Source organism: Dreissena polymorpha, chromosome 6, assembly GCF_020536995.1.
Source record: "Dreissena polymorpha isolate Duluth1 chromosome 6, UMN_Dpol_1.0, whole genome shotgun sequence".
In the NCBI taxonomy this organism is placed as follows: Eukaryota; Metazoa; Mollusca; class Bivalvia; order Myida; family Dreissenidae; genus Dreissena; species Dreissena polymorpha.
The window spans coordinates 32,410,705-32,554,883 of NC_068360.1; the positions used below are offsets into that span (position 1 = coordinate 32,410,705).

The 144,179-nt window shown below is 35.7% G+C and overlaps 5 protein-coding genes across 5 annotated transcripts; 4 read left to right on the top strand and 1 right to left on the bottom strand.

Annotated features, from left to right (window-relative positions):
• The first annotated feature begins 1,980 nt into the window (after nucleotides 1-1,980).
• Nucleotides 1,981-5,018, top strand: LOC127835563 (uncharacterized). Its single transcript, XM_052361998.1, has 4 exons — nucleotides 1,981-1,995; nucleotides 2,454-2,624; nucleotides 4,347-4,574; nucleotides 4,833-5,018. Exons 1-4 carry the CDS (start codon nucleotides 1,981-1,983, stop codon nucleotides 5,016-5,018), a joined length of 600 nt encoding a protein of 199 aa, XP_052217958.1.
• A 1,433-nt stretch (nucleotides 5,019-6,451) lies between these two features.
• Nucleotides 6,452-24,795, top strand: LOC127835564 (polycystic kidney disease protein 1-like 2). The gene is given in 15 exon segments (XM_052361999.1): nucleotides 6,452-6,603; nucleotides 7,398-7,631; nucleotides 9,767-9,937; nucleotides 10,582-10,742; nucleotides 11,857-11,996; nucleotides 12,683-12,882; nucleotides 13,024-13,182; nucleotides 14,001-14,183; nucleotides 14,714-14,831; nucleotides 18,986-19,257; nucleotides 19,763-19,928; nucleotides 20,239-20,698; nucleotides 20,700-21,445; nucleotides 21,664-21,789; nucleotides 22,195-24,795. Coding segments are annotated over 15 exon segments (3,261 nt in total). The 5' UTR covers nucleotides 6,452-6,531; the 3' UTR covers nucleotides 22,248-24,795.
• Nucleotides 24,796-28,271: 3,476 nt separating this feature from the next.
• On the top strand, nucleotides 28,272-37,898 carry LOC127833341 (thymidylate kinase-like). Its single transcript, XM_052358524.1, has 5 exons — nucleotides 28,272-28,566; nucleotides 31,174-31,282; nucleotides 32,320-32,410; nucleotides 32,758-32,946; nucleotides 34,210-37,898. The coding sequence occupies exons 1-5, from the start codon at nucleotides 28,335-28,337 to the stop codon at nucleotides 34,330-34,332; spliced, it is 744 nt and encodes a 247-aa protein (XP_052214484.1). The 5' UTR covers nucleotides 28,272-28,334; the 3' UTR covers nucleotides 34,333-37,898.
• Nucleotides 37,899-40,387: 2,489 nt separating this feature from the next.
• LOC127835565 (serine/threonine-protein kinase 24-like) lies at nucleotides 40,388-104,213 on the bottom strand. Its single transcript, XM_052362000.1, has 16 exons — nucleotides 103,723-104,213; nucleotides 102,340-102,408; nucleotides 86,921-87,028; nucleotides 85,353-85,484; nucleotides 79,972-80,137; nucleotides 70,977-71,134; nucleotides 70,431-70,616; nucleotides 69,077-69,219; nucleotides 67,626-67,800; nucleotides 63,439-63,603; nucleotides 59,838-59,924; nucleotides 57,863-58,015; nucleotides 53,029-53,196; nucleotides 49,946-50,044; nucleotides 47,159-47,367; nucleotides 40,388-46,167 (listed from the first exon to the last, which is right to left on the bottom strand). Exons 1-16 carry the CDS (start codon nucleotides 103,741-103,743, stop codon nucleotides 46,158-46,160), a joined length of 2,049 nt encoding a protein of 682 aa, XP_052217960.1. The 5' UTR covers nucleotides 103,744-104,213; the 3' UTR covers nucleotides 40,388-46,157.
• A 35,886-nt stretch (nucleotides 104,214-140,099) lies between these two features.
• On the top strand, nucleotides 140,100-142,152 carry LOC127835566 (replication initiator 1-like). The gene has a single exon (XM_052362001.1). The coding sequence runs from the start codon at nucleotides 140,100-140,102 to the stop codon at nucleotides 141,384-141,386; it is 1,287 nt and encodes a 428-aa protein (XP_052217961.1). The 3' UTR covers nucleotides 141,387-142,152.
• Nucleotides 142,153-144,179: the final 2,027 nt, after the last annotated feature.

The window sequence follows — 144,179 nt, forward strand, 5'->3', positions numbered from 1 at the left end:
TGAAAACAAGATTCTTTAATTTAAAATATGAACACCAAAGTTACCTCAATACAAGTTTACAAGTTTTAATTAATTACTACAATCAGCATACACGTACATATGCGATAAAAGGCATATGGACATTTTTACAAAAATGATATTGATTAGCGTTTACTTGTTAATTTTCAAATATAAATATGAGATAATAAAGGTCACTTTGTTAGAGCGTTTCGAAAACTATTTTGTCAAAAATCACACAAGTCCTCACATTATAATAGGAAACTTCGAATAACAATGTCCCCTCTCCCGGGTTTCCACCAATGGAGCGTCAATACAGCTCTATCAAAATGGAAACGGACTGACATATTGTCGAGAATGGCTGTTAGTTTGGTTATTGTTAGAGCCAACGATCCATATATATTTCACTACACTATTCAAAAGTTTAACATTTGTTTAACATTAGGTGATGTCCGTTGCGACTACGACGTTGATGAACTCTGTGATGGAACAGAAGGAGCAGCTCTCCAGACGCCCAGACATGGCTCTACAAGTGATCTCCGTCGTCGCCACCTTCGCTGATCAACCTCAGAAGAACTTCAAAACGGACACACTCGTACGTATACTCAAGTGCCAGCGTGTTAAACTGTGCTTAAGTAACTGTTTTACGATAATTCAGAAAAGGAGAAGCCATGCCTTACTGTGGAATAAGATGTATGTTTATTGTGTAAAAGCATTATTAACTAGACGATTACCACTTGCTGAGTACAGTTTAAAAATTAATGTAACACGTTAAAACACACACGCATGCGTGCGCGCGCACGCACTCACATTGTATAACTTAGATGAATTATCTTTTTATACTTTATTATCAAGAAGCTAAATTTGCTTTAAGTATTCTCTTTCTGTATAGTATATGCCGTCAATAAATTAAGTAACATTTTCATATGAGGTCAACACACACAACGTATATTAGCATATCGAATTATATCCTTTAAAGGATGAGCTTTTTATATGGTTAAAAGCATCTCTTTATTTCATAATTAACACAGAACTTTCAATTCCTATTTCTCGCATACATTGACCACATAAAATTTTGACGGACAAGTTATCATTAATCTTAATTTAATTTGGCATGTTTACATTTGATTTAATCTGTGTTTGTTTTTTAACAAACAGAACATCTTTTCACGAATCCTTAAGCCAGTTGTTGACTCCTCCGTCAATTCTCAAGAATGTTCGCCTTCGACAGAAAATCTAAAAGCAGGTACACTTACATAAGGGTCTTGTAGTGGAAAACCGTGTTTAATGTTTGCGCGTAAAGTGGCGCCCCTGATAAACCCGGGCAGTCCGAATATGCTCCTGAAGGGCGTCATTTCCGCTTGCAGTCGTTTTATGGGTTTCCACCTCATCATCAGGATTCATTTCTTATTGCTTATAATGTGTTGATGTTTGTTTTTTTGTTTTTTGTTGTTGTGTGTTTTCCTCTATTTAGTTCATTTCAAGTTTGAAGTATTTAAGAAATACCATATTTTACTTTAAATTCCCTTCAAGTTGTACATCTGCAATAAGACAAGTCGTATTATGACGAATATATTAATACGGTTTTGATTTTGAGCATTATAGCTTCAGCTGGCTTTACAAAGCTGTCACGTTCTTATGTTTATACTTTATACAACTATGACATAAAACGCCGGACTCACTTATTTCCAGCAATCATCAACGTGTTCAACAAAATGGCTGCAGCTGCTGTACCTACAGAAACAAAGGTGTTCCAACAGGCAAGGAAATATTTGTTTATATGAAAATCGCTCTGTTCAAACGGGCTTAAATGCATGCGCGTAAAGTGTCGTCCCAGATTAGCTTGTGCAGTCCGCATAGGGTAATCAGCGACAACAATTTCTGCCTTTCCTAGATTTTTTGTTTAGAAGAGACCTTGTACCACTCCTAGGCAAGTAGTAAAGGAAGTTGTACTGAAATCACCACGAACGTCCGTCCGGCTGTATGTCCGTCCACCTGGTAGACCCAAGTTTGTCATATTGGCGTTCTCTTACACGTTACAACATACAACATTATAATCAGCAGGCATTGTTTGTCATGATAAACAGTTGATTCATTTTTGTCATCGTATGTTAAACATAACAAAAGGTAAGTTTTTCATACAGTTTATATTAGCTGAACATAAAACAAATACCGGTTTAAATAACATTTGGGATAAGGCCACAATCAATGACTATATTTTCGTCGGATTAGGCAAAGCTTCAGTTCGTAAAAAGAAATGAAAACAGTTGCATGTTTAAAAAAAAAGCCTACAGCGTCCATTTAGCCTCTCAACCGATTTTTAAAGAACACTGTGTAATCACTATAGTTGACCAATAATATAATACGACAAAGATTTCTATTTTTCTTTTTGTTTGTGGTCTAATATTAAAATAAGAAACACACAAATAACCTTGAGCGTTAACAATTATTACTAGGTATTCGACCTTCAAGATGCGCGTTTTAGAAAGGAAGCAGAAAAGGAGTTTTACTCGGATGATCAGCTGCAGGAAACAGAAAACGCTCCGTTCGGGGACGATGTTAAGAACTTCTTGTACTACCGAAGTCAGAAAATTATCGAGTTTAAAGCTAAAAAAGCTAAATCGGAGGTATGCATAATTTCTAGTTTCTTTATTTGACATATTTTTAGGCATACGCTGTCGATGACAAAATGAGTAAACACAGCGTTTTCATTCTATTTCTGTTAATGCAACCAACCTGATTTGAGTAAAAAGAGTGCGCTCATTTTATTTTAATTAAGGCAACCAAAGTCTGTAAGATGTAAAACGCTTTCATTCCATTTCTTTTTAGACAATCAAACAGTGGAGGCTGAATAAAACTTTTAATACATGGTTAGGTAACCAAACGCAGCGTTGTAAAGAACGCTTTCATTTTATTTATCATGAGGCAGCCGCACTTGTACAGCGGAAAGCGCTTTCATTTCATTTCTGGTAAAGCATCCATACTCGGCGAAAAGCGCTTTCATTCTTTACACATAAGATTGAAAACCAAAATAAATGGAATAAATAACTATTTCGTTCTATTGCTTTAAAGGCATCTAAGTAAGATTAAAAGCGCTTTAAATCCATTGCCGTTATGGCAATTAAACACTGTGGGGTGAATGACGCTTTATTCTATGTCTGTTAGATCAAAAAAGCTGAGAGAAATAAAACGCGCTTTCGTTATATTTCTATAAGGGAATCCAAACTCGATCAAGTAAAAAGCGTATTCATTCTAACTCTATTAGGGAGTCAAAACTCGGTGAAATGAAGAATTCTTTCATTACATTTCTTTAAGGGCAGCCAAATTCGGTATGTTGAAGGGTGCTTTCGTTAGTACAACCAACTCGGTAGAGTCAGGAGCGCCAACTTTCTATTTCTATTAACGCGACACAAATAAGTTTTGGGAGAACGCTTACAATCTATTTCTATTAAGGCAACACAAATTAGCTTTGGGCAGAACGCTTTCAATCTATTTCTTTTACGGCAACACAAATTAGCTTTTGCAAGAACGCTTACAATCTATTTCTATAAAGGCAGTACAAATTAGCTTTGGGAAGAATACTTCTAAACTATTTTTATAAAGGCAACACATAGTAGTTTTGGGAAGAACGCTTACAATCTATTTCTATTAAGGCAACACAAATAAGATTTGGGAAAAACGTTTTCAATCTATTTCTATTCAGGCAACAGAAATTAGTTTTGGGAACTACGCTTTCAATCTATTTCTATTACGGCAATACAAATTAGTTTTGGGAGAAACGCTTACAATCTATTTCTATTTAAGGCAACACAAATTAGTTTTGGGAGGAAAGCTTACAATCTATTTCGATTAAGGCAACCTTACTGAAAGTAGTAAAAAACGCTTTGATTCTATTTGTATCAAGGCAACCAAACTAAGTCGAGAGCAGAAGGCTTTCAGTCTACTTCTTTTACTTTAACTAAATTGAGTTGAGTAAAGAAAGCTTTCTTTCTATTTCTATTCAAGCATCCAAACTGAGTTAAGTGAAGAACGCGTTCAAATTATTTCTATTAAGTTAACAAAGTTCGGTAAATTGTAGAAGGCTTTCAATATATTTCTATTAAGGCATCCAAACTGAAACTGAGTGGATTGAATTTATTATGTTGTTAATTCAACCAAACTGAGTGGAATGCTTTTGTTCTATTTCAATTAAGGCAACCCAACTAAGTTAAGTGAAGAACGCTTTCGATCTACCGGTATTTGTATTAAGGCAACTTAATTGAGTGGAGCTTAGATTGCTTTCATTCTATTTCTGATAAGGCAATCAAACTGAGTGGAGTGAATAACGTTTTCAATCTATTTATATTAAGGCAACCAAACTGAATGTAATAAAGAGAGAATTCGAGCAAGACCTGGTCCATGACAGTGAGAGTTTGGTGTGTGACGGCTGCACGAAGGAGTACGGAGAGGGCGGCAACACGGCAAAGCTCAAGGGGGACATGGCTACCGCTTTGTTGAAACAGAACCTGGAGTCAGCGACCACGATCATCAACATGGAACATATGTCATTGAGTTCCAATAGCAGGGCGTCCGTTGTCGTAAGTTCATGAACTTCCTCGTATCACGCAGAAGGGCATATGTGCATTTATACAATCTGAGTTCCATGCATTTGACATATATAACACGATTTATAAAGCGGAATGATGTGGTCCACAGACTAAACGAGGCATATCTGGCCTTAAGAAAAAATGGTATATGCAAGAGAGCTTACATAATTTTGCTCTTTTGTTTTCAGTTACCGTTATGAATACTGACCGAATGTTATATTTCTATTGATGCTGGAACGTTTATTTCAGCTTAGCGAGCAGACGTCAATACTCATCGATGACAGCCGACCGTCTGCGTTTATAGGAAAGCAGAAGACGTTCATCCTAAATGCGCCCGGCGAATTAAATGGGCGGATAACTTTAACTCACAAGGTACCAAACTTAAACAGTCTTTCAAATAACATATTCTTTCATGGATTTAGGTTTTTGAAGTAAGAACTGGGGCACATTTAGTCAATACTCGTCAGAAAATGTTTGTACCGTGAAGTTATTAAACCTAACGCTATTTCAGATTTTTTCTGATTTTTCTTTTCTGGTGTAAATATTAAATAATCGAAACAGATTATACATTATCTGCAAAAACTAATAACAAACATGTGTGAATTCCATAATGGCGAGCTATTCTTCGCACAGGTTGCTAGTGCACCATTTACGACGATAAACGCTAGCGCTCTGGTGCACCCGGAGGACGCTTCAGGGATGTTCACCTACCACAAGGTGCTCATCGACGCCCCCGAAGATGACCTCTACATCAATCTGCGGCCCGCCCCCGGCATACAGTCTATCACGGCGTATCTGGCATGTGAGGTAGGAGTCACGTGTCGAACAGAGCCCGGCGACTAAACTAGAATGCACTTAAAGTGATTCAAATGAGACGCGTTCTGTGAAAACCGGGCTTAATGATTGTGCGTAAAGTGTCATCCCAGTTTAGCATGCGAACGCCGCACATGCTTATCTGGCACAGCAGTTTTCGCTTAGACTGGATTTTTCTTAAAAAGATACTTTTTTTAATGAACAAATACATAGAAGCGGAAAGTGTTAGCCTCTGTGAACTGAACAGGCTAATCTGGGACGACACTTTATTCTCATGCATTAAGCCCAGTTCTCCTAGCGCACGTGTCATATTTTTTATGTTTTTGAACATAGTATAAATAGTAAGCAGCTAATACAATCTCTTTAAATATTAGTTTCATGTAGGTTAAATTGCCAAGATTTAAGGTGAGATTTCCACACAGTGAAGATATTTGAAGTTTGGAATCCATGCATCTTTTACTTACACAAAACACCCATTTTCTAGTGTTTTATGTTCATTCAACTGAGATCATCATTTCTAAAATGCTGACCACGTTACCTTTCGCTCTGATAGGGCTTCTGCAGTCGGGTTAACTTTAACTCTAAGAAGGTCCTCTCTGCCCCCAACTGGTCGGCGAAGTTCACTCCGGAAGAACGTCAGAGTAGCGCTAGAGTTTGCAAGCTGTGTCTGGGACTTGAACTCTCAGGTACACATAGGTTGCTGTGTGCGCTGTCCGGTACACGTAGGCTGCAGTGTGCGCTGTCAGTTACACGTAGGCTGCAGTGTGCGCTGTCAGTTAAACGTAGGCTGATATTTGCTTTTATTTTCATTTTGGCTGAAACGATATTACTGAAATGTGTTTATTGTTATGGGAAAACAGGGTTTTATACTTGTATGGAAAGTGTCGCCCGGTCCGCTAAGGCTAATCAGTGACGACACTTTCCGCTGTAATGGTATTTTTCGTTTAATATACGTTTTTTATTAGCGAAAATCCAGTTAAGGCGGAAAGTAACTGACTATGCGGACTGCACATGCTCATATATGACAACACGTTATGCAAATGCCTTTAAACTCCTATTTATTCCAGGCAATCACACCGGTGCTAGGACACGTCGCTCCACTGACGCCACGAACGTAAAACTAACGACATTCGACATGTCCCTCGTGGCCGTTGGTTGCATCATTTGGGACGAGGTTAATTTGAAGTGGAGCGGAAAAGAATGTTATGTAAGTTATGTTCTTTCACATACACCTAGCATATTGTTAGACACAAAGTAAGGGGTACATTAAAAGGGTCCCTTTTCACAGATTTTGGCATGTATTGAAGTTTGTCATTAAATGCTTTATATTGAAACATGTAAACATTTGATATAAAAAGCTCCAGTAAACAATCAAGAATAAAATTAAAAAAGAAAAAAAAGTAACCTTCAGGAGGGCTCGAACCACTGACCCCTAGAGTCATGGAGTAAAAAATCTACCACTTAGACCACTCAGCCATTGGTGCTCATACAATGATGGACGTATTTTATACTTTATATAAGCAATCCTCGTAGTTTCACAAATATAACTACAACAACAGAACTCTCCAAATTATTCAATCCTTTCGCGTTGCAACGCTTTATAATTTTCAGGTTTTTAAATCGTCAAAAGATGCATATAATTGATATGTTCGAGCATGGTAAATGTTCTGCATTACTGTTTCCTCACAAATATCATAACTAAAACGAAAATTTGCGAATCTGAAACAACTTTTTTAATTTTATCAATTTACTAAAACGTGAAAAGGCCTCTGTAAAACATCAAGACTACATAAACGCATGATATACATATCCTTAGATATGTACACTATACATTGTCGCAGACGTCACATTCATTCAATCAACATTTTAAAGAAAGCCATCATCCAAATCGTATTTTTAACGGATACGCTGTATAGTTCTGTAAAGGATCAAATAAACACATGCCTTTAATACGGGTGAGTATGAATTAGTATCTACATGAATAAGTTAATTCTCACTCAGAGCGATTACTTCATCGAAATGGGTGACCTTGAATGCAAATGTAAAGCCATGAAGAAGATGACGTTTTCCAACTCCTTCCACGTGCCTCCTAACAGGATCGACTTCAGTTCAGTGTTCTTGAAGTTCTCTCCCCTTAACCAGGCCGCCGTCATGGCAACGCTCATCCTGATCCTGATCATTTACGCGCTTGCCATCATCTGGGCCCGGCGCCAGGACAGACTGGATGTGCTGAAGGTAAGAAAGGCATAAATGTTTGTTCTCATATTCTTATCAGTTTAATTGTGCCTCGCTCTGGAAAGTCCGGGTTTAATGCATTTGCGTTAAGTTTCTTCCCAGATTATTCTCTGCAGTCTGCATAGCGTACTCAGGGACGACACTTACCGCTTTTAAGGAATTTATCGTCTCTTCTAAATGACATGTCTGTCAAGACGGAAAGTGTCGTACCTGATACAGGCAAATTTGGGACGACACTTTACACACATGTAGGCTAATCTGGGACAACACTTTACACACATGTAGGCTTATCTGAGACGACACTTTACACACATGTATGCTAATCTGGGACGACACTTTACACACATGCATGATAATCTGGGACGACACTTTAGACAAATGCATGCTAATCAAGGACGACACATTACACACATGCATGCTAATCTGAGACGACACTTTACACATATAAAGGCTTATCTGGGACGACACTTTACACACATGTAGGCTAATCTGGGACGACAGTTTACACTCATGCATGCTAATCTGGGACGACACTTAACACACATGCATGCTAATCTGAGACGACACTTTACACACATGCATGCTAATCTGGGACGACACTTTACACACATGTAGCCTAATCTGGGACGACACTTTACACACATGCAGGCTAATCTGGGATGACACTTTACACACATGTAGCCTAATCTGTGACGACACTTTACACACATGCAGGCTAATCTGGGACGACACTTAACACACATGCATGCTAATCTGGGACGACACTTTACACACATGCATGCTAATCTGGGACGACACTTTACACACATGTAGCCTAATCTGGGACGACACTTTACACACATGCAGGCTAATCTGGGATGACACTTTACACACATGCAGGCTAATATGGGATGAAACTTTACACACATGCTGGCTAATCTGGGACGACACTTTACACACATGCAGGCTAATCTGGGATGAAACTTTACACACATGCTGGCTAATCTGGGACGACACTTTACACACATGCTGGCTAATCTGCGACGACACTTTACACACATGCTGGCTAATCTGCGGCGACACTTTACACGCATGCTGGCTAATCTAGGACGACACTTTACACACATGCTGGCTAATCTGGGACGACACTTAACACACATGCAGGCTAATCTGGGATGAAACTTTACACACATGCTGGCTAATCTGCGGCGACACTTTACACACATGCTGGCTAATCTGGGACGACACTTTACACACATGCTGGCTAATCTGGGACGACACTTTACACACATGCTGGCTAATCTGGGACGACACTTTACACACATGCCATAAGCCCAGTTTTTCCAGAGTACTTCTTAATTTTAATCATTTTTTTTCAACGGCTTGTCTTTTGTTGCTTTGTGACATACTTGACATACTATATTGCGTAATGATTTCTTCAATATATGGACAATTTTAGATTTCACTAAGCAACAGAATATATGCATTTTCCAAGAGCCAAATTACTTTTTAATGTATTAGTCATTTGATTGACATGGATTTATTCGAAAACCTTCGTCCTCAAAGGATACAATGTTACAATGTATTTGCTCATTGAAATATTGATCAAAAATGCATTTATAAACAAAAACAATTTCATTAACGCACTTTACGTAACCTTTCGGTATAGTAGGCATATGCAGTTATATGCACAATCCATAGACTTCAATAACTGTTCACACATGCTTGCATTTTCTGAAGTGATCTTTAATTTAAAAGACTTACCGGTAAACCTTTTAACAAAATGTTCATGTAAGATAAAAAGTAAAACAAAACAAAAACGAACACATATTCACCCACCGAGATTCTTAACTGGGCACTTCGGCCAGCCCGGAATGTACATATGAGGTTACGAGTTGATTCCATTTATGCGATCAAAGCGTTAACAGCAAGTTAACAAAACATCAGAAACGTTCTTATTAATGTAATCGCCCTATTATTAAAATGTTTTAAAAAATCTCGATTTCATTAGATATGTACTCGTTAACTATATGGCATCTCGCATAGTTTATAAATGTGTCTGTCCTTTTGTTTTGCTCCTTTAGATAGATGTTGTATGTTGGGTTTTTGAAATATGGGCCGAAATCGGAAAATTATTACTTCCGCTGTAACTTCAGTGGGGCGTGACGCCGTTAGCTGACAACTTTTTTTCGGACAACTACTTTTACGTCATCAAGGTTATCACCGGGATCCGCCCAGGGGCCGGCACGAGATCTCGCGTGGGTTTCGTTATCGCCGGCGAGGATATGGACACAGGAGTCCGGGAGCTGTCCGATGGCGTCAGAAAGGTTGGCAATACTTCAGCCTTGCTTTACGAAAACGGGGCTTAATACATGTGCCTAAAGTGCTGTCCCAGATTATCATGTGCAGTCCGCACAGGCTAATCGGTAACGATACTTTCCGCTTAGACTGGTAGTTTGTTTAGAATAGACTTTCTTTTAACGAAAAATAACATAAAAGCGCAAGGTAAGCTTGTGCAGACTTCGCAGGCTTATCTGGGACGACACTTAAAGCACAAGCAGAAGACCCTGTTTTTCCAGAGCGAGGCTCACTTATATTATTACATAAAGATAATGTATAGTCGTTCTTAGCTCTTTATTTACAAAATCTGTTTAATATTTGTGCTTCTGCACATTGGCTTATTTTGGATGAATAGCTGAGATGCGATCAGAAGTTATATATGAGCGTACCTTTTTATCCTAAACTTGAGTGTTTGTTCGTTGCAAGACGCATTTGCGAGATAAAAATTGAGGCCTTCCGTGAAATTCAATACAACAGATTCGATTGATGTGTCTGAATACATTGTTTTATTTAACCCCTACTCGTAAATACCGCGGTAATAGCACTTTAAAGATATAGACTAATGAACTAATGTTTATAAATGCTTTTTTAAAGATACTAGTAACATTTCTGAATGTGTTGCTGAATTAAGGAATTTGCGAGTGGCAGCGTTTTGAACTTCCTGTTGTCGACGACGATGTGCCTGGGAGACCTGGAGTACATCCGGATCTGGCACGACAACTCGGGCGGCGGCAAGCACTCCGGCTGGTATCTGAGTCGCATAGAGGTGCAGGACGTGCAGAGAAACGAAACGTTCGTATAAGCGCTTACAATATTCTTATGAGCTTCGATCTTGGAAAACGGGGTTTAATCCATATGTGTAAAGTGTCCTCCCAGATTAGCCGTCTGTGCAATATGCATAGGCTAATCAGGGACGACACTTTCCGCCTTAACTAAATTTCCGCTCAGCAGAGACTTCCTGTAATCGACAAATTCAATAAAAGCGAAATATTTCGTCCCTGATTAGCGACCAGCACAGGGCATTCAGTCCCGTTTTCACAGAATGCGGCGAAAATTCAACAATAAAAGCCAGACATTAAAATTGAAGTTTTACATATACATATTTATCACATGCCATACCATGTTTCCCGTGTAATATAACCTAAAGAATATTTTTATTTTACACATGTGTAATATATTTTTTAAGCGTTTTCATTGGCTTAGTTGTCGTTTGATTGACCAATCGCATTTTGTTGTTTTGCTAAAAGGACGTTGCAATGTCAAATGACGTCACGAAATGTCTACAACATTCGGGATTTATCATAATGTTTGCGTAAATATTTATTTAATTTGTTCATTTTAAAGCATGTGATCAAAAAAATCTGACACTCGTTGTCATCTCATACCATATTTTATTAAACTCGTCGAGGAAATTCGTTAGTAAGCTCGCCAAAGGCTCGCTTACTAACAAAAATCCTGAACGCGTTTAATGAAATATGGTATGATATGACAACTCGTGGTAAGAACTTTTTGTCTGGATTAAACCACCATACAAAAAGAGCACCGCATGACAAAAATAAAAATCTCCAAGTAATGAGTTGCAGTGTTTGATCAATAGAAAGTTTCCCTTTGTATCTTTGAATTTCCACTCTTCAATAATTATTTTGACTCGAATGAAGAAAAACAATTAAAATGGGCCGTGCTATGTGAAAAAGGGGTCCGCACAGGTTAATCAGAAACGTTATTTCCGCTTGTATACTATTTTCTGTTTGAAGAAAGTCTCTTCTTAGCAAAAAACCAGTTTAGGCGGAAAGTTTCATCCCTGATTAGCCTGTGCGGAATGCACAGGGTTATCTGGGACGACACTTTACGCACATGCATTTAACCCCCTTTTCTCAGAGTGTGGCTCAAATTTTTTTGTTCGTAGATTCATATTCCAGGCGGAGCGCTGGATGGCGCTCGAGAAAGACGACGGCTTGCTACACTGCGTACTTCCGGTGTGTAAAACGGAGAACATTAACCAGTTCAACCAACGCTTTATCAGGAACGCCAAGGAGACGCTTGCCGGTAAAACAATATATGATCCTCGCTCTGAAAAAACGGGGCTTGAGGCATGTACGTTAAGTGTCGTCCTAGATTAGCCTGTGCAGTCCGTACAGACTTATCAGAGACGATACTGTCCGCTTTTGTTGTATTTTTTGTTTAATAGAAGTCTCTTATTAGCGTCACTAATCTGGGACGAAACTTAGCTCACATGCTGTAAACGCCGTTTAATCCCTTTATCGCTCATTGTGATTAAATTGCCGTAAATATGCTTTAAATCTGAATATCATAAAATTACAAGAGAATGTGTCTTGGTGTGATAATTTAATCATAAAGGGTCTGTTTTTCCGGTCTTGTGTATGTGGTATCACACAGCAACAAGCAAAAGTCCTCCGTGCAGCATAATTTATACATGATAATAGGCATCATTTCATTTAATTATGCATTCAGCAAATAATTTAGTAAGATTAATAAAATAGTATTATACTGAGAATAAGTGTAACAAATCTCAGCAATGGTAGAATCACCATAATATTATTATCAGACAGTTTCGATGCATCAAACCGAGCACGAATAAATGGCAATCTATTTGTTTGTATCTCTCCGTTAGCATATTTAAAAAATCTTTTGGTTAGTACAATTACAAGACCTCGTTACGGTTAAATTCTTAGTGTTAATTCTTTCTATATCCCTGCCTACACGATGTACAGAGAGTCACATGTGGGTATCTATCGCATACCGGCCGCAGACCAGCAACTTCACGCGCTCTCAGCGGGTTTCCTGCGCCCTGGCATTCATCATGCTCAGTATGATTGCCAACGCCATGTTCTTCGGGGCAGAGGGCAAGGACGGAGACATAGAGGATGGCGCGGACATCCAAATTGGGCCTTTCCGATTTTCGTTGAAACAGGTGTGTACAGTGGAATTATTCTTGCTTTTAGAGGGGGAGGGGACATACATTGACTGCACAGGCTAATCTGGTACGACACTTTACGCGGATGCTTTAAGCTCAGTTTTACCAGAACGAGGCTTAATTATATGATCTTTGTAGGTATACACCTCTTTCATCTCGGCGCTGATTGTGACACCGCCCACTATCCTCCTCATCCTCATCTTCAAACTCTCCACGCCTTGCTCGAAAAACAGCACCAGCGCAGAGTTCAGCTGGAAAAGTGTCTTGTCCAGAAAGGATACTCTTCAACGCAGGTTGGTATTTTACCCCTTTTCTTGTTAACGTCTGTAGTGTGTTTATACTAGAGGTAAACACAAAATAAGAATCGTGATATGGTATAACACAATCGCCCCTTCATATCCATGAACACTGAAATATTGAATTTAGTAGAATGTATCAACGCCCTTGAAGCTGAAATAGCTTATTTGTCTAATTGGTTTGTTCCTCGTGTTTATAATTCACCTGATAATTTATATCTAACTGTGGCCAATGGCGAGCTTACAGATCAAGTAGAAAAAATACTGACAATCAGTAGATGGCGATTATCAATCACGGACGCCTTTAACAATATCTCGACATTTTACGAATAAGCAATGCTAATTATATTTACCGTTCTTCGAAACATCACCATTATCGTGGTTTTACGTTTAAATAAATATCACAAGATGAAATCTCGATCCTTTAGTTAGCATTGTTAAATGTGTTTCTCGATGCATACCTTAATCGGCCAATAAACAGCCCATTGCCGTTTTGTTAACCGGCAATGAAGCCCTACGGAAAACTTCAAAATTGTAGCTTACTGGTCGAACACAACACAAATGCAAACACAAATCTGAATGACCGAAACTTAGCTTTATGCATTTGTGTAAAGTGTCCTCACAGATTAGCCTGTGTAGTCTGCACAGGTCGATGAAGGACGACCCCTTCTGCCTATATGGATTTATTCTTTTTAATGAGGTTTCTTCGAAACGAAAATCCAGTAAATGCGGAAAGTGTTATCCTTTATTATCCGTTGCGAACTATACAGGCTTATCTGGGAAAACACTCTCCGAACATGCGTTTGCGCTTGTTGTCAGGGCCTGAAGCTGCCGTACCAGTGCACGTACCTCGCCTGGTTCCTGGTTTTCCTCATATGGTTCCTATGCGCTTTCTTCATCATGCTCTACAGCATGGAATGGGGCAAGAAGAAGTCAGAAGAGTGGCTCACCAGCTTCTTCCTCTCCTGCTTTGAGTCCATATTCTGTCTTGACCCCGTCAAGGTAACCATAGCCTAGGCCGACTTCATGCACACTTCAAGTGGAAAGTGTCGTCCCGGATTAGCCTGTGTGGACTTCACTGGCTTATCTGGAACGACACTTTGCTCAAACACTTTACGGTCAGACTGAATATACCTGGTCTTAAATGTTGTTGTTTTATTGTTTGCATGTAAGCGTTCGGCAATATTTTCTTCAAAGTTTTAAACATATTTGTCTGCCGATAGGTCTAGTTGGAAAACATTAATCTAAATTGCTTTCAAACTGCAGCCTTTATGAATATGTTGTGTTTTTTACTTTTTCCAAAAAGTTTGTCAAAAAAGTTCGCGCATTATAAACGTCAAAAAGCGCATGATTAAACTGATCTTCAAGCACTGATTTTACACTTTCCGCTTTTATTGCGTTTTTCGTTTAAAGGAGGTTTCATATAAACGAAAATCCAGTAAAGGTGGAAAGTGTCGTCATTGATTAGCCTGTGCTGACTGCACAGGCTGATCTGGGACGATATTTTACGCACATGCATTTGCATACTGCAGGTGGTGTTGATGACTTTGGTGTTCACGATCGTATTCCGTTCGAACTCCGACTCCAAGGCGATCATCGACAGAAGCACCATCATGAAGAAGTACTCGAACAGTCTCAGGGGACGGTCTGGTAATCTTTTATTTTAACTTAAATAATGCTTTAGATATTAGCTACACCATGTTATTAACAATACATTTGACACCATGTTATCCTTATTAACCATGCCTTCAATACTGTCTGCACGTGGCACATTGTTCTCTGTTATTAACAATACAATTGACACCATGTTATCCTTATTAACCATGCCTTCAATACTGTCTTCACGTGGCACCTTGTTCTCTGTTATTTACAATATATTTGACACCATGTTATCCTTATTAACTATGCCTTCAATACTGTCTGCACGTGGCACCTTGTTCTCTGTTATTTACAATACATTTGACACCATGTTATTAACAATACATTTGACACCATGTTATCCTTATTAACCATGCCTTCAATACTGTCTGCACGTGGCACATTGTTCTCTGTTATTTACAATATATTTGACACCATGTTATCCTTATTAACCATGCCTTCAATACTGTCTGCACGTGGCACCTTGTTCTCTGTTATTTACAATACATTTGACACCATGTTATTATCAATACATTTGACACCATGTTATCCTTATTAACCATGCCTTCAATACTGTCTGCACGTGGCACATTGTTCTCTGTTATTAACAATACAATTGACACCATGTTATCCTTATTAACCATGCCTTCAATACTGTCTTCACGTGGCACCTTGTTCTCTGTTATTTACAATATATTTGACACCATGTTATCCTTATTAACCATGCCGTCAATACTGTCTGCACGTGGCACCTTGTTCTCTGTTATTTACAATACATTTGACACCATGTTATTAACAATACATTTGACACCACGTTATCCTTATTAACCATGCCTTCAATACTGTCTGCACGTGGCACCTTGTTCTCTGTTATTTACAATACATTTGGCACCATGTTATCCTTATTAACCATGCCTTCAATACTGTCTGCACGTGGCACCTTGTTCTCTGTAATTAACAATACATTTGACACCATGTTATTAACAATACATTTGACACCATGTTATCCTTATTAACCATGCCTTCAATACTGTCTGCACGTGGCACCTTGTTCTCTGTTATTAACAATACATTTGGCACCATGTTATCCTTATTAACCATGCCTTCAATACTGTCTGCACGCGGCACCTTGTTCTCTGTTATTAACAATACATTTGACACCATGTTATCCTTATTAACTATGCCTTCAATACTGTCTGCACGTGGCACCTTGTTCTCTGTTATTTACAATACATTTGGCACCATGTTATCCTTATTAACCATGCCTTCAATACTGTCTGCACGTGGCACCTTGTTCTCTGTTATTAACAATATATTTGACACCATGTTATCCTTATTAACCATGCCTTCAATACTGTCTGCACGTGGCACCTTGTTCTCTGTTATTAACAATACATTTGACACCATGTTATTAACAATACATTTGACACCATGTTATCCTTATTAACCATGCCTTCAATACTGTCTGCACGTGGCACCTTGTTCTCTGTTATTAACAATATAGTTGACACCATGTTATCCTTATTAACCATGCCTTCAATACTGTCTGCACGCGGCACCTTGTTCTCTGTTATTAACAATACATTTGGCACCATGTTATCCTTATTAACCATGCCTTCAATACTGTCTGCACGCGGCACCTTGTTCTCTGTTATTAACAATATATTTGGCACCATGTTATCCTTATTAACCATACCTTCAATACTGTCTGCACGTGGCACCTTGTTCTCTGTTATTAACAATACATTTGGCACCATGTTATCCTTATTAACCATGCCTTCAATACTGTCTGCACGCGGCACCTTGTTCTCTGTTATTAACAATATATTTGACACCATGTTATCCTTATTAACCATGCCTTCAATACTGTCTGCACGCGGCACCTTGTTCTCTGTTATTTACAATACATTTGGCACCATGTTATTAACAATACATTTGACACCATGTTATCCTTATTAACCATGCCTTCAATACTGTCTGCACGTGGCACCTTGTTCTCTGTTATTTACAATACATTTGACACCATGTTATTAACAATACATTTGACACCATGTTATCCTTATTTACCATGCCTTCAATACTGTCTGCACGTGGCACCTTGTTCTCTGTTATTTACAATATATTTGACACCATGTTATCCTTATTCACCATGCCTTCAATACTGTCTGCACGTGGCACCTTGTTCTCTGTTATTTACAATACATTTGGCACCATGTTATCCTTATTAACTATGCCTTCAATACTGTCTGCACGAGGCACCTTGTTCTCTGTTATTTACAATACATTTGACACCATGTTATCCTTATTAACCATGCCTTCAATACTGTCTGCACGTGGCACCTTGTTCTCTGTTATTAACAATATATTTGACACCATGTTATCCTTATTAACCATGCCTTCAATACTGTCTGCACGTGGCACCTTGTTCTCTGTTATTAACAATACATTTGACACCATGTTATCCTTATTAACCATGCCTTCAATACTGTCTGTACGCGGCACCTTGTTCTCTGTTATTAACAATACATTTGGCACCATGTTATCCTTATTAACCATGCCTTCAATACTGTCTGCACGCGGCACCTTGTTCTCTGTTATTAACAATATATTTGGCACCATGTTATCCTTATTAACCATGCCTTCAATACTGTCTGCACGTGGCACCTTGTTCTCTGTTATTAACAATACATTTGGCACCATGTTATTAACAATACATTTGACACCATGTTATCCTTATTAACCATGCCTTCAATACTGTCTGCACGCGGCACCTTGTTCTCTGTTATTAACAATACATTTGACACCATGTTATCCTTATTAACCATGCCTTCAATACTGTCTGCACGTGGCACCTTGTTCTCTGTTATTTACAATACATTTTACACCATGTTATCCTTATTAACCATGTTATTTACAATACATTTGATACCATGTTATCCGTATTAACCATGCCTTTAATACTGTCTGCACGTGACACCTTGTTCTCTGTTATTTACAATACATTTGACACCATGTTATCCTTATTAACCATGTTATTTACAATACATTTGACACCATGTTATCCGTATTAACCATGCCTTCAATACTGTCTGCACGTGGCACCTTGTTCTCTGTTATTAACAATACATTTGACACCATGTTATCCTTATTAACCATGCCTTCAATACTGTCTGCACGTGGCACCTTGTTCTTTGTTATTAACAATACATTTGACACCATGTTATCCTTATTAACCATGTTATTTACAATGCGTTTGATACCATGTTATCCTTATTAACCATGTTATTTACAATACATTTGACACCATGTTATCCTTATTAACCATGCCTTCAATACCGTCTGCACGTGGCACCTTGTTCTCTGTTATTAACAATACATTTGACACCATGTTATCCTTATTAACCATGTTATTTACAATACATTTGATACCATGTTATCCTTATTAACCATGTTATTTACAATACATTTGATACCATGTTATCCTTATTAACCATGTTATTTACAATACATTTGACACCATGTTATCCTTATTAACCATGTTATTTACAATACATTTGATACCATGTTATCCTTATTAACCATGTTATTTACAATACATTTGACACCATGTTATCCTTATCAACCATGCCTTCAATACTGTCTGCACGCGGCACCTTGTTCTCTGTTATTTACAATGTTGTCTGCCGGCGACATTATGCAAACGCGCGCGTAGTTTTATTCCAAGCATCACAATTTCAAATATTTGTATTTGTCGATAAACAACGATATATCGGAAACTTTTTCCAACTGCGGGAAGAACCGTGTTATTTATAAAAACAGCGTCGTGTACGTAGCTTATACTTTATCTATAGATCTGTATACAATGTCGTCGTGCAAGAACACCGTTGTCTGCAGGAAGCTTTACCTTTTTAAAGATCTACCTATTTTCTGAAGGAAGCTTTCCTTTTTTAAAGATCTTACTGTTTTCTACATGAAACTTTACTTTTTTAAATATCTCACTATTATTTCTTTTGCAAGCGATACCATGCTATCTATAAAAAACAGTGTCGTCTAAAAGCAAGGTTGTGATACCTTTAAAAAGCACATGGTGTCATTTGCATGTGAAACCATACCATCCATATAATACTATTCCATGCGACACCGTGTTCATACAATGTCGCCTGCAGGCGGTATGCGGCTCGCAGCGCCCCCTCTGGACAAGGGGCATCTGAAGAAAGCCAAGCGTCTGCGGCAGAAGGAGCTGCAAATGAACAGGACGATCCGGGACACCATAATAAACCTCCTCATGTGCTGGATAATCTTCAGTATCGCCTACAGTAACCGTGACGGACGCTCCTACCTTATTTACAAGGAAACTATGGATGCATTCATTGCACCTCCCAATAAAAATAACCCACCACCTCATCAAACTGAACATGAGTTACCGAAATTTACCGAGGTTGGTACATATATGCATTCGTGAGCAGTATGCCTTCTTATTGTTGCAGACTTAAAATTAGTCATACGTTTATTTGCTATGTTTTTTATTTTTTAATGGATCTTTTTTTGTTTTGTCTTGAGTGTTCATCCTATTTCATATAAAAAATTCGATTTATAAATCGCGTTTTGGGCATTGTGTTTCTGACAAACACATCTCTTGTTTTTTTTAATGTTTATATCCCGTTTTGTTACTTCTGGCATATATCATGAAATTTGTAGTCTTTAAACACTGCCACCTCCATGTGTAAATATTAATCCTAAGGAGAGAAACTATATAAGAACTTGCTTTTTTCGTTTCAATCCTTTTCTGCTTATATTGTGTAAGATCTGTATATATTGTACTTGCCATAAGAAATAAATATGTTTAAACCAATCGCGTTATATGTAGATATCTACAGAGATAGCACATTTAAAGTCACGAACAACGAGACTTGATGAAATATGTGTATTGTAGATAAAAAAAGCAACAGGATTACTTTGAATGGCTCAACAAGACGGTGCTGCCCCGGATGTTCCCGTTAGTGGATATCAATAACGAGACGCTCCACTGGCGCTTACAGCAGTTCATTGAAGGAGGGACTAAGTACAGGGTCGGTCCACCTCGACTGCGACAACTCAGAATTAAATCAGGTGCATGTTCACTGCTTAGCTTCCATTACTATAGTTTTACAACTACCACCATCACTTTTCAGACAGCTAAATACAGGCTCGAGTATACAACTTTGACGGCTCAAACATTTTACAGCTGAATGAAATTTAATATATTCATATCGATAAAGAAATTATTTTGGATTGCACAAAATCTGGCTGAATAATAACCATTGTAGTTCTTTTTCCTCTGTCGAATTTATAGAAGATTATAGAAGGATAAAGAGCAATTTATTTAAATAATCGACAATATCATTTCATAGTGTATACATACGATCGTTCACACTTTCAGATCGCTGTAAAAACGAGTACATGAATGAAACAAAATGTTATAAGAACTATAACGAGCCGGACGAGGAAACAGGTGCCTTCTGCATCGGTTGGAAGGCTGGGCCGTGCGACGACAAGGAGAGTATCTACGATTTCTCATCCGCTGCCTGGAATTTCACGTTGGCGTTCGATATCTGGGGAATACCTATCGCAGGGAGGTACAATTTATATGGTGGAGGAGGATACATCGCAAAGTTGGACGTCAATATGCTAGTAAGTCAGAAAATTGTGAACGAGCTTTACCTGAATTCCTGGATTGACCGTCACACAAGAGCAGTTGCCCTAGAATTTACCCTTTACTGCTTACAAGCCAACATCTTTACGTACAACATGTTCTTGGTAGAATTCCCGGAAACAGGCGGCGCGTTCGTCTACTATGGGATACATCCCATGAATGTGTACCAGCACGTCGGTCCCATGGGCCTGCGAGCTGATATACATTGTGTACATGGTGGGGTTCACGGTTATGATCATCGTCATGATTGTGCAACAAAAGAAAGCGTTTTTTAGCGACGCTTGGCAGGTTTATGATCTTGTTTTTGTCATCCTAGGATACGTAGCCATTGCAATGTATTTAGTTCGACAAGTGATGACCAGTCAAACCATGTCCGTATTCAAAGAGGACAAGAAGGCGTTTATCAACTTCTATCACATCGCTCTATGGAACGAAATGCTCGTGCTCCTGCTGGGAATCCTCTGCTTTATGGCAACTTTTCGACTCCTCAACGTGCTCGGTTACAACAAGCGCATCGGCACAGTGGTACGGGTCTTCAGGAAGGCCGCCTCGCAGCTGATCTGGTTCGGTCTGTTCTTTACCGCCTGCTTCACCATTTATTGCATCCTCGGCTGGTTGCTGTTTGGTGCCCATCTCGAGTACTACAAGGACATCTACTCCTCCCTGCAAACCATGTTTCTCAGCATGATCGGCAAGAACAGGTTCACGGAGATGGATAACACGAGCCCCTACATGGCTAAGATCTACTTCCTGATATTCATAGGCGTCGTGGTCTACCTCGTCCTTACGATGTTCCTGGCGCTGCTCAGCGAGGCAATCGATGATGTACACGATGAAGCCAAGAAGGACACGGGCGATGAAATGGTTGACTTTGTATTGAAGAAATTGAAAAGACTCATATTCAATTTGGTCGGCAGATCCGTTAAACGATTAGGTACGTTACAATTATTAATATATTTTTTTCCGTTCCCTGTATGATGGACCTACCTTTTCTTGTAAACGTTATCTTTTAGTATTGTGTCCATGTATATAAGAAGACGATATGGTTTTGGAAATTAAGCAACCGGTGAGGGCGGTGATTTATTAACAGCGCCATTTGTTTCACCAAACTGCCCCTTTGTACCTGTAGTAGAGTTGGTCTGAATGTTTCAGTGATAAAAGATGAGTCAAAGCATCCAGCTCCGCGGAGTAACAACGCACGGTTCGAAAACATTAATATTGACGCCTTAGAGGAGATCCGGAACGCGCTGCAGTGCGCCCTCATATCCGACCCTCGCGGCAAGTAGTAGTATAGAACAATGTAACTCGGGTACGGAAAATACCATTAAAGGCACTTGGACATACTCCGGGGTACTTTTTAGTATATTTCCATACACCGGTTACTTTGTAGTACCTGAGTCGAGAATGACCAATTGAGCGCAAGAAGTCCGGTCTTGGCTAAGTGATTTGAGTCAATCCTTCAAATAGCCACGGCTTCGTGATAGTTTTCGTTTCCATAAAGTCCATTTTTTTTTGTGTGATATACAATATTCGAGTGTTTCAAAAGTAAGACTGTAAAGTGCTCCATTCAAAAAGTTTAAATAGCAGTCAGCCTAATGGCCGTTCATAATGATATCGTTTTATCGCTTGTATTTCCCATTGCTTTCTTTAAAATAACACGACAACTCAGTGTGTGTATTTCAGATTTTTCGACGCCGGTTGCCGACAAACGAGCGAAGGTCAGGTTTCGTGAATGAACACAACATCGGCATTTTGACCGCCAGTGTTAGTAACGTTTTGTTGCGGAATGCTATTTTTAAAAATCACACTGTTTTGCAGTCTGAGAAACTATCGAAAAGCACACTTGACGATGTAATAAATTTTGTATCTACGCTGTTGTGTAACCAATATTCTATAATACGAGTAATATCGGTTTATTTAATATTATTTATGATTCAATGTAATATCGGCATGCAGGACACGTTAATCACCAGGTGTGATTCTAAATAATATATATTAGCCGTGCTCTGTGAAAAAATGGTTTAATGCATGTGCCTAAAGTGTCGTCCTAGATTAGCCTGTGCAGTCCACACAAGTTGATTAGGGACGACACTTTCCGCAAAAACTTGATTTGTGCTAAGAAGAGACTTTCTTGAAACGAAATATATCATAAAAGCGGAAAGTGTCGACCTTGATTAGCCTTTGCGGACTGCACGGGCTAATCTTGAACGACATTTTACGCACATGCATTAAACCCCATTTTCACAGAGTACGGCCCATATATATATATATACATGTATACCGATCTTTATTTTGCTAATCGTTTTTCTTCTTTTTGTTGACGTAGTTTTAGATAACGTTTACACCAATTTTGATTTAAGTTCCTGACGTTGTAATTTCTCAAAAAACGATGCTTTCTTTGATAAAGCTGATTCTTATTGTTGTCTTTTTCTACTACTATTGATCACTAATTAGGACACAATAAAAAGTTGTATTCATTCATTTTTGTATTTGTAAGAAACTTCAAAATAAGTGATTGTCTTTACATTCAATATAGTATATTTATTTTATATTAAAAGGTCTTCGCATGTTTAATTAAGTTTGTAAATGTAATGAGATGAAACAACATATATTTAGGTAATACAAGTTCTCGTCAAAACAAAAAAACAGTAAGCTAACTTTTGTATGTATATACCAAAGCAAACTATTCACTACTGTAAGCAACTGTTACTTCGATACAATGTTTCATTTTACACGTATAAGGTAGTTATTCTGTATATTGCAATGTCAACGAGCATATGCTTCTTGTATGACATCGGCTTGGTATTCAGTCTGAATTTAAAATCAAGTTTTCATATTGTAATAAATGCATTTTGTTAGTTTTGGCGTAGCTGTCTAAGCTAGGCTTTGACCTTAATTTGTTGCAATAATTACATACGACGGAAACATTGACTGCCAAAAGAATTGCGATAATTTTTATGTTTTCGGCAATGCAAACTTACAGAAATGGTGTTATGTGTACCAATAACTGTTGAACATAAAATTTACATAAGCAATTTTAAAAACATGTAAAAGCAAATTATAGACATATATTCATGATGTAAAAACATTTGCGAACGATTTTAATGATCGCATGTAATTATCAGCAGAAAATATTTATTCTCAGAAACCAAAACACTTTTATACAAAAACAATACACAGTCAACGTCGTTTCAATTTTGCAATCAACATTATTTGAACAAACTTAGTACATGACACTATACAATGTCGAACACCAACTATTTAATCGTAACGCTTTCAGTTTAAGAGAATATGATGTTTTAATTGATTTTCTTTGTCATTTTACTGAAGTCAGTATGAGCGCATGGGAAAAGATATGTCTAAAAAGATAATGGGACATTTGATTCAACAAACGGTATCGCATTTTGTAACTGACTTTCCGAACCGCAAATCTAGCTGGCGAGTTAAGAACCTCGAACAAAGAAAGCGCGCGTCTGTACGCATTGACCTAGTGATTTAATTTACTTTAAATGTGGTCGCGTTGAACGATTTATTAGACATATTTTTAAGGGCACCTTTATATTAGTTTTGTTTAGTAAAAGTGTTGTGTCTCGTGCTTTTAAGCTGTTTTGCGCCTTTTGGCAATTGGTTCCTTACAACGTGCTACAATAAGGGTTCTCTTCTGCGGGTGAAGCCGAAGTTTCACTTTTTAATACACTTTTTATTCGTCGACATGTAATCAGGTTATTAAATGAACAGTTTTCAATACGAAAGAAACATATAAGATATTGTTAAAAAAAACTAGACCTTACTCCATGTGTCTGGTTTGCAATAATTTCCATTTGCGCTTGCTATTAATTTCTAACAATATTAATTTGACACTTCATGATTTATTTTTTAGAATTGCAGTATTTAGGTTATTTTCAATAACTGTAATATTGAGTGTTATTTGATCGCGTTATTCACGGTAAAAGTATTAATTATGAATAATGATTTGTCCGAATAATATATTGGCCGAGAAGTCTCGTGAATAGGTAGGGAGCGAAAATCATGAATCCCAGAAAAACGTAACTTATCATCTCTGTCAAGCTGTATATATTTTTTGTGTTCAAAAATCGAAAAAAGGCCGAATATCTTTCTTTATGACAAATCATGTTTATGTTTAATTTTTAGACACATTTCTGTTATTGTGTATGTTTTATGCAAATTGTTATTGTTAATATTTTTAGCTAGTTAATCTCGATAGTTGTGTGTTACTGAATACCTCTTTCAATATCTTGAGCTTAATAAACTTTCCTATATAAAGTGTTTGTCATATGAATTTGTTTAGAAAAAAGGGCTCCGCCCCATTGCGGCCATGTTTTTCAAGCAACCGGAACCGAAATACACTGAGATATCATGGGGACAAATCTTCTGACCAAGTTTCATGATGATCGGAAAATAATTGTAGCCTCTAGAGTTTTAATAAGGTTTTACTATAGCCATAATAGGAAAAATGCCTCGCCCCTTGTCGGCCACGTTGTTCAACCAACTGGAACCATATACAAACTCGTCCAAGATATCACTGGTACAAATCTATTTACAAAATTGCATGAAGATCGGACAATATATGTTGCTTTCAGAGTGTTAACAAGGTTTTACTATAGCCATATAAGAAAAAATGACCCGCTCTCTGGCGGCCATTTTTTTAACCAATCGGAATCAATGTCGACCTCGTCCAATATGTTATTGGCACAAATCTTCTGACCAAATTATATGAAGATCGGACAATAAATGTGGCCTCTAGTGTTAACAAGGCAAATGTGTACGCCGCAAAATCATTATAAATAACATTAAAATACCCTAGATAAAATTTGCCGATCAACGAGAGAATACATGAAAGCGGACTAAAGAAGCGAAGAAAGAAAAAGAAAGCCCCAGTAAGGCGTCAAGAAGAAATGATATAATATGTTTTACCAGCGTTGGCACTGATATGCTAATTTAAACGAGTGAAATCTACTAAGAACTGGCGTTGAAGTAGGCACTAGGCAGGGGCGTAGCTAGCATTTTTAGCTGTAGGCCCGGATATTATACATAAAAAGGGGGGTCCGGAGAAAAGAATATCTAGACAAATAATAAGATAAGAAAATATAAGACTTTGGCCTGTTTTTCTTTGATATTTTACTGTTTTATCTCAATGTCAGAGAACTAAATTTTACTGTATTATCTATATACCAGAGAACTGAATTTTAAAACAATATGAAACAGAGAAACATTTAAAAGTGTAACACTCCACTTATTCACAAGTCAAACCATGAGAATTTTTTCCAATACTACTGTCTGTATGTCTATAACGGCACCGTAACGTGTTGAGTGTAAAACTTACTTATAGCCAATCTATTGCACTAATTGTTCTAACAAGTGCATCAATTACATGAAATCAATATTTCTACATTTAACCGAGGCAAATGTGTTGATGATTTCATCGATCGAAACATCCGTGTCTCTGTGAATCTGTGGGAGTCCTTAATCAGGAAGCCTTTCACCAGACATGGTGCTTCTCATGTACGATTTGATACGTCGCATAGAACTGAAGGAACGCTCACGCGAGGCTGAAATAGCTGGCATTGTAAGCCGGTTTGCTAGTACACGGTGTATAGCCGGGTATGCTTGCTTTGGTGTAACATCCAGAGTATCGATAAGAGTGCCTGGCTTCTGAACGTTGTTGTTCCACCGTACCTTCCAGTGCCGATCCAACGATAATCGATTACAACTTAATGTAGTGTTGAAAGGAAGACACGTAGATCTACATGTAGAGCTGTGTAAATTTTTAACAGCAAGTCACGTGAAAAGAAGCCAGCTAGACTCTATGCTAATAAAAAGAAGTAGAGTTGATAATTGGAATGCATCTCCTTTGAACACGATCAGAATCCATTGTCTGAGGATTATGTCAATATGAAATGCAGATTTTTAACAACTCACCCCCTAAGGATCAACATTTAATTAGTTTTTTGAAGTTGAAGCATTTTTTTCATGTTTCCAAATAAATTGTAGGCCCGGGCCTGCTGTGCCTAATGGCTGCTACGCCCTTGCTAGGCAAACTAGGGCCCCGAAATGTTCACTGCCTGTGGGCTTACACGGTGCTGAATCCGGCACATGATAATACCGATTAAAGTACCGTCTGGATTACAGGCGGCGATTTTGTATGTTAAAGGCCCTTTCGCGTTGAAACTCCCAACGACCCAGAGGGTCAGGGTTGTCGGCTCTTTTGGCCCCAAGCTCATTCGGCCCCGTTTTTTTTCAGGCTCATTCGGCCCCAATTTCAGGCTCATTCGGCCAAAGTACCATGCTTATTCGGCCCCATTTTCAATTTAAATAAATCGTTGAAAATATGTTGGTCGATACTGTTTAAAACTATGGAATATTGTTTATTACAGTATGAACACCTTTATTCAATTATAATCAAAATATATTATCACCAAACGGACCGCTAGCTAATCTAACACACGCTGTAAATTACAGTGTAATCTAGTAAGTTTGAAAGAAAAGGTGTAATAAAATATAATACCGAGGGTCAGTACCTGGGAATTGAATTCTTGCAACTAGAGAAAGATGTGTTAACCTGCCCAGGTAAAGGTTTCCATAAGATACGACTTATAACCCATTCACGATTTCGACATTGTTAAATCACGCGTAACGAGACTGCCGAGATAACGCGAGATTAAGGGTTCGGGGGGGGGGGGCGGGGGGGTTCTGCCAGTATTCGCTCTACACACCTTACGGCTTACCTGTCCGCTATATTGACTTTATAAATTAAATTAAATAAAAGCGATAAATTGCCGATGTATAACTAATAAAAACATTCTTTAGTTTTATTATAACGTTCAATGACCATCTGCTCGATAATATGTCATTACCATTGTAAATTACGGCGCCGTAAATTAACTACTGACAAACATAACAAGATTATAACTCTGTACTGTGTGCAGAAACCTGTCAGAAATTAAAACAACCCCAGACTTTTATAATTTTTGAGTGCAAGTTAATTTAAACCCACCCACTTATTAAAAATATACATTTTTTAAATTATATTAGCTCATTTTTGCTAAATTTTCAGAAATACCGGTAATAACCATTTGGTATTTGCACATTTCAGTAAACATAAGACTACTTAATTTATTGTTAAATATGTTTGATTTGTAAATTGTATAATAATCTATATATTTTTATTAGTTCTGTTGCAAGCCTAACAAGCCTAAAATACAAAAAAATAATATTGTTGACAACTATAATATTATTTAAGATCATTATTAAGCAAAAGTAAGTCCCCAATTCCAAGCTTACCCCGGCCAGCTAAACCGGTATAGAGTGCTGATCTCTGACTCACTCATGGGTTGGTAAGTTAAAGCCTCAACTCGGGTTCATCTTCTTGAAATACCTTAGGCTACCCTGTCTGTAACCCAAATTGCTGTTGAGGGTCGCCGGCATACATGTATCAAAACAATGTATATGCTTATGCAAACATTTCCTGAAGATTCAACCACTGAGCAGGATAATTAAGTTAACCCCATTTTATTAATGAAAAAAAATATACTATTAGATGTTTCAAAAAGACAAACCAACTAGTACCTACTAGTACTATCATAAGGAACATCATCCTATACTTCTGGAGTGAAATTAGTATATAGTAGCCTGTAAGTGACAGCACAGAGCGACAACTCCAACTGTTTGCATATTCATATTCATACTTAATCTTAACATGTTTAATCATCACGAGTTAGTGACCTGAGACAAGTATGATTTTGCAATACATTTATGCTATTTAATAACTTGATTTTACTGAGAAAATCGAATTTGTGATAGGAATGAAAAGTATACATCGTCTGTGTAGGGGAAGCGCTGTCGCCAAATTTAGTGGACGCTTATTGAACTTTTCGGCGGTAATTTTGACTAGGATGAACGCTCACGGTACACAAACTCGAGGCAGTTTAATCGTTATTGAAGGCTGTGACAGGAGTGGAAAGACTACACAATGCAGCCTACTTCAAGAAAACCTAACTAGTAGTGGATACAGTGTAAAACTCATGAAATTTCCAGGTCTGCTTACTAAATGAACACAACCAGATTATACCTTTAAAGTGAAAAATCCTGAGCTCCACCACGGCACCAGGGGATCGAATCTTCGACCTCCAAAGTGGTAGTCAACCAATCCAACCGTGTTGCTAAAGAGCTAGCCCAACAGAGAGGCCGTTGGAAGTGACCTTAATTCATTACACGCTACCCCCTCATAATGTTACAAGGCCCAGCATGTCTTGCATCTGCATGGACCATCCAGAAACCATTAAAAAGCTCATACATTCTGAATGGTTTGCCTCACTGCCTTTTAAAGTGAAAAATACATAATGGCCTTAAATTGCTCAACTATAAAGATTCAGAAACAGATTCCAGGGCTCGAATTTAACTTTTTTTTTCTACTTGCAAAAAATTGCGAGCAGCTTTAATACCAACTCGCAAAATCAAAAACATTCTCGCAAATTTTGATGGAAACATAAAAAACCCTTGGTTTTTAGTTTAGTTTTATTTAAACAAAATAAAAGTACTTAACATGTATACACATTTTATTTCTGCAACCATACAAAGATATCAGTTCCTTGTACCACAAGGGCCCACATTAGGTTGATTGACCATCTTCATCTATAACAAGTTTTAGTCTTATTTTAAGTTATTTTTTCCACTAATTCACTGTTTTCATAGAAGGATTTAAAATCTGTTTTTTCTAACTAAACGGTTAATTTTGCTTTATCTTTTGTATTATGTATATTTTGTGTTATTTCCGTCTGTGGGAATAAAGTGACAAGTTATTTTTCGCTTCAATGAACATGTGTGAATAGTCGACTGTTTCACTTCCTTTGTACCAATACCATCCGCGTGTCTGTATATACCAGTCTACATACAAGGTGCGCGCTTACGCATAAGGGTTCTTGGGCGTTCTATAAATTGACCTAAGATTTAGTGATCATGTGTCGAGCAGCATTATACCTACTCATTTCTTTTCACTATTTACTTGCAAAAAAATACTAGTGGCTTAAAACTTGACTCGCATTCGGTATTTTTTACTCGCATTTTGCGAGTGTGCGAGTGTTAATTTCGAGCCCTGGATTCTTTCCCATCAATAGCATACTAAACTGTTACAATGTTATATTTTAGATCAGACCACTGTTATGCTATGCTGGCCCTTAATTCTTAAGTGTTAAGTTTTTGAAACACATTCATTTTCATCGATTTCATAATGTATTGTTACAAATTCATATTTTAGATCAGGCCCTTTTTTCATGTGGCTACAATTAAATCAGGGGTCAAGCTAGGCTCAAAATTTATGGAGAAGTCACTTCTCCCTAAAGCCAAAATAGGGAGAATTGGTAACATATTTGGGAGAAATGGTACATTTTGGTCATAGATCTTAGTTTTATGTATATTTTGAAGCAACTTAGTGGTTTCTGTTTAGCTTTCAATCAACTCTTCACTTGTTTTATACAATAAGACATTTTAAGTGTATAAAACCAACATTTTCCTTATTTCTCATTGATTGTTGATTATAATTGTACTTTTAATTACTTTTTTTCCTTAACAGGTGTATCTAAGAAACTTCAATTGTAACAAGCCAGTAATGTTCAGAATCTTTTACTTCCTTGTTAATTTTAAGCAATTCAACATTAAATCAAATTCATATTTTGTTACAAATATTTGTTTTAAATTAAAAATTCATTTAAAATCTCATTTTACAGCAGAGATTCCGAATCTGACCTGTAAATGAGCCCCATATTTATTGCCAGTGCTAGGTTACATCTTCCCATTTGATCATTCCTTAGTATTATTTAATGGGCTATTTAACATAGCTAAATCATAGTTATTGGTTGCCAGCAGAAGGCAATTAATCAAGGCATCATCTATTAACAATTTCAAGAAGTGTAATAGCTCCAGTCTGTTTCTTTTGAATGTTCAACTTAGCATTACCCGGGTTTTTTGTTACCTTATATAACAGACGCCGAATATCGGCGTTTTACCCCACCAAACTAGGCTGTTTTTTTTTCCCTTTCCAGTCCAAATAATTCCCCCCCCCCTCCCCAAAAAATAAAATAAAAATTTAATAGAAATATATGTCTCGTGATTATAATATCTCAATTCTTTTTTACTTTAATCTTGTCAAACGTACTAAATTATGAAAAAAAGCAATGAATATAGTGCAAACATGTACAAATATTATAATGAGAGAGAAAGTATTTTTCCCCCAAAGTAGAAAATCACGCGTAAAATTTCCCCCACATAAGGGCTAAAGGCCCCATCCCCAACAACCCCAAAAAAAAACTGCATGACCTGTACATGGGGCACTAATGGCTGAGAATCCTCCTGTGTCCAATTCTCCACATCAAATAGATTTTAATCGGTCAATGTCTGGCACAAAGTAAATCATTAAAAGGAGAAGTCACTTCGCCTTCATGAAATTAATGTGCAAAGTGAAGATTAATTTGGGGAAGGAATCGCCCATTTCGCCCACTCGCGAGACCCCTGTAAATTATATTCAGTTTCTTCGTGTAAACAACATTGACCACTAATATATGTGCATACAAATAATTGATGAATTATAAAGATTCAGAAAGGCATTCATTCTCATCAATTACTTACTTGATTTTAACTTTATTTCAGATCGTACCACTGTTATTGGTCAGATGATCAATGATTACCTGGCATGTAAACAAGACGTTGATGACCACGCAGTGCATCTACTGTTCTCAGCTAATAGATGGGAACGTGTGTAAGAGCTGAATAACTTTGAAAGACACGCTAACAGTGAATCAAACATGAAAGTTGAATATCGTTATTTCTAGAAGCTTGGCTTTCTGTTTAGTACTCAGTTATCGATAATAAGCAATAGATCTTACCTAGTAAGCATTCATTCTTATGTTTATTAATTGAGAGTACAAACATGTTACATGCCCACCTCTAATATGAAATTGAGAATCTAAGCAAGCCCAGCTCAAATTAAAATGTACAGAGCATGAGAGCTTTGGCTGATACCAAATACTGAGCTTGGTTGTCACAGTGCTCCAGCTAGGCCTAAATTGAAGGGCGCAATTTTTTTTTTTTACATATGATAATTTATAAATCTCTAATTACATTGTAATTACTTTAATCCTCATTGGCGACATAATATTTGAATGGATTAATAAAAATGGGAATAATATATTCTAACAATTATTAATAACATATAAATTAACATGCAACAGGAAGCATTCCAGAAACACCTGTGCGCTTGAAAGTGCCCTTTTCACAAAATATTGTGCGTCGAAAGTGCCCTTTTGACAAAAAAGGCCCCCCTGCCCTTTTCAAATCCTAGCTGGAGCACTGTTCTCACCAAGGTGACAGGATTTCTTGTTTTCTCCTGGCCCATGCTAGTTTGGTTGGCTGTAACCACAAAGAACAAGTGGGGTTAATTCTCTCTAGCTACTCCACAAATAGAGAAAAAGTCCTCAAAAAAAATGAAAAGATCACATATAGTTTTGAAATTTGATATTCAAAATTCAACCAAATGTTTGTGAGTCTCTAAAGCACTTTGGGTTCTCATAATATGAAGCCAAAGACACCAAAAGAACTATACAAGTTTGAAATACACACATTCCCGGAAGCTTAAGAATTTGCTATTATGACAACATCCAATGTTATATTTTGAGCCTCTCTTAGAAAACGGCTTAATATTTTATGAGGGAATAATGTCATCCCTGATTAGCCTGTGCTTTACGCACATGCAATAGCCTCTTTTTCTCAGAGCAAGCTCTTTTATATTGTACACAGGTCAATGATGTTAAAATTACTGGAGCAAGGGACAAGCCTGATTGTGGACAGATATGCATATTCAGGTGTCTGCTACACCGCTGCAAAAAGGGTAGGTCTACTTTTACTTTAAGCCAGTGTTTTTTCAGTGATAAAGTATAATTTGAGCCGGAATGTGCAAAAATTTTATTCATTTAAGCTCAACGACACTGGCATCAAAAGCCTTAGGCTTATTGATATGTTCTCCATTCTGTATTCTGGGTAGAACCAGTACTCTGTGTCTTTGGGGAAGATCTCAAAAGAACACAGTGTGGTGGTATCTAACCCATGCCCCCCCCCCTCCTGTTGTTAGGTGTACGCCACAGTGACCTATAATACCATTATGTTCAAGGTTAAGGTCACAGTTAAATGTCAAAAGACAAGCATAAAATAAATTCCTTACTGTACTTTCTTTTCGAGGGATTTGACATGTCGTGGTGCAAACAGCCCGATATCGGCCTGCCCAGACCCGACACCATTGTATATCTGACACTGAGCAGTGAGGCGGCGGCTAAACGTGGGAATTATGGTGAAGAACGCTACGAACAGACAGACTTCCAGAAGAAGGTCGCAGACAACTTTGCGGCTCTTACAGAAGACTCTTGGAAGGTTGGTGGTAATGTATGAGTTGAGACTCTGTGTTACTCTGATGTTTTTGCTGCACATTTCAGTGTGTGTGTGATTTTTATGCTCCCCGAAAGCTCCCTGAAAATTTTTGGGGAGCATATAGTTGCCAGTTTGTCCTTCCTTCCTTCCTTACTTCCTTCCGTCACACTTTTGTTACAGTTTCTCATAGCACCTTCAATACCTTACCGATCTCTTACATATTTACCATGTAAGTACCTTGCATGGGCCTCTACCTTTTGATGAGGTTTTAGGTCACTGGGGTAAAGGTCACCGAGGCTAATAAAAGATTTTTTAAGTGGTTATTAAGACAAAGATTGACAAAGCGCATCATCAGGGAGCATCCGTCAGTTTCACTGATATTCTTGTTCACTTTGGAAAATGATGCCGGGGCCCTTTGGTTGGGAGAATTACATAGTTTTGACTAAAATTGGGAAAATTATATTTTTCATCTTTCTTTCAATTGCTAGTTATATCAAATTTAGAAAAATGTAGTGGTTTTTGATCACCTGAGCGCAAGGTGCTCATGGGAAGCTTAAAGGGTACATGGATGTCTGTCATCTGCTAGCAAGTGCGTAGACCTTTTCTTCTTACCACTTTTCGTCCTTAATGCTCAAAAGATTTTAACACAATTTTACTCGAATGATCCTTGTTTTACCCTCTTGAAATGTTGTTCAAAAAGTTCTGGGCCATTCATATGTAGTTCACCAAATTTAAAAATAGATTTTAAATTTCTAATGAAAACTTAAAAAAGGGTCATCACTTTAATATTTGATGTTTCGTCGCTTGGTTGTCCCCTACCAAGTTTATGCAAATCATGCCCCTGGGGTCAAAAGTGGCCACGCCCCAGGTGTCACATGATATATAGACTAAAATAGCAAAATTACATAAAAATCTTCTTTCAAACAACAAAATCAAGACGTTTAATATTTGGCATATAATATCATTTGGTGGTCTTTTACCAAGTTTGTTGAAATCCTGCACTGCAAAGGGAAATGAACTGACTTTTTTTATGTGGAAATTTTCAATAGGGAAAAACTAATTTTAGGCCATCATTTTGGTCAAATGATACTGTACAACTAAGAAACAATTAGTGTATTGAACAAAAACTTATCTGCAAGTACAACTTTAGAAGCATGTTGTTTCTAAGAGTAAGAATAGACAATTTACAAAAAATATTGATACACTTTTTCAGTAAAAAATATTGTTATTTATTTAATGTGCATACTTATTTCTCTATTTCACCAGGTAATAGATGCAGACAAGTCCATTGAAAACTTACAGGCGGAATTGTTGGACATTTGTAAAGAGACGATTAAACGGAGCAGTGATCAACCTTTATATAAACTGTGGACAGATGGAACGTACTAGCATTCACAATAATAATGATAATTTATTTAATTTTACGTGATGACATATTGAACATTTTCATGAGAAAAATCCCTATATCTGCCTCACTAGACTGACATGGGACTACTTTTTTAATTTCAAATAAATATTAAATATAATTTTGATGCCTGTCATGTCACTGTTCATTTTGTAAATAATTAAAAAGAAGTAACCCGCCAGAGATTGGATCTGCTCATCTTGGTACAAATGTATTTTTGAAGTAAAGACTTTTTTATGCTCTCCCCCCCCCCCCCCCCACCCCTTTGAAGAAGAGGGGGTATATTGTTTTGCTGGATGTCAGTCTGTCGGTAGACCAGTTCGTTTCCGATCAATATATTGTGAATGGATTGACCAATTTGCTTGATACTTCCCATGTGCATTGGCCTTTGACAGATGACCCCTATTGAAATCATGGTCATTAGGTCAAAGGGTAAGGTCACTGTTGCACTAAGAGTGAAATTGTGTCCGATCAATAACTTGTGAACGGAGGGACTGATTGGCTTGATACTTCCCATGTGCAATGGCGTTGGACAGTAGATGGCCCCTATTGAAATTGGGGTCACTAGGTCAAAGGTCACACTAAGTGTGAAATCGTTTCTGATCAATACCTCGTCAACGGATTCACCGATTGGCTTGATACTTCCCATCTGCATTGGCCTTTGACAGTAGATGACCACTGGTGAAATAGGGTTAACTAGGTCATGGTCACTTTCACACTAAAAGTGAAAATCGTTTCAGATCAATAATTCATCAACAAATTGACCAATAGGCGTGATACTTTCCATGTGCATAGGCCTTGGAGAGTAGATGATACCTATTGAAATTGGGGTCACTAGGTCAAAGACCTGTTTATGGGAGCATATGTCACTGACCACGGAGCTGTTGTTTAATTGATTCGATTCTCAGCGTTTAAGAGAACCTGTTCACATTCCTGGGATCAAGTTATGTAGGAGTTGGCTTTCTTGATGAAACTTATCGAGAACGAGGCTAACAATATTGACATTGGGACTGCCTAAAGATGTTTGGTTGGTTGATAAAACTGAAAATAAAATGATAACGTTTTGTTTAAAGTCACTATCACGCTCACCAATACATACGGCTACTTTATTATGCTATATAAAAACATTCGACAACAAGTAGTACCATAAGATGGTTAATTACAATAGGAAGACCCTAAAAACAAGTAACATTGATGTAAAAACGTTATATTACAAGCATTCGGCAAGTTTTAAGCATCTAAATATCGTTCCACGATGTAATCTACTTGCTTTCGAGTCAGGATCGGATTCATTCGGGTTGCGTTCATTTGCATAATTTATACAAGCCATTTTCTCATTTTCTAAGTTCCAGTTGCCCAGAATTCATTTTGATTTCACAGAATGATTATTCATGAGAGCTACGTCATGCTTCCGACGCTTACCGTATCCAATCTCGTGTTCGCCCGTAAATGTTAGGATATTTCATGGGAGATATAAATGGAATTATTTGTGGCCACAAAAAAATAAAGGCAAGCATTTTGTATCTCGTTAAATCAATTCTACCAGACAACATCTAACGTTGAAATTTTGCATTTTGCTAAAAGGAACATTGATTTTTTTATGGGTTAGCTTTATTTAACGAAATATTCGATATTTTTTAGCGTGATTGTTACTTTAATTTGTTGTTAGACGTTCCAAATATAAAGTAACTAAATTTTGTATGTTTCAGTATGTGTCTGATTCTGTATGTTTAATACAAAACTTGTTTTAATTATCACAACATGGCCACTGTAATAACGTAACTTTGATGGCTATCATATTTTTGTTAATTGAAAAAACAATAATCAGAGAACAATTGTATAATTTTCAAAGTAAATAGATCAATAATTATTTCATGGAAGTTCTGATAATGAGAGACAAAAGCAATTTGAAGGTAATTTGGGTACTAGGGGTGAGGTAATTTCTGACAATAACAATAATCTTTATAACATGGATGTCATTGTCTATGAAATTGTATGTGATACAAACATATATTGTAGATGTGTTTTATCTGATTTTTAAATTGCTGCAGAATAATTTTCTTTTATAATAGTTCCACATAGTATGTGTTATCAAAATATGTGAAATCCAGGCATTTTATTAGTAAGTACGTATTGAGCAGTAAAAGTGTATCCCTGAATGATTGAATACTAATGATACTATCTTCTTCAACTAATTTTATATTCATTTTCACATTTTCTTAGTAAGCTTATTTACATGAAATGTGTTCCTTGTTGAAATTTTATTTTGTTGCAGGAAAAAAGCATCAATTATAAACTATGTTAATGAACATTTTGTTGTGTTATATCAATAGCTAAAGGATATTGTGTAGATTTCATTGCTTTACAGAGGATTGTTTTCAGATCTGATTTGTTTACGTGGTATTTACTATATTGTTTTTGCTACAGTGTGGGTAGCATTCAGTAAACTTGTTAATGTCACAAACTTGGATGATACACAAAATGACAATGCAGCAAACACTTTAATAAGTCAATGATCTGCATCAATTATCTTTGTTAACTGAGAGAATCGAAAGGCGTGAAACTAACTTTTTATTGATATATCACAAGATTACTATGATGTGGAGGAAATAACAGGTACATTTAAAGCCCCATTACAACTCGAAATCAACGAAAATTTCGTACAATATTTCGTAAAATTAAGTTAAAAAAATAAAAATCAGTGTTCCATATGGCAATTGCCGAAATTTCAACGCCAGATGTGATCTGGTAAAATAGATGTTTGTAGATATAAAATGCTCGTTTTTATTATTGTTTTGCATATTTAATTCCACTTTAAGTTTCACAACGATATCTATTCATACGACACATAAACACTAACATGGTACCATTTTAGTGTTCGTGTGTCGTATGAATAGATATACTCGCGGGAAATTAAAATGGAATTGTGTCACGAATAAATAAAAACAAGCATTTTGTATCTACAAAAATCTATGTAATCATACCACATCTAGCGTTGAAATTGTAGCTATTGATATAAGGAACACTGATCTCTTATATTTATTTACTTTATGAACCATACTTAAATGTTTGCTTTTCAAGTATCCAAATTTCATGAAGTCCTCCTTCTATTACGTAATCCCTATGTGCCATAAAACTAGGACCCAACTAAACATAATCTGGTCACAAAGTGCCTGATTTAGTGAGAATGTGCTCAAACAACATTATAATCTTAGAATTTACTAGACAATGTTTGGCTGAAATACGTCGACTGCAAGTCTCTTTTCAAGAAACTTTTCGAACTTGCTTTGTTCCTAAGAGACACTTAAATAAATTAATGACAATTATATTTTATTTATAAATTTGAGTCAAAAAGTCAATTTGGTGATTATTGATAAATAACGTAAATGTTTATAGACATAAGTTACCACACCGCGAGCCTCATATGGGAATAATCGATAAATTATTGTGTTGTGATAATTGCAACATTTTGAAACATGAAACTACTCTTATATATGCCATTGTGTTACCCAGACTTCCTTTTCAACAATAAACACTTATTCACCATAAATCTTTGACAGTTCAGCATTTTAAGGAGCATAAATTCGGGTTTTCATCTTGTTTGCAATTACAAATCTGCATTTTCATTTCGTGTGACCGTGACCCTAGGTTACTAACTTAATACATTGTTTTGCTCTGGAAAAGACCACCCAAACCAAGACTGTCATACTCATAATAATTAAGGTGGGGCCAGTTGCAGCCCAAACTGCGGTTTTCATGGTAAAAATGTATTTTTTATGTCCCCGAAGGAGGGCATATAGTGATCGCACTGTCTGTCCGTCTTTCCGTCGCACTTTTGAGTTAAGGTTTTGAAAAATGCTCATAACTGTTATGTCACTTCAGATAGCAGCTTGATATTAAGCATGCATGTGTATCTCATGCAGCTGCACATTTTGAGTGGTGAAAAGTCAAGGTCATTCTTCAAGGTAAAATGTCAACAACAAAAATCCAAGGGAAGTAATAAGCTTTAAAGGGAGATAATTATCTGTACCTGCCGAATGAAAAAAAAAATATATTTAAATCATGCGATACAGAAGGGGGCATTGTGTTTCTGACAAACACATCTCTTGTTTTTCAGTAAAATGAGCTTGTGAACATATTTTTATTTTCAAACTTCCTGAGAAAAAGCTCCCGGTAATGCCCAGAAAATAGTAAAATGGTTTCCGGATGATAACTCAAGAATGCTTATGCCTAGGATCATAAAACTTCATAGGTACATTGATCATGACTCGCAGATGACCCCAATTGATTTTCAGGTCACTAGGTCAAAGGTCAAGGTCACGTTGACCCAAAAAAGTAAAATGGTTTCCGGATGATAACTCAAGAACGCTTATGCCTAGGATCATGAAACTTGATAGGTAGATTGATCATGACTCGCAGTTGACCCCTATAGATTTTCAGGTCACTATATCAAAGGTCAAGGTCACTGTGACCTGAAATAGTAAAATGGTTTCCGGATGATAACTCAAGAACGCTAATGGCTATGAGCATGAAACTTCATAGGTACATTGATCATGACTCGCAGATGACCCCTATTGATTTTGAGGTCAATAGGTCAAAGGTCAAGGTCATGGTGACCCGTAATAGTAAAATGGTTTCCGGATGATAACTCAAGAACACTTATGCCTAGGATCATGAAACTTCATAGGTACATTGATCATGACTCGCAGATGACCCCTATCGATTTTGAGGTCAAAGGTCAAGTTCACGGTTACCCGAAATAGTAAAATGGTTTCCGTATGATAACTGAAGAACGCTTATTCCTAGGATCATGAAACTTGATAGGTAGATTGATCATGACTCGCAGATGACCCCTACTGATTTTCAGGTCACTAGGTCAAAGGTCAAGGTCATGTTGACCCGAAAAAGTAAAATGGTTTCCGGATGATAACTCAAGAACGCTTATGGATAGGATCATGAAACTTCATAGGTACATTGATCATGACTGGCAGATGACCCCTATTGATTTTCAGGTCACTAGGTCAAAGGTCAAGGTCACAGTGACAAAAAACATATTCACACAATGACTGTCACTACAACAAAGAGCCCATATGGGGGGTATGCATGTTTTACAAACAGCCCTTGTTTTATCATTCATCATGCAGTTTTACAATAAATGCTCATCAAGTTCAAGCTACAGGCCAACCTACCGGTATGCATTAGAACGTTCTGGTCAGGAGCTGTCCGTTTTTAAGTCGCTCAAGGTATTGTGGCTCCAGGCCAACCTACACATTAGAACGTTCTGGTCAGGAGCTGTCCGCTTTAAAGTCACTCAAGGTATTGTGGCTCCGGGCCAACCTACACATTAGAATGTTCTGGTCAGGAGCTGTCCACTTTTAAGTCACTCAAGGTATTGTGGCTCCAGGCCAACCTACACATTAGAATGTTCTGGTCAGGAGCTGTCCACTTTTAAGTCACTCAAGTTATTGTGGCTCCAGGCCAACCTACACATTACAACGTTCTGGTCAGGAGCTGTCCACTTTTAAGTCACTTGAGGTATTGTGGCTCCAGGCCAACCTACAAATTAGAATGTTCTGGTCAGGAGCTGTCCACTTCTTAGTCACTCAAGGTATTGTGGTCTCATTAAGGGAAACTGTATCTCCTGGCCTACCTGGGCAAATACACAGGTTGATCTGAAGCTACTCTGGCTTCATATGGCACATTACCTATTGTCACATGATGTGGCTCGTATAATATTATAAAAGACAAAGGTAAACTTTGGTAAGCAAACAGCTTGTACAGCAACAATTCACTTGAAATGTAACAGACAGGCATAATTAAGTAATAATTACGACTGCATATGTCAATCAGGGAAAACGGTTTTCACATGTATATTATATCGGCTTCACACATAATTATAAACCATAAATAGCATTCTTGATCTGGAATGTTCCATAAAATCATATCAAATGACTTGAGACTTGCATGTAAACCCCCAATATTTGCTTCAACACTGAACACGCAAGTTGAACCATAACACATATCAAACTGGACATGATCTTAAATTATTGTACATTTTATTATTCATTAGATATCTATACAATTATAACAACAATACAGTGTAAAAATAGACAGATCCATACCGATAATTGGATGAAATTATCTGTAAAGTTTAACTTGTTTCCAGTAAATAACATTAATTATATGAAATCTATACATCATGGTGATTATATAATAATCCTTTCACACTTTATACAACACTGTATTACATAGTTTCCAATAAACTTTCTTCATAAAAGTTTATAGTCGCAAAATATGTACTTAAAACAAAACATGGTCTACATTGTTTCAAATAATCTTAACATTTTCATTTAGTTTATTTAATCATTTATACCCTACTAAACAATAGTCAAGTCCAAATCATATGCTTCAATGTGTCCTTCAATTTACACATGAAAATCAGAGGTTATTCAACACTTAGTTTAAACATCATGGCTTGAAAGAAACTTTATATTAATTTAACCCATTTATGCCTTGTGGACTCTCCCATCATTCTCAATTGGATCAATTTATTTCCAAAATTAGGGATGTCTAGTATATTTATTTTGATATTTAGAATATTTCTTACAGAAATTCCTTAAAGCAAACAGCGCAGACCCAGATGAGACACCGCATCCTGTGGCGTCTCATCTCGGTCTACGCTGTTTGCCAAGGCCTTTTTTTCTAGATGCTAGGCATAAATGGGTTAATAGTCTTTGTAAATTTAACTTAAATGAGAACTTTGTTAGCTTTTGGGGTAATACCGTGAATTATTTTTCTCAGTAAAGTAAGAAAATAGATATGTTTATGAGCACCTGCGGAAACATGTAAACTTCCTCACTTTACTGAAAACAATAATTGACTGTTTTACCCCAAAAGCAAACAAATTTTCCTTTTATTTATTGCTTTTGAATATTCTCTTTCAGACAAAATAAGCACGATATCTCTCTATTGTACAAGAACATTTATACAAACAGATGCATAGACAATATGATTATAGCTTAACATAACATAATCATTGCAATTAAAAAGTACGTACCGGGTATTCATGCACTTGAAAAGTGTATAAACAACTTTAAATACAACTTGTCATGCTACTGGTGGGTGTACAAACTAAAGGATTCAAGTAACAGTCATAATTAATTGAGCCATACTCTGTGAAGAGAGTTTAATGCATGTGCGTAAAGTATTGTGCCAGATAAGCCTGTGCAGTCCACACAGGCTAATCAGGGACATCACTTTCTGCCTAAATTTCATTTTTGCTAAGAAGAGACTTTCTTTGAATGTAAAATATCAAAAAATGGAAAAGTGTTTTTACGCACATGCATTAAACCGCCTTTTTACAGAGCAAGGCGCAATTAGACTTGAGCATTTTCAATTTTATATGTTACATTTTTAAAGATGTACATGAACAATCTTCAATATTGGAAACTCCACATTTTTCTCACCATTTATCAAGTAAAACTCTGTACATAAATAAAACAAATTGAAACATCTTTCTTAACTTTTAATAAAATGCTATTTTATTGAATACGAACTATCCAGCGTTAAAGCCTTTTTTTTACTTATTACTAGACTTCCCTGTCTTATCTACAAAGTAATCCATGTGAACATAAAATGGAGTTTATCTGTGACTTTGTAATGCGCATTTCATATAACACGTATGTCTTTTTTTATCATTTTCAATGTATCCAAGGGTGTAATGGTTTTTAATAAAACCTAATATGGCTATTATATAAAATTTACTTAACAAATAGTTAGAGCAAAACAAATGCTACTATTATCAGAAATACCTGCTTAAAATGTAACTTTCACTAATATATATAAATTTATTCGTCCCATCAAAACTGCAATATTCTAGAAACATAAATTTAAGTTAAATAATTGATTAATGCACATCAAATCATGTACAAGACTAAGTCTTGACAGATTTACCTGTACAAGTACCGGTTATAACAAATTTCAGATACTATCTAACAGTAAAGGAAAATAATATACATTCCTCGTGAAAATGTAAATACTTCTACTGAAATATTCATTGATAAATATATAACTGGGTGTTACAAAAATACAACACTGTTAGATACACACATATCTAATGTACATACATAGATTTTCTATTGTCTATTTTCAACACCAAGTAACACTTCTGTAGTGCTGTTAATGAATATTTATTTGATAACAATTGATTTAACTACTGTATTAGAAGTTTCTGTCCATTTCCTTTTATTTTGACTTTACATAATCTGACATGCAAATAACTGCATGTTGAACAGAGAATGAACAAAAACTTTAATGCAAGGAACGTAACAACAAATGCAGCTTTGTATACTATTGATGGTGATGTAGAAATATTATCAACACATGCAATTTTCATCATAAAATCTTAAGTTCTTTACTGAGAAATACAATTATTCAAAAATTCTTACACCCAAAAAATAAAAGTATGGCATAGTAACTTCAGTTCACATTCAATAACAATATTAATGTAATATTTATCAACAAACAAGATGTTGGCAACATGTCCAGCAAGTTGTCAAAAATGCCATTTATTTTGTAATTACACATGTATTTGTTAATTAGTTTGAACTTGGAATCTCAAATTACAAGCACCTCTAACTGGGTTAAGTATTTTTCTAACATTGGTGTTCAAATAATAAAGATATTCAAGAGTAATCAAAAGCTGATGCGAGCCCATATTTTGAGCATTGACCTTCAAGTAAAATCTTGCGCAAGAAACACGGGCCATGCAGGCAACACATTTTTACCAAGTATTTTAAAGTTTTCAGATGAATGAGGCATTTAGTGTTAAAACCAGGTATATAAAGTCCAAATCTGACTTTCGACCTCTTTGTGAATCCTTTCTTGACATTTTGATCAAATGGACACTGTATCACTCCATGAACATTTAGGTAAGTTTTTGTAAAATTGCATGATTATTCAATGAGTATGTAACGGTCCACACAAGCTGTGAGAGACCCTATTGGCACATACACTCAACCATTGTGACAGCTATACTGTGCTTAATGAATACGGGCTCGACAAAAATAAATACAGCACACTCTTTCAATGACATGCACAGGAAGATAGCTGATGAAAGTCTTCAAAATATGAAATGACAAACTAGAAACAAGAGCTGTGTTTGTGAAACACAATGCTCCCTAATGCGCCGCATTGAAGCCATATCTTTGACATTGAAGAATGATGCAGCTCCATGAGATACATATGCATGCAAAATATCAAGTTGCTATCATCAATATTGCAAAAGTTATGAGCATGGTTTAAGTTTTGGGACAGACACACACATACAATGACAGACAGACACTGACAGGCTAAAAACAATATACCCCCGATCATTCGATCCGGGGGCATAAAAAGAATGGTAACAATATAGCCTTTAAAACATGCTTCATGCAGTAACTGTAATCAATATTGTTGGCACATAGTACTGTTACAACTAAAATTACATTGGAAAAAAAATCTTCATAACAAAGATATGTCTAAACTACTTTGCCATTTCGTTTCAACATGCATATATACTAAATTTATTTACAAAAAATAACACCTGAACATGTGAAGATTTAAAATAGTCTGCCAGCAATAAAAAAAATAAATACATTACCGGTATTTCTAATGGATTACCAAATCGTAAACAAAACCAACAATCATAAAAATAGGCTCATGCAAACAATTATAGGTCTAGTGGATAACTACTGCATTTGCTGCAGCAATTATGGGCTGATACGACAGTTACACACTTAACCCTTTACCTCTTAGAAACTGTATTTTGACGCATTTGCAGTCCCTCAAAAAGTAAAATTTAATTGAAGACCATACAGATAAGCAGCAAACAGCAACTTGAACAGACTGTGAGTTACTCGCAGGCTTTTCTGGTTTTGCTGTTTGCAAAAGCCATTTTTACGTTACTCTGAGAGGGAAAGGATTACGACATCGTAATGTTATTATTGATAACAAGTGATGGTTTTTTGGGACAAAAATAAAATTATAATTTCATTGTATGTTTAAACTTAAAAAGGGGCTTATAACCAGTAGTTCTCAGAAATACATGATATTACAAAAGAATGTTATCTGGTAATTTTTAATGGAATCACAAAGAAAAGATGGATGCATGTCCATAAACATACATGTACTACTACAGCCGCGCTCTTCATAAACAAGGTTTTAAAAACGTATGTAAATTGTTGTCCCTGATTAGCCTGCGCAGTCCTTTTGCTTAGAAGAGACTTCCTTTAAACAGACATACAATACAAGTGGAAGTAAATAACTTCTCCATGAAAATGTAATGCTCACCTACCATCAATACGCCCCATTTTAAGTTGAATCCGTACTCTAATAAACGCACTTTGATGCACTTGTAGTCAATTAGAAAATCTAACTAGAATCAAGTTTGAAAGGCTACATTTCCAACCTTAAGCTACTGCTGAGCAGCAAACAGCATAAAACCTGAACAGACTGCGAGTTACTCGCAGGCTGTTCTGGTTTTATGCTGGTTGCAAAAGCCATATTCACTTTGCTTCTGGTGGGGAAAGGGTTAACAGAAACGTTGGTGTTGTGTTCAGTGAATAAGCTTTAGTAACCCACAGATATGGAATCTAACAAATATTATTTGAAGGAACTATTCTTTGAAAACACACAGTAAATTAACAACAGGCTTAAATATTGCCCACAAGTATACTTAACAATCAAACTGATTGACAGACGACGAAAACAAACATATAGGATATGCAGCTTTCTTTTGACAGGAATGTAGGCAATAAACTTATTTAGAAAATATGTACAAGAACAAACGCTTATAAATATCTTCTAACAATGCTTTCAATTGTTTTTGCCTGTAAAGCACTTGAAAAGGCAACACAATTTATTGATTGTGCATGTAATGTCAACTCTTACAGCTACATTGACAATTTGTCTTAACATTGCATATTTGAAATAATTTGACACATCAATCACAGTAATTGGACGAAGTATCATTTGAATGCAACATACCACAACAGCAGCTGATAGCTTTTAAGGATTATTAAAAATGAATTTTATTTTTGATTGGATAGAATATCCATAAATTATTGACAAAAGGATATCTTACCAAAAAGTTATTGACAATAGTGCAAAAATAGTATATGTTTTCAAGGATTTTTGGAGATTATTCATACTGGTCTGAAACGATTAACATATGTTATAGAATTCGCACCACTCTGGAGTCTTACCAAAGAATGGTCAAAAACTGGTCAGGGGGAATGGTACAGAATTGTCTTCCAAAATGATGGCACACTTTCAAACTATCTATAGAACTCAAATCTTAAGCATGTTAAAACAACTTCATTTTTGTTTAGTATGTGTCCGCGTAATTGATAATTTTGTAAGAACAATAACAGTATAATAAAGAATATTTATTGAATAACAAGATTAAAAATACATGAATCATATAAGGATAGATGCTGGAAACATCTTCAGTTCTTTTGTATTCTCATACGTTTGCATATACTAATGTGCAAGCGTAACAACTTGCGGCCAAAAGTACGTTGTCACTTAAAACTGACTCAACTACTAATTTCAGTGACACAAAATTAGGAAATCTTGAGGCAGATGACATGGAATATACACAGCATTAAATGGAATGAAAGTTCAGGCGAAAAACAGTATCTGAACAAGTCGTTGAAATAAACATTTTTTTTGGTGAAGCTGACTGGATTGCCTGCGCGCGCAAGCAACTAGGACAGCCGGATGACCCTGATGTCATGTGAACCACTCTTATGCCTCGTGTAGGTCACCACTATACTGGCCTGTGAAAAGAGAGAGAACTGGTGTCACCTTATTCTGAGGTACTCACAGTCATCAAACTCAACAGATTGACAAAGCAAGCCCGAAGTCTAACATTATTTCTTCACATTAAGAAAATGTCTTTCAAGCTTGCCCACTATGCTCACTTTAACACTCATTTACCAATTTTTGACCCATTTGAAGTCCCTTGGAAAATGAAATTTAATTACAAACTTTCTTTCTAGATTCAGATTTCAAGGGGTTCATTACCAACTCTCAGATACTGATAAGCACCAAACAGAACAAAACCTGCATATAGCCATTTTCACTTTGAATCTTTGCGGGAAAGGGTTAACAGATTGACAAAGCAAGCCCGACTTTTTACATTACTTCTTCACACCAAGAAAACTTCCTTCAAGCTCTTCCATAATTATGAAACCAAGAATCTAAAACCAACCCTGCTCAAAATTAACCAATAGAGGTCATGCTGGATTGAGTTAATTATATTTGTTGACATATTAAGCCAATCAGACATGCTCTTGTAAATATTTTTCATTGGCAAAAGCTTGAATCGTTGTCTACATTCTAAGTAGAAATTGGTTTTAACATTTGGATTACATAGCCAATCTGTTAATTCCTACATGTGAAAATTGCACGATGTTGAAATGCAAGTATCTGTTACCCATTTCATTATACAAATCCATGGTTTCATTCATAAACTCTTAATTTTATAGTAGAGCATCTGGAACAGGCCTTTCATGCAACATTTCTCAAAAATCAAGGTTTTACAAATGAGAGAAATTTACTCTTTTTAGGTAACTATAATAAAATGAAGAGTTACTAGAAATTATTAGATTTCATGTGGCATATTTATGCCCGTAATCTAAGTTGATCGAATAAGAGAAAGAAAAATACTTGTAGTCGCTCAAGAAAATAAAACATCACAAAACAGAAAGTCGTATACAGACCTTCTAAGAAGTGCCCATAAACTTAAAAGCATCATTTTACTTTTACCTTTTTATCTTATCCATGGCCCGTTTTATATCACCCTCATTAAACTTTAAACTACAGAGTTTTGTAAGAATTCCTGCCAAAAGTTCGTCCGCGATGCCAGGACATGACCTCTCGGCGAGCTCAAAGGCGTTCTTGAGTTCCTCGGCTGCGTCTGTGCGCTGGATTGGTCGCCCCATGCGTCTGTATTCCTCTCTGTAGTCCTCCTTCAACTGGGGAAAATGATAAACAACATAGTACTATTGTTTTCAAAAAACAAAAACAATCAATAGGCAAAAACTTACATGAAACTTTGTTTATATATTTCACTGAAAACAAGTTATTTTTGTTAGAAATGCATATAATTATAATGATGTTCGAATGGTTTAGTGTAAATTGAAAATAAATGTCATCATTGTGTCTCAATACAAACAAACTGAACTTTCAGAATGTTACTCCACAGGCTACCAGAGCATTCAAATGTAGACATGTTGTTTGTTTCTGTGTGTCCTTCTGTCTGTCTGTGAGTCTGTCTGTCACACTTTTCTGGATCCTGTGATAATTTTAAAAGTTCTTAATATTTTTTCATGAAACTTAAAAATGGATAGATGGCAATATGGACATTATGCACGTCATTTCATTTTGTTCCTATGTCAAAAATTCTGGTTGCTATGGCAACAAATAGACTAGAAATACTGCTGAAAATGGGTTTTCTGGATCCTGCGATAACTTTAAAAGTTCTTAATATTTTTTCATGAAACTTGCAACATGGATAGAAGGCAATATGGACATTATGCACGTCATTTAATTTCGTTCCTACGTCAAAATTGTGGTTGCTATGGCAACCATTTTTTTTTTTAATTCTGAAAATGGTGGAATTTCTGACAATGGTGGAGCCAGTAGGGGACCATATTGCTTGACAATAGCCTTGTTTATATTTGCATGCAACAGTCTTACAGTCAAATCACAGAGGGCAGTCTACAAACTCACACCTATCCTGGGTTAGCTAGTTAAGCAGTACTTAGTGTACATACATGTAACTAGCAATTGCCATACTATTTAATGGAGGTAGGAGGAGACATGCTGTAGAAAGGACATCACAACCAATATCTACATAAGTAATGAGGCTGATATCACAACCAATCTCTACATAAGTAATGAGGCTGATATCACAACCAATCTCTACATAAGTTATGAGGCTGATATCACAACCAATCTCTACATAAGTAATGAGGCTGATATCACAACCAATCTCTACATAAGTAATGAGGCTGATATCACAACCAATCTCTACATAAGTAATGAGGCTGATATCACAACCAATCTCTACGTAAGTAATGAGGCTGATATCACAACCAATCTCTACATAAGTAATGAGGCTGATATCACAACCAATCTCTACATAAGTAATGAGGCTGATATCACAACCAATCTCTACATAAGTAATGAGGCTGATATCACAACCAATCTCTACATAAGTAATGAGGCTGATATCACAACCAATCTCTACATAAGTAATGAGGCTGATATCTAAACCAATCTCTACATAAGTAATGAGGCTGATATCACAACCAATCTCTACATAAGTAATGAGGCTGATATCACAACCAATCTCTACATAAGAAATGAGGCTGATATCACAACCTATCTCTACATAAGTAATGAGGCTGATATCACAACCAATCTCTACATAAGTAATGAGGCTGATATCACAACCAATCTCTACATAAGTAATGAGGCTGATATCACAACCAATCTCTACATAAGTAATGAGGCTGATATCACAACCAATCTCTACATAAGTAATGAGGCTGATATCACAACCAATCTCTACATAAGTAATGAGGCTCACAGTCCTTGGAGACATGCTGTAGAAAGGATATCACAACCAATCTCTACATAAGTAATGAGGCTCACGTCTCAAGGATATCACAACCAATCTCTACATAAGTAATGAGGCTCACAGGATATCACAACCAATCTCTACATAAGTAATGAGGCTGATATCACAACCAATCTCTACATTAGTAATGAGGCTCACATCACAACCAATCTCTACATAAGTAATGAGGCTCACAGGATATCACAACCAATCTCTACATAAGTAATGAGGCTCACAAAGGATATCACAACCAATCTCTACATAAGTAATGAGGCTCACAAAGGATATCACAACCAATCTCTACATAAGTAATGAGGCTGATATCACAACCAATCTCTACATAAGTAATGAGGCTCACATCACAACCAATCTCTACATAAGTAATGAGGCTGATATCACAACCAATCTCTAAATAAGTAATGAGGCTCACAGTCATGCTGTAGAAAGGATATCACAACCAATCTCTACATAAGTAATGAGGCTGATATCACAACCAATCTCTACATAAGTAATGAGGCTCACAGTCCTCGGATTAGTAATTCAGCTCTCTCCCAGCTCAACTAGCCACCAAGACAGGCTTTAACCCTTTATCACTAAGATATGTATTTAACCCTTTACCACTTAGATATGTTTTTAACCCTTTACCACTTAGATACGTATTTAACCCTTTACCACTTACATACGAATTTTGACGCATTTGTAGTCCCCTAGAAAGTTAAATTTAATTAAAGACCTTTCTTACTAAATTCAAGTTTGTAATACTTCATTTCCAACCCTTAGATACTGATGAGCAGCAAACAGCGTAAAACCTGAACAGACTGCAAGTTACACACAGGCTGTTCTGGTTTTATGTTGTTTGCACATAGCCATTTTCACTTTGCTTCTGAGAGGGAAAGGGTTTACTGAAACTATAAGAAAGTAACTCTTACCTTTGCTAGTAACGGGGATATGGTTGGTATAAGACTCGCTGACAACAGGGGCTCACTACCCACAGAGATCGGGCGTGCTGGCTTTGGCTGGGTTGGTGGCTGAAACATACAGAAAGGTTGCCATGGTAACAATGGGGAACAAGGGTAAGTTTATAGGATGAACCAATAGGCGCACCTCCAACATTGGGATTTGATTGACATTCCTAAAATTTTGCAAGCTGCTTATGCTAAGATTAGCTTAGGATAACTATTTCTGTAAGGACAATTTACACATTTTCTTAGAAATGTTTGTACAAAATCCAATATTTAAACAATTAATGTAGAATGTGATAACTATTCGACGAAAATTCTGAATATTTAAATATGATTAAAATATTATTTTTTATTACTCTTTCATTTATGAGTTGATTAAAGTACATTTTTACTTATATTAACATAAATTGATCAACATTGTTTCATATAAAAGTATTGTTTAAAATATAGCTTTTTTCCTTTAATGCAAATTAAAGTGTTATAATGCTTTGCTTGAAATACAATACCCGCATTAGCAATAAATATATGGCAATGGTTTAGATAATAAGTACATGTAAGTAATATTAACAATACACTGGCAGTATGGTTATGACACAACATTAACAATAGAAAGAAAAGCAAACTTAATAATTTTTATACAAAAATGAATTCATCAGCTAACCAAAGAAGATGGCTACTTTTACTTGGAAAATAAACAACGGTAATAATATAGAATGATATTCAAATAAACCCAACACACAAAAACTTAAGGCTCACGAAGAAAATAGTCAGAACTAAAGAAGACCAATAAGTAAACCCAATTGTACAAAAGCAATTCATTCAGACACATTTTTCACAAATTTCATATTTGTTAAGTATACACAAACTATTTTATCAACTATATCACAGTATCAAAACGGCAATTTTAAAGGGACCGTCAACCACGAATGACGAAAAAAGAAAAGTTCTTTAATACCGTATTCTTTTACAATTATTAGTTTATACTGATTTAAATATCACGACTGGTATATAACATGACTTGAAAAAAGTTATTACCCGTAAGTTTTCATATTTTCAGTATATTCGGTATTAAATTTTACTTGGTACAGGAACCAGGTAACTACCAGTTAACTATAAATATCAAAAGTAGATTGATCATATTGTCAGGTGGTAAACAGTTAACTATAAATAACACAAGTAGATTGATCATCATCTTCAGGTGGTAAACACAGGCATGCAAATTGTGCAGGCAAAGTGAAATGTATATATTTATCCCCACACTTTTTGAAAAGCGTGGGGATATTGTGGTTATCTCCGCTGTCTGTCCGTCTGTCTGTCTGTCTGTCCGTCCGTCCTAGCCACTATCTCCTCCTACACTATAAGCACTAGAACCTTGAAACTTACACACATGGTAGCTATGAGCATATGTGCGACTCTGCACTATTTGGAATTTTGATCTGACCCCTGGGTCAAAAGTTATGGGGGTTGGGGTGGGGCCAGGTAAGAGATTTTCACTCATTTTTTAATGTTATTTTACATTAACTTCTTCATTTCTACACCGATTTACTTCATATTGATACTGAACATCTCTTATGGCAATACGGTCAATCTTAACTATGCATGGCCCCATTACCAACCCTGGGGCGCCCCGCCCACATAGACCACGCCCACCCAAAATTGCCTTTTACTATAACTCCTTCATTTCTACACAGATTTACTTCAAATGGATACTGAACATCTCTTATGACATTACATTCAATCTCAACTATGTATGGCCCCATTACCAACTCTGGGGCGCCCCCGCCCACCCAAAATTGCCTTTTACTATAACTTCTTAATTTCTACACTGATTTACTTCAAATTGATACTGAACATCTCTTATGACAATACGGTCAATCTCAACTATGCATGGCCCCATTATCAACCCTGGGGCGTCCCCTGGGTCAAACATGCCGCGTGGGGATACGCGTCGGCCTCTGCTGCGCCATTTCTAGTTTATATATAAAATGTTCAATCTATTTGCTTTATTTATAGTGTGTATATCGTTATGTCACCTATTTCCGCGATGTACTTTCTATTTCACATCGTGAAATTGTATAAAAAAATATACTGAAAATATGAACTTTTTTCAAGTAATGTAATATACCAGTTGTGATATTTTAATCAACATAAACTAAGAATTGTTAAAAAAAAAACACGGTATTTTAGAACTTTTCTTTTTTCGTCATTCATGGTTGACGGTCCCTTTAAGGACTATACATAATTATTTGAATATGATTTAGTAAATATATAATGTTGTTTTCAAGCATCATATATATTTTTTGCAACAAATTATTGCCTACATACATGTACAATGCTATTAGGGTTAAATAATTAAACCAGTAATAATGGTAAATGAAATATTTTAGATTGTATGTGTCCATGCAATTATTTTGTTATGATTTGAACATACAATATGAAAACATATGACTATTAACTGCGAACAAAAATTTGTGTTACACAAAAATTCAACTTTTACAAATGATTTTGAATACACAGATAACTAAGGCCATCTTTAAGATAACATAATGCAGACCATACATTTATTATTTATACAACAGTGTATTTTTTCTTCTGATATAAAGGCAACTTGTCACTTGCTTTAAATAAGGCCTTTCCTGTTTGTAACACTATAGGTCACATGTACACTATAGGAACAATTTAAACCAATGTTTTTACTTATAAATGTAAATTTTGTATTAATAAAAAAGAGAAAATTATTTTTGTTCCCTTCAATGACCTTGTGGTGTATAAAATTTTGCAATTTGTAAAACAAAGGTTCAAAACTGTGACACTCTATGCTGAAAAAGATGGGCTAAGCACTATACATATCATATTCACCAGGGCAAAAACATGGTTACACTTATGCTTTTGCACCCATGAAATACTATATGCTATAAAACAAGGGATTATGTTAAAATAAACAAATATAACATGGAAAAAGGAACAATAACCAAAGGCAACATAACCAAGAGCCATGCATGGGTAACTGAAGGCGTGGCTAACATAAACTGGTTGCCAGGGCAACTTACATGACCCGCGGCCCCGTAACGAAGCGGGGAACCATCACCAGCCCCGCCTGCGCGTATCACATATTGCTGGGTACCAGATGACACATATTGCTGGGTACCAGATGAGACATGGACTTGTGACGAATGCTGATTGGGGATATCATACTGGGACTTGGGGCGGGAAAATAGCTATGGGGAGACACAAGGAAAACATACACTGTAACAGGCACACTCACACATCCAAGACAAAAATCTTGATTATCAAGGTGCTGAATCAGGCTTTGAATTGTTCAACCCTGTTTTCAAAGGTGCGACGCAAAACTTTTGCATCTGAAATTGAAATCTTCAGCTGATGCAGAAGTTTCACGCCTTATCATTGCAATGTGAAAATGAACAGAAATTAACAGTGTTTTTATAGTTATTAACTTCTTGATATGAATGCCTTTGTGTGTAAGAAAAAGTTTTGATTTGGGAAGAAAAACACATACCTGATTCCATACAGAATTCCAAATAGTTGGAAAATGTGCAGAATTTCAAAGGATGTGCATTGTTTTACTAATACTAATTAATGGAAACATCTATAGAAAAGGGTCTTTTAATAAAACCAAATCATCCATGCTAAACACAATTCATCATTTTTAACTATTCATATTCTTAATGTTCACTGTGAACAGATTCACAATTTTAGGAAATTCAATTTGTCCTGAGGTCCCCGTATGACCTGCTTTTATCTGAATTATGTCTCCGAAAATAATGCTTTTCAGAAAATGTGTTTTTAAAGTTAATTATGAATGCTAAGTTTATATTTAACAATTAACTTTGAAATTGTAAAACCTTAATCAGCCATACTAAAACTTAGTATTAGATTATTACTTATTTTTAGTATGTGTTTCAAATACACAAAAAATCTAAGATATAAGATTCAATATCATAAACTTTCAGATGTGAATCTAAATAATGTAAATCCATAATTAAACAATATTAATCACCATATTCAAACATATTATTTTCAAAATTAACATAATCCACATTGTTTTTTACTTTTAACATCACTTATATTTTAATCTGTATGCCTGTTTTACAAGTTTTTGGTGTTAACATTAGGGACACGATGGCCCTTAAAGGCTCATCTTAAGCCAAAACCTTCCTGAAACATGTTTGAGGTTCATCGTTTTATACAAATTCTTGTAATAAATAATAAAAATAAATATTTTTTTAAGGTTGCTACAAGGTCCAAAATATTCAATAGGGGCTAAGTATAAACAAGAACAATGTATACATGATTAGTTTTGTTTTATGGCCATGGGAAACACCTAAAAAGAACTACATTTTTTAGATAAACATAACATTAAATAGCAAATAAGTGATGTTAGATGCATATAAGAATACAATTACAAGCATTCAGTGTTGAATAGTGTTGGTCAGCCTAATTTATTTCTATTTCCAAAATTAATGTTAACAGTCATTTGATCTATTTATAATCGTAAAAAATTGCCAATGGTGTTTAATCCTATCACGCTCAGAAACAAAGTGAAACTGGCTTGATGCACAGAGCATAAAACCAGAACAGCCTGCTAGCAACACACTTACTGTTCAGGTTTTATGCTGTTGCTGTTTATCAATCTCTTAGGGTTGGAAATCAAGGCATTAAAACTTGATTTTAGTAAAAAAAGGTAATCAATAAAATTTGATTTTCTAAGGGACTACAAACGCATCAAGTGTGTATCTGTGTGTTAAGCGGCTAAAAAAGGTCTTGTGGCAGGATGCTGGTCTGGGAATCTGAAGGTCCCTGGTTTGAATCTCGCTTTAAACACAGGAATTTTTCTGAGCAAAAACTTAATCCCTGGCTTGCTCATTGCCACCCAGGAGTATAAATGGGTACCTGTGAGGGAAATAAGCGGATGTGCTGTGGCTGCATACTGCGCCAAATCTAAACGGACAACTAATATCCCAGTAATCGGGAATAAATAGAAAAGTTGGCTGAAGATGTAACCTCAACATCGGAATAAACCCGAAATGTTTTTTAATCTTGAACAGAGTAATCTTTGTCTCGGTGCATGGCAGAAAAAACACAGAATTTTTAGCCATAACAACCACTGTGTAAAAAATTAATAACAAGAGCACCGCCTTGCGGGTGCAGACCGCTCATCTATTTTCTTTTTAAAGGTGAAGGGACTCTCATTTTCAATCACAAAGGAGGGAGGGGTGGAGTGAAGAGCGGTGCATTGTGTGGGGGTGTGGACATTTATTACATTTTCTTCCAAAAATGCGAAAAAAAAGGAAAAAAAAAAATCGGGGGGGGGGGGGGGGGGGGGGGGGGGGGGTGGGGATTCTTGGGTGCGATGGTTGGACGGTATTTCAAACATAAAATAATAAAAATAAATATTTGTGTTTTTTAACCGTTTCATAAAAAAAAATGGGGGGGGGGGGGCGAGGTGGGGGGGTTATAGTGTGAGGGTGTGGTGGTAATTTGTGAGATGATCTTAAAAAAAAAAAAAAAAACTAGGGGGGGGGGGATTCGGGTGGGGGGAGGGGGGGTGGGGGGGGATTCTTGGGTGCGATGGTTGGACGGTATTTCAAACATAAAATAATCAAAATAAATAGTTTTGTTTTTTAACCGTTTAAAAAAAAATTGGTGAGGGGGTGGGGTGGGGGGGGGGGGGGGGTATAGTGTGAGGGTGTGGTGGTCATTTGTGAGATGATCTTAAAAAAAAAAAAAAAAAAAAAAAAAAAAAATAGGGGGGGGGGGTTGTGGGCGATGGTTTGGGTGGAGTCTATTGTGGTATGTCAGGTAAGAGTAGTTTTGTCAAAGTATCAATCAAATCTAATCATAAATAAAGAAGTTATGGCAATTTTAGAGAAATTTAATAATTTGACCTTGAGAGTCAAGGTCATTCAAAGGTCAAGGTAAAATTCAACTTGCCAGGTACAGTAACCTCATGATAGCATGACAGTATTTGAAGTTTGAAAGCAATAGCCTTGATACTTAAGAAGTAAAGTGGATCGAAACACAAAATTTAACCATATATTCAAAGTTACTAAGTCAAAAAAGGGCCATAATTCCGTAAAAATGACATCCAGAGTTATGCAACTTGTCCTTTTACTGTACCCTTATGATAGTTTGCGAGTGTTCCAAGTATGATAGCAATATCTATGATACTTTAGGGGTAAAGTGGACCAAAACACAAAACTTAACCAAACTTTCAATTTTCTAAGTATAAAGGGCCCATAATTCCGTCCAAATGCCAGTCAGAGTTACATAACTTTGCCTGCACAGTCCCCTTACGGTAGTTAGTAAGTGTTGCAAGTATGAAAGCAATAGCTTTGATACTTAAGGAATAAAATGGACCTTAACACAAAACTTAACCAAAATTTTCAATTTTCTAAGTATAAAAAGGGCACATAATTCTGTCAAAATGAAAGCCAGAGTTATCTAACTTTGCGTGCCCAGTCCCCTCATGATAGTAAGTAAGTGTACCAAGTTTGAATGCAATAGCATTGATACTTTCTGAAAAAAGTGGACCTAAACGCAAAACTTAACCAAAATTTTCAATTTTCTAAGTATAAAAAGGGCACATAATTCAGTCAAAATGCACGCCAGAGTTATCTAACTTTGCCTGCCCAGTCCCCTCATGATAGTAAGTAAGTGTACCAAGTTTGAATGCAATAGCATTGATACTTTCTGAGAAAAGTGGACCTAAACGCAAAACTTAACCGGACGCCGACGCCGACGCAGACGCCGACGCCGACGCCAAGGTGATGACAATAGCTCATAATTTTTTTTCAAAAAATAGATGAGCTAAAAACAAGAGATGTGTTTGTCAGAAACACAATGCCCCCTTCTGCCCCGCTTTGAAGCCATATATTTGACCTTTGACCTTGAAGGATGACCTTGACCTTTCATCACTCAAAATGTGCAGCTCCATGAGATACACATTCATGCCAAACATCAAGTTGCTATCTGAAGCGACATAGAAGTTATGAGCATTTTTCGAAACCTAAATGCTAAGTGTGACGGAAAGACAGACAGACGGTCCGATCACTATATGCCCTCCTTCGGGGGCATAAAAATACATGAAGAAATAGAATAGACCTGGTTTCCAACACTGAATTGGTGCAGAAAATGCAATTTATAAGTGATATTGATCAAATTCATTTGTTACATTGTGAACAAATAACTGCTTTAGATATCGTCTACTAATATTACAAGTACTCTAACAAGCAATTAGAAGATAATTTGAGAAAACCAAGGAAACCGTCAGTGTCACATATCTATCTAACTTATAAGACAAGTATCCATAACAGCACACCATATCAATACAGGGATGTTCCGTCTGTTTCTATTGCAATACATCATGTTAAATGAAGTTGCTTTTCGTCTGCAGTTTTGAACAACAACTTGTGCCTAGGCAACAAGTAAAGCGTCATCTCAAAATGAAGTCCTGCTGGAACAAATGCCTGTGAGCGAGAGGACATACATGATGTAGGATGGAAGCAAGTGCAATTCAACCTGAGCCCCTTTGTGCTTGGGCAAGTGAAATAAAGCATTGTAAGACTACAAGTATTGCTGTACATCCAGAAATAAGCAAAAGCAGGGAAAAGTTCCATGCAAGTGTTATAAAGCAGTATAATACAGAGGTCAGTGTTGCTTGGCTGAATTGCAAACACAGCTGGGTTTAAATTTGCCCGGAGACTCATGCAAATGTTACACAACCTGAACCAAGATACGCTGGTACAGGAGTCTGGCCATGCATTACTGGTATTGTAACATGAGATTATCTTGAATGGAGCGTATACACTCGGTACCAGAACAGGCTGTTACATGGATAGGTACCATGGAATGGCTTCAACTTACTGGAGCCCCAACGGGTACATTTTCGGGACTGATATACACAGCATTTGAGGGCATGCTCTGGCGATTCAAAATAAACGAAGGTTTGGGAGACACGGCCGGTCCGTGCCGGGCAATATCTGACCTACTGCGGCTGTGAATAATTGGGTCCTGTCTCTGCAAGCATAATACAGACAAAATGCACAAGAAATATGCAACATACTGTAGAGAGTGTACAATACAGAACCAGGCAATGCCAAGTTGAAATGCTCCCCAGGGAAATATCTATCGCTAGTTCGACAGAGAAATATCAATGCAAACTGAAAGTAATCTCTACATGAAATACATGTATCAAGTTTTCCTATGGATAAATTTGTTAATAATGCACAATTTAAAAAAAATCTGGTTATTTTATCATCATCACACAGCCATAATTACACATAACAGCTTACAGCTACTGTCATATTGTCCAATTGGTGCAAAAAGGTACCACATGCCTTCAATTTTCAATGTCACATGGTTCCTTTATGCACCAAGGGGGCGATTATCCTGTTAACTCATAATGAATATATATAAGCCTCTGGTAAAACCGGTTTTAATGCATGTGCATAAAGTGTTGACCCAGATAAAAGTGTGCAGTCCTCACAGGCTAATCAGGAACAACATTTTCCGCTTTTATATAATTTTCCGTTAACAGTAAGTAACTTCTAAACGAAAATCTAGCTTGGCGTAAAGTGCCTGATTAGCCTGTTTTTACTGCAAGGGCTAATCTGGGACAACACTTTATGCACATGCATTAAACCTTGTTCAGCAAAGCTCATTAAATTTGTAACAAATGTGTGAGTGTACAAAGTCTCTGAGCTTTTATATTATTCAGTATCATGATAAAATGAACGGAAAAAAGAATTGCATCCAATGATTATGCAATTGCGTGTAAAATATAAAAAAATTACCATATGATGTGATGTTAGTACCTCTATAGTTCATTAAGCTATTTGCAAGTATTTAGCAAGAAAGAAAGCAGCTGATTTTTTAACAGATTATGAATATTTCAACCTTTGAGCTTACAATGATTTTAGTTAAAGAAGAATATGACAATACATGTCTGTAATACCGCAACTTCCGGAAAATGGGCATTTTTTAATAAAGATGGTAAGCTGTAGATATTTTTTTTTATTTAACTAAGCAATTCTGATAACAACACAGTTGGTATTCACAATATTTTTAAAGTATTTTCTTAACAAAACAATTCTGAATACAACAAAGTTGGTATTCACGATATTTTAAAAGCATTATTTACCCAGTTTAAATGTAGAAGTAACATGGCTGACTATACAGTTATCTTTTCAAATTTTGCACGACACAAGGAAAAGTTGTTAAAAAGGTTCTAGATTGGATAGGGTACAAGGAGGAACTCAGTGGACTACGATTTGTGACAAGAGGGAAAATTGTGTGTGCTAAAATTAAAGTGTTAACTATTGAAAATAGAAACTTGGGGGGTTAAAGCACTTTAAATTCTGCTGAAGTCGTTTAATGTTCTTGTTCAGCAGATTTAAGCTGTATTTCTAGGTTATAAAACTAAATAGAAAGTCTGCCTCAGTGACTCTGGGCAATCACTGCATTAACAATATAAGAAGCCTAGTTCAGGGAGAACCCCGGCTACATGCATGTTGTCCCAGATTAGCCTGCACAGTCTGCACAGGCTAATCAGGAACACTTTCATCTTATATGGAAGTTTTCGTTAAAAGGAAGTCCCTTGTTAACAAAAATACAATTTAGGAGGAAAATGTTGTCCCTGATTAGCCTGTGTGGACTGCACAGGCTAATCTGATACAACACAAAACACATGCATGAAGCCCAGTGTTCCCAGAGCGTGGGTCATTAAGGAAAGTGAAGCTAGTAGAACTACAATGAAAGCTTCCTTTAGGCCCAACATTAATGGTTATCCTAGCAAACAGACACAGGCTAAAGGGTATCCGTGGTGACTGTCAACACTTACAGGTTCCGGTCTATCGTTCAGAGCCGGTGCGGAATCGGAGCGGGAATGAATAATGGGCCCTAACTGTGGCCCCGCATGACGAGCCGCCTTCAGACAAGAGAAAGCAGGCAACTAAATATCAGTATGGGATCTATACATGACATTAATGTGTACAGCAACTGTATCTCATAAAAAGCTTACTGTGTGCAATGCCCATATTCACTAACCTATTCTTAGACTTTAGACCAACGAATAGCATGAAAACTCACTAATAATACCTTCGCATATACGTGTATACAGGCTAAAAATGGTGTTAATATCAATAGCATATTGTTCTTAACTACCAAATTGAAGAATAATATAATTGTAGGCCATGCTAGACAGTAGACTTGACTTTAAAGTAATTTAAGTACATAACAGTTATACAAATATTCTTTAATTTTAGACTGAAGTCAAAGAAGAGTTGGTGAATACAGACCAAGGGATCATCGACCCCCCCCCCCCTTCTGGCTCTATATTCTTCTTAGGGAAATTGACCACTAAAAAGTAAATAATCTTATTTTGGCTGTTGTGTGAGGTCTAATAGGCAAAAAGTTGTTGCAAAATTTGGCTCATAGCAGAGTACGCACTGAGTGTAGAACAATAGACTAGAGGGATTACAAAAAATGTGTAGAGCATGTTGAAGTTGTTAGAATCCTTGTCTAGTTTTGATAACCTGCCATAAATACAGCATACCATACTCAATAATGATGTATATGAAAATTTGAAAAACAAGAGCTGTTTGTAAAACATGCATGCCCCCCATATGGGCTGTCAGTTGTAGTGGCAGCCGTTGTGTGAATACTTTTTTTGTCACTGTGACCTTGACCTTTGACCTTGTGACCTGAAAATCAATAGGGGTCATCTGCCAGTCATGATCAATGTACCTATGAAGTTTCATGATCCTAGGCGTAAGCTTTCTTGAGTTATCATCGGGAAACCATTTACTGTGTGGAGTCACCGTGACCTTGACCTTTTGACCTAGTGACCTGAAAATCAATAGGGGTCATCTGCGAGTCATAATCCATGTACCTCTGAAGTTTCATGATCCTAGGCGTAAGATTTCTTGAGTTATCATCCGAAAACCATTTTACTGTGTCAAGTCACCATGACCTTGACCTTTGACCTAGTGACCTGAAAATCTATAGGGGTCATCTGCGAGTCATGATCAATGTTCCTATGAAGTTTCATGATCCTAGGCGTAAGCATTCTTGAGTTATCATCCGGAAACCATTTTCCTGATTCGAGTCACTGTGACCTTGACCTTTGACCTAGTGACCTGAAAATCAATAGGGTTCATCTGCCAGTCATGATCAATGTACCTATGAAGTTTCATGATCCTAGGCGTAAGCGTTCTCGAGTTATCATCCTGAAACCATTTTTCTGTGTTGAGTCACCGTGACCTTGACCTTTGACCTTGTGACTTGAAAATCAATAGGGGTCATCTGCAAGTCATGATCAATGTACCTATGAAGCTTCATGATCCTAGGCGTTAGCGTTCTTGAGTTATCATCCGGAAACCATTTTACTGGTTCGAGTCACCGTGACCTTGACCTTTGACCTAGTGACCTGAAAATCAATAGGGGTCATCTGCGAGTCATGATCAATGTACCTATGAAGTTTCATGATCCTAGGCGTAAGCGTTCTTGAGTTATCATCCGGAAACCATTCGGTGGACCGACCGACAGACCGACCGACGTGCAAATAATATACCCCCTTTTCTTCGAAGGGGGGCATAATAAAAAGAATATCTCTGATATTATAGGAATTAAACATTGAACATTCAAAAGAATATATATAGTGTTACAGTATACATGAAAATTAAATTAAATTTCAAAACAAGTTTTCATTTTTTTCGTTCCAATGCCCTTGTAGACTTCCAGGACGACATTTCTTCGCTTTTTACTCGACAAATATCAGGCAATTAATATTCCTATGTCATCGTAAGAACTCTAATCATTAGACCAGCAATATGGTTTCTTCAGTTGATGGTCAAGCTTTGTCAATGGGAAAATGTATGGAATATCAGTTAAATGAAACATTGGTGAAATGATGTCAAATTCTTAAAACTGCCATTTGTAGCATTCTAAGGTACACACCTATTATCAAACAATTAATATCACTGCAAACTTGATAATGTTAGTCCCAGTTTAGACCACTCAATATCTTAAATAATCTATATTGCTCAACTAATCACCAGTGGGTTAGAACAAATGCATCAGCTGCATAAAATTCTCACAGTAAACAAGCAAAACACTTCAATTGTGCAATTATCAGTCATGTTTTAAACCGCTTTCCTTGGGCAGCAAACAAAAGATACCTAAACACTATAATGAACTGAACGGGGATTTCATAACAGGCATGAGAATAAATATTTTGAACAAAATCTGAACCCTAACACATTCCCTTTGTAAATCTTAAATTTTTTAAAACCAAACTTACAAAGTTCAACAACAATATCATAAGATTTATACAAAATCAGGGCTCGACATTAGCGGTAGTCCAACTGTCCGGGACAACCAAATTGTTGGTCTGGACAAGTTAATAAAGAATTTGCTAGTCCGAAGGGACAAGTGCTCGTTAGAATTTAATTACTTAGAAAAAATGCCTTTAAATTCGTTATTTCTGTGGAGTTACCACAAAACTTGTTTGATTTTATGTTGTTCACCTTTAAACGACAAAGCCCCCAAGATATTCCGATAGTTCCATGTGATACTACACCGTACTTTTCACAAGGGAAGCAACCCTGAACATTTGTCTTTGCCAAGATAACAAGAATATTCTCCCTTGTAAAGAATATGCATTTTACCACACCGGTACACACCGATCTTACAGACAATTAACTGTACATATACATCACTTAAACATTTTCTGCTTTATGGTGGCAAAACACAAGTTTTTGTCGGGTATTATGGCTTTGTATAATGTTTAAAAATCAATATTCCTTAGTTTTCCTGTTATTCTAGTCAGATCTTTTTAAATTGAAATTGCCTACAATTATTTTAACATGTATTTTGAACGATTAAAGTCTTTATGATTTGAGCATTTTGTATTATGTCATTATTTTGCAAAGTACTGAGCAGAATAAAATATAATGGTCAGGACAAGTTGCTTTTTGGTCAGGACAAGTGAAATTTTGGTCTACTTGACCGACCGTACACGTGGCTTCAAAAGTTAATGTCGAGCCCTGAAAATAACAAGAAAATCTTCTGAAAACATGAAGATTCTTATTCCCGACTCTTATCATTAAATGGTGATTGCAAGGAACTCCACCAAAAACATGTACATGATAAATGAGCCCTGTTCTGGGAAAACTGGGCTTAAAGTGCTTTCACATATTTGTCTGTGCAGTCTGCACAGGCTAATCAGATACAACATTTTCCGATTGCACAGATTTTTTATTAAAAGAAATCTCTTCTAAATGACTATCTAGTCTAGACATGAAGTGTCGATCCTGATTAGCCTATGCATTGTTCACGCTAATATAGGTACGACACTTTACACAAATGCATTAAGCCCAGTTTTTCCAGAACGCGGCTTTTTTTATCATAAACTGAGTTGAGTACATGAGAAGTAGACGTACAGGGTTATACGGCTGAGTCTGCTGGGGTACCCTCACATCACTGGACGACTGGTATGGTTGCTGCCCCGGATTGCCGTAGCTACTGTTTGGGATACGAGCCCCAGAGGGGTCCCCAGTGGGGCGGGGCTGAGAAGGCATGACCTGAGATGGCTGGGTGGCAGCATGCTGTAACAGGTCACATTACACAGGCGGGGGTTAGTAGATGCATTCAGGCTTTTCAGAGCTTCCAATCTCTCCCTGGTCAACATCCAGGCACTGCATTTTTTTAATGTACACCTTTTATATATTTTAATATGGATAATCCATGTTTTGGAAACTGGTCTTAGAACATTTAATGTTTCCTTTATAAATGAGGACTTATAAAAAAAACTGAGCCATGCTCTGGGAAAACAGGTCTTAATGCATGTGTGTAAAGTGTTGTCCAAGATAAGCCTGTGCAGTCCGCTGCAGACTTCACAGGCTAATCTGGGACAACACTTGATGCACATGCATTAAAAACAGTTTTCCCAGAGCGAGGCTCAAATGCAGTAGTCAGTCAAGACCTTGGTTCAAAATGTCTAAACAGTGCTTGAAAGTCCTGGGATAAAGTAGGTAACATGCTATACAAGTAAGTAGGGAATACAAAATGTTTAGAATCAATACAGAATCACAGACCAAATGCAGTTTCATATCAGAAGAATGTACAACATTGAATAAAGTCTTACAATTTTATTGATATACCTATGACTGACACACATTTTTTGCGGAGCAGTCTTGTATATTAATATGGGCCATGCTAAGTAAAAAGGGCGTTTAATGCATGTGTGTAACATGTTTTTCGCAGATTAGCCTGTGCAGTCTGCACAGGCTACTCAGGGACAACACTTTCTGTGTTAACTTGATTTTTTGCTAAGAGAGACTTTCTTTCAACGAAAAATACCATAAAAGCGGAAAGTGTCGTCCCTGATTTGCCTTTGCGGAATGAACAGGCTAATCTGGGATGACACTTTACACACATGCATTATACTCCTTTTTCACAGAGCACGGCCCGAGCAAAGTATGTAAATCTGAACAGTAATTACATCCCAACACCCAAATTCAGATATAACTTAGGGTGAAACTTTTAAAGGCATATAAACCACAAACAGACATGTTTTGCCTACCACATCTTTCTTTCAAAAAACAAATAACAAGCAAAAATATATGCAAATTATATACTGCTGTGCCACACCATTAGTTAAGTGCAAATCTTACTAGTACTGTTAGCTTAATGTACAACATCTAAGATAAAACATCACATTTGTGAACTTTTACCCACCACCAAACAAAAATGAATCGAAATGTATCAATCAATTTCTAATAAATGTTGTGTTAATAAACTTCAAATGTTTATCAAAAGGTTTTAAAGGGACATGTATACAGGATGTGTCAAAATGGCAACTTTTTAATTGAATAATGATATCAATCAGGGAGCGAAATAACACTAAGGATGTTAACTCATACTTGAAATTCATTTGTGTTCATTAATAACATGTATCAACATATGAATAAGAAAACAAATGCAAAGCGCTACAAACGCAAAATGATTGTATAATTTCAAAGGATTCTGCTATTTTCATTCATATTGTTACACTTTGATCACTAGTATAAAGTATAAAATGACTGCACATTCATAACAGTCCTGATGGCTGACTTGTTTAGGAAATAGCTATTTTATTGAAGGACAAAGGTTCAAGTCTAGGGCAGAGATAAACTTTCTTTCTTTAATTCTATTTTTGTCATTATAATTGGGCTCTACAATTCCCTGATTAATACATAGCATTTACTGACATACTTAAATAAAGGCTTCAATTTGTAATCAAGTCCATTTAAGGTTAATTTTGTTAAATCAAGTTAATTCAGAAACATTTTTATTGCCTTAAGTATATCAACAGATTAAAAAAATATTTTTATAGGAAAACAATTGAGACTTTTAACAATGCTAAAGCAAATCTGTTAAATAAAAAATCAGTTGAAAAACAGAAATTCCAAAAATAACATCACATTATTTTTAAATATATATGTAAATGTTTTTTCCCTTAAAAAAGTATTCATGATCATTAAATTAAAACTACTGCCATGTTACTGAATATTTCCCAAATTGCACATATTTCACCAGAAAAAAACATAAAATCCACATATAAAAAACAATAAATGGATTAAACAATTACAATAAAACTTTCACAATTATATTGTTCAGTAAATTAAGAGACTCAAAAAAATATATAAATATCAAAAAGCAAAGGAATAGTGAGTTTATAATAAAACAATCAGTGAAACTCAACGCCTATGTATCAAAACTTACGATGTTATTGTAATTTTGTAGTGGTACAGATGGCGCTTGGCGTTTATTCCCTGGCAACGAAAGTCGACTCTACAACATGCAAAACAACAACCGCTCGTAGCTATGGCAAACCACCAGACAACACAAGGCGACAGACAGACAGATGTAGCTCTAGGTTAAAAAGACAGATAAAAGAATATACCCACCCCCAAAAATGCTAACTTATTTAAACAAAACAGTCTCATATACATGTTTTTGTTATATAAACGTGGTAATAAAGACAATTACTGGTCATTTAAAAGATGTGAGGCTTAATACAAAAATGGTAGGACATGATGTTCAAGTGCAGTTAAAGTACCATGTTTGGATCCTGATCAGTAACAGTTACACAGTCAAACTAGATCTTAAGTATTATTGGTTGCTGAATGGTTGAATAAAGTGACCATTTATGTAAATTAAATAATAGTTTTAAGTCAATAATTGTAGAAATCCATAAAAATAGGACAAAGAAGTGTGTTCACAATCAAAGTCATAAACCCCAAGAACTGTTTGGACTCAAAAGTATATATTCCCCATTGGGTGGAAAAACAGACAAGTTTCATTTATTTATTGACGAACATAAATTTCACACAAGAGCAAAGATCTAAAGAGCAATAATTCCATAAATATCATGTCTTTTATAATTTTTTTATTTGTTTAAGGAAAAATGCCTGCATATTGTTACTCTTAAACCAATTGAAATTTAAATGTTAATAGACATATTTTTTTCTCCCAATTTAGTTGTTTTTGTGATTATTTTTTTATCCCAAATTGGAGCATTACACAATGCCTAAAATTCTTATGTGTTGTGTTCACAAAATGGTAGAATAAAAGCCCTTTAAGGAGAATTGGCTCCAAAAATACGGACAAGAAAGTTGTTGTTCTTATATTATGCACTTCCTTTCTATGTAATGTAAGTTTTATTAAAAGATCTTCAATACTAAGGGATTAATGTTCTTTGAATGAAAATTGATGGAAAGGGAAATAACTCAGTAAATCCTGAGTTATGCTCTTGTTCTCTGCTTTTACCCTGAAAGCCTTATATTATTATATAAACTTATTATAAGGACAGACAGTGTAATTACTACATGCCTCCATTTGGATGCAATTAAAATAGTGAAACTAAAAAAACAAGTGACTAAGCAAAATAAGCAAAATTTATAGCAAATGTGTTTGATACAGTGGTGATGCATATTCTAAAATAGGAAAATGTTGATTTATAGAAAAAGCACAACATAGTGCAAAATAATTCTGGCACTGAAAAAAAGGCAGGCACAATAATGTAAAATAACATTTGGAAGAAATTAAAAGGGACTCAAAATCTACCATCTACAAATAAGTAAATTTACAAAACAATTTTAAGATGAATTAAGCAAGATGCACCAATGAAAAGGCATTCCATGTATACTAGCAATCCAATTTGTCATGTTCATTTCACAACAATGCTCCAGTATTCATATAAATTAATTTGAGTGTATAGCATATTATGTCTGTATTGATAATTAGCTTCTACGGATCACTTATGTGAAATGAACACACAGAAATAGCCCCAAAAGCAATTTGTCCTTGAATATTTGCTCATTATCAAACTAAAGTACGAAGACAAACTTCAATCAGGCCAAGAGTATTCTGAAGAACAAAATAGAAATTCTATAATATAAATTCAAAACATGCAATAAATATACACAAGAGAGGGCGTACATTAATAAAGCTATTTCATCTTTTAATTACTTATTTGATAAAATACAACAACCATAAGTCACATACACAGTTTTTAAAACAATTAACACCAAGGACAAATTGATTTTGAGACTGAGGATACAACAAAACATCCCAGCTACATTCAACTAAACACACCCCCAGGCAGGTCCTGAGACACAATCTTACATGGTATCTGGGGATCAGTGTCTCCATTGATGCCATTCGGTTTGTTGATGTACTCATCATAGACGTTGGGGGCGTTGGTTTTCACTGTCTCAAGGAGCCATTCTGGCGCCTTTGACTCGTCGTCTGGGTCGTCCCTACAACAGTAAACGCCCTTTGAAACAGTACTTTCCAAGCAGAAAGTGTCTCAGACTGCACAGGCTAATCTGTGACTTTTCTTTAGGCACATAAATTAAGCTAGTTTTTTACCCTTCCTCTGGGTCATCCCTACAACAGCAAAACACTTTCCAACAGTTCTTTCCAAGCCAAAAGAGTCACACCTGAATAGCCTGTGCAGACTGATTTGAATACTTCGAATACCTTGAATGACAGCTACAGACTAGGGCCCAAGATAAAGGCAATTTGCATTAAACATGACAGCAGTTTTCAAATTTTGCTTTCAATATTCTTATCATATATGAACAGCTCTCTGGGAACATGGGGCAATTTCCCCACAGCGTAGCTTATATATAAAATGGCAAAAAAGTTGATAACATCACGTAATTAACAAGAGCTGTGTTTGTGAAACACAATGCCCCCTACTGCGTCGCTTTGAAGCCATATATTTGACCTTTGACCTTGAAGGATGACCTTGACCTTTCACCACACAAAATGTGCAGCTCCATGAGATACACATGCATGCCAAATATCATGTTGCCATCTTCAATATTGCAAAAGTTATGACCAAGGTTAAAGTTTTGGGACACACACATACAATGACAGACAGACAGGCCCAAAACAATATACACCCAATCATTTGATCTGGGGGTATTAAAATACAAATTCCCAATGATCAAAATGCATATCAACACATATTATCTTCTCATTTTTAACACCAAATTTCTTATTTCTTACAGATTTAGAAGTTCAAGCTGTTTAACAAATTTGTTTGTAATATGCCAGCAAAATGCCATTTTAATCTATTTACTTTTTGGGTAGCAATTAGTTGGATATAATGCCTGCTTAGCAAGCTGAGAGACCACATTTTAATCCATATACATTCTCCAGATGTATAAGTATTGATAAGTTTAAACCTATTTATTTCATCTTGATTGTGTTGAAAGACTAAGGCTTATTTCAAGGGTTCTCGAGCATGTTTCCTGGGCCTGGAACCAGTGGTGCTCATGGGGGAGATCCAAAGAAAGCTCCCACAGTGGGAATCAAACCAGCGCCTCCCGATCACTAGGCCGACACTTTATTCACTACGCCACGGCAACTTTTTTTATTATTCTTTGAGATAAAATGAAGAGTGCCTATATAACCCCAAGGCTTTCAATCCAATCATTTTTAAAGAGGCGAAAACAAATCTATCAATTCACACATTACAATTATTGTTAATCATAAGCTATCATTTATGAAAACATATATATTTACTCATCGCTATCACTATCAGAGTCAATATTGTTGCCATTTTCCATCTTCCAGCGCTTGTATCGATCTATCAAGTCCTGAAGGTTGCGTACACTCTTAGCTCTTCGGATGAATGGATGTCGCTGTAAGTCTTTTGCTGAAGGCCGCTGGGAACACATACAGAAACACAGGTCTATATGTGCCTCACTCTGGGAAAATGGGGCTTAATGCATGTGTGTAGTGTTGTCCGAGGTTAGCCAGTGCTGATCAGGCTAAACAGGCACAACACTTGTTGGTTTAACGTAACTTTTCGTTTAAATGAAATCTCTCCTTAATAAAAATCCAGTTTATGGGGTAAGTGATGAGCAGCAAACAGCATAAAACCTGAACAGACTGCGAGTTACTCACAGGCTGTTCTGGTTTTATGCTGTTTGCAAAAGTCATTTTCACTTTGCTTCTGAGAGGGAAAGGGTTAAATAGTACCTATAATGTGCAATCTTGCTATATAAAGTCAATTAATAACAAGTTCTAATTTAAGGTTCGAGTATAAATACTACTACACTACCTTTACGAAATTGAGGGCTTACAACAGTTAAATTTATTCATGTACACCTTGGCATTACACAGTAGAACTATAGCTATAAATTGTACAAGAAATAAATTAATTTTAAATTAACACATATCAACTGACTTAGCTAAATGCAGTGAACATGCAGTATCTTAAAGGTACTTTTGATAACGATTAAGTTACATATTTGGGCTGATTTTGGTGCAAATAAACATCCCTACACTTGACATCTCTTTAACAAAAACTGATCATAGACCGATTACACTATTTGTGTAAGATTACAAACATTTGAAGTGACTTCTACATCAAAACCTGTGTGATTATAGGCCGATAACTGCGTTATCAATGGTATATGATACTCTCCATTTGTCAAATAAATTTACAAGTTACTTGATGTACCTTTGATGTAAGTATGAGTTCCACATTTATCCCTATAAAGTGTGTGCGTAACATGGTACAATAATCCCTATCGTTGTTTCTGCATTAAGTTTAACATCTATCATAAATACAGAGTCACAAAGTTACTTAACTCTAAATTTTTGTAAGTAAAAAATTGAGCATATTTCTGCAGGTCAGATTTATATGCCTCGGTCAATAACATACATTTTGACCTTGATGTCTAAGACATTTTTGACATACGAATAAATATTGGTGGTAGTTCTCACATATTCTTGTTGCACGCTATATTTACCACAGCATTACACCAATGATGATGACACAAACTAAAACTTGAACATTTTGGTGTTGGTGAATAGAAAAGCTAAATTCATTTGTCAGCTATCGATTGAACATAACATTCTCATTACTCACATTTGTTGGATCCTTATTTAAACAGAATTCTACAAATTCTTTGAAACTCTTTGAGTAATTTCCCGTTAACTGTGGAGGATTGTTTTTCGGAATGAGGAACAGAACTCTCATGGGGTGAAGCTCCGAGTTTGGGGGCTCCCCCTTGGCCAACTCTATTGCTGTGATGCCTAAACTCCAGATATCAGCCTGCAACAAAGCAAACCTGAATTGTGACGTTGCTCACGAGTGCAAAGGTTTGGCAACCTCTACAGCTGTGAAGAATCTATTATTAAAATTTTATTTTTTATTCTTTCTGATTGTAAACTGTTCTAATTCAACAACCAATTAAAAGAGTGAAGTTTCGACCAAAAGTGAATATATCTTCTTTATTCTTAGTGTTAAATCTATAGATTGGCTTATTAATTACCGTATGTGCAATTTTTGTTTTGTATCCAGGATAGTAAATGACACTTGAAGCTTGAATTTATTTGCTTATTAAAAGTATTCTCCTACAAAATAATGCAAAAGAATCATAAACGCTGACGGACAATTTCACACAGGATCTACCTTAGTATCATACGCTGACTGCTTTATCACTTCGGGGGCCATCCAAAACGGAGTGCCTACGAATGTGTTTCGTTTATTCATAGTGTTTGTTAGTTGACCAGCAACACCGAAATCTGCCAGCTTCACGTCCCCTTGTTCGGACAGCAACACATTGGCAGCTGCAACAGAACATGAAACAAGGCTATGAGCCTCAGTCTGAAAAACGGGACTCAATGTGTCTTGTTCTGAGAAAACTGGGCTTAATTCATGTGCGTAAAGTGTCGTCCCAGATTAGCCTGTGCAGTCCGCACAGGCTAATCAGGGACGACACTTTCCGCTTTAATGGAATTTTAGTTTCAAGGAAGTCCCTCCTCCGTACTGAAAATCAAGTTTAGGCGGAAAGTGTCGTCCCTGATTAGCCTGTGCGGACTGCACAGGCTAATCTGGGACGACACTTTACGCACATGCATTATGACCAGCTTTCACAGAACAAGACACAAATGCATAAGCGTAAAGTGTTGCTCCAGATTAGCCTGTGCAGTCCACACAGGTTAATCAGGAACCACACTTTCCACTTTTGTGGTATTTGTCCTTAAAAGGAAGCCTTTTCTCAGCGAAAATCCAGTTAAGGATGAAAACATCGTCCCAAACGGCACATGGTCATCTTGGGTGAGACTTTACAAACATGAATAAAGATCCTTTTTTGCCAGAGTGAGGCTCCTATGTATTTTGACCATAACAGAGGGGAAACAGACAATCCGGTAGCAGGCTCCTATGTATTTTGACCATAACAGAGGGGAAACAGACAATTTGGTACCAGGCTCCTAAGTATTTTGACCATAACAGAGGGGAAACAGACAATCCGGTACCAGGCTCCTATGTATTTTGACAATAACAGAGGGGAAACAGACAATCCGGTACCAAGCTCCTATGTATTTTGACAATAACAGAGGGGAAACAGACAATCCGGTACCAGGCTCATGTATTTTGACCATAACAGAGGAGAAACAGACAATCCGGTACCAGGCTCCTATGTATTTTGACAATAACAGAGGGGAAACAGACAATCCGGTACCAGGCACCTATGTATTTTGATCATAACAGAGGGGAAACAGACAATCCGGTACCTCTCTGACATAGTTGAATTAAATGTGGGCTGGCAGCAAACACAGACCAAACAAGGACATTAATTTCAGAGTGGTTCAAACTTTCACGACAAACCAAATGAACCTATCTTTATTTAAGACTTTCCTAGTATTCTATCATGCAATTTATACAATAGTCGTTTGTGTTTGTTTGAAACATCCCGTACATTAAAAATGTCTATCCCATATCTATCCTTAGTTAGTTTAACCCATTAGTAAATTCTATTTAAAGCATTAGGCTCATCGAGTGTGTTCCCTGTGTGGAGAACCAGAAACATGGATGTGACACACTGCCAGCTCTGTTAACGCTCATTTTATCAATTTATATTCAATGTAAATACAAATTCAACCATACAGCTGTTGTAGCTTTTTATTACACAAATAATAGATAAATAATACAAATAAATTTTCAATTCTCAGCTTTGTATTATGACAAACTTACAGTAGATTTGTCCTATTTGGAAAGTTGCAATATTTCTATTATATAATAACACAGAAAGAAACAATTAAAACTTAATATAATCCAATTCATCATTATATTGAAGAAACATTTAAATTTCAAAGTCATGAAACCAGGTTTTCAAGGTGTCAGTTGAAAAAAAAAAGGAATCAAAAGCTTAATATGCAAGTAGGTTACCTACAAAAACAAATTCATAAAAAATTCAGTACTAGGTAGGGAGAAACATTTTTGACACATGTCATCTGGTAGAGGAAATTTGTGGGAAGATATTTTAAAATTACATGGTGAATGTTAAGTAACAGACCGTAGAAGTTGTGCTACAATTAAGTTTGATCTTTGACCTCTTAGTGTGACCTTGACCTTTGAGATAGGGAGACTAGTGTTCCATGTGCAACATGCTCTCCTAATGCTGGTAATGTGTGGTCAGTTCTTTCAAAATTGCATGATGAACAGCAAAGTTGCAGTAGAGACAAGATGTTTAGTGGCCAAATTTCATCTTTGACCTCATAGTGAGACCTTGACCTTTGCAGAAAGGAGACAGGTGATACATCGGACACATTGTGTAATGATGGTGGACTTTTGTAGCATGTTGAATTACAAAATGACAGTCCCAAAAAGATCGGATGCACATAGGCACCAACTCCCACAGACAATCAACCAACCCTTGTGACTGCTGTATCGCGCTTTCTGCAAGTGGGCTCATCAAAAACTGTGGTGTATGGAATGTCTGTGTTCCAATGATATTTACCTATTGCTATATACATGTACCCAAAGAGTAATATTGGAGTTTCCAGTAATATTTCTAGCATTAAAGACAAAATTCGGATGTCCTAAAATATATAACTGTATACAGATGATATTGTGCCCCAAAAATTAAATGTACTAACATAACAGAGCATTGAATAAATATGTCCAAATTATTATTGATTTTATAAGAAGTTGATTTCAAAGATAAATTGTTGAAGATATTTCAAATGAAAGCATAATCAATATTTCGTTTAAATAACTTACAAAAAACTTATTTTTCATGAGCATAAGTTATAATGCAACATTCATTCAAATGTTTTATTATTGGATTTTATTAACACTAACGCCCACCATTCAGCAATTTATGTCCACAAGATATTTTGTTTTTGCTATCTTTTGAAACCTGCACAAAGGTGTGTTAAAAAATGATTGCTTTGAAGACACACAATTAACCTTTTATGTGACATCAACAAACTAAATCGGAAACATAATAATCATGATAATATAAATATTCAAAGAACAATTTCTGTCCCTATTCATTGAGGCTGTTACATCATGTCTACACATTGTTTAATTTTGTGAAAATACCTGGGCTGGTTTTGATTGTAAAAAAATTCTTGCAGTTGTCTATTTGTATTTTTAAATATTGATTGTTTTGCAAATATATATTTAGCAAAAACTCTGACAAAATTGGTTGAGTTCAAAAGTGGTTCCGGTCCATTGAAAAACATGGCCGCCAGTTGGTGGGGCAGTTTTCCTTATTTGGCTATAGAGAAACCTATGAAGATTGGGCATGAAATGTGACTTCTACAGTGTTTACAAGTTTTTCCTTTTTTTTGACCTAGTGACCTAGTTTTTGCAGCACAACCCTGTTTCAAACTCAACCGAGATTTCATTGGGACGAAGCTTCTGACCAAGTTTCATGAAGATCGGACAATTAATGTGGCATCTAGAGTGGTTACAAACAAATGTTAACGGACGGACGACGGACAAAGACCAGTCTCAAAAGCTCACATGAGCAATCAGGTGAGCTAATAAAACCAATCTTTTCACCAAGTTTCATGATGATTGGGCAAATAATGTGAGTTCTAGAGTGTTTACAAGCATTTTTTACTATATAAATATAAGAAAACTGCCCCCCCCCCGGCAGCCATGTTATTCAACTGACCGGAACCATTTTCGAACTCAACTCTTGTATCAACGAAACAAATGTTCTGACCAAATTTCATGAAAATTAAGCCAAAAATGTGACTTCTAGAGTGTTCACATGTTTTCACTATATACATATAGAGAAAAATGCCCCGCCCACTGGCGGTCATGTTTTTTCACCCATCTAGACTATTTTCAAACTCGTCCGAGATATCAATAAAACCAATGTTTTGACCAACTTTCATGATGTTTGGGCAAAAAATGTGACTTCTAGAGTGTTAACAAGGTTTCTCTATAGCCAAATAAGGAAATCTGCCCCGCCCACTGGCGGCCATGTTTTTCAACGGACGGGAACCACTTTTGAACTCAACCAACATATCGTTAAGGCAAACATTTTGACACAGTTACATGAAGATTGGGCATGAAATGTGACTTCTACAGTGTTTACAAGGGTTTTCTTTTTTTGACCTAGTGACCTAGTTTTTGACCCAGCATGACCCAGTTTCGAACTCGATCAAGATATCATTGGGACAAATCTTTTGACCAAGTTTCATGAAGATCGGACAATAAATATGGCCTCTAGAGTGTTTACGAACAAATGTGGACTGACGACGGACGGACAAATGGTTGGACGACGGACGGACTACGGACAAAGACCAGTCACAAAAGCTCACCTGAGCAATCAGGTGAGCTAAAAAAAAAAGGAAAGTTTATTTTCTCCTACTTATCGACTCAGAATTTCAGAATATTATTAGATATGGACCCAAAAGCCCTGTTTGCGTGTCTTTTTCAATAAACGATTTCCTGAATGTGTTTGTTTTGTTTCTTCAGTTGGATTTATTGTGCATTTTTCAACTGTTATTCAGACATATCAAATAACACTTTTCCTGAAATAGCTGGTTTACAAGTTCTCCGTGCACACACCTCTATGGGTAACTGACAACTGCCTTACTTGATTCAATGGTTAGGGATGATCTCCTTAGAAAAAATTTCATGACCAACCCCGACACAAGTGGCTGGGCCAGGAATTGAAATCTTGGATTTTTTGTCAATTAGCGCTCTAGCAATTGAGTGAGCTGGCCAGATAAATTAAAATACAAACACATTTATTTGCACAGTCGTAGATTCATTTTTGTTTAAAAAAACAGATTACCGATTATCAATATTAACTAGATATATATCAAAGCGCTGAAGGCACTGAAGTTGTTCGCTATTGCATAATCTTAGACGCAACTCAGCTTTCAAAATTGTGGCATAGCTTTTTATATCGTAAGTTTGAAATGAACACAACCCATTCAAATTTATAAAGAGTGTGTATTAAAGCACAGGTTGAGATGTGTGTGCACTGTTTATCCTCATATTTATGTTATAGAGATAACTTAGACAAAAAAACAACAATAGGTCTCTTTTTTTCACAATTGGTTGCTGCACTGGCAACCATCTTTAGAATTTTGGTTGCCTTGCTAAAAAATAACAAGCCTATAATCATGTACATGTTGTGTTATGTGTATCTAATACTTTATCTATTTTCTTTAAATCATTGAGCAACAATTTCGCCCACATGACAGACTTTTAATGCAGCATTAAGCCCAGTTTTCTCTGAAAGCAGATTTTAATGATAAAATGGCCAATGTCGTAGCACAAGCTGTTATAAACACTAGACTGGCCAATATCGTGGCACAAGCTCTTAAACACTAATATTGATAACATACAGGCTGTCTGCAGTGTACCAGTGGTGAAGTATAAACAGGCAGTGGTTATCGTTCCTAGCCTAGCTAACAGCAGACTGACTTGCAGTTATCGTTCCTAGCGTAGCTAACAGCAGACTGACTTGCAAAACTGCCTTTACATTAGGTGTGAGTTAACGCTCACAACTAAAAATTGCACAATTTTGTACAGTCCACATACACTTTTTAAAGTTTACATTTTTAATACTAAGAGCAGAGGATAAAACAGTTGAATCTAGTAATAAACTGCAAAGCAGAAAAAAACGTTTTACAGTAAATCCTCAAAAATATTTATTTTTTTCACAGGAAAACCTCTTACTAGCCAGTTGGACAGATTTCATCTCCTTTAAAAAAAATATATATCAAGACTTATAAACTTAATCAATAGATTATTATTTTGTGACTTGTAACAAAGACTAGACTATTCTGCACAATCATTTAACTCACATAAGGCCTCAATCAAAAATACTGCATAATTGTGCCTGCCACATGCCACCGAGAGAAAAATGTTGATAGTTGCAATGTATTACTTGATAAGCTACAAATCAATAGAAATTAATGCATTATGGATGCACAAGACGTGCATCTCTCAACCAAGATCTGATTTCAATTAAAGCCGCACGTCACTGAGTTTTTGTTAATGCTTAATTAAACAATTGATGTGAGGTGGTAGATGGGGTAATATGACACTCACAGGTATAATCTGGTTTATACCTACCCAATAACATGCCATGATTCATATGTTTGTAAACAGAGTCAGCGATATGCATCCAATTAAAATGGAGCATATGATAATTTATGCATTCTATTTACATTGTTTATATTTGCACTCCCCAGTGCAAGTTCAAAATGAGTATGCCCTAAATAACGTATCTACACAAATTTGAAATATATAACTGAACAACATTAAATTAGATCAATTTAATTATGAAATGCGACCCTGGGGGGCTTTACCTATTAACAAAAAATAAACAATAGCAATTAATTCACATAAATCTTTATTCTTTTAATATACATTTAATGCAAGCAGACCTAATTTAAGTAAATAATTCATTTATAGACATTAATAACTTTGTGCACCATGTTCTCAAAACACAGTATACTGCTGTATATTAAAATGACGCGCACTAGAAACTTAAAACCACCATAATACTTGCACACAGTTTTGCAAAAGACGCTAGCAAAAAAAACCTGACCAACCTAAACCAGTACATTTATGACTAAGCAGTATTCTCTTTCTTCATCCATGTTCTTGATATGCAGATTAAAATGCTGTTTGCAATATCAAGGGCAGAGAAAGAATGGTTTAAACACTTGTTTGCTTGTAAAAAATGCAACACTCTGTTTCGTAAGAAGTGTTTTATTGCAAATTCACTGCATCTGGAAATAATTGTTATCCCTAGCCTAAAATCCCATGATTCAATGTTTTTGGTGTCTTCCAAAAAAATCTTTTTTTTTTTTAAATAATGGCCCAATCATCTTGCTGTGTACTGTACAGACAATTTTATCGAAATTCTAGTTTCCTGCTGGACTTTTCGTTAAAATTAAAAATTTAAATTTGACACTGGTATGTGAATGATGTTTTTTTCATTCATGTGACCTAATATTCATAGGAATTATGTAAAATTTCCAGATGTTCAGGGCCATAAAAATCGACCTAGTTATGAGTCACAGACACTCATGCCCCCACAACACATATCAACTTTATATTCTACAGTGGACAAAAAGACAAATGGTCATAATTTTCTAAAACCGGTTGCAAAATTTCTTTCTTGAAGATAAATTTTAACATTTAAATCAATCAACTGGGAAAGTATGAGCAAGGGCCACCCAGTAGTTGAGATGAGTGGAAAACAAAAGCTTTTCAATATGTAACATTCTGATAAGTACAATGCTTATTGCCTCTTACTTCATGGGGACAAACAAAAAATTATCAAATGGAAGATCTAAAAACCTGGTAGAGCGACCTTTCATTTTTATATTAAATTTAATATAATTGCATCGTTATTTGACCATGCTGTATGTTAAAGATGATGACTAAGATATTTTTTACATCAAATACACATGAGCCGTGCTCTCAGAAAAGGGGGTTAAATGCATGTGCGTACAGTGTCATCCCAGATTTGCCTGTGCAGTCCGCACAGGCTAATCAGGGACCACATTTTCCACTTTTATGATAATTTTTGTTAACAGAAAGTCTTTTATTAGCAAAAATAAAGTTTAGGCGGAAAGTGTTGTCACTGATTAGCCTGTGCAGACTGCACAGGCTTATCTGGGATGACACTTTACGCACATGCATTACACCCACTTTTCACAGAGCACTGCCCATACATTGTATATACCAACATGTAGTAAGCACTCACCTGATACACATCAACATATTTTATTAGTGACATGATTACATTTCCATTGATCACACTGGTGGGGAATTTCATGGTGGTAGATTTTAAGGATTTTATAGTCGTATATTTACAAAATGTAAAGTAATTTCAAGTGTGTTACGAGTCAATAACTCTACACTCATAGTGACGAAATTTTAATATACATGCTTTCTTTGTCATTTAACAAATGTAAATGCCAAATACACTACAACGCAGATATATCGCGGTTGTTGGGGTCCAAAGATCGCGAGCGCGATATATCCGGCGGGCGATATAACTCGAGAAATGTCTAACTAAATTGTATTGCGGTTAATTTGTCAAATTTCCCCAATGTTTTCATTTTATATACGGCGCTACTACATATTTGTATAGTGATAATTGCAAACCAATTCTACAATAAACATTTTTCATAACTACATATGTATCTTTATTTATCATTAAAACCAAAATGTAAATTATATTTTTCATTTTCATGTACGATCGCTCGTGAAACAGTTCAAAACAAGAATTATTGCCGTAAAAAAAACGTATAAAATATAATTGTGCATATATTCGAATTTACGCTTATAAATAGTCCTATTGAAGGAACTGAAACAGCATAACGGTAACGATACAGCGTGTTTGAATTATATGTTATTAAGAGGAAATGTCAATGCCACATATTTCGCGAAATACCGCGGTGCTTTAGTTGAAATTTACACAAAACTTTTAATGGAAATAAAATTATCTTAATGTTGTACCCGCTGCGGATTTTTTATTTAGAAATAAATACACCCACGCCAATTTTCGCGCGCTTTGTATCAGAACAAAGAAATTCATGACCAGTACCGAAATTTAACGATTTATATACCAGTAAACTGCCATTATTGCCTTTGAAATGACACATAGAACAAATCCCACAATTTCATTTAACACACCCTTAAGATCCAATATTCTCCAGATTTAGATTCACTTACCTGAAATTTTAGTTTATCATCAGATTCAAATAAAACATCTTCAAACTTCCAACATTCCATCCATTTCCAAACAATTCAATAACTCCCAAAATCCCACCATTTTAACTAATTATCTTCCTTAATCCCTATGCCCCCCTTTTTTCAATCACTTTCCTTATCCCAAAATCAAACTAAAGTATTACCAATAACATACTAGTCCCCACATGTTGCTTTATATTTTGACTTCAACCCCCATAAATTCCCTTTATCCTGTTTTCCTAATCACCCAAGATTTTCCAAGATCTTCCTTTTACCCCAATCATGCACTGATTACTAAATATCTGCTTTTAACACTTTCACACACCCATTCCCAAATCCATCCCTTTATTCCCTTCCATTTCCAAATGCTTCCAACCCCTGCATAAACGCAATCCTTCGAAGATATCCTTCACAATTTCAACCAAGCACACACCTTTAATGTCACGATGTAGTTTCCGTTCGGAATGCAAGTATTCCAAGCCTTTCAGGATTTCACGTAGAATAATTGATATATCGTTCTCATCAAAGTGTCCGGCTTTCATAAGGTCTAATGCTGATCCACCCCCAAGGTACTCCATAATGATCCACAGGTTTGAACCCTAGAAAAAAGGAAAAGAAATAAAGTAGATATGAGCCTTGCTTGGGTAAAACAGGGTATAAAGCATGTATGTAAAGTGTCATCCTAGATTAGCCTTTGAAAGCCACATAGGCTTATCATGAGCGACGACACTTTCCACTTTTATGGTATTTTTCATTTAACCCTTTGCATGCTGGGAAATTTGTCGTCTGCTAAAATGTTGTCTGCTGAATTTCTAAAATTAGCATTTTCTTCGATTTTTTCAAAGAATATTATCAGAATAGCAAACAGTTTGGATCCTGATGAGTTGCCACGTTCTGTGGCGTCTCATCTGGATCCAAACTGTTTGCAAAGGCCTTCAAAATTCGGTTCCAGCACTGAAAGAGTTCAAGGAAAATTCTTTTAAGCGAAAGTCAAGTTCTGGGCGAAAGTGTCATCCCTGATCAGCCTCTGCTGACTGCACAGGCTGATATGAGACTCTGCTGACTGCACAGGCTGATATGAGACAACACTTAACTCACATGTATTTAGCCCTGTTTCTAACAGTGCAGCTCATATCAAGAAGTAGCAGAAAGCAGGGCCAGCATTCAGTTGTACTTTTTAAAAATTATTTGAGTATAGTCAAACTAGTAATGAATAATTTTTTTGCATAAATTTATGGTTTTGGATATCTTATTTTGGGTAAATTTGCACTCTCTTCCAATGGCGAAAATCCATCCTTGGCCATAATCTCTCGTATTTCTTAAAAAGTAATTTCCAAGGAAGTAAATAATAAGCATTACTTAAGACGTGTTTTATTTCTAATAATTTTATAAGCTTATTAAAGTTTGCATATATGGGGATTCAAAAGTCTTGCATCATTAAGACAAAAGGTTGATTAGAGTATGATAAACTAGAGCTTTGTCACTGATGTGAAGTATACCCCCACATGCTGCATTGACACAGAATATTTTGAACGCTGTCTTCACAAAACAAGAGAAGCTAATTTATGGCGATTTTTAAGAATTATTATGCCAATATCATTTATGGCCATTTTGACCTTTGAACTCTTGAATTCTTTTGCATGACACGCCATCCAATGACTGTGAACAAAATAAATGTACAGAGTCATTTTAGATCTCACAATGAATGACATAGTTATGGCCCAGACAAGCTCATTTATGGCAATTTTTTACTTTTGAACTTGACCTTGGAGATATCGATGTGATTTTTTCGCATGACACACTGTCCAATTATTGCGAAAAAATGTACCGAGTAATTTTAAAATCTCACAATGAATGACATAGTTATGGCCCGAGATTTATGGTCATTTTTTACCTTTGAACTCAAAGTGTGACCTTGACGTTGCAGATATCGACATTATTCTTTCGCATGACACACTGTCCAATGATGGTGAACAAATTTGCCAAAATGATTTTAAATTCTCACAATGAACAACATAGTTATGGCTCAGACAAGCTCATTTATGGCCATTTTTGACCTTTGAACTCAAAGTGTGACCTTGACATTGGAGATATCAACATAACTCTTTCGCATGACACACCGTCCAATGACGGTGAACAAATTTGCCAAATGATTTTAAAATCTCACAATGAACGACATAGTTATGGTCCGGACAAGCTCATTTATGGCCATTTTTGACCTTTGAACTCAAAGTGCGACCTTGACCCTGGAGATATCGATGTTATTCTTTTGCATGACACACCACCCAATGATGGTGAACAAATGTGTCAAATGATTTTAAAGTCTCACAATAAATGACAAAGTTATGGCCCGGACAAGCTCATTTATTGGCAACTCCAAGTGTTACCTTGACCTTGGAGATATTGAAATACTTCTTTTGCATGACACACCGTCCCATGATGGTGAACAAATGTACCAAGTCATTTTAAAATCTAACGATAAATGACATAGTCATGGTCCGGAAAACTTTCTGTTTAAAACTCAATAAGTGACCCCCTGAGCTAGTTTTTGACCCAGCATGACCCATATTCAAACTTGACCTAGACATCATCTAGATACAACTTCTGACCAAGTTTGGTGAAGATGGGATGAAATTTTCGACAGATCGACAGACAAAGTGACTCCTATATAGCCCCCATTACCAAAGGTAATGGGGGTATAAAAATGATAATGTTAACATGATTTTAATTCCTACACGACCTGCACAAGCCTTTTAAATGAAATGAACACTGTATTTAACTATTCAATTCAAAGGATAGGTCCTTTTTAGCATTGTTGTCAGGGTAATTCAAGCATGATAATTATCATGTATTGAAATCTATGCAAGGATCATGTTTGAATGTTTGAAAAATCTAAGTTGTGGTAAAATGTTTTATTACTTGTCACTAGAAATACAATCTCTTAAAACCTTCATAAAAACTTATGTAAAGTATTATGCAATATTTGAAGATAAAAACAGTCCACAAATATGTCTTCAATTGTCATAACAATATGTATCATTATTAAACAATGTAGAAGTTTAAGCTATTTACCTAACTGTCTTTTGTTAATAATGGCTACAGAAGTAACATACTAGTGAAAATGGTGGAAAACTTCAAATATGTTCAATTGGAAACCCTGAGATTTGTCTAAAGACAAAAAAACATTGAAACACATTCTGGGAAAACTGGGCTTAATGCCTATGCATAAAGTGTTGTCCCATATAAACCTGTGCTGTCTGCACAGGCTAATCTGGGACTTCATTTTCCGCTTTTATGGAATTTCTCACTTTAAGAAAGTCTCTTCTTGATGATAATCCAGTCTAGGTGGAAAGTGTTGCCCCTGGTTAGCCTGTGTCAACTGCTTGCGCTAATCTGGGACTATACGTAAGGCACATGCATTCAGACCTGTTCCCCCAGAATGTGGCTCCATGGCAAACAGCAATATGAGGTGAGGACTGTTACCTTAAGGAATGATCTGTTATACTTGGTGACTGTTATCTTAAGGTATTATCCATAATACCCTTGGTGACATGAGGACTGTTACCTTAAGGAATGATCCGTAATACTTGGTGACATGGGGACAGTTACCTTAAGGAATGATCCATAATACTTGGTGATGTGGGGACAGTTACCTTAAGGAATGATCTGTAATACTTGGTGACATGAGAACAGTTACCTTAAGGAATGATCCGTAATACTTGGTTACATGGGGATAGTTACCTTAAGGGATGATCCGTAATACTTGCGAGCAATTGGAACAGTTACCTTATGGAATGATCCGTAATACTTGGTTACATGGGGATAGTTACCTTAAGGAATGATACGTAATACTTGGTGATGTGGGGACAGTTACCTTAAGAAAAGATCCGTAATACTTGGTGACATGAGGACAGTTACTTAAAGGAATGATACGTAATACTTGGTGAAGTGGGGAATGTTACCTTAAGGAATGATCTGTAATACTGTGACATGAGAACAGTTACCATAAGGAAATCGTAATTCTTGGTTACATGGGGATATTTACCTTAAGAAATGATTTGTAATACTTGGTGACTTGGGAACAGTTTCCGTAAGGAATGATCCGTAATACTTGGTGACGTGAGATATTTACCTTAAGGAATGATCCGTAATATTTGGTTACACGGGGATATTTACCTTAAGGAATGATCTGTTATACTTGGTGTCATAGGGACAGTTACCTTGAGGAATGATTTGTAATACTTGGTGACATGGGAACAGTTACCATAAGGAATGATCCGTAATACTTGGTGACGGGGGATATTTACCTTAAGGAATGATCCGTAATACTTGGTGACATGGGAACAGTTACCTTAAAGAATGATCTGTAATACTTTGTTACATGAGGACAGTTACCTCAAAGAATGATCCGTAATACTTGTTGACATGAGAACAGTTACCTTAAGGAATGATCCATAATACTTGGTGACATGGGGAGAGTTACCTTAAGGAATGATCCATAATACTTGGTGACATGGGGAGAGTTACCTTAAGGAATGATCCGTTATACTTGGTGATATGGCGACAGTTACTTAAAGGAATGATTCGTAATACTTGGTGACATGGGAACAGTTACCTTAAGGCAGTGCCCCAGATAAGCTGCGTATCTGCGTCTTTCACCCTATTAAAATGTCTATAAACGCAAAGAAATTCAATAACATGCGTATTGAAAACGCAACCATTTTGATTTTTACGCAAATTCGTCAAATTCGATGCGTACGACACAATAGCTTCGTTCGAAAATGCTTTGCTTATTTTCGTTATTTTCTCTTTGAAATAATTATCGTCACGCGTCTTTATTAAGCAAGCGCCTGGATGACGGAGCATGAAAACAGTCAAGCTTTATTCAAACTCTCTGCGTTCTAGATTTCATAGTTAAATAAAGCGTCTGATCAAATTATTTTCCTCGACATACATGCGTTTTTAATCTGACTTTATCCGTCGCTCATTGTACACGTATTTATAAAGCGCCTGTACTTTCAGTTTCTATAACGATGCGAAATAAAAAAAATTAAGAGAGGTCGAAAGGCGTCCGCTATTGTTGCGCAAAAATGTCAGTCGATCGCAAACTGTTTCGAACCAAGAAAGCAAGAGCCAAATGATCATTCGTGTTATCGATTTTTTTTGTTTTAAGTTTATATTAAGGACAGTTTCAATGATTAAAAATGTTATGAAACATCAGTTCATTAAAGTTAATTATGATAGTTTAAAGTTTTATTGAATCAATACAAGTGAGCATCTTCCACAAAGGTAAACACCAGTGATATAAAGGTATGCATTTTTATTAATCATTTCACCCTATTTCAAGAAGGAAATCACCCTATTTTTCAAAATCGATGGGTGAAAACCCTATTTCTCAAATAATTATCTGGGGCACTGCTTAAGGAATGATCCATAATACTTGGTGACATGGGGACAGTTACCTTAAGGAATGATCCATAATACTTGGTGACATGGGGAGAGCTACTATAAGGAATGATCCGTAGTACTTGGTTACATGGGGACAGTTACCTTAAGGAATGATCCATAATACTTGGTGACATGGGGACAGTTACCTTAAGGAATGATCCATAATACTTGGTGACATGGGGACAGTTACCTTAAGGAATGATCCGTAATACTTGGTGATGTGGGGACAGTTACCTTAAGGAATAATCGTTAATACTTGGTGACATGGGGATAGTTACCTTAAGTAATGATCCATAATACTTGGTGACGTGGGGTTATTTACCTCAAGGAAGGATCCTTAATACTTGTTGACATAGGGAAAGTTACCTTAAGGAATGATCCGTAATACTTGGTGACATGGGGACTGTCACACTGGGACAGGACCATGATCTCCTGCTGGATGTCCTCTATCTCATCCTCAGCCTCCTCCAAGTCGATGATCTTTATAGCAACCACCTCCTGCAAGCAACACAAATATGTGACTCTTAAGAACTATACATTTTTGGGGGTAATTATAAGTATTGCTCATGTGTGTTGCATGAATTTTCAAGGTTTTGCATGTATTTGTTGCTGGGTGAATTTCAAGGATTGCTCATTTGTACAGGTGAATTTCAAGGATGTTGTATGTGTACTGGGTGAATTTCAAGGATTGCTGATGTGTGTTGGGGGAATTTCAAGGATTGCTCATGTGTACTGGGTGAATTTCAATGATTGGTCATGTGTACTGGGTAAATTTCAAGGATTGCTCGTGTGTACTGGGTGAATTTCAATGATTGGTCATGTGTACTGGGTAAATTTCAAGGATTGCTCGTGTGTGCTGGGTGAATTTCAATGATTGGTCATGTGTACTGGGTAAATTTCAATGATTGATCATGTGTGTTGGGTGAATTTCAAGGATTGCTCATGTGTACTGGGTGAATTTCAATGATTGGTCATGTGTACTGGGTGATTTTCAAGGATTGGACATGTGTACTGGGTGAATTTCAAGGAATGCTCATGTGCTGGTGAATGTCAAGGATTGCTCACATGTACTGGGTGAATTCCAAGGATTGCTGTGTGTTGGGTGAATTTCAAGGATTGCTCATGTGTGCTGAGTGAATTTCAAGGATTGCTCATGTGTGCTGAGTGAATTTCAAGGATTTCTCATGTGAACTGGTGAATTTCAAGGATTTTTCATGTGTACTGTGTGAATTTCAAGGATTGAACATGTGTGCTGGGTGAATTTTAAGGATTGCTCATGTGTGCTGGTGAATGTCAAGGATTGCTCATGTGTACTGGGTTAATTTCAAGGATTGATCATGTGTGCTGGTTGAATGTCAAGGATTGCTCATGTGTACTGGGTTAATTTCAATGAATGATCACATATAGTGGGTGAATTTCAAGGATTGCTCATGTATGTTGGGTGAATTACAAGGATTGGTCATGTGTGCTGGGTGAATTAGAAGGATTGCTCATGTGTGCTGGGTGAATTTCAAGGATTGTTCATGTTTGCTGGGTGAATTTCAAGGATTGATCATGTGTGCTTGGTGAATTTCAAGGATTGCTCATGTGTGCTGGGTATATTTCAAGGATTGATCATGTTTGCTGGGTCAATTTCAAGGATTGCTTATGTGTGTTGGGTGAATTTCAAGGATTGATCATGTGTGCTTGGTGAATTTCAAGAATTGCTGTGTACTGGGTGAATTTCAATGATTTTTCATGTGTACTGGGTGATTTTAAGGATTGCTCATGTGTGCTGGGTGAATTTCAATGTTTGTTCATGTGTGTTGAGTGAATTTCATAAAATTCCTCGTGTGCGCTGAGTGAATTTCAAGGATAGATGTACAACTGTTTTTATCTCATTCTCTTTCCCTCTGAACTTGTCTAATCTAAGTCTATGCTTTATTAGAACTAACCTGTGTTTCATTGTCAATGCCTTTAAACACACTTCCAAATGACCCCTTTCCAATCTGCTCCAGTTTGGTGAAGCGAACTTCTGGATCTATTAACATCTTGGAAGCCCGCTGAAAGACAGGAGGCCATGATAAATAATTCAAATGAACTAACAGGAACTATTATCATGTACCTACTTAGAAATGTCAATATACTTTATGGTTAGTTTATCACCTTTCTTATTAGATACACTTTTTAAAGGCTTCATTTCCAACCCTTAGGCAAAACTCCAAATAACATACACAAACACATACACGAGGGCCTAATATTCATAAAGCTCCTTATCTTAACCCTTTACCACTTAGATATTTTGACGCATTTCTAGTCCCTTAGAAAGTAACATTAAATTATTAACCTTTCTTACCATATTCAAGTTTTAAAGGCTTCATTTCCAACCCTTAGGCACTCATGAGAACCAACCAGCATAAAACCTGACTCGCAGGCTGTTCTTGTCTTACATGTATGCTTGTTGCATAATGCAATTTTCCTTTGCTTATTAAAGGGAAAGGGTAATATTGTTGAACATTGCCATTTGAGAAAGGCACAAAATCTTTTCACAAGATCATAAACAAATGAAGTTTTTGTGAGAAACTGTCCTTGTTGCTATGATTTCTACTTCAGATTCAATAGTTTGGCACCAAACCCTTGCAATGCAATAGTTTGTATATTCCTTAGGGTTTGTTTATGCTACAAAGAGTGGCAAAGTCTGACATTTTAATAGTTTGCCATTTGTATCTCTAAATGGCCAGTCTGTGCATTTGTATACATGTACTAACTGTGTACATTCTCACAAAATTTCAATTGTCTTTACATCCATGACTAGCAGGGAAATATGGGTAAATGAATTAGAAACTTACAATACATAACATTTAACTTGTTTAATGTACCACAGGATTTTAGAATGCAACAGGCATGTTGCTCATATGTTAAATATGTTGGGCACATTAGTCAATTAAAAACATTATCCAAAATATGCAATGCAATCAACTCAACCAAACTGTTGGAAAAATTTCTTGTAAAAGAGAAGATTCTATGTGCTTCATATTCATAGATATTAAAATGAAATAGTTACTGGAAAACTAGAGACACATGTACGTATTGAAAAGTATAGTAACATGCTTATGAACATGCACATAAGTCATAACATGGGAAAATAATGCTAGTATGAAATATGCACAGACTGATGAGGACTTACACATAGCTATAATAAAGAACAGTCATCAATGGTAATAACTTTCATTTACATGTTGCGTGAATTAAATACCGTGATGATGATTGTTTAACCGACATGACAGACTTGAACAAAGATGTTTCATCTGACATTTTATCAACTAATATCTATCTGATGTTGTATAATTCACTATGTACAACAGACCTGTAAAATTAGTACAAAGATGGATTAAACATCAAGTCACAGTCTTATTTTCCAATATATTCAAGCAAAGACTGGATTTTTAGTTAAAAACAAACAAATATTAATTTGTAATATTTGTCAAAAAATAAAGAGCAAATGCATTATACCATGCTCATGAGTAGAAAACTGTAAATGGTTATAATTGTTGGTGCTATAGAGAAATGCTTCGCAAAAATTGTTCAAAAAAGGCACTTTTTTAAATTAAAATTTTTAGAAAGTTAAATTTAATTTAAGATCTTTCTTACTAAATTCAAGTTTAAAAGGCTTCATTTCCAACCCTTAGTTACTGATGAGCAGCAAACAGCATAAAACCTGAACAGTCTGCGAGTTACTCGCAGGCTATTCTGGTTTTATGCTGGTTGCAAAAGCCATTTTCACTTTGCTTCTTATGGGGGAAAGGGTTAATAACACAAGAGCACGGCATAACGGGTGCCAACACTCGGCTGTGGGTGCAGTTTTGAATAAATGAAAGCTTGTCAGATTATTTTATTTATCTATTTTTAGAGGTCACAGTGACCTTGACCTTTGACCTCATGACCCAACAATGGGTATGGCGTGTAGAAGTCATCAAGGTGCAGCTACATAATTATGATGTTTCAATGTTGTAGGTGGAAGCACTTTCATTTAAGAACCAATGTTAGAAAGGTTAACTAAATGTTAAGTTTTATCACGACGCAGACGGCGGACGACACGACGAGCTGGCTATGACAATACCTAGTTTTTTTTTCTGAGCTTAAAAAATTGTCTCAAAGGCAAACAGATACGAGCAGTTTAACACTCATCTGCAAGCAAACAACTTTTCACTATTTAAACAAGTATTAAAACGTATGCGGTATACTGCATCCTGTATGTTGATGCAAAAGTAACCATTTCCATAAATTTGATCTCATCTGAGTAAACATTCTTGAATGACTAACTAGCGTTGACTAAATTAACACCCAGCCGTAATAACCTGAGAGCCATCAAATATCTATCTTACAAATTAACATTTAACAGTTTGAGGCTTTGACATTAATGGGACATAATATAACTATGTAAGATTTGCTACAAATTTGTGTCCTCTGTTGTACTTTATGGTACACAAGCTACATTTCTTTTGTGTATAACTAGGATGACATTGAACTTTTGTATAAGAAAAGTATTACACTGTATAAAATTAAATTCATTTAATGCTTCATTTCACCCTTATATCAAATTATGATAGTTAAATCTTATGAAAACCGTAAATCCACGAATATAATAAGCCCTGTGTATAATATGCACCCCCGAGTTTGGTCAAAATTTATTGGTAAAAATTGAAAATCCGAGTAAAATACGCACTAAAAAATCAGTGTCCGAAATCAGCCATTTCCAAAAAAATGTGTCAATATAATTTTGTGTTGTGAAAATAGCAATCAATTTGGTGTTGTCAACTATCTGTTTCACAGTAATACCCCAGTATATTGATCGGGATGTGTTATAGTGTTGTTGTCATGACAGTTGCATAATAAATATCTCTGTCAATTGTTTATATTACCATTGATTGTTACCGATAACACACGGGCCCCTTACTGACATCCGGGTCAAGCAGTCATAATTGCAAAAGAAAGAAGCAGAGACGCTGTCTTTTGTTTTCACATTTAATTCAATTCGACAATATTCAGGACGATAATAATTATAACAATAATAAAGTAATAAGAAGACAAAATGGTTACTTCCGTTTTTATAGTTGTCTAGATGAATTACTTTTCCGAAGTGTTACAAACTCGATACTTTAATTAAACTTAAAATACAATTAAACCGCTCGTGTTTTTCATGATTTTTTTAATTGAAATACGCTGCTGTCATTAAGGCTAGTTTAGGAGTAAAAAACAAATCAATTATCACCTTTCAATTTAATTCGGCAATAGGCAGAAAGGTGTAATAGACTCTATTAGCTTCATAAAACTAATTATTTAATTACCACTCTTTACTTCCGATATGGTCAATATGCGGTAGAAAGATAAATAGTGGTCAACTAAGAAATATTTATTTACGGGTATTGTCAGGTTTTTTTTTCATTTGCTTATCTCTTTATACGACTTAGCGTCCAGTCGCTATTTTGAAGGCAGACGACGATATTAACTGTGTATTCAAAGTATACAGTGTCTGCGCATGAATGACCCAATATTATCTGATAGCTCCTCCCGTTCCCACGTTTCATTCGACAACATCATTTCATGTGTAAGCGAGCTCAATGTTGATTGGCCAGCTACCATGCGCACTTCAATAAAAATAAGGTCAAGCGATGTCTCATAATCGGGTACAGAATGGGTTTCGTTTACTGTTTGAATTGCTTTCATTAAAACATAGAGACAAATATAGAAAACCAGTCCGATATAAATGGCGGATGTTTTCAATTAAATTTTTCTAGATTTTCGCATTTTCGCAAATAAGATTTTTATTAAGCCAAATTCTCAATATTTTCGCAAATGGCTCAAATGGCGAACGACAGCGAGAGCCCTGTTGCACCCCTTTGATGTAATGGTGTAATTCAAAATGGCTGCCGCGAAGTGAATAACAACGATTAAGTTGAAAATGTGCACAGGAAAATTTTTGTTCTGCTCTAAACTCATATATTATACGCACCCCCTACTTCAAGAAAAAATCGGCAGGTAAAAAAGTGCGTACATGTATTATATTTGTAGATTTACGGTATTTCAAATGTTAGGCAAAATTAGGCAATTTAAGTCTATACAAAAGTTTTACGCTCCGGTATCCAAAGTTACACGTACAATTTTTGTTATAACAAGGAATCCATGTAAAAGAATATTCAACTCAAATGAGTGGCTTGAAATATATCACATGCCTTGATAAGGTGAACGATTTCAAGTGCCTTTGGACAAAAATCCCCCTCTTAAGTTTAGTTTTTATCAGAAAACCAATCAAAAGATAAGCTGTCCCCATAAAATATCCTAATAACATGTCAATAAAATATGCGCAAACACTATGTCCGCAAACATTATATACAATACCTGCTTTGTTTTGGCAAATAGGGCCAGATTTTTTATCAACTTTTGTTTTCAAAGTATTTTGAAACAGTATTGAATTTATTGTGCATATTTGGCTAGAGTGGTGGTCAGGTATCATAGAATGCATGATCTTGCTGTAATGCAGTATTCCTTTCAAAATATTATAAATCTTACCATATCACAGTGTTTTTTTACCATTTTGGGAATGGGACCGGGTCCCTAATTTAGATTGGGAAAATTTGTAGCATCTTGACTTAAAATGGACAATTAGTGTTGTTGATTTTTTGGTAACAAATGCCTCAAAATTGAAAATACAATAATTCTGAGAAAAAAAAACAAGCAAATTCATTGAATTGATATCCCCCGCTAATATATTCTGGACAAAAAAGTGTTGTATTTGACACTCAAAAAAGCATTTTTTCATGATACAAAGGACCATAAATCCGTTATTAACAGATGGTGTACAGTGCCATTTGGTGTGCATCATCCTCTTATCAATATATATACTCATACTAAGTTTCAATTAAATCCGCCAAAGCACTTCCAAGATATGGCTCCGGATACAAAAGTGCCGGACGGACGGAAGGACGCAAAGACGGACGGACGGAAAACGCCAAAACGATATCCCTCCGCCTATGGCGGGGGATAAAAACTGGTTACAGCCAAAATTTAAGGAAAAAAATCTGACAAATCTTTAGCAAAATGTAGTTAAAGTATAATTATTCATTTTAATTAGGTATGACAGAATTTGTTTAAACACAATGATAATATCTTTTTCATTAATTCTGAAACAAGATATATGGAGTATATATTGTGCCAAAACAACCCCAAAAAAGCCTGGGGATAATTATGAATAAACCTTCTCAGGCCTAATTCTACTGCACAAGTTAACTGCTCATTGTAGTCTATGCTTTGAAAAAAGTCCATGGTATCAAAATTAATTCTTCATTAAGCTAAATATGTGTGTTTAATTTCAATATTTAACTGCTCAGTACAGGTAATTCAGATTTCTGACCCTACAGACATTAAATATTTCTGCTACCATGTCAATAATATTCAGCTCTGTACTGTTCTACTGCTAAATATTACCTCCAGCACCATACAAACACATAACAAATAATGATTATTGCAATGCAGTGCAACATGAATACAATGACAAGATGAATACAATGACAAGATGACTAAAGGAAAACCAGTGTAGTGTACTGACTGCTCAAAAATACCAACGCCCTAAAATATGAAGATTGCAAATATTTACTTAAGATGTATCCGCATTTATAACAGTTCAACCGGCAGTAAAAATACCCCATAGTGTTCAAATTTTCAACAACACCGCAATTTTAGAAAGATATTGTGTAGAATTTCCTCAATGCATGAAAGATGTATGTAAACAAAAGGATTTAGATACTGTGAAAACATTGCTCACATACATCTTCATTCTGTTGTCATTTTTACTCAACTGTGACATAAGGATGAAGCATCCAAATAATTTATTGAACTGCTTTGATACATAGATACCATTGTTATATACTATCTACATGTACATGTATATGACATAAATTATGAGGGATCGAGAATTATGGTGATCAATGTGGGAAAGCTTGGTTACTGGTTGCTGCAAAGTATTTTAGAATAGCTGGGTAGGGCAAATTATTATATCAAAGCATTCATTTAAATCAAATTACATCTACTTTGACATTGACGATTTCCAAAAAATAATTGATGTGTCGAGCAGCACAAAAAAGAAGCAGAAGGTGGGGTGGGTGCACTTTACTACATGGGCAATGCCGCAAAGTATTTTGCTTGTGTGTTTTGTTATTTCACTGGTGTCCCAAAGGAAATATGTAGGACAGCACATGTATATTTAATCTTTGGTCCCAATCCCACATTTATTATGTTAATTCATACATGTATGTTATTTTATATAGTGTAACCCCATTTTATGTTATAGTGTAACCTCATTTAACAGTACGCAAAGATTATATAAAGCCTTTAATGATTTTATGGCAATATATTCTTTTGTATGTCGTATTGGAACTCCAAGGTGAATGCTGATAAGCATTTATTGCAAAACAATACACTATATGAGTTCATTATTGTTGTGCAGGTAGAACCTATACCTATTATATTTCAATTCACAATAATATACAAGAATCAATTCAGTCAATAAATTAGGCAATTTAATTTCTCGCAAAATCTGCTACAACTCAATTGGCACAAAAAAAGAAGTAACATGCGTAGTCTTGCAATACATAAATTGTCCAATAATATGTAAGTAAAGAGCAATTGTACTTACTGAAACAATTAAAGTACTGATTCACTTCAGTAATTATAAGCAATAAATTAACAGGAAGTAAATGACTTTTTCCAATTATGGTATGGTAATTAAAGAAACCCGAGATCAATATATTACTAAATTAGTGCTTGTCATTGTCATATACAATACAATAAAACACCACTTTGAAATTACAATGTACAGAATATGCTTTATTCTTTCCACGTGAATGTAAACCATTGAACAACAAATATAGGAATACACATCATACATTATACTCCTTGATTCAAGGCAAACATGTAATTATGCGTTAAACTTCAAACGAAAGAAATACACATGTAATTTATGTTTAAAGATATGTACAGTTAGTTTAGATACGCAAAACATGACATTTATGATTATAAAATTAACAGACTTTTTTACAGCCTTTAAAATAAGTTTTAAGTCTTTTGCCAAAGAATAATAAAAAATATAACTTTAATTTCAAATTATGTTCCCTTACCCCACAATGGATTAAATACTCCAATATTTAATGAAGCTTCAAGACAGTTTTGTCAATGTTTAACATAATAATGTACCAGTATAAAATATGAAGAAATGCACCAGACATCTAATGATCTGTATTTATATGAATAATTCTTAGGCAATCACATGTTCAGAGCACGCTCTCATACATCAGCTATGCCAAGAATAACTAGAGCTTATGAATTCACATGGACAATACCATAGCATGTTCTAACATTCGTAGAGGGATTACTTCTAGACATGAGTTAGTCAAACGTGATTTTATGCTCCTTTAATGTGACTTTATGCCAATCAAAAGTCCCTGTCCAACAAAAATAATTCAATTTATGGTGATTTGATATCAGTTCTTAGGAGAGAAATTAGGTTTAGTCCACTGAACACTATTCAGTAAGTTAACAAAACATTTAAATAGAATAGCTCTAGGTGTTTAGAGAATGTATACTTCACTGTATGATTGTAATGAGACACAAGTTACAAGTCCGGGGGATTCACATGCTATTGCGCATATACATGTAGGAACATCACAAAATCATCACAAAATCATTATAATTGGTCCAATTTAAATGATTTTTTTTATTTGACAAAATAAGATGTCCTTTTGAAGAAATTTCCGTATATTTTTATATTTATATTATGTTTGTGGACTAAGATTTCACTTGCCCTAATAGAAGTGAAGCAAAAGTAAATCATGTGTATCATATTCATCATGTGTATGACTACATCAAAAGTTTATAAAGATGTTTGCTGGACAAGTTTTTTCTACTTCCTATCTTTAAAAAAAATCTTTTTAAATGTCACAATGGCAAATCTAAACAAAAAATATTTGTAAAACATGTATGTCCCCGAAATGCAGCAAAGCATGCCTGTGACTTTAGATCTCTTAATTTGACGATCTTTAGCTGATTATCCTTTTTTAAGACTACCCAGCATACTAATGTATAGGTTGCTAAGAATTTCTTACATATTTTGCAGAAACCAATATCATACTTTGCCCTGATGACCTTAATTTTAAAAGGCATCTTATTTTCAACCGAAGTTACAACTACACCAATTTGAATTAGCAAAGGTCAAAGTGTTCTTGTGACCTTGACCTGTTTTCTCAAAATCAATATGCATCATTATTTCCTTGTAAGTAACTAGCATGAAAGTCACATTGTACAAAATGTAGATGATGGGAGGTCAAAGCATTCTCTAAATCAGGGCTTTTTATCTTATTTTGGGGAAAAAGCCTGGCTTTTTTTGAGGGAAAAAATAATCGCGCGAAATGCTGGATTTTAGGGAAAAAAAATCACACGAAACGCTGGATTTTGGGGAAAATAAGGAAAGTCTAAAATAATCAATGTAACATATTTTGCTGTTTTTAAAACAAATTCAAGGCAACAGATAATTTAATTATGCAATATGTTATATTTTCTACACTGGATCAGGTTAACTTATGTATTTGAAGTTAAAAAAAAAAAAAAATGGGGGGGAATGAAGTCTGGGGCAAAATTTACCTGCTGAGGGGAAAAACAAGAGCTGTCAGAGGACAGCACGCTCGACTATTCGAGTGCTTGACAGTATACCGTAAGCCATCATGGGGAAATTGTTCATATTCAATAATTTATAAGACGATCTTTCAAAAATAAAAAAAGGAAAAAAAAAAAAATTTATTTGAGGGGGTATAATGTGGGGTGTGGTCATTTATTAGACGATCTTTCAAAACTAAAAAAAGGAAAAAAAATTGGGGGGGGAGGGGGGGGGGTAGGGGGGTTGAGAGGGGGGAATAATGTGGGGTGTGGTAATTTATTAGATGATGTTGAAAAAAAAATTGGGGGGGGGAGGTTGGGGGGGGAGGGATTCTGGGTAGGGGCGTGGGGTATTGTTTGGGTGGAATTCATTGTGGTTTCAGGTAAGCGTTGTTTTGTCAAAGTAATAATAAAATGTGATATAAATAAAGAAGTTATGGCAATTTAAGCAAAATGTTCAATTATCTAAGTGTAGAAGGGGCCATAATTATGTCAAAATGCTTGATACAGTGGTCTGCTCTTGTTTATAGGTTAGGGTCATGTTAGTAAACAAGTATCCAACATATAAAAGCAATATGTCAAAGGATATAGGAAATATTTGGGGTAGTACACAAACTTCAACAAAAATTTATCAATAATATGAATATTCTTAGTATAAAAGGGGCAATAATTATGACAAAATGCTTGATAGAGTTGTCTGCTCTTGTTTATAGGTTGGGGTGATGTTGGTAAACAAGTATGCAAAATATGAAAGCAATATGTCAAGGGACAATGAAAATAAATGGGGTAGTACGAAAACTTTAACATTTGCTGCATATTCTAAGTGGAAAAGGGGCCATAATTATGACAAAATGCTTGATAGAGTTGTCTGCTCTTGTTTATAGGTTGGGGTCATGTTGGTAAACAAGTATGCAAAATATGAAAGCAATATGTCAAGGGACAATGAAAATAATTGGGGTAGTGCGAAAACTTTAACATTTGCACGCTAACGGAACGGAACGGAAACGCCGGGGTGAGTAGGATAGCTCCACTATATATATTTCACATTTAATAGTCGAGCTAAAAATCCGAGGGGAAAGGGCCGTTTTTCGGCGGGTCCCAAAGAAGGAAAAAAAGCCCTGCTCTCAATATCATGAAGAAATAAATTTCTTGATACAAGCTCCTGCAGTGTTGACATTTGACCTGGTGACCTCAAAATTATTACGTGTCTTCTTTTTCTCCCATTTCACTATTATACTAATTTAAATGAGCATTAGCCAAAGGGTTATAAAAAATATAGTGCTAAATTTCCTGACCTTTGACCTTAAAATCAATAGGCGTCTTTCTTTTCTCAGAAGTAACCACTATACCGATTATGAGACAGAGAGACAGACCACTATACCAATTATGAGACAGAGAGACAGACCATTACAAACAAACTATACTTACTATATTAAAAAAATTTTTTTAGCCAATGTATTATTTAAATTGTCAATTTATTTTGAAATGCCTTTTTTGAGAAATCCTGTAACTTCTTAATTATATGCAGTGTTATGTTACTTTAAAGTAAACTTCGTAATATCATGAAGTACTTCCTTGATGATGATCAGCAGGGGGTTTATACACCTGTACAAGCCTATAACTGGGTGGAGTTCATAATAACCCAAAAAGAAATGAGAAGTCCTGATAACAGATCCGTCAGAGATCCACCTTGACAATAAATTGTGTCATGTCACAAAAGATCGTTCTTTTCGTTGCATTCTTGACTGGGCTGAGCTGAATTTAAAAGCATTTGAGACATAATTTCTTTCCCTTTTGTTAATTTAAGACGCTTCAATTCTGCACAAACAATGAAATTCATCCAAAACTCAATGTTTAGTAATTTGATTTATTTTATTTTTTCAGATTTGAATAACAAATGTTGAGTATCAAAACTTTAACAAGAGTAATGTTTTTAAAACTTAACATGAAGGCCTAATTCTACTAATCAAATTTATAATATTAAGAAATTCTACTTAGCAGTTGAGCAAGTTTGCCAAGCGGGTGTAGTAAATGATAGCAATACATGTACTTACAATCAATTCATGATAGTTATCAATGATCAAACACCCCATCAAAGCCCTCTATCAATAAAATTGCTGCAGCACTTGAAATTAAAACTATTAACACGCAGTTCTACACAAATTATAAACATTTTAATACATGTTTAAAAGAAATTGTGAGTCTCTTGAGATTTCTATCAGTAACTGCAAGCCTTTCCATAGGGCCATTGATTAACCACGTGAATTTCTACCAGTATATTAAATCTAGATACCCCTGGGCCTGAATTTCCATAGCTGGTGTACCCACTGGCCCTCTACAAATACTTTGATTGTCCTATTTATAGCTCTTAAGTAATGAAAAGAGTATTGTACTGCTAAGCTGATATCAACCTGATACAAAAGTGCCTGATATAATATTTTATATCAGATCAGTAGGTATTGATATCAGTCCATTTTTGTAGGTATGTCATAATACTTGGAATCAACTATGATTGCATCATTTTTTGTCAACATGAATCAGATTCAACATCATTTTAGACTTTTGAGACACAAATAGCAATAAGAACATATCAAACTAGGAATGTGTCCTAAGGACACAACATTCAGTTTTTGTCTATGCTGGTTGACATGTTTCAGCAATCTAGTACCAATACATTTTTAGTTAAAAGGGATTTAAGATAAAACAAGAGATGTGTTTGTCCGAAACACAATGCCCCCTAATGCGCTGCTTTGAAGCCATATATATGACCTTTGACCTTGGAGGATGACCTTGACTTTGACCTTTTACCACTCAAAATGTGCAGCTCCCTGAGATGCACGTGCATGCCAAATATCAAGTTGCTCTTGCACAAGATATGACCAATGTTAAAGTTTTGGTTAAAAAGTTTTGGGACACACACACAAACACACACACATACAATGACAAACAGGCCAAAAACAATATACCTACGATCATTCGATCCGGGGGCATGAAAATCATTTTTTGCTAAAAAAGGGCCACATTAAACTATGTTTGTGTCGAAAATATCTGAACCAAAATATGTAGATGAGCATGTTTTCATTCAGGTTAATATATATGCAACATTTCATCCCTCTAGCACCAATACTTTATATGTAACAACATATACAAACAAGAGATGTGTTTGTCAGAAACACAATGCCCCCTATGCAATGTGCAGCTTTGATTAAAAAAATTACCTTTGAACTTGAAGGATGGCCTTGACCTTGACCTTTCACCACTCAAAATGTGCAGCTCCATGAGATACACATGCATGCCAAATTTCAAGTTGCTATGTTCAATACTTCAAAAGTTAATCGCAAAACTTTAACCAAGGTTAAAGTTTTGTGACACACACATACAATGACTGACTGACACAATGACAGACAGACAGGCCAAAAACAATATACCCCCAATCTTTCGATCCGGGGGCATAAAAAGTAGAATGGACATGGAGACGGACGGAAAAAAGTGAATATACATGTATTATCCCCTCCCCCTGATTGCATAAAAATGTATTTTACAATTATTAAATGCACATGCTTATGACATCATGATTAACATGTACAACATTAGAATACATATTCATTTCCAATAAAAAAAATGCACAGCTGTACCAACATATTTGAATAACATGTATTCATAAAGAATGTGAGAGTAAAGGTATGATTTACACAAAAACATGTTATCATTGGTCCTTTAAAACTTGGATAAACTAGAGTTTAATTCAACTATACATTGTGAATAACACACACATCTCTACAAGTATAAGAAGTTTTCTATAATGGCACCGGCTTTCAGTGCCAAGGTGTTCACATAGTCAAAAGACACGCCAGAGTTATAAGCATTGTTAAAGATGTACATGACTGTATCATGCTATTTACTGACATTGGAAGGCACTTAACAGAGCATCGTGCAAAAGTGATGGAGAGAAATGTTCAGATTTCAGGAATATAGAATACCCATAATAACTATGCAAGAATTTAGCGGAAACCAGTGCTCACGAAAGCCTCACTTGTTATTAGAAATACAGACAACTCCAAAAAAAGTGTAAGTGTATATTCTTGCGTAACACATTCAAAACATGAACAGGACGATTCAAGTAAATTAAAGTATATCGAAGCTGCAGTCCACAGGCAAGAACAAGATGCTGGGTTCAAAATACGGTACTCAGGTGGCCCCGGTGGAAGCCTTGTCAATCAGCATTCATATCCCCATTTAAAATGTCTTAGTTCAAAATAAGGTTAATTTCCAAGTCAAAATGATGTAAGGTGATGTGAATGTGCTGGAAGTATCAAAGCTGTTAACAGCAAGGATTTAGCAAAGATTATTGATGTTATCTGAATGGTCACTTTGGCTTAACCAAGAAAATTAACCTGCTGAATTAGTTCAAAAGAAGGTCAATGTCAAAGTCAAAATGAGTTAAGGTAATGTGGATGTGTTGATAGTTATAAAGAAATCATCAATGCATAGAATAAAAAAGTTTGTAGAAAGCATTTTTATCTTGGGTTAAACAAGAATGTGGACCTTCTGAATCTGATTTATATTTTATCCAAAAGTAGGTCAATGTTTTGGTTGAAATGAGGTCAGTTGACATGGGTACATAGAAAATGTTCATAGATAGCATTGATACATGCATCAAAGCTTTGAGACACAATTGAAATTAAGTATTCTAAGCAGCTTTTGAAATGTTACCTAGGGCTCACGCTGGGCTCAAATTTAAGGGAGAAGTGACTTCTTCCTGAACACTGATTTAGGGAGAAGTGAGGAGACTCTAGGGAGAAGTGGAGAGACTCGGACACAAGGGTTTGCATGTAGGGCGTTACAACACACATATATGTGTATCACATTATTGAAGTATACCACTGTAGTACACATAATTATATTTCTTTTGTGTATCTTAATTTTTCCAGCAGTTCTAATTAACCAAGTATTAATAGACACGACAGATAAATAACTAAACTTTTACTAGCTCTATATTCAATCCATTTTGATGTAAATATCATATTATACAGACTAAAGTATTTCGAAGATAATATGTTTATGAAGCAGTAGATAACATAAGCTTAATAAATCTGTCAGACCAGATAAATATTTATGTTTGATATATGACATTTAGCATATGCTTTCTTAATAATTATTTGTTATTTTTTATAGTCGTTCCAATTGCAAGTTCATGTGAATACAATTCGAAATATGATAAGCACAGCGTCCGCATCACCCCATCTGTATTCTTCATTCTATTTCTTCTTTAAAGAACTTTGAAATTAAATTATAATCGACGAAAAATAATGTATCGAAAAAGACAGTCCGAAAAATTGTACGCATTAGGCACATGACACAAATTGTGCATATTGTTTGACAGCAAAAAATGAAAATCTGAAACCTAGCAAATACGTAATGAATATACAATTTAATTGACAAATTGCTTTACAATAGCATAGTTTGTGGGTAAAAAAACAACTTAATTATCACCTTTTAATTTCAAACGATAATCTGCAGAAAGGTGTAACATCATCGACATAGATCTAATTATTTAATTATCAACCTTTTGCTAATTCAGATTGATTGTCGGTAGAAATGTAAAGTGATAAACTTCGAAAAAAAAAATTATTGTTAGGCTCCTTTTTATTTGTTAATCTTTAAATACAACGTTTGCCATCGGCCGCTATAGTGTTGGCAGATGACAATATCAACTGTGTATTTCCAAGCATACAGTGTCTGCGCATGAATGACCCAATATTATGTGTGAGCGAACTCAATGTTGATTGGCCAGCTACCATGTGACTTGAATGCTGATTTGACCAATATCGATCGCCGATAAGATTAGTTCGGAGGTTGGGAGAATCGGGGCGGGGTTTACCTCAAATTAACTGTCGCTCAATTGCGACACGCTCCGAGCTGCGACAGTGTGTATTGGAAAATTGAGTTAGACCTTGTCATCGAGAAAACTGGATGTAAACAAATTCCGATAAGAGGGAGACTGGAAGTCGCATTTTATCAACAATTTCTTAAATTTTAGGCGACGTTTGGCGTAAGAAAGCGACTTAGTCGCTCACGTCGCCCCCTAGCGAGAGCCCTGGTTACAAGAACAGCCAAATATCAGGAAAACCATTGTTCTGAGTAGTTTCATGACACTGGAAAAAAGGGAGTGTTCACAATGTTTCACTAAAGCAATACAAGGAAAATTGTCCAACCCCGGCGCCCATGTTTTCAATAAATGGATTTTAGGACTCAGTTGAGATATCATAAAAATGTTTTGTGCAAGTTTCATAAAGATTGGGAAAGTACATATAGCCTCTTGAGTGTTCACAATGTAAATGTTGACAACTTACTCACGACTGACAAATGGCTATAAAAAAAGCAAAACATGAGCAAGTTATGAGCAAGTGAGCTGAATTCTTTGTATTTATCCAGATACATTCAAGACAAATCCTTGGCTTTAGAAAAGAAAACAAACATATATATTCTTTATTTCTCCATCCACAACAACTAACAGGCCTCAATTCAACTGCAGATAAACAAGGAACAAGAATGCCTCCAGTCTTGCACTGAAGATCATTGACAGCCATTCGGATTTGATACAGTGAAATGCTAGCACAGCATATTGGATGCCAGTTGGAGATTGAAGGTAAGGCCATGCGTTACTCACCAAACCCAGATTAAGGCTTTCCAACCTGACTGGATTCAATTGTCTATACTGAACCTCTTCTTCTTTACCCTTTATACATTTAAACAAACATATTTTTAATCATGCATGATGTTTTTCGCATGCATTAAGAAAAGGGCCAAAATATATTCTGCAACTTCTAAATTCTATCCTGATTGATAATGATTATATACTGGTCAAGGGCCTATGACGGAAGGAAAATACCTGGTATGGTAACCATATGCATCTTTCTGTTATTGTAAATACAAATTTTCTCAAAATGAAATTGCAAGTGAATAAAGTTTAGCATTTCTTCTTTCCATTTCATTCACTTCAAGGACACAGAGTGACATTTTCGTGCGGCCCGAAATTACAGCACATAATAATGCAGTATTAATGCTTAAGTTGCCAACCATGTTTTAAAGTAATATTACGCAGAAAAAAATGTGGACTTTAAAAAATTCACCATACATGTATGAGGAAATGTCGCCCTCTACCATAATGGCAATCGACAGCTGGAAATCCTGAACATCGCTTATGCATATAACCTTGTTTTTGCTTCAAATGTGCAAAATTAATTTTACTCATTTTTGATTACATTAGCTTGTACAAATAAGTCCCCAGTTTGATAACCATGATTTTCCAGCTAATATCACAGCTGATTTGAAAACAATATTTGAAATGGAAATAACTGTAAACGATACAGAGAAAGTGTGCATTATCGATCCATTCATTACAAATAAATAATGGACCCATAGCAGGCCTTATATGTTTTGACTTAAAAAGCATAGAGTCCATAAGTACCCAATATGACATGTAAACCAAAGCTACAATGCAGTAATCGCTGTATTTCTTTAAAATACTTCTCACAGTTGATAATAGCATTCACAGAAATGGCTACAGGGATTAGTTGAATGTTTGTTGCGCAAGATTGAATGAAAATGTAAAGGATTCAATCAATTATTCAGTTTTTTTGGTTATTGGACCTATAAGGCTATTGATCCTGGAATAGTATAAAGGAATAGTTTTACACAGGGTTTCCGACATTCCAATATGGATTTCAACCCTTACACCGGATGATGATGATCATTGATGATGATGATGTTGTTTTCTAACAACCAAGAAGTTATGCATTTGATTGTATTTTGATGTAGTTATTTCAGTTGAGAATTTGCATTTTTAAAATGATACACACTAGTTCAAGTGCTGCCAGAGTCAAACTCTTAGTTATATACACACAACTAATGATAATATGATTTCCAAGTTATTTCACAAATGTGGGTGGGGAAATTACTTCCTGTATTTCACGTTACGATTCATCTCGGTGCTGTTAGAGTGTGCAAATAATGACGCTTCACATCAAACACGTGTTTTTCAATAAATTACCTGGTCTCTTATTCCTGCCATTTTCGGTCAGCTATCGATAATATTTGTATCGTGTAAGTGTCTGTTTTCTGTTTACCCGTCTCGCACCTGTCAAATGAATATAGAACTTAACATCAACCAAACCAATACACTATTCCACGTTCTGTTGGTCTGGTTTTCATAAAATCTCCACTTTAAATTCGGTCCCTAATTGTTTTCTCTGAAAACCAAGTCATTGTTTATCTTGTAGTTGTAGTGTTGGACAGATGAAAATAATATCCACAGTATCCACCATCTTGATTCAAGGGTGTGCCCTCGTTTTGGATCGACAACTTTAAAATTAGTGCGATATGTTTTCGAAATGTTTTAATGATTTATACTCGCTGCGTGAAAAAGAATTCTAATTTGTTGTTAAACCACATTATTTCACGGAATAATTCTCTTTAATTAAATGTGGTATAAGCTATTGGAAAAGCGGATGAATAACTTTCAGGTATTTGACCTTTGAACTTTTCGAAGTTGACATGTTGTAGTGTCGACATTGCAAGAGAGACAACTCGTATGCAGACTAGTGTAAAATGAGTTACCATTGGTTTCCGTTTGAGGTTTTTGACCTGCTATGAGCTTCATAACATTTATTTATTTATGTTTTAATTAATTAATTTATTTATTTATAATAATATAAAAATTCTAGAGATTTTTATTTTTCTGGACCATTAGTAGAGATCTTGTAGTAAAACACACTGGATGAGAACGACATGGGTTGTTGCGTTCCTCATGTAATAACATTCCAATCATAAAGAATCATAAGGCCCGAGATCAAACCCGGACAGGAATTATTATTATTCAAAGCAAAGACCAATAAATACGTCTTTGTTCAATGGTCAATAACTCCATAAAAAATCAACGTTGCGGAACGACCTGACCATACCACAGGTGGTTAGCGTATATATACGCTTATATATATATATATATATATATATATATATATATATATATATATATATATATATATATATATATATATATATATATATATATATATATATATATATATATATGTGATAGTGAATTTTTTTTTTTCAAAGTTAATTTTTCGTTATAATATGATTATTTATCATTCAAAATGATGTTTTCACTAATTAATATCATAGCCACACGCTAACCACCTGTGGACCATATACACTAAAAGGAAAGTACATACAATGTTGCATCAAATTTGATAACTCATATGTTTGATCTCGCGCGGAAACAAAAAAAAATCATTTAACACATGACTTAATAATGAGCAAACGGATAATATAGAGGATATTTGTTGGATTCGGTGGATTATCGATTTTAATTCACGAGTGATCATAGAAAATAATATTTTCACGAGTGGCGCAGCCTCGAGTGAAAAAATATTTTTTCTATGATCACGAGTAAATTAAAAACGATAATCCACCGAATCCAACACATTTTCTTTTTATTGTATGCCCTTTTTCACAGTTTATATACATTGTTAAAGAGTTTACTAAAGAATTTCGCTGGGATATTGACGTCATTTCGTCAAAAAATAACGTCATTTCACAGTAAACAGTGAAAATTATCGATAATTTTCACTGATAATTTTCAATGTTTGAAACAGTGAAATTATCAGTTTTAATTCACTGATATTTTTCTATAAACCACTGGAAAGCATAAAATAAAACTCCTTAAAGATCATTAAACCAGAACGACATGACAACGTAGCTCATGTCCACTCTCTTTACAGGAATAATGCATCGTCAAATTCGGATCATTAGATTCTGAAATCTCGCGCAGAAATGGACACACCTTCATGAAAATCCAGCGCACCGGAACGATCTAACAACGATACGCACGTCCATAGTTTGATACAAATGGGATCCTTCGTTAATGAGATCTCGCGCGAACTTTTAAACTGACGATTGAAAAAATAATCAAAGGGAAATACTCAGTGAAAAATTATGGGACCGGAACCACCGGACAAGGATGCGAATGTTCATCCCAAACTGAAAGGAATGCCAAATATGAAGTTTAATCAAATTTTGAGCATTAATGTCTGACATCTCGCCGCGTTAGCGAAAAGTGGGACGGACGGACACACGAACATCGAGTTAGACGTAAACGATTACCGTGTTCATTTGTTTCAGACTCAATTCCATCATACTCTGACATCGGATAGGCGAACATCCCGGCGGTGTTTGGGAGCATACGTGACATACATCATCCGAGATGCTCAAGAGATCGGAGCATGACAGATCGTGGTAACGTAAATAGAACACCATGTTACTGTCGTCTGGAAAAAAACATTCATCAACTCATCATGCAACCGGGGATCAAAACTGGACACTCGCGGTTTCGATTTCGTTAATAGATTTATTTTGCAAAATCATTTAAATTCTTAACGAATTTTCATGTATCAAACCACAAGGACCACATGACCTTTTTGGTATGTTACATTATAAAGCGGTCCTCTACCTAATTTGTTCAAATTGGTCATCCCCTGGAGTCACATGGCTAATTTAAATTAATAGACGTTGCGCTAATGCACATACATAAAAAAGCGAACAAAGAATTCAAATCTCAAGCATTTCAATTAATTGGGAATTTAACTTTTATAATTTGAATGTGAATAATGTATTCATAAATATTGGAATTGAGGATTAATTTAATTAACATTAGTTGTAACTTTACTCTCTTTCAACTATTCCATTTGATATTATTTACTTTTAAAAAATTGGTTTAAAATTTTTCTGCAAGTCAATTGTTGAAGTTTAAAAACTCTAGTATTTCATAGAAATTCTATTAATAATAATAATTTGTTTGCATAGCATGAAAACACTATTCTCTATACTGTTGACATGTGTTGTACATGAGTCTCGCTCTGGGAAAACGGGGCTTAATGCATGTGGAGTTTGCAAAGGCTAATCAGGGATGACACTTCCCACTTTTATAGTATTTTTCGTTTAAAGGAAGTCTCTTCTTAGCGGTAAACCAGTTAAGGCGGAAAGCGTCGTCACTGAATAGCCTGTACGCACACCGTTCAATCGACTAACGCAACGTCTGTGATTCATCCATCGGCTGCGGTACTCTATACATGTCGGTTTAAAGCGAAGTGTAAGTATTTCCCTATTCTTTATATTTACCTATTGAATTGAACAGGTTTGCGTGTGTTCTTTGAGAGCCTAAGTAAGAAGGACTTTGTGAACGTAATCCCTACCTTCATAGCTGCTTACTTTTAAAGAAATCCGTTAGAATGTGGTCAACAATCAGACAAAATTCACCACTCTCTCTGTCAAACTCTAATTACACAGGATTTAGACCAAAGATAAATATGAACAACATTTTATTGAAATATTTAATCATTTGTCTTCGGTTATTCCAAATAACAGCATCCCATATAAACACGCAACATTTTTATCAACGTTTAAATTCGAGTGGGGTTTGAAAAAACGGCTTAATTAAGACAACGGCCGTGGCTACTTATTACATGGTCATGCCATCGGCTGCGAAAATAAAATTATGCTCAAGCCATCGGCTGAGGCAATGAAATTTGCCATGATGAGATATGGACGTTACTCATTGACCATATTCGATAGAACTATCATATATTTTGATCACAAAAACAGTTTCAAGATTTTCGTTCGTATTTTGATATATCGAAGTAATGGAAACTTCGACCACATAAGTTCATTCGCTTCTCAAATTTGAGATACAAGGTTTTTCTTAATTGAAACGCATGAATGCATTTACAAACTTTAAGACAGCTACATGAAGATTGAAAGTAATGTTGGAATCTCCTACTGGAGAGCTTTCAGCATCGTTTTTCACCTGTATCTAGTTATAACGAGTCAGAAGTGTACGTCTTATAAATCGGGTTACTCGAATATCTTTTATCTCGAAATAATTTGCATGGTTTATGAACTTCGACATTTCGGGATTCCACTGTACTTCGAAGGAGATTGTCAAATGTGTTTGGCATGCGTTGTACTATATGATTTTCTTCTATCCTTTTGTTAAAATAGCGATAATTATGGCAATACTCTTATTACGAGCTAACTTTCGATCTATATCGGTTGCGGCTTTCTTTCAAGATTGTACTATTTGGAATATAAGGACCATGGATAATTCATATGTGATTTGTCGCGGTACGAATGAAAATAGTTGAAACTGTACTCACACATTCAAATAAATTAACAAGTTGAAAGTTTAATTATCACGCAGATACGGAGTCCGGATAGTGTCATCTATAATCTCGCCCTTCTTTCATCAAGGGCGACACACGACACACGAAATGATACACGATATTTTGCGCGACACACGAAGCCACACACCATATTTTGCGCGATACTCAAAGCGACACAATATGTTTTGCTTGACACACGAAGCGAGACAATATTTTTGCGCCACACACGAGCGACACGCGATATTTACCACGATATATCGCCTTTTGGACTACCTACACAAGGGCGATATTTCGTGGTACATCATCGCGCGTCGCTTCGTGTATCTCGCAAAATATCGTGTGTCGCTTTGAGTATAGCGATAAATATCGTGTGGCGCTTCGCGTGTCGCGCAAAACATAGTGTGTCGCTTTGAGTATCGCGCAAAATATCGAGTGTCGCTTCGTGTGTCGCGTAAAATATCGTGTATCTCATTCGAAGTACAGTGGAATCTCGAAATGGCGAAGTTCATAAACCATGCAAATTATTTCGAGATAAAAGATTTTCGAGTAACCCGATTTATAAGATGTACACTTCTGACTCATTATAACTAGATACAGGTGAAAAACGATGCTGAAAGCTCTCCAGTAGGAGATTCCAACATTACTTTCAATCTTCATGTAGCTGTCTTAAAGTTTGTAAATGCATTCATGCGTTTCAATTAAGAAAAACCTTGTATCTCAAATTTGAGAAGCGAATGAACTTATGTGGTCGAAGTTTCCATTACTTCGATATATCCGTCTTCGGCATAGCGAGAGTCAAGTGTACTCTACATGATGCATAGACATATTGCGTGTATATGACTTGTTTCAATAATGTCAAAGTATGAGTTATTTAGAAAGAAATCCACTCCCCCATCCCATTTTATATCAAAATACGAACGAAAATCTTAAAACTGTTTTTGTGATCAAAATATATGATAGTTCTATCGAATATGGTCAATGAGTAACGTCCATATCTCATCATGGCAATTTTCATTGCCTCAGCCGATGGCTTGAGCATAATTTTATTTTCGCAGCCGATGGCATGACTATCTAATAAGTAGCCACGGCCGTTGTCTTGAGCCGTTTTTCAAACCCCACTCGAATTCAAACGTTGATAAAAATGTTGTGTGTTCATGTGGGATGCTGTAATTTGGAATAACCGAAGACAAATGATAAAAGATTTCAATAAAATGTTGTTCATATTTATCTTTGGTCTAAATTTTTTGTAATTAGAGTTTGACAGAGAGAGTGGTGAATTTTGTCTGATTGTTTGCCACATTCTAACGGATTTCTTTAAAAGTAAGCAGCTGGGAAGGTAGGGATTACGTTCACAATGTCCTTCTTACTTGGGCTCTCAAAGAACACACGCAAACCTGTTCAATTCAATAGGTAAAATATAAAAAAATAGGGAAATACTTACACTCCGCTTTTAACCGACATGTATAGAGTACCACAGCCGATGGATGAACCACAGACGTTGCGTTAGTCGATTGAACGGTGTGGTGCGGACAGCTCAGTCTTATCTAGGACGACATTTTACGCACATGCATTAAACTCCGTTTTACCAGAACGAGAATTATATTCTTAATTATGGAGTCCGAGAAGTCTCGCTACCGACAATCTTCGTCCACATTTATTTTATTTAGACCATAACAACCAAATATTGATTTCAACGCCTATTGTCTTTTCAAAAGACATTTCTCATTTAGTCTACTAGTATGTTGAAGGCTGGCCCGGCAATCTATCAGTGCTATGTAATTACACGAGCCGGGGACTTTAGGGGCGGTCATCACACCCGCCATCCTCGTTTTACAGAATTGTTTTGTTTGTGTTGCGGTCGAGGCATGTTGCTTTTCCAGTATTTTAGCTATATTATCTCATGTCATAGTATATGAGCTCGCCATTCCAAAGGTGGGAAATGTTAACCATACCAAACGGTTTTTGAGCTCCAAGGAATACTACTCTCGCTGTTTTGTTTGAATTTAGCACGCGAGTTGCTTCTCTTATTTCATGATTTCAAGAATTTCCACTTTTTCTTCGTGATCTCGAAACATTTGTTATTTCCTTTCCAATGAAAACAGATTCGTTGGATTCTCTACAGACCGAAAGCTTTTCGATGAAATCTTGTTTACCAAAATAATTTAATGTTTTCGCACATCATTATAAACCGTATAGGGGAACATTTAACGATTTATCAAACACACTTATACTAAACACATTTCCCCTACGGTGTTGCATTAACTTCCAGATAAAGATATAGAGCATGACAAGTTTGGAAATGGAATGGGCATTTGTTTGGTGGAGTAACGGATGTATCAAAGAATACAGTGATGTAACGGGTATACGGAAATGTGTGGTAATGTAACGGGTATACGGATGATTGTGGTGATCTAACGGGTATACAAACCACTGTAGTGATGTTGTGTGTATACAAACCAGTGTAATGATGTTATGGGTATACAGACATACGTACCATTGTGTTGATGTAACTGACATACTATACATTGTGATGACAGACGGGTTTACGAACCATTGTGGTGGTTTAACAGAATTACGAACACTTTTGGTGATTTAACAGACATACGAACCATTATGTTGATGAAATGGGCATACGAACCGTTGTGGTGGTTTAACAGAATTACGAACAATTTTGGTGATTTAACATACATATGAAACGTTGTGTTGATGTAACGGGCATACGATCCATTGTGGTGACAGACGGACCATTGTTGACATGCAACGGATATGTGCCAAATGTGGTTATGTCCCAGACATACTTACCATTGCGGCGATTAAATGGGCACACGAATTTTTCTGGTGATGTATCGGTTATATGAAGTGGTGTGATGATGTTAAGGGTGTACGAACATCTGTGGTGATGTAACGGATATGCGAAGTGGTGTGGTGATGTTACGGTTATACATATCCTAGTTAGGAAACAACACGCATAAAGTTATCCCAACCTATTAGTTTTGCTACTTGCACATACAACCTAAATGTTCACACACCTAGTTACACTCCACATGCTATTTTAACACTACGACCCGACTCTAAAAACAGAGTGTGTGTTAATTTCGAAGTTTATAAAGTCCTTCCGGGCCAGAGACCGGATGATGTGAAATACCGGAATGTGTCCCAGCAATCCTTCCCAATTTCCTTACTAGACTCACTAAATTTGGAATTAAAGCTGCAATTTCCAGCTATTAAGTGTTAACTGAAAGTTATTAGATTTTGGTAAGGTCTTATGCTGTGGGGGACACCAGAGTGCCCGTAGGAAACCCACATGCCCGGTATGGTGACCACCTACTAAAAACAGACCGAGCTACCTCACTTTATATTGTCGTCTTTCTTGTGCCGTCGGTTACGGTAAATTACCCATTTCTGCAATTGGTATATTATTAGATATAGATTAAATTGCCAAATGGTTCCTATTTTCTACGTTTTGTATATTTAAAATGATCACACTTCAGATAGCAGAATATTGAATAGTCTACATTTTATTTGTCTTCAATTACAGAGAGCGACCTCATGACAGAGTTTAGTGGTCGACGAAATTGATTAATTTACCCAGCATAATGAACGGTGAAATCCATTACCAACCGATGTATGGACAGGTACACACACATATTGTGCAGCGTTGTTAACCTCCGGGACCTCATGAAATGTCCCTGTCATTATGTGGCATTCCTCCTTGCTTAATTCTTTAGTCACGTTGACTTGTTACAATCAACAAACATCATTTGGTCAGATTCATCGACAACGGCCCATTAACGTTGATTGTGGTTTATTGTCACCCATATTCGATTAATCTTGGTTCCGATGTCAGTCGCGGCGAATCAAGCGCGGATCAACTTTAATCGAATAATTTCGGCGCTATTGTTTCACCTCGACGGTCACAGACAGGTAACAAAACAGGTTTCCTCCTCACGGGTATCGGATGGACCGGTAAGATGTCGGGAATATTGCGAGGTGTCGGTTTGATGGACGAGGTGACGTTAGCCGTATGTGCTCAACGATTTAACATGAGCGTCGCCTAGTTTTTGGCCCAATTAGTCATCCGAGACGCTCTGTTAATATTGCTGGGATTCGTTTGCATATTTTGTTATACGTTTTGCATTGGCATTAAATGCTATTAATTTATAAATTAAATATTAAAATGAAAGAGGTCAATTGAAATAGCAGGAAAAGAACCAAAAAAATAAAATAAAAAGTAAGCCCTTTCAAGATTTGAGCCGTTATCCTTTCAATGAAAAGTATGTTACCCCTCTCGGCCATCCGAGTAGTTATATCGCTTCATGCATTTTATTCTTTTTCTAAGCGGTATATTTATTGTCACATTTTCAATTATTAAGTATTTACAGGAACCCTCCTAATTATTCAAGTGTTTTGCGTTTGTAAAGCTTTTTTAATGAATTTTAATAAATGATATCCTACACACGAACATGTATTTGAATATGTTCCTATGTGCTTGGTAGTATTTGACATCATGGTGTACAGCGTTCTTTTATTTTTTGAATCTGTGACACAAACTTGAAAAACTGTCATTTTGTAGATTATCGAACACGTACATTTACAGAAAATATATTGTTATCATCTAAAGGCTACAACAAATTGATAAGTTGTTCGTCGGATTTGCCGCACCTAAAACTCGTAAAATCGTAAAATGGAGTACATATATTATATATTATATTATATATTTTTTTTCGACCTAATACACATCTGATTTCTTCAAAAGAAAGTGTTATTTTTTCCTAATTCATATGCTTTAGTTTACACAATTTACAACAAAATTTATTTACTCTTTGAATTTTAACAATCGCAAACATTTGGTCAGATTGTATTCAGAGGAAACCCTTGAATGTATACAAGGCTTTGAAAGCCTTTGCCAGAAATGTTTAATGCATGTGGACACATTTTTTTGTTTTGCTCTTTTCTTACGCCTTTGATTATATATCGAAAATGGATTTTTTCATCATCGTCCAACACCTGATCAATTCATTCACACTTCCACCAGCCATAGGGGGTTTCAGCCTTATATAACAGGGGCCTATTAAAGGCCCCTTCCCAATTGAAAATTTCTTTAAAATCATGCAGTTTTCCCAAAAATCCTAACTTACACCAGCTTTTTCATTTCCCAACGCAGTAATTTTAGCGAGAATTCTTCCCAAAATGAGCAATTTCTTCCCAAAATCCATAGGCTAGGGCCTCTTCCAAATAATCGAGGAAAATCCCTGAGCCACTATCGACAAAATGACCTTTGACACAACACAGGACGCCGTCATTGAAAAGTAGTCCAATATTTAACCGCTCAGGTGTTTCTACAAGATGGCGACGTTTAAAAGCTAACATGTATAGTTCAAGGTTGGTCATCATCAGAATTTGTAATAACAAAATATTATCTATGAGTAATAACTTCCGTAGGTTGATTTTTATAATTATATAAATTACTTACAATAATTTGGGGAGTTATTCGCGTATTTTAAATGATTGTTTATTTATATTGCAAATCCATTGTCTGTTTTCATTTCCCCATTTCCAGAAAATTTCATGTTTAAATAACGTTATTAAAATTGATCATTTGATTTTTTAAGATATGAAATTAGAGCTCTGATACTGGCTTTATTGATTGCAGGATTAAACACGTTTAAGCTTTGGTCACATATAATTGTACATATATACAAGACATATATTGGTCTCAAGTTGTGGCAGGTTAACTTTACTGTTTATAAACATGTTTTCTTGAATTTTCTGAGTCCATAGTAATGAATCAATGTGAAGCAGATTGAAACTCGAAAGACGTTCTGCCCCTGCATTTCATCTGCTACCATTTCAATAGTGGTCAGTGGTTCGAGGTTTGCGTGGCGTAGTGGATATGTAGTGGACATGGTGTCCGCCTAGTGACCGGGTGGTCATGGGTTCCCCACTGTGGGAGCGTTCTTTAGATCTGCCTCAAAGACACCAAGTACTGTTTGTTAGTCCCATGAAACGGACTCGAGAGCGTCTTAATAAGCCATATACTTTCGATGAAATCGAGCTAAACTAAAAATAAATATGTTTTAAGTTTAAACGAATAGTGGTAACGGGATGTTCTATTTGCACAACAGGTATGGGCTATCATTTTGATCATTTATAGTTTGAAATCAAAATTTATTAACAATATGCCATTTCAGTTAACGAAGACATAAAAACATATCTATACAACACATACATATTCATGTCACGTATTTGTTTTTAAAATAGATAAGTTATTTTGATTTATGTCAAATTTGACGATATATTGAACTGTAAAACATACCCGGATTATGTCAAACAAGATATTTAGAAGCCTTAACAGGTTTTCCTTGTTGCAAGTTAGTAGTCTGTTTAAGTGCATATTTTTTGCATATTTTGTATACATGTATTCCTATGATAATTTATCAGTAAGCAGTTGTTGTCACAATACTTTTCTTAATATAATTAATATTTTAGGTTTTCTACACCACGAACATCGTTTCACAACATCAATTTGTGCTTGTGTGTTGTCACAATTATACTGAGCATTTCACTTTTCGTTGGTGTTTATTTAAGAATCAAGTCGCAAGAAATCTTTACCATCAACATAACCTCTTGACTTGATATTTAAATAACATTTCTTTAAAAAACATTCCGTTTTAAACACACAATAAAAAAGATTTTTTTTTTCATTATTAACATTTTCATTCCTACGCAGAACTACTTTGGCGGAAGCATAATTCCCCAAACCAGGGGAATGTGATGCGTCTTGTGACAATAACGTAGTGACGTCACCATCTATGTATAGAATGAAGGAAAGGTCGTCGTTATTTTTCTCGCCTCCCACTGAACTCATGTATTTTGTTATTTCAAAGTATCTGTTCTGTCACACTTTAATGTGTCCGTTATATTTAAAAAAAATGGTTAGGCTTAGGGTAAATAAAAGTTAATATTTTCAATGCAAGCTTTAGGTTTTATTTGCCAGTCCACATTAATTTTACCGACATAAGAGGGAACTAATTGTTTTAAGTATTAGAATTTGCCCTTAGTAATTTACATATTCTGCTTGTTGAGTTGCGTTTTTCAGGTGCGGTGTAGAATCAGAAGTACCAAACGTCGGATAGAGGTCGGTCACGACTCCACTTCCTATGGTGCAGTTAGAACGGCTCGGGTTTTTCGACAGTCGCTTAAAGATTACAGTTCCTTGGCAATCAGTGCCGGATGAACGCTTTTTATCTGGCACATTTTTTTTTTTTTTGGGGGGGGGGGGGGAATTATGACTTTGTTGGGAATAATGATGGCCGTCACCCGGGGTCAGCACTCATATACAATTTATTTGTGCAGTTAGTTATTTTCAGTTAGTTGGGCTTGCCATGATCGCAGGTGGCCTGTGCTGCTTGGAGTCGAGACATTATATGCCAGAACCATTTTTTGTATTATATAAGGTCCTTTAATAAAAAGTAAAAATTTAGTTGAGTCTTATGTCCTACATTTAATGCGTGAAAGTGGTTATTCAATGGAGTTTTCATATACGCTTGCCCATGGACTCTACAATAAATTGAAATACCGTTACGAAGAATAAATTATTGCCCGGACCGAAAGCGATGTTAATCTATTGAAGCGTACCTTCTTTGGTATATTGTAGTTTAGTTTAAACCTATTTATTTAAGCTCGATTGCGTGGAAAGCCTAAGGCTTATTTGAAACGCTCTTAAGTCCATTTCTTGGGACTAGAACCCGTACTTGGTGTCTATGGGGGAGATTTAAAGGACACTGCCACAGTGGGGATCGAACCCGTGAATTCCCGGTTGATAGGCGGACATTATATCCACTTCGCCATTGCGAACTCGGTATACTGGTATTGTATCATTAACCCGTTTATGCCTAGCTTCTAGAAAAAGGCCGTGGAAAACAGCGTAGACCCAGATGAGACGCCGCATGATGCGGCGTCTCATCAGGGTCTGCGCTGTTTGCTTATAGGAATTTCTGTAAGAAATATTCTAAATATAGAAATAAATATACTAGACATCCCTAATTTTGGAAATAAATTGATCCAATTTAGAAGGATAAGAGAGTCCACTAGGCATAAATGGGTTACACTTATCCAAAACATGCACGAACAGAATCGAATACAAATAAAAGAAACAATATATGATTATGAAGTCAAGGACGGCCAGGTCAATGTTGTTAGCGATACATAAATACAACTGTATGTGCAAACAATTGAGGACAGTCCGCACAGGCTAATCAGGGACGACACTTTCCGCTTTAATGGCATTTTTCGTTAAAGGAAGTCCCTTTTTACCGAAAATCTAGTTTAAGCGGAAAGTGTCGTCCCCGATTAGCCTTTGCGGACTGCACAGGCTAATCTGGGACGACACTTTACGCACATGCATTTTGGCCAATTTTCTCAGAACACGACTCGCATGAAAAAATCAGAATTTGTGGCTTGAAGCAAAGTTCTGTAAAATCATGTGCAGAGTTACATAATAATGTATAAATAGTGTATATTATTATTTTAATTATTATTGCATTAATGGATGTAGATAACATAGATGCATGTCTATTTATTTACATACTTTAGCCAGGAATTATCCTTTCATTCACGGCAAATAGTTGTCCTAGATTGCTACAAAAATTAGACAAAACTCAGTTGACAACATGACTTTACCGTTGTCACCTTTGTTAACATTTTAGAACAGGTCTGGAACCTTCTGTCGAACGTTTTATTGATTTCAGTCAACAACTAGTACTAACATACATAAATCAAATATAAAAACCTTAAATGATGCACAGGTTTTTTTAAATTATAATTGAACCGAAAACAGGTGTGCATAACTAATATATTTTCACATGAAATTATGTAATAAAAGTGCAGACATAGTGTTTATTTATTTACAGCACAGTTTCAACATTTCTAGTGTCAAGTCTATCTGTATTGAATACCCGATTATCTTAAACTGTTCATCGGGAACACAGGAAAAATACAAAAAACTAGTGTTTTTGTAATCAAATGTCTTTATCTATTGAATCACAAATTTCAAAAAAAAAAATTATACCCAAATTCATTTTAAAAACTTGATCACCTTTAAATCGATGCCAAGGTTAGGGCCTATATATCAAAAATTATGTATTTGTTCATCCTTGTTAACAAATTGAACGGCCGTACATTTAAAAAACTTAAAAAACCCTACCATAAATTGTTTAAGTCTTGAAAATTCCACAGATTTAAAATCAAGAAAGATTTCACCAAATGCAGGCTGAAGAAACATTCGACTGAAAATGTTTTTTCGAAAAAAAGAGCCACTTAAAGTTTTCAAAAACAAAATACTCTTAGTTAACTTACTGCAAACATCAACTGAGTTTTGTTTAAAATATTCTCATGGAAATATTTTTTTTAAGACTCGTTCGAGAATCCTAAAGGCTGATTTTATTTTGGACGCAAATTGTATAATGAGATTAATATGATATGTCTACCACCAATCAAAGTACATAATATACATTGACATTATCATAAAGCTGTAGTTGTTTTACAAATTCCTGTTCTCATTGACAGTGTTTTATGATTATTACATGTTGAATTGTATTTCAATATGTAAAGGAAGCAAATTTGAGAATGAAATTATCATATTGAAAAAAATATCACATCAAGTTTACTGTATTGCAAATAGTCATTAAATTGTAAATTTTATAACATAAGTGTATTTCATTATAACTGATATGCTGATTGAATAAATGTAAGATATATAGATCAAATGTGTGAAAGTAGACTAACCACATGTATGGATTGTGTATGCTTTTGTTGAAATGGTAATGAAATAATGCACAACTTAAAGTATTTGATTCAGGTGTTTGTTTACCAGTACGCATTTACATACAAAAAACATACTACATTGTAGTAATTGGGTGTTTAAATAGACAATGTCAGGGTGTTGGCTTGTTGAAAACAGTACAAGTTCGTTGTGTCATCATTGCCAATCTTGAAAAGACTCGCAGATAAAACCTGATACCTCCCATACGCAATATGTCACCATAATAAGAACATATTTTGCATGAAGATATGAGTACTACTAGTATCTAAAACTATGCATGCATGTCAAGCATTTAAAGTATCTCCAGATGATCACATCACGTGATATTCAATATGGCGACGTCCGTGTCGAGACAGGTATTTTTCGCCGTTTTACACCCTTTACTACATTTTTACAAATAATTTTTAAACGACATATCGGTAAGAAAGTGAATAGCTTTTATTTCGTATTGAAATTCGCTTTTATTTCGACTATTCGACTGTTCTTAGTGGAGCGGTATTTAGGTCATCAGGCTGGGAAATATCGTGGCGAGTAAAGTCGAGATATGGAGCGAATATTAATACGAAATAACCGCTAGTATGTTTATTGCTGATATGACTGGTAAGTTAAAAATTAATACAAGTAACAAAGAGAATAAAACGGCAAAAATGTCGTTTTTAGTTTAATTTACATTCAGTACAGTAAGTTGAAAATATATGACTAAACGTTGTCCGACTTTTTTAGGACGAAATGTTTCTTATCACATATGACTGCAGATTCAAACTCATATATCGAATACAACTTGTATCGTGCTGTTTCTGGTATGAATTATCAATGAACATCACCAAGAGAACGTCCAATCACCCGGGTTTCCACGGGTATCTGGTGGAAAAAATTCGGACCCATATTATTTCCACAATTGTTCGTAATTTAATAAGAAAGAATAGGCATTCGTATTTTTCCCATGGGTATCTAGTGCAAAAATAATTAACACACATACTTATTATACAGTTGTTCTTAATTTAATGTGAAATTAGAAAGAATCGACATCCGTAATTGACACAATATCAATGACCTTCGAAACATACATTAATCAGTAGCATGATAAGTACTAAATGCTAGTATAATATTGCCGGCCGAAGTTATTTTGTAAAATATCTGTGTCATCAAGAAAAGGTCAAGAACGCTATCAACACCAATATCAATAAACAACTACGTCCAGTATTGACAACAACATAACACAATCAACGATCACATATTGCATGCGAATTAATCATATCTCCGCCGTAATGAACGATCTTATAATGCCAAGATGCGTGCGTGATATGGACAACGTATTCGTAAGTTCATCTGTTCTAGTGTCATGCATTATTACAGTTTCAGTGGAAATACGAGACTTTATCTTCGCACCTTCCTAAATTCACCCCGAAACTTGCCGAATTGTTTAGGAGACCAGGAAGAATCATTTCGACGTCTCACGAAAAGGCGTGATTCCACCATGCATTTTTAATTTGGCTATTTCGTTTTTATCACGAGAAATACTGATTCAATATGCTGTAATTAATTTTACCTGCGTAAAATTGGCCTAATAAAATGAAGACGCAATTTGCTGCGATACACCGATAACAAACTGTCGGCTTTGTAACGATGATTTCTAGCGGAGATTATCTAGATACAGTCTGTTGCTGACATGCTATCGCGCATGCGCGTAATATATTTCCTGTTTTATGGCAGACGCTTTTTGTATGAACGCGTTCTTCACAATATCAAAAACGTAATGGTATGTGCCAATACATATATCAAAATAATATTAGCAGTTATTGTAATATTAAAACATCATTAAACGTTTTAATAAATACAAATTGTAAAGTCCCCGATGCAGTTAGACATATAAATAGTAGTATTAAAAGTACTAGTAGTAGTAGTAGTTGAAGTAGTATTAGTAGTAGTAGCAGTAGTAGTAGTCATAGTAGTAGTAGTAGTAGTAGTAGTAGTAGTAGTAGTAGTAGTAGTAGTAGTAGTAGTAGTAGTAGTCGTACTAGTAGTAGTAGTAGTAGAAGTAGTAGTAGTAGTAAATGTAGTAGTAGTACTAGTAGTAGTAGTTTTGTGAAGTAGTAGTTTTGTGTAGTAGTAGTAGTAGTAGTAGTAGTAGTAGTAGTAGTAGTAGTAGTAGTAGTAGTAGTAGTAGTAGTAGTAGTAGTAGTAGAAGTAGTCATAGTAGTGGTAGTAGTGGTAGTAGTAGTAGTAGTAGTTGTAGTAGTAGTAGTAGTAGTAGTAGTAAGAGTAGTAGTAGTTGTAGTAGTAGTAGTAGAAGAAGTAGTAGTAGTAGTAGTAGTAGTAGTAATAGAAGTAGTAGTAGTAGTAGTGGTAGTAGTAGTAGTAGTAGTAGTAGCAGTAGTAGTAGTAGTAGTAGTAGTAGAAGCAGCAGCAGCAGCAGTAGTAGCAGTAGTAGTAGTAGTAGTAGTAGTAGTAGTAGTAGTAGTAGTAGTAGTAGTAGTAGTAGTAGTAGTAGAAGTAGTAGTAGTAGTAGTAGTTGTAATAATAGTAGAAGAAGTAGCAGCAGTAGCAGCAGTAGTAGTAGTAGTAGTAGTAGTAGTAGTAGTAGTAGTAGTAGTAGTAGTAGTAGTAGTAGTAGTAGTAGTAGAGCAGCAGTAGAAAAAGCAGAAGTAGTGGTTGTGGTACTAGTAGAAGTAGTAGTTGTTGTTGTAGTAGACGGATGGGCCAATGATTCTAATATAACTTACTCCCATTCCGCAGCGGGGGTATGTATAATATAAAAAAACACATAAGTCATGGGTTCAACGTAGTACATAAATAACTTGTAGATGTCAGCTTTACAAATGGCACACATTAAACAAACAAACAAATGTACAAACATAAACAATCGCAAAGACCGCGTTATATAAGGTGACTGAGAGGCCAATGGTCGTCTCGTGTCTGGTCGGATCTCAGGTATCAGTCGGATACAGGCGACGGAAGTTTGACGTGAGCGGCGTTAAAAAAATTTATTTAAATCCGTACAGACACACAGTTAAACGGCGCATTTAACACTTAAACTCGTAGCATATTAACTGTTCCTCGCGATCGTTTAACCATTAAAATCGCAAGTTTTTTGTTTAATTCAATGCGGACTATTTAAATTTGATGAGGCTCCCTGCCACGGACCTAACAACATTTTCCGCGGTGACTTTGCGATTCTTACATACCACAAAATTCGCGGCGCCGTTTTGGTAATGTTAGCATATTGAAATATAATAACTGCTCTCTTTTGGAGTTTGATTTATGTTATCTGGGGAGAAAGGTATCCACTGCACATTGAATTAAGTTAAAGTGTCATTTATAAGTCTTTGTTTTGCCAAAAGAGCCATATATAAAAGTCGTCTGAATACGGCAGCAATAAAAATTTTAGCGGTTTATGAGCGGGACACCTACTCGTGCTCAGAACGTAAATCACCGCTGAGCCCCGTTTCAGAGTCGGGTTGCAGTAATACACCCCTAGCGGGGATTCCAGACGAAAGGCTGGATTCGAAAATAAAAATGCTATTAAAGAAAAATAAACTGTTTTAAAAAAGACACACAAAAAAAAAAGATTCGTGCAGAAACAAAATCGCCGGGAAATTGCCGTTTTAAATGATAAAACCGTGAAGAGCAACTAGATTTAATAACATATAATGCGATACATAAGTATATGAAATAAGCTATTTTGTCCATCTATCAGGACTTGATATATATCTAGATAAGCCTTAGTTTGAATCAGTGTAGGATGTTTGCAAGTGAAAAAAGTTCACTCAGTTTTCGTTTAAAGACAACAGGTCGTGCGTACGTGTTTCACATAGGCGATGTGAGCCGGCAGCAAACGCGAGCTTGGGAGGCAGTCTGCAGTTTTTCTTGAAAATCCTTAGGCCGACAACCACTGGTCTGCAAAACACCCTCAAAACAAGGCCTCCTGTCACAACCTGAAAATAGATTCAGACAATATTCAGTGCAGCTCATCAACAGCTTGAAAATAAAGCACAAAACAATGCAGAAAATGCTCTTTAAATTTATATCTGGGGTAAAATAGACCTTTTCGGGGGTCTCGGAACTTTCCAGTAAAAACCCATTTTTAGATAAACCCGGCAATCACATTTCTCTTTCCGGGTAAGATTACGCACACAGTCGACAACATGCTTTGTACTTTCACAGCAGATGCTTTCAAACTAAGCCAAACATAATGGGTCATTACCATCAAACTTTTTTGCACTGCTAACTTATTTAAACCCACTGTTGAAATCTGTCAAATGTCGGCTGCTTCAAGCAGGAAGTACATGTGTTTACTTCGCATTCAGCATGTGCAGAATGTTGACTAAAATCCAGGTCACTTAGTTTCGAATTACTGAAAACAAGTGAAATCACTAGAATATTGACCATTTATACTTACATTTCAGCTTCTGGAGTAAACAAATTGTGTTTAGGCCACACACCTTAAACAGGTAAGTTGTAACCAAAACGGCCTTTAAAGTACACAACCAAAGCCCGGTTTGCCCTTGTAAAAACCCGGTTTGGCACATAACTAAAATATGTGTCGGCTCACAACCAAATACTTTGCGGAAAATATTAAAAAATATTTATATAAAAATAAAAATAAGCTGTATATGTGATCTATTTTTTTTATCTTCCTGACATAAGTGCATTTATTAAGAAAACAATGGTATGCTATTGATTGAGACCCACGTTCTTAACACAAATGTTGTTTTGGCCGATGAGTTCTAACCTAAAATACAATGTTTTCATGTGTACATGAAATTATCAATGTTATTAATTAACGGGGTGCCATTTAGTTGTTTTATTGGTAAAAAGATGCGTGATTATTGTTTTGAAGGTTATTTATTACATGCAAGTTTTCATACGGACCCGGCCAAAATTTATGAGGCTACTGGTAATGCAATTATCTGTACGGCCATAACCACCTTATCCCTATTTAAGTAAGGAAACACCAATAATGGCGTAATAATGAACTGTTTAATAACGTAGACAATCCGAGCTTGTACAGTAGTGCGAGTAGGTTTAATATTATCTGATCGCTGTAACACATTTGCAATACTGTTTAAAAAAAGGCAAAAGTTCGTGTCGCCTGATATAAACGTTTTATTTTAAAGAGAAAAAAACCTGCATCGGTTGTGTCAAGATTGTCATAAAATATTAATTGTATTACGAAATAGAAATCATTGACTTTTCGGTCTTTTCATCAAGAAATGTCTTGGATTCAAATGTGTAGAATAAAACAATCGAGTAAATAATATTCATATTGTATGAGTGTCTTGTTTGGTTTCATCATGTCATCAATCTTGGAAAGTCCCGGTTAGAATTCCCCTTGCGATTTTCGCGCAAGTCGCGGGTATTTTGTCATTCCGTCTTTTATTCAATTATGACTGCCAGACGGCGACATTTTAAATCTCGTGGAATCGCGCGAGACTACTAGACGGGTACCATGCCGCTCATTAGTCGCGTGGCGCGGCTGTACATCTATTTTTGTGTAGCAGTCAATTCCTGGAGACACTAACCAGTCCACGCGATGAAAACACAATGGCTGCTAAGACCGTCTTGATAGAGTATCATGTTTTCCTGAGTTGACAGACGCGCGGATAATTTCACAATAAAATGGTTATTTATGTCATCGATATTATTATAACCACTTATAATTTTTAAAGACGAAGCGCAAAATAATAATAGAGCGCGAATTAATGGTATCTGTAGAGGTTTGGAGTGTCTTTTCGGTGCCGTTGGTGACTTGGTACAAACGACGTGTCGGGATGAATTAAAACGAACTTGCTCTGTGCAGAGGAAGCTAAGGAATATTTATGTACACTGTCACCAAATCGAGACATGCGGTGATAAAAACTACCGCTCACATATCTTGTTTGTTGAAATATGTATATGCGTGCTCCACAAGCAGTTCTTGGTGGTTGCGGAAGCGAAATATTTCCTTAACGCACCCAACGCCACCGTCATATCAAGATCATATTGATCACTAATCTTTATAAATTAGATAAAGTAATTATCTCCACAGCTAAAACAGGACTACAAAAACAAAATTAGTCGAAAAGTATTATTAAAAAAACAACAGAAACCGTGCAAAATATTATTTATTCATATGCTCGCAAAAATATCTACCGGGGGTAGTCGCGTTCATTTAATCGATGCGTACACAATTTTCGCCAATACCGAAAGGTCCTCCAAATAAGTTGTCAATACAAGTTTTAAGTTAACAGATCATATGCGTCGCTAATCTGATGGGCCTAATTGCCGTCCACACCTTATACCATTGCTGTTTTATTAACAATAGTAATGTGCATAGTCACGTATTATTGACATCACAAATAATTAGCATGCATGCATTCATTTGTACTACCACTGCGTGGCTAACATAAAATATTTCGTATACACAAATCTTCCGTGGGTAAAGAATAGTAATCGAACTTACTTTATCTGCGTCGTATGAATAAACGTGCACGGGTTTATGTGCCTCTTTACCTAAAGATGTTTGTCGATGGTGGTTACTTTGAAGCTATTTACTTCATGCAGACAATTTTGAAAAATAATTGCGTGAACAAATCAAGCAAGGTTTTTTGTCTTTCAAAATGTGTGTCTATTTCTAAAGAATTCCTTTCAGTTCTGGCATACAAGCAAGTAAACATTCGCAGTTTTTTCTTATATCGCATGTGTAACGACAACATTGCCATGTGCCGCGGCATTTCTTTAAATGTAAATGTGAAGTTAATTTTTTATGATAGAGGCTTTTGTCGTAATTTCACTTCCTAAACCGCGTTTTCTATCGATGTCTGCATTCAGACGAGAAACATTGTCTTTAAAGTATTTTGCGATTTTCATAAAATGATGTTCATTTTCATTTTTAGAAGACGATATATTCATCAATAATGTTATACCAGTCTTTAACAATATGAAATAATAAAACGAAATAAAAAATATTAACATAGAAAAACTATGTTACTGTTGAATAATGATAAGTTTATTTAGCGAGGCTTACAGTAGACAATTTAAAATACAAAGCTTGGAGATTGGTTCAAGTTTTGTGCCGAGTAGATAAACTTATCTGTCTCCGACACTAACTTATGGAATTCTATTTATCCCATAAGTACTGCTTGTTCGTACTTTTTAACGAACGTAAATAGAATAAAATGTCTAAAAACAACACTAAAACACTTGTTAATAATTGTTGGTTATCATGGTAAAATCGTTTTAACCCAATGTCGTTAAAATATTCAACAAGCATACAATGTTTACTACGTGGTCAGCCACGTATTAATTTTCAAATAAGATTTCCTGCCCTTAGATTAAAACGTTAATTAGTGTTTGCCACTGCGTGTTTAAATAACTTTCATTGGCTGGTCATTTACTTATAAATTTATGTATGTCATCATTGGAGGTCAAAACATCAAACATAGGTAAATTCCGTATGCATTCGTTTCTTCCCGTTGCTACGTTTTCACAATCGCACATTCTCGGCCCTTTCCGTCAAACATCGGCTAAGTACTATTGATAATCTGCGAGGGTACCGAATGACGTTTTCCACTGGTCTGCACACGTGATTTGCACACGTGACCATCTTGCTACCTCTTCATTGGATCTCTGCACACGTGATCTGCGTACATGGCCATCAAATGTATGCATGTTTGTAATAGTTTAGTTTGCTAGAAGAGCGCGGCTAGAACACAAAAATTGTTAGAAGAGCGCGGCTAGAACACACACAGCCGGGCAAAGATGACAAATAACTTCTTGCTGTCACGGAGCCGTTAGACCTCGCATATATCTTGTTGATCCGAATATTTTGTAGACTTTATAGAGCGTTTGTGTTGAAGATTAAAGAGCAAAATAAATCTCAATGAAAACTTTGTGGACTTGTTTACGTCATAGTTCTATCGATATTATGTTACACTGAACGACGATAGCGAAACTTATTAGTTCTATACTGTTTCTTACTGCCATAAATAAAATGTATGTATAACTACAAACATGTCTTTATCAATCAGTATTGTTGTATACGGCATAATGATTTAGTAAAATAATTTTACTCATAATTAAGATTTTACAATTTCTGATATGGCATTACCTTTGTGTACAAAGCTGAATGAATGGACAAGTGGAAGTTATTCCGAGAAATTTGCTGGTAAAGGACAATCTTGTTTCAAATGCAAGGCCAATAAAATTACAGAAACTCATTATTATGCTTCGCCTATCGATTTTGTTTTTGAAAAGATGTGCATGTAATGGAATTTCCCTGCAGAATCCCGTATTTTCTGGCCTAGATGTTGGTCTTATGTGCGCACACAGCGAAATTTCATTGGACTTCAATCACCAAAACTACCGGCCTTGTATCCACAAAATAATTGATTTTTTTTACGTAAAGCATAAAGCGGTAATATAAACACGCAGCTTTTTGAGAACAATAATTACACTATTGATAATTATGTTGAAAAATCGCTTGTGTAAGTATTTTTAGAAAATTCATGAATATCACCAGTTTTTTTTTTTGTGTGTTGCATTTGCAAGTTACCGGATCAGCCCATGGATAAAAACTTATTATTAAGACAACGTAGTGTTTTTGTAACGACTTCATTCATCGACATGACACAAGACGTCTTAGCCTACAATTAATGTCCTCTCAGTTACAAACCCTGACTAAAAATAAAAACATAGAGGAATTAACAATTTGCTGCCCTTAGATTGCTATATTAAGTAAACTTCTTTGTCGCCGTCATCAATTCGACCCTTTCGTTCAGCCTTGTTTTTTTTATTAGCTGAATTAAAATATCATCTAGAGTTTTATTTGTGAAATTACAGCCGACTGCCGTGTTTTTGAAAGAGAAACACGTGCCCAATAATTGTAAAACAACTTTGAAAACACACAAAAACGGACGTCGCTCACGAGTGGCTTAAACACGTATAACTCACTAAAATGAGAAAGAATTCTATGACCCGCCATATTGGATTTCACGTTCGTTACGAGACAGATGGGAAGGGGCGTGAAATCGCGAGACTTCCCACTGTTTTAAATGACATCTACGTTAGCCAAGCGATTGGGCAAAATAAAGACAAGCGTCTGGCCGATGATTAAAAGTCGTGTCTGTGAAATAATGTAATAATTGTTGTCTCCATAAAATATTCATCACGTGATAAACATTTCAATGCGGACGTGTGGTTTGAAGCTCAATCAGGTCGTGTTGCAATGAGTTGCGTTTAATTCTTAAGCCAGTAAACACAATATGCGTGTGTTTTCTTCATCGAGAGTCCAATTAATGTTTATGTAAATTTTCACATATTAATTTGACAATAAGTTATATTTTGATCTTTGCCACATCCAATATCTTTTTAATGGCAAAATCGATAATAAGAACCATTTCTAAATCGAGTTAATGTGTATCTATTCCTAACGACAGAGCTTTCATCTTTCGAATGCTTGTAGATAAAGGCTTTCAGATATCCTAATTGTATTGCGTAATCAATGTTTCCCTAATGTACGCGGTGTTCGATGTTGGGAAGGCACTAGGTTTTGTAGATCTAAAATTTGAATTGGTTTGACTAGGTGCTACTGCTTGCTTGTTCTGCCTCCCACTTGTATAAGCAATTTCGATGACAGAAATGTTGTTAAACTTTATGTAACATGTTTTTCTTTACATATTTAAGTTCATTTTGTGAAAATGATCGAATATAAACATATGATCGTAAACACAAGCAATATTGCAAAATAAAAAAAGGAGAGCACGTGGAAAATAAAGGTCTTCCAGTTTAAAATATTATTGGAACCAGATACAATAACATTTCATTTTAAAATTAAATTTACTCGTGTGCATAGCACATTGTACTGTGCACATAAGTTGGGGAACACATTGATGCGTGTTGTTTGTTTTCGTTTTAGTTGTTCAGCGGTCATTGAAAAATATCTTAATTGGCATTCTTGTGATAAGTATAGATATTGTGTCAAATATATTCAACATATGTCTTGAAAACTATATGCTGAAAATGTTTGAATGTCAAAAAATGTTACTCCTTTTTTGTAATGAATCCAATTTAATCAATAAAAACACGCAGTACACTCTTCTCGTAAACATTCTCGTGTAAAGAATTGAGTAACGAAACTATATTCATTTTTTACCGATAATTTCTAAATATAAGAAATGGAAAGTGATAAATACAACTGTAAAACAATCAACAAATAATGCCTCTCGGAAAGAGGATCTGGGTTTCGGAACAAACTCAAGTTTGACCCTTAACCCATATATGCCTATTGGATTCTCCCATCCTTCTAAATTGGATCAATCTATTTCCAAAATTAGGGATGTCTAGTTTATTTATTTATATATTTATAATATCTCTTACAGAAATTCATTTAAGCAAACAGCGCAGACCCTGATGAGACACCGCATAATGCGGCGTCTCATCTGGGTCTACGCTGTTTGTCAAGACCTTTTTCTAGACGCTAGGCATAAATGGGTTAAACAGCGATCACGTAGAGACTTGCTCATATATTTTTCGTATTAATGGAAAACGGCATAAAACGAATTTTCTAACAGACCATAATTGGAATAGTTTTTAAATAAATATAATAACAAGGAAAAAGATTTTTTTTAAGTCTTGCTCTGAGGTTTAATCCGAGCCCTCTAGAAGCAACAGCAAACACGCTAATGTATTGTAGTTTACTATGTCAGTAATAAATGTTTTATCGTTATTATTGATGAAATGTGTTACACACGCTTTATAATTTTTCCGATTTTGATTGATGATTATCAATAAAGGAACACATACTTTTAACACTTTTTTAAGCCAGGACTGTTATTTTGCTTGTTTGAATAAAACAAATTTTGATTGGATTACAATTTTAGAAAATTTTCATTAAGTTTTTTTTTCTGAAATATAAAACGAGCATGCTAACTTCTTGTGATTTTGTATATTATACCTTACTATACAAATCCGTTTTAATTAATTTTTCGGCATGCGTCGAATACTTTTCAAGGTGATGTTTATTGATGCATTCACTAACTAATGTAACTTTATCATAAACATATGGAGCCTTCACATATAACCCTGGTATGCGAAGTCGTATGTTTGTGAAGGCATGCGATTTCATTTAATGTATATAGTTTTACCTTTTTTGACGCATTAGTTTGCATGTAATTGTTATTGTGTGCATGTATTTTTCAAGGAGATCTATACATGAATTGAACATTCTGTTAAGTTCTTTTTCATAATTTATGGTTCAATATAAAAAGAAGACCCATAAGTGGGAGACATAAAGCTGTGGAATCAAACGCGATCTCTGATCCTCAAACCGTGGAGGTCAAAGTCGTCTCTTCATCTTGGAATATTTATAACAAAAATCAAAATTTATATGCTCTTTTGTGGGCCCCTTGAATTTCTTTAATCGAATTATAATTCTCTTTGTCCGTGCGCGGAACCCTGCTTTGCCATGACATTTACTACTGTGCTAAGGTGCGTGTCACTCGCGCACATGTTCCGGGCGCGACGGGGTTCGAATTCAGGCCGACAAAACGCTGAATATATGAATAATAATCGAACAGAATGGGATGACATTGACTCGAATTATTAGTCAAATTGAACATAAAATTAGTACATGGAGTAAAATCGAGCGAGCCTCGTTGCAATATGATACTGCGCATATTCAACTGGGGAAGCTAGCAGTCTTTCATGTTTTTTCCGAATATTCGAATGACACGGTTTGTTTGACAAATTTTCAATCCGGCCTCCCGTCGCGGGCCCAATTCGATTCGGTACGGTACCAATTTCACCGGCAACACACCGCTTATTAACGCTGTGGGTGGGGTATGGATATAATTCAACCTTCTGGAGAAATATTGCTCCCAGAGCTAGAATTATATCCCGGAATATCCCGTGCCATTCTGTACAGAGCCCGGACGTTTGACTGCAGCGACACTCGAGGCGTGAAAAAGACACAAGCGTTAAATTCTGGTGTTTATTTAATTCAATAAAGCGCCAATTACCACGCCATACCGTTCGTGAACAATACAGCTAGGCTAATGTTTCATGTTTCATTCACGTCATCATGGGGAGATGCTTAAATGCGAAGACCCTGTGGTATTAATCTTACAGCGTTTTGTGAACAGGAACACTTTCTCTCTGTTTTATATATTAATAATAATAATAATAATAATAATAATTATTATAATAATAATAATAATAATAATAATAATGAAAATAATTATTATAATAATGAAAATAATAATAATAATAATAATAATAATAATAATAATAATAATAATAATAATAATAATAATTATTATTATTATTATTATTATTATTATTATTATTACTATTATTATTATTATTATTATTATTATTGACTTTGTTGCTTCGTTTTGCATCATATTACATCATATTACATCATATTACATCATATTACATCATATTACATCGTATTACATCGTACCATATCGTATCGTACCATATCGCAATCTATGACATTTTAAAATTTAAGCATCACAATAAAAATTAGAAAATATTCAATTCATTAAAACCACACATTGTTGGCAATATATGATACCGTCTTTGAAAGTCATTAATTTAAAGTTAGACTTTAAGTTAAACTTCACTCATCTCAACTTCACTCAGATGTAAAGTACATTTAAATTATTATGTTCGTTTTCTGGATCTTCCTCCTCCTCATTTTCCTCCTCATCCTTATCATAATCAGCATATTCGCCGTATTCTTCTTTTCTACCGCCTCTATACTATCATCGTCGTTATTGTAAAATTATTATTATCATCATCAAAATTGTCGTCGTCGTCGTCAGTCGCAATACCAACCGCAGCATCTGTATATTATAGAAATGATGTCCTCACGCAAACCATGCTTATTAAATATTACACTCTAGACCATTGTTAAGTCGTATTTGTTTTCTTCTTTATCGCCTCATTTACCTTTCTTTAGCATAATGTGATCTTTCAAGTGTCGTCTGATTCAACCAGCAACAGACGGTAATTGGATTTGCTACTGGGCGGCAACGGGGGCGGTGCTTGCCTTTATATGGCAATAATCCAATCAAGAGCTCTCGTTTTAATAGGAAAATGATTGACTTCGTGAATACGAAAGTGCGTCTTGATAGCTTTGTATGGCGACATTGGCTTTCTTGGGTCAATTATAATAGCTCCGCAGCATGTCACGTGCTTTTAGACGCCGCCTACTGGGAAATAAAATGGACTCATTTGAACGGAGCCAGGTAATGCGAAAATAAAGGCAATATGTGATCAAGCAATCCATTCGGATATCAAAGCGTGACAAAAAGTATCAGAGTAATACGCACATAGATTATTCTATCTGAAACACTTGTCGAAATAATACATACATTTTAAGTAACGCTGTTCACGCGACGGTTTTAGTGGGAGATATGTTCCCGTCACATCTAACGTAAGTACTTCGCTATAGAACAATTTTGTCGAAATTAAATAATACTAATTATCGCATACAATATTTTCCAGACATGTATTTATTTATTTGTTTTTGTAACGCACGCACGTTTTCGCGATTCAATCAGCAGGTTAATATTGTAAGTTTAGAATCAACATTTTGGTTACACACATACGTCTTAATATAATACCGTAAAGTGTTTTTTCCTTGTTTTGATGTTCTATTAACTGAATCCCATCAACAGTTATATAAGTGCCTTAGCGACTATTTATATGGCAAATTTCTTTTTTCTTAGTCAACGGTTTTGACGCAGTTAGTATATTTTGGCGTTTTATTCGTAGTCAAATAGTAGATCAGAATTCACGATTATAAAACTATATTCTTCTGAAGAAGTGCATTACAAGTTGAAGTTTATTATGACAAAAACAGTTAATACTTAACTTGCACTATTGTAAATATTGAAAACGTTTGTTCTCTAAACTTATACGATAACCGAAACGTGTTTTTTATGTTTCCATTACATAATTTTATTAAAACATTAATCATAATAATAGTTAAACACGCCTAGTTCATTCATACTAGACTTTATCAAATGTTTAATTACGTTCTTTCCAAGTCATTGATTTGAATGTGTATTTATGTCCTTTTGAAATTAGTTAATTCATAATAAAATACCAAAAAATAGCAAATTTTCAAATTGCTTGTAGAATTCAGTGCTTTTAATCATATCAAGCGATTAGGAAACGCCAAAACAACAATATGTCATTTATAAGACGTGTGCCAAACACCGAAGAAGAAGGAAAATGATTGCATCGCAATTTGCTTTGTTTGTCTGTCTGTCCGTTTTCCCGAATGTTTGTATGTAGGCACAATTGTATTTTTTTTGTCTTTAAATGTTATGAAATATTATTTAATGTGTTTGGTATGGAAAACATACATATTTATTCGAAGTTTTGGTGTTTTAATATACGATTAGGTCAAGCCCCATTAATTTGCATTTTCCGTTCAAAGGCGATGGTTAAAGGTTGTATTTTTATGTTTAGGTTGTAAGTATTGTCTTGGTTTGTAAGAAGAATTGCTCACTAAACTTTAATTAAATAAATATTGACGTGCATCCCTTTTAAGCATGTGGGCGTGCGTCACTTTCAAGCTTGCGATTTTTTTAATCATATGTTTTGGTGTTTATGCAGTTACAGTTCTTTTTCATTGTACATGTTCATGGAATCTACAACGTCTATCGTTGCTATATGATTGCTTTCCTCGATAGTTTTAATTAAGAGTTATTTTCATAAATTTGTTTAAAAAATGACGTACATCGATATTTGACGTCATTTGCAAATTCATGTATTATTTTGTACGCAAAAGCTGCAACGTTTAACGTGTTTACAATTGATCTTCATGACACTATATAGCATTGCCAGGTATTGGTGTCTATCAACATGACACGGGCACACAATTATAACTGTATTTTACAAGAAATTATCACAATGAGGATAATTTAAAATATGCAAAATATTAACGGTAGTTTTACGTTTAATTAATTTGTTGTAAATGTAAACACATTTAGACGTCGCTAAGCGTATTAAGTCACAGAAAGTAAATGTATGCGGTATTCATTAAATTAGTTTTATGCATTTCATTGTAGCATATATACAGAAGTATCAAATATATAAGGATTATGTGTCTCATTTCTGAAAAAAAAATGTGTCAGTCTTTCCTAAAGTTTGAATCATTTATAAATACATATTATATTCAGTTACCCCTTATATTTTTTAAATGTATTAAATGTTTCTGATAGAATTCGATATTAGTATTAGTTACAGTCTACACCTTCTTTTCTTCGATATTATTATTTTTTAACATGCTACATTTTGTTTTCTATGTGATATAACTGTAAATCATTAGTTAAAACTTAAATATGTGTAATAAAGCTTTGTATTGGTTTTTGACGCATTACCTTGTTTTGCTGAAATGACGTCACAACGTCAAGTGACGATACGTTATTTAAACAACTTTCCATTTTTAGTATGCCGTATACGTAAATATTAATTGTCTTTGCTAATTAAAAATCATGTGATATAATGACTTTGAGCAATATGTCGGTGTTCATTTGTCTATAAAAGATATGTTTAGTGATTTATATCAAAATTAAAAGAAACAATTATGTTTCCATATCAAAATGGTGACTTAACATTTCCTTAGGAAAATATAAGGGTTGCTATGGTGATTTCTTAAAATGGCCTTTACTAAGGAAATATCTAATATGTGAATCAATTTGAATTAATTTTTTGGGGAAAGAATTAATATTTTAACTAAAATGTATCACTTGTGTTGAAAGTGTGCAAATTCTTTATAAAATGTCAATGTATTCTAAAGGGGTCAGGCGAAGAAACTAAATAAACTTCTCGTATAATAATGCTAACTCCGTTATAGTGTGTGTATCAGTTCTGATTATTTCAATTTCATTACAATATTTTTTTTGATGTCAAACCATTGCTTCTTGATATATTTTACTGGTTTTCCTTTCGGTAGCAAGGTTGTTAAATGTTACTTTAACACTTTCCGTAAAAACCAGTCGTTCCGGGTCAGCGATGTAACGTTTGGAAAATAAAACTATTTCTTGTGAACGGTTCTAACCACAAGAGGCATAATAATAAATGACACACCATGTAATAAGCAATGCGAGAGAAAGGTAAATATATGGGCCGCACAGGCTTATCAGGGACGACACTTTCTTATCAGGGACGACACTTTCCGCCTTAATTGGATTTTTGCTTAGAAGAGACTTGCTGTAAACGAAAAATATCACAACAGCGGAAAGTGTCGTCCCTGATTAGCCTGTGCGGACTGCATTAAACCCCTTTTGCACAGAGCACGGCTCATATATGATCATACTTAATGATTGCATTTATCTAGGTTTTGACGTGGAACATATAGTACATCTAGTAACTGTTTGAAACAATCGAATAGAACACGATTCCTCTACAACAGTAATACATGGTGTTAAAATAACAAGGAACGAGTATCATACAACGAGATTATAATCTCTCCCTTTTGTATAAAAATGTCTCCCTTTAACAAATCTATTTATGTTAACTAAACGGGTAGTCGTGTACGATGATAGTAACACTCGTTCCTCTGCATATGAGTTCTGATATATAAGACGGTAAAAACGTACGAATGATGGAGTGAGTTATTTGCAGAATAATTATCTTTTAAAATTTATTATATATTTGTCCGCTACATATTTTTTTTATCACTTCGTAATAAAAAAGAGACATTATGAAGAAAAAGATTTTAATTTACAGAACACCATGCGATTTGAATAATACTTGTTTTCGAAATTGTATGATCAATGATTTTAATTCATCAAAGTCGCAGTGCTATGACATGATATCGGCGATGGCCTATCAGGTATTTACAATACATGCATTCCGATATTTAAGTGTCCCTTAAAGGAAAAGTGGTTTAAGTGAAGTGCGAACAGCACATGCTAATCAATTTCATTGAATTTTTCATTTAAAGGATGTCTCTTGTTGACGGAAACGCACATGCATTAAGCCCTGTTTTCCCAGAGCGCAACCCAACTTCATCACACATATTTGCTGTATTTTCTTCCCTGATTTAAAAATAATATCACAAACATATTGAACGTTTTTTGGGGTGAATGGTTCACACATGTTGCAGCGACAGTAACGTAAAACGAAGACACATTATACTATTACTAACACATATGCATTTATCTTCCTATTAACACATATTTACTCTTTTAAAAGCTGTTGTCATAAAAAGATTTAATCTTTTTATACACTTGAATGATGTGCATTGTGTGACATTAAATGTTTCTGATCACATATAAACAATACTATTTAACTCCAGTCTAATTACATTCGCCCATCAATTTATTTAAAGATTAATTCTAGATATTGTAATTTTTGAAGCATCTGCGATTTTTTATCGTTCAGTCAATTACACACTAAAGTTCACGTTTGAAACACATATATGCATATGCAATTGTTTGTTCATCAACGTACATGCAATCTATTCAAAATCTGCTTTTCAAACGGCTTTTAAAAACGACCACAAGTATTACATCCTATTATATGTTTGTTTCTTCCGATTGTTGCCCAATCTTGTGTCGTGTTAGAATATATAATCAATGGACCTACTTTACGTTTTCTATGTAATGTTTGAAATAATGTGATTTTGCTTTTGTAAATCTTACGTGCATTTATTTCATTCAAGTCAGTTTGTTCATCTTTTAACATACTGAAAAATGCATTTGTTAAAGGAGCCTTTAAATCACGTTTTGGTAAATTGACACACTTATTTTTTATTTCAGATTCGCAAATTTTCGTTGTAGTAATGATATTTGTGAGGAAACAGTAATACTGAACATTTACCATGCTTTAAATGTCCATTATATGCATCTTTTGACGATTTAAAAACCTAAAAGATATGAAGCGTTGCAACTTGAAACGATTTAATAATTTGGAGAGTTCTGATACTACGAGGATTGCTTATATAAAGTATAAATACATCACTACGCCCGAAATAACCGCTAAATGAGACTCGCTCTGGGAAAACGGGGCTTAATCCATGTGCGTAAAGTGTGCTCAATATTAGCCTGTGCATTCCACACCGGCTAAACGGGGACAAGAAATTCCGCATTTGTGAAATTTTTCGTTCAGAGGAATTCTCTTCTAAACGAAAATCCAGCCTCAGTGGAAAGATTCGTCCCTGCTGAGATTGTTTTGAATGCACAGGCTTATCTGGGACGGCGATGTACGCACATGCATTAAGCCCCGTTTTCCCAGAGCGAGAATTATATGTTAAAACCCGCGACATAAAATACAAAAGCAATCGAATGAACATCAACGAGCAAAGGTATTTATGTTTAGGATTTGCTCAGAATAGGTGTAATAAAGTTAAAACATTATCATTTTCTTATTATTTTTCCCCAAAGCTAAGCTGCGTGATTATTTAATAAGCGTCTTCTTAATCGATTTTATATAATGCCACAACGTTTTTGTTTAATGAACGGTGTGCTAATCTTTCTACACACGGTAGCGTATTTTGCTCACGCCAAAAACATCTGTGTCAAGATTAATTGCTTTGAAAAAAGTTTGCCTCAACTCTTCTAAGTATGAAGTTCCTGTGTGGACGTTGCTGCTGAGCAAAATCAACAACAACAACTACAACTTGAAGTACCAATTTTTAAATAGGAGATTCTCTCGAGCTTAATGCGTGTACGTTAAGTGTCGTCCCAGATAATTATAGGCGACACTTTCCGCATAACTGATTTCAAAGTGACGTCCTTTAAACGGAAAATACCATACAAGCGGAAAGTGGCGTCCCCGATTATCCTGCGTGGACTGCAACGACACTTTACGCACATGCATTTAGCCAAGTTTTGCAAGTAGGAGGCTCAAATAAAAACGCAAATCGTTAACTTGATTTTTAAATGATATTAAAGTATGCGACCGATTTAATCGATTTTAACAAAAAGGTACAACTTGAACGCATTACAATGTATACAATGCATGATGCGGCGTCTCATCTGGGTCTGCGCTGTTTGCTTAAAGGAATTTTTATTAGAAATATTCTAAATATAGAAATAAATATACTAGACATCCCAAATTTTGGAAATAAATTGATCCAATTTAGAAGGATGGGAAAGTCCACTAGGCATACATGGGTTAAAGTGATGCCATAATATTGCTGCCGTATTTATACTGTGTTGGCTTAATTTCCATAATCGGCTGAATTCATTAATATAGGATTCAGTTCTTGTTTCGAGTTCGTGCGACTTTCACAAATACAAAATGTTACATTATGAGTGACAGCTAATCAGAATAGATTAGGAATTATACTAATTGGATTACTGAATGCGGAGCAGATTGTAGAATAATGAAAAGATAAGACATAATCACACATTAAGTGCATTTGTATTGTTTTGTATACACAACACTCACGCGATACAAATGTTCACTGTTAACATGCACTTTTGATCGGTTTGGTGTTATGTATACAAAACAATACAAATGCACTTAATAGTTTATGTGAATATCACAATTCCAACACACTTTCTACTCGGAAGTTTTGTTATATAATATTCCAATTATTTACATACTTTTCAATGCATTGTCATAGAATAAAAAGTAATGAATTCAAACAAGAGAAATATAGACCACAAATAAATATCGTTATTTGTAGAGCTTTTCATCTTTTACTTTGAAAAGTTATTACTATCATACTCATAGCATTTCAATATATTAAATTTCAAAAACTGAATTGCGCAGTCTTAGCGCCCTTTTCCCCAGATTTTGTTTCAAGGTCACGTGTTCAAGTCCAGAAGAAGCGATTTTTATTAAGCGAATTTTTTTCTTAATGTAATTATTAGATAATTCGAAATATGATTGTTTTGTTGGTACCAACATGTATTAACTTTTTTAAAGAAAAATATAAAAATCTATCAACATGTCTTTTCATATAAAATCCTTCACGACACTAACATTCATGCATGCAAAAAGAGAGGCAACCATTTAAATTTAGTACAAATATTTTTATAATATTAAAGTTTCATATCGAAGGCACATGACAGCGGACTACACGACTAGATACCCGCGGAGAGCCGTCGCGTCGGAACGACACATTGAATAACACGGGAATAATAAATGACAAATTTATTCAAAACATTAGTTGCCACAAAATAAAAACAACATCTCAAATAACAGCACCCATTCCGCTGTGTTTATGCTACCCAAGGATGCATAACTGTGAAGCGCCCGATGTAAACAATATTGGGCTCTTGACACGGTATTCCTAAACCAATGTGCCTATGGGCTCGCCGCGGGAAGCCCATTGGGCTCGAAAATGAGCTTGGAATAGCTGTAAATAACACCGTATAGGTTTAATTGCTTGTGTCGGCTAATATATATGGTTTCAAACTCGGTGACACATTATTTTGCCAACACATTAATAACCTCGCAGTTTGTCGGCCGGTCGAACATCATATACGGAGCAATATCAACCCTTTAACTCTGTGTCATTGTAAATATACATGTGAGCCGCGTTCTGGGAAAACTGGGCTTAATGCATGTGCTTGAAGTGTCATCCCCGATAATCACAAAGGCTAATCAGGGGCGATATTTTCCGCTTATACCGGAGTTTCGTTCAGGAGTGACCTCCTTTAAACGCAAACTTCCATAAAAGCGGAAAGTGTTGTCCGTCCCTGATTAGCTTTTGAGAGGTCGCCGTGGTGTAATAGATTAGGTGTCCGCCTAGCGATCGGGAGGTTATGAGTTCGATCCCCACTGTGGTAACGTTCTTTAGATCTCCCCCGAAAGTCACCAAGCATTGGTTCTATGCCCAGGAAATGGACTCGAGAGCGTTTTTGTAAGCCGGAGGCTTTGTATGTAATCGAGCTAAAATAAAACGGTATAAAGTAATAAGCCTTTGCGGACTGCGAATACTTACTAGTATAAGGGATGACAGTCTATACACGTGTTTTATTCAGTTTTCACAGAAAGCGCTTCATGTATGTAATCCTATATCTCTGTGAACTTTTAGAAATAAATATAAAACGCTTAATATCATTATTAACCACACATGCGCTGTTTAAAGCAACATTACATTTGAATACGAATAGGAGGAACTTTTTTTTACCTTATTGGCGATTTTTAATACTTTTAATTATTTCCTATGATAAAGCAAAACATATAGTGTATACTGTAGCTTTTGTTATTATATTGGTCTTAAACAGAAATATCAGATAGCTTGACGTTTAAATACACCATTTTCTTTTGCGAAAACATAAACTTCACAATATATTTAATGAGTGTCCAGTTAAAAAACAAACACAATAACATTTTCTGCGTTTCGTTTACATTGACTTCATGCAATCTATATTTGATCATCCAAATATCAACCACAATAATAATGAAAAATATGCATGCGTCTTATTAAATAGTGTTCCATTAATTAAAAATGGTAAATGCTGATACTTTTTCAAACTCATTTATGTGAACTACATTTTTAAATTATTAATTCAAACAACACGGTACTCGCGGTCTAGTCATCAAGAGAACTATATGTGTCTTGTTCTGATAAAACTGGGCATAATACATGTGCGTAAAGTGTCGTCCCAGATTAGCCTGTGCAGTCCGCACAGGCTAATCAGGGACGACACTTTCCGCCTTAACTTGATTTTCGGTAAGGAGGGACTTCCTTGAAACTAAAAATACCATTAAAGCGGAAAGAGTCGTCCCGGATTAGCCTGTGCGGACTGCACAGGCTAATCTGGGACGACACTTTACGCACATGTATTATGCCCAGTTTTATCAGAAAAATTTCGCTCTATTTTTTTGTTCGTGAAGTGCACAGGACACTGACGCGTTTAAAGAACAATGAAATAAATATGTATTTATATATATAACCATTTAACTGAATGTCTACTTATTTACATTGACTGTCTTTTGTATTTGTGCTTTTTTGTATCGTTTGTTTGTATCATGTACATCTTGAGAAAATGGAGGCAATACATATATGTAAATAAATAATATAATAATATTATAATATATAATATATATTAAAATATATATTCTCAACTTACATATGTCAATTCTTTTCAAATCTATAATTATAATTTATAATGTTAACTCTTATCCCGGTTATGCGTCTGTAATTATGCTGCATCGATTTAATGACCTTCTTATTTCGGAATTTTCTTATCTTTTATTTACCTCAAATTACATATTATGTTTCTTAGAACGATTATATAATGGCGCAACAAAATTGACTTTTAGGCAAATATAATGAAGTATTCAATTAAATATGCGACGAATTCCGTGCAAATACGTGAAGTTATAATTAAAAATAGTCCCCGTATGAAATCAAGTGTTTTGGGAATGAAAGAATAATCGGTTTCGCTTTGTTCCAGCGTTGCCGGCCTGCACGACTTGCACATGCAAAGACTTCCGGTGGAGTTCACCAAATCACTTCCGGCGCCACGTCCCATCCGACACCCCCAGCCGGCGCACACACCAAACTTTCTTGTGCGCCCGCCGCCCACCGGTTTCCACCTGAGCGCGGCCACGTCATCAGCAACCGGGGGATATCACTCACTTCCGGTGTTTTCCTTACCACCGGGAACCAGCTTGACGCCCAGCGGACCGATTCCGGCACCTGTTCTTCCATACCCAGGTATGCCCTTCCCGCCCTTTGCGCTGGAATCCTCAGCGCACGAACTTCAACAGCTAAACTTCCTTCAGTCTATTAATCGCGCGCAACATGCGACTAGCGTGCAAGAAAACTCCAAAATAAAAACCCCCATCAACCGGAACTACCTGGAGCTCGCGATGCTCGTCTGTAACACATTTCGCGGGAAGCTCTTCCCGTGTCCGCACTGCCGTTACGTCACGGACCGACGCAACAATCTGAAACGCCACATTTCTACCATGCATCAGACGTGTGACAAGCTCCTCGAGTGCTGCGGGGTCAGCTTCAGTACCAAGGCGTCACTTCGAGAACACATCATGATATTCCACCATAACGGGTACTCGTGTCCCTACTGCGGGCGCCGGTTTTGCCGAAAAGCGTTGCTGAAGAGACACTTGTCCGTTCATAGCGGGCAGAAAGATTACATTTGTCCGAGTTGCGACTATGCGACCAGCCATAAAAGCAACCTGGAACGCCACAAACGTATTCACGAACGCTTGAAACTTGGCGAAGACGGGACGCTGTTCGACTGCGGTGATTTCACGAGTCACGCGCTCTCACAGAGTCCGGACACGACCGGTAACTCTTGTCTAGATTCGGAAGCAAAGGGAGACAATTACGTCGACATTGATTCGTCAGACGACAGTTCCGACATCGACGTTACGGAAGAGTCGTTGCTGGACAACGAAAAATTACGAAGCTATCCGATTTATGTACCAAACGTAAGACGTGAGCTTATTGGTCCGAAATGTTCATCGAATAACTCGACCAAAAACGATACATTTGAGTGTGATACAACTAAGCGCCAAATGTACAAACTGGAATCGGATGAACATGTTGTTAAGAACGAAATTCCCTTGAATGACAGGGCCACGTTCTATCAGATGTCGCAACACATAGCTCTGGATTTTTCTAAGACCATGCCATCAAATCATAGCGCCGCGTCTTCTACGGCGAGTGTTTCCCAACAGAAAACCTCCTGTGTGATAGGACCAAATAGTATATTAGATGACAATGTAGGGAAGAAACATTGATAATACCCGACAGAATATTTACGTGTACATGATAGACTTAAACATATGTTTGGTAAGTGTGGCTCAACATAAAACCACTAGGACCAAATAGTATTTTAGAAGACAATGCTGGGAAGGATCGTTCATAAAAACCGACCTTATGTTCACGTGTACATGATGGGCGTCAAAATATGTTTGAGTTAGTTTACTCAACCTACTATACAAATGCCGGGACAATATTACAACTTAGTGCAAGTGGAATGGGGGTTTAATGCATGTGCGTAACGTGTCGTCCCAGATTAGCCTGTCAGTCCGCACAGGCTAATCAGGGCCGACACTTTCCGCCTTAACTGGATTTTTGCGAAGAAGAAGATACTTTCTTTAAAAGAAAAATAACATAAAAGCGGAAAGTATCGCCCATGATTATCCTGTGCGGACTGCCCATGCATTTATCCCCCTTTGGTTAAAGTTTTGTTTACTATTTCTTTTGTTTAAATGCATCATTTCGAAACAGTGCAGATATCAGATTTGTCAAGTAAATAATTTTCTTTTAAAAAGAAAACATCCATATACTTACCGGTAACCACAATGGTGGGCCGTGTCAACTGTAACAAACATATTTTACGCTTTACTAACCCTACCTGACAGAAATTTTTACCTCATGTTGTAGCAGATGAATCACGTATGATTGTTTCTTGTACGTGTGTTGTTTATTTAATGAATACAAATATTTATTGTCAAATCATTATTTTACCACATTATTCCCAGTGGCAATGTAAACAACTTTGAATTGTTGTATAGTCCTTAAACAATGGAGAATATCATTTGTCTTACGAGTATGTACAAATGATAAATTCTATTTAAGAAAAAGCTTAGTGTCGCAATCTATCAAACTTCTGATTATATAACTCGTCTTACTTATTCCATACACACATAGCTATCCATTCACCAAGAATATTATAACACTACATACGTGAATAATCCATTGTTAATTGTTCAATTAACTACGTGATAATAGATTTTCAAAACTGAAAAAAATATCAATTGGCATAGTGATTGCAGAGTGTGTTGTTAAGGCTTGTTTCTTGTTAGAATCGAAATACTTAAGGTTCATAAGTGTTAATATAAAAATAAACAACGTTGATTATTCACAAATAAAAACGAAATACTTAAGGTTCATAAGTGTTTATATATAAATATACAACGTTGATTATTCACAAATAAAAAAGTAATATACCAAAGTTTTCTCAAACCGCAGAAAGATGACGACCTCTTATTTCGGACGCTACAATAAAATATTTTTTATAATTGACTGCACTTGCATGCGTTAACGTCCTTGTATATAACCAGCGTCATATGTGTTTGGTTTACCGTGTTCCTTTTTAAAATCTGTCCTAACGCTTTATCCGAGTTTGCACACGTTAACGTTTTATATAACCTGCATAACATGCGTTTGTATTATCGTGTCCTGTTTAAATGTTCAAAGACTGATCCTCCAAGTAAACCAATTTACAAGCAATATCACAGCACCAGTGTGTCACGCGCCCGATCGGATTGGGTGCCGGGGATGTCGGGCATTCTGTATTATTACGGCATATTTACGTTCGTTGCCGTATAAACGTCGCGGATTCCGTGAAAGCTGTGTTTTCAAAGAAATATAGGGTGGTTAATCGTTCATGCGGCGAGGTGTAACGCATAAGACTATACAAGACATGATTGTGTGTTTTTGTAACACATGATACCTGCATACCTTAGTAAGTACATACCTAACTAAGATCCAAAATGATATAATAATTCACGGCGCAACTGTTTTGTTTGCCACACAAAGGTGCTGGCTTTTATACGTGTAAAACGAGTGCCACGTGTTTTCATACGTACCTCTTATAAGTGCATTCACAGTGTAGCGTGGTTCAAAGAAACGTGATAGAAATGTACAGTACATACCCTGATATTGAAAAATGTGGATCGCCGCTATATTTCTTTAATATACCCACAGAAAATCACGCCCTGTTATTTAACTATGACAGGAGGAAATATTTCATATTATAGCATTACTGTTAATATTATTCCTTTGTCAAACTATTGGCGTGTATAATTCCTGGTTGCCTTAGAATATGCGCTGATTAAGGTGTTGGTTAACATGTGCTCATACTATCTTGCAACACACGAACATGACATATATATATTAACAAACTTACGTTAATCAACTTAATTATTAATATGAGTCGCGTTCTGAGAAAACTGGGCTTAATGCATGTGCGTAAAGTGTCATCCCAGATTAGCCTGTGCAGTTCGCACAGGCTAATCAGGGACAACACTTTCCGCTTTTATGGTATTTTTCGTTTAAAGGAATTCCCTTCTTACCGAAAATCTTGTTAAGGCGGAAAGTGTTGTCCCTGATTAGCCTGTGCGGACTGCACAGGCTAATCTGGGATGACACTTTACGCACATGCATTATGCCCAGCTTTCTCAGAACAAGACACATATATTTTAATGGAAGGAACACTCAAAACCAGACACTTTATTTAAACGCACAACAAGCTTAATTTTAATCGCCTTTATGTTTTCGTCTAAACCAAACTCACTACACTTGAAGTATTGTCACTTTGCACCCTTTTCTTATTTAATGGAAATCAGCGTAAAACAATTGTTCTTTTAAGCATAATATTAATACAAACATGCACGAGAAGATATAAATTCAAATAATGAAACCTGTAAATACTAACACAAATGTTCGAACCGGCAAGCATCACGTGATGTGCCATGGCGGCAGGGATTTGATAGAGCTATGTTCGGTACCAGTAAAATCTCCGT

Excerpts from the sequence above, each read along its gene's own strand:
- LOC127835563 (XM_052361998.1), top strand. Across the intron at positions 2,625-4,346 it reads CTAAAAAAGCTAAATCGGAG|GCAACCAAACTGAATGTAAT; the intron begins GTATGCATAATT and ends ATTTATATTAAG. Across the intron at positions 4,575-4,832 it reads ATAGCAGGGCGTCCGTTGTC|CTTAGCGAGCAGACGTCAAT; the intron begins GTAAGTTCATGA and ends CGTTTATTTCAG.
- LOC127833341 (XM_052358524.1), top strand. The coding sequence starts at position 28,335 with ATGAAAAGTATACATCGTCTGTGTAGGGGAAGCGCTGTCGCCAAATTT. Across the intron at positions 28,567-31,173 it reads AAAACTCATGAAATTTCCAG|ATCGTACCACTGTTATTGGT; the intron begins GTCTGCTTACTA and ends ACTTTATTTCAG. Across the intron at positions 32,411-32,757 it reads GCTACACCGCTGCAAAAAGG|GGATTTGACATGTCGTGGTG; the intron begins GTAGGTCTACTT and ends TTTCTTTTCGAG.
- LOC127835565 (XM_052362000.1), bottom strand. The coding sequence starts at position 103,743 with ATGGCAGGAATAAGAGACCAG. Across the intron at positions 69,220-70,430 it reads TAAATAAGGATCCAACAAAT|CGGCCTTCAGCAAAAGACTT; the intron begins GTGAGTAATGAG and ends ATGTGTTCCCAG. Across the intron at positions 59,925-63,438 it reads AGACTCAGCCGTATAACCCT|GCGGCTCGTCATGCGGGGCC; the intron begins GTACGTCTACTT and ends TCTTGTCTGAAG.
- LOC127835566 (XM_052362001.1), top strand. The coding sequence starts at position 140,100 with ATGCAAAGACTTCCGGTGGAGTTCACCAAATCACTTCCGGCGCCACGT.